At 42.7% G+C, this 114,570-nt stretch overlaps 1 protein-coding gene and 1 pseudogene across 2 annotated transcripts; both read left to right on the top strand.

The window, feature by feature from the left end:
- The first annotated feature begins 27,564 nt into the window (after nucleotides 1-27,564).
- Nucleotides 27,565-28,615, top strand: LOC117675902 (large ribosomal subunit protein eL6-like; annotated as a pseudogene).
- A 12,443-nt stretch (nucleotides 28,616-41,058) lies between these two features.
- LOC117675937 (fibronectin type-III domain-containing protein 3a) lies at nucleotides 41,059-113,005 on the top strand. Of its 2 annotated transcripts, none has more exons than XM_034435002.3 (26): nucleotides 41,059-41,242; nucleotides 61,508-61,647; nucleotides 66,983-67,058; nucleotides 69,241-69,317; nucleotides 74,203-74,437; nucleotides 76,889-77,173; nucleotides 81,105-81,160; nucleotides 82,443-82,597; nucleotides 82,991-83,050; nucleotides 84,120-84,258; nucleotides 85,463-85,516; nucleotides 86,943-87,064; nucleotides 87,175-87,349; nucleotides 88,201-88,287; nucleotides 90,537-90,675; nucleotides 91,503-91,571; nucleotides 92,641-92,759; nucleotides 93,419-93,524; nucleotides 95,119-95,294; nucleotides 97,116-97,229; nucleotides 98,933-99,082; nucleotides 102,064-102,344; nucleotides 103,489-103,701; nucleotides 105,982-106,148; nucleotides 108,602-108,723; nucleotides 109,989-113,005. In XM_034435002.3, the coding sequence occupies exons 2-26, from the start codon at nucleotides 61,552-61,554 to the stop codon at nucleotides 110,304-110,306; spliced, it is 3,591 nt and encodes a 1,196-aa protein (XP_034290893.1). In that variant the 5' UTR covers nucleotides 41,059-41,242; nucleotides 61,508-61,551; the 3' UTR covers nucleotides 110,307-113,005. The 2 variants fall into 2 exon arrangements, with proteins under 2 accessions (XP_034290893.1, XP_060548067.1); XM_060692084.2 differs by lacking the exon at nucleotides 41,059-41,242 and adding an exon at nucleotides 43,075-43,219 and having other exon boundaries at nucleotides 61,512-61,647.
- The last annotated feature ends 1,565 nt before the right edge of the window (nucleotides 113,006-114,570 follow it).

Here is a 114,570-nt window from a genome sequence, read left to right as displayed (position 1 = left end):
TTATTTTTGGTTGGGGAGGAGATGTGTGAAAGCAAAATACCCATAGAGATAGAGTGGCTAGAGAGGCCCTATGTTTCTCTAGGACTTCTATCTTGGTAGATGTAAGGGTTAGTTAATTCTACAGTCAACAGTTTTAGCGGATGACCAGCAGGAGTTTATGTAATCCTAGGCAAAACTCTAATCCCTGGCTAATTCAACTCAAGTGAATGTAATGTAAACTCAATCTTTTACATTACCATTACCTCAAAGAGATAAGAGCTCTCCTAAGGCGATTAAATCCCACATACAAAATCACAAAACTGCTCCATTGGGCCATATATATATATATATTTTCAGTAGCATTGGGTTGACAAGTTGCCATGGTGATTCAGTCAAAGCTGGGATGTCCTTCTGGGAACTGGATATGATTTAATATCCTGGTCACACCAGTGTAAATCTGCAGCCAACTCAGTGACAAAATGAGCTTTAGGTCATGATTTTCTGCAACTTTTTTTGACAGGGCGGCTGAGAAGAGCTTGGAGACTAGAAGTGGGGACGCGGTGGGTGAACCTTAAAAAATAACCAGCCTTTTATTTTATTTTTTATTTATTTATTATCAGATTTATATACCGCCCTTCTCCCGGAGGACTCAGGGCGGTGCACAGCCAAAGTAAAAACATAAATACAAACATTAAAATACAGTTAAAAAGATATATATGCGTTTGGCCCCATAATTAAAAAACAATAACAAACCTATTAAAAACATTTAAAAACATGTTAAACCAGCCCGGCTTGTTGAAAAAGAAAGGTCTTCAGGGCACGGTGGAAGGCACCGAGGTCTTGGATTCTTCATATCTCTGGGGGCAGCTGATTCCAGAGGGCAGATGCCCCCACAGAAAAGGCCCTCCCTCTGGGGGCCACCAGTCTACATTGTTTGGCTGATGGCACCCTGAGGAGGCCGTCTCTGTGGGAGTGCACAGGTCGGTGGGAGGCCATTGGTAGCAGCAGGTGGTCTCGAAGATATCCAGGTCCTATGCCATGGAGCGCTTTAAAGGTGATAACCAACACCCTGAAGTGCACCCGGAAGACCACTGGGAGCCAGTGCAGCTTACGCAGGAGAGGTGTTATGTGGGAGCGCCACGCAGCTCCCGTAACTACTCGCGCGGCCGCATTCTGGACCAGTTGGAGCCTTCGGGTGCTCTTCAAGGGGAGCCCCATGTAGAGAGCATTGCCGTAGTCCAGGTGAGAGGTGATGAGGGCATGAGTGACTGTGCACAAGGAATCCTGATCTAGGAAGGGCCGCAACTGGCGGATCAGGCGAACCTGATAAAAAGTCCCCCTGGCTACAGCCGTCAGATGTTCCTCCAAGGACAGCTGTGTATCCAGGAGGACACCCAAATTGTGAGCCCTCTCCGTGGGGGCCAAAGACTCGCCCCCAATAGTCAGTGATGGTGTCAACTGACTATATCGGGATTTTTTTTCCCCCCTCATCCAAACTCCAATCATGTCGGCTGCACAAAGCCATAACCCCCATGGCTTCCCACAATCTGAGGTTTCTGGTTTTTTCAGCAGCCGGATCGACCTCTTTTCAAGATCCCAAGAACTGTGGCCCAGGGTGAGGGAAAGGGGAGGGGGGGAGATAAACAGAGGCTGAAATAAATCTGAGCAGTGGGAAAGCACACAACACATTCCTTCAAAGGGGACAGTGGCTCAGCCTCAGAAAATGTAGCCTGCTGAGGAACTAATGTCAACAGCCTTGGAGTCGCTCAGCAAGAAGGACTTTCGGCAAACTTTCAAGACGTTATTAATTGCCCTGCTAGTGGGAAACGCAAACATTTGCCGTGGTGGGAATCGGCAGAGCTTCTGCAAACGAGAGAAGTAGCAGGAGGGTGTGGAGAGAATCCTCAAAGAGCATGGGTTTTGGAGTTGCACGGAAGCTAATAAAACACGTCAACCCTTGTATCCAATGCTGTGCGAGTTGTACGAGCTAAGTCATTGTCCGGTGATGCTCTGTGGAGATCTAAGCTACGCTCAGCTCCACGGAATCCAGTTTGCCAGCTAAATGCTTGCTATCCTTCCTTCCAAGAAAACTGAGTAGATGAGCCCAACCAGAAGAGAGGTTTCACACACGTTATGTACCAAAGGGATTCTCCTTCCCCAATTGTCCATGTGGTTGCAAACAATGTTGTGTTATAATGTACTTCCTTGAATGTAATATGTAAGTACCCATGTGCGGTACCAATTATTTTGTTATGATGTTGGCTGAATATATGTAGCATTTCCTTCCTTCCTTCCTTCCCTCCCTCCCTCCCTCCCTCCTTCTTTCCTTTCCTTTTCCCTCCCTTCTATTTCCTTCCTTCTTCCCTCCCCCCCTCCTTTCTTCTTTCCTTTCCTTTTTCTTCACTTTCTCCCTCTCTCCTTCTCTTCCTTCCCTCCCTCCCTCCTTCCTTCTTTCCTTTCCTTTTCCCTCCCTTCTATTTCCTTCCTTCTTTCCTCCCTCCCTCCTTTCTTCTTTCCTTTCCTTTTTCTTCACTCCCTCCCTCTCTCCTTCTCTTCCTTCCCTCCCTCCCTCCTTCCTTCTTTCCTTTCCTTTTCCCTCCCTTCTATTTCCTCCCTCCCTCCCTCCTTTCTTCTTTCCTTTTCTCTCCCTTCTATTTCCTCCCTCCCTCCATATAATGAATGCAAATTATAAACCTGTTGATGCTATGTATAGAGTTGTTATTTTTTGTTCTTCTCATGTTATGAAATTGGGATGCATTAAAAAAAATTAAAATAAAAAAATGTATTTTGTTGTAGAATTGCTGTCTGCTGTTGAATGCTGCCTAGGGCAGACAGTGCATCTGGAGACTCACAATATCCCATTGTGATAGACCCACATTGCCGAGTTGTTCACATGTGCTGGGCATCATTGTCCATTTTCCCCATCCGGCATGGCCATTGGCTATGATGAATGGCAAGGAAAGTAGCTGAGTGTTAATGTATCCAAGGAGCAGCAGGTTGGAGAAGCTGGCTGTGTAGTGATCCATTTGATGACTTACAAAAGAATAATATGAAAATGTGAAAAGCACAGGCGCTGCATCTTATCCATACCTTTCAAATCTTTCCAAATCACTCTTATCAACAGTTGATAAGATGGCAAAAGAAATGTACTTCTATTCAGAATAAGAGTTGGAAGGGACTTTTGAGGTCTTCTAATCCAACCTCCTGCTGAAGCAGGAGACCCAGAGGTGGGTTTCAGCAGGTTCTGATCAGTTCTGGAGAACCAGTAGTGGAAATTTTGAGTAGTTTGGAGAACCGGTAGTAAAAATTCTGACTGGCCCCGCCCCCATCTATTCTCTGCCTTCCAAGTCCCAGCTGATCAGGAGGAAATGGGGATTTTGCAGTAACTGGATAGCTCAGCAGACTAATGCATTGTAATTTAACTCCAGCTGTCTGCAATTAGTAAGTTCGAATCTTGCCAGGCTCAAGGTTGACTCAGCCTTCCATCCTTTCTAAGGTAGGTAAATTGAGGACCCAGTTTATGGGGGCAATAGGCTGACTTTGTATAAATATACAAAAGTATGAAGGCTATTGCTTAACACATTGTAAGCTGCCCTGAGTCTCTGGAGAAGGGCGGCATATAAATCAAATTAAAAAAAAAAAAACAACCTTCCCCTGGATTGGGGAGGGAATGGAAATTTTACAATATCCTTCCCCTGGAGTGGGGTGGGAATGGAAATTTTACAGTATCCTTCCCCTGCCATGCCCACCAAGCCACGTCCACCAAGCCACACCACACCCACCAAGCCACGCCCACAAAACTGGTAGTAAAAACTTTTGAAACCCACCACTGAGGAGACCCTATACCATTTCAGACAAAGGCTCTCCAATCTCTTCTTAAAAACCTCCAGTGATGTTCTCACTATGAGGAACTTTCTCTTCAATTCTCTGTTCCTTCTCTCCTTGATTAGAATAGAATAGAATAGAGCTGGAGGGGACTTTGGAGGTCTTCTAGTCCAGCCCCCTGCCCAAGCAGGAAACCCTATACCCAGTGGTGGGATTCAAGTAATTTAACAACTGGTTCTCTGCCCTAATGATTTCTTCCAACAACCGGTTTGCCAAACTGCTCAGAAAGTTAACAACCGGTTCTCCCGAAGTGATGCAAACTGGCTGAATCCCACCACTGCCTATACCATTTCAGACAAATGGCTGTCCAATCTCTTCTTAAAAACCTCCAGTGATAGAGCATTCACAACTTCTGGAGGCAAGTCGTTCCACTGGTTAATTGTTCTCACTGTTAGGAAGTTCTCCTCAATTCCAGGTTGCTTCCCTCCTTGATTAGTTTCCATCCATTGCTCCTTGCCATGCTCTGAAGTCCTTTGGAGAATAAGTTGATCTCCATCTTCTATTGTAGCAGCCCCTTAGATATTCGCCAAATCATTAATATGTCAAGATGTCTGTGGAAGACAGTACAGTATATACATAACTATCCTCTCCAAGTTACTGTAATAGCGAAGAATACATCATCTCTAGATTGGCAGGGAAAAGTACAGCTCCATTTTGTATTGATTAGATCTCCTGCCTTGTTTGGAATTTGACATTTTAAGAAGAACAACAACATAGGCCTGGATCTGAAAAGGGTGATTGGCGAGTTCTGTATTAGCAAATTTCTGGTGCAGATTTCCTTTCTACTGCTCTCAGAGGTCAGGATAAAAGCAAGTGGGAGATTAAAGATTGGGAAGAACTTCCGAAATTAAATGCTTCTGCAGGTGGCAGCATTTAGCTGATCAAAACTGATCTCAGAAATTAAGTAATGTTGGGCCTTGATAGAACATTGATGGAGTGGAGTATTGTTTATGAATTCCAGGGCTGTTGGGATATTTAACAAAATCTTAGGGAGGTAGTGGCAATCTGCTTCTATAATTCTACCAAACAAAATATTTGTGGACACACATGCATGCTGGAGCTGAGCTAGAGCAACGCTCGCGTGCCCACAGATACGACTCCGCATGCCACGGGTATAGGGTTTCCTGCCTGAGCAGAGGGTTGGACTAGAAGACCTCCAAGGCCCCTTCCAACTCTGTTATTCTGTTATTCTTATTAATTCAGTTCTCAACGTTCTGGGATAAGATAAGCATGCAAACACAACCACACAGTTGGAAACTTGAGCATGAGAAACAGAAGCGAGGCACTTGACCCAAATCGGTATTCCCAGAATGAGTTTGTGATACACTTTTCACATCAATTTCCTGCACCATTGATGCTTTGGTGTTCTCGATACAAACAATCTTAAGAACTCAGGACAAAGTGCTCAGTATAGGTTATCAAATGAATAAGAAAAGAGATTCTGAAAATATGTGACATTTTCCCATATCTCCTTTTGGCTTTATTTTCTGTATACGAATATTATGGGGTTTTTTTTTTTTTATTCCAATCAGTGTATCCCACGGTAACATCTGAACTACTGAATAAACAAAGAATGTGAGAACACCATCCATGGCAAAGAACGATGGTGACTTACAGAGACATTCTCACAAGATAATTTTTTAATATTTATAATATATCATGTCTTCTTGCGGATATCATCAGAAGAAAACCTCCCTGAATGGAAAGTTCTCTCTTCAAATGACAAATAAATTACAGGGAAGAGGACTGAAATGCCCTTGGCTAATGTCTGGTCATGATAAACTCTACCCTTCATCTGCTTTTGCATTCTTTCTTGATAGCACAATTAAGTTGGAGAAGACACATAGAATAAACGCTATCGGTAGGTCATGTGATATGACCTCATATAAATAAGTTCTTCTAATGCAGTGTTTCTCAACCTTGGAAGCTTGAAGATGGGTGGACTTCAACTCCCAGAATCCCCCAGCCAGCGCTGCTGGCTGGGGGATTCTGAGAGTTGAAGTCCACCCATCTTCAAGCTTCCAAGGTTGAGAAACACTGTTCTAATGTAATAAAAGCTCAAAAAGGGGGGTGGTGGAAAAAAATGAACATTAACATTCATGCATTTTTAAACAGAATTTGGCAATCTGAGATCTCCAGATCACTTTTATGTGCTGCGAACCACAAATTAACTGCTATCATTGAGTGCTAATGGCAGTGGTGGTTCCATGGGTATTATCAAAATTCAGCCAATTTTGTACCCATGATAATTCCTCTATTTGTTCCTATCTTCTCACTTTCCCCCACCCCAAGCAAGAGAACAGACTAGCTTATTCTCTTCCCAAGCAATTCCACACTGTCATATGTCCTCCTGCTACAATCAGGGATGGATCAGTTGGGAAGTTCATGAGATATTAAAGAACTTCAGATAAGTAATCATTATAAAAGAAAGTTAGGAAGCCATAGCTGAAGAATTCCCATGACTGCTATATTTCAAGAACAAGTAGCTTTCCTCTACCATCACCTCCTCCTCCTCCTCCTCCTCCTCCTCCTCCTCCTCCTCCTCCTCCTCCTCCTCCCTGGTCATATTTGTTATGTTAGTTTTTACTGGCTGTGTGAGAACTAACTTCATACGGAGAATGGAAGCCCTTTTGCAACCTGGTAAAAGGTCAGTTATTCCAAGCAGCACAGTGATGGTCTCCCATTATGAGGATGATTGTTGAAAGAAGAGGCTGTGGGAGGCACAGTGCTCAGCAGCCTGGAATGTGCCCACACAGTCAGCAACAGAATAAGCTGTGTGTGTGTGTGTGTGTGTGTGTGTGTGTGTGTGTGTGTGTCTGTGTGTGTGTGTGTGTCTGTGTGTCTGTGTCTGTGTGTGTGTGTGTCTGTGTGTCTGTGTCTGTGTGTCTGTGTGTCTGTGGGAAAGAGAGATTACCAATTTGCATCACTTCAGCTCAGCCAGTTAGATACCACTCCACAGCACTAAAATAATTTTAAAGCAGAAACTTTCCACTCACAAACTATAAAATATTCTTCCATCCACCCAGTCTTGCTTACTCTGATTATCGCAAAATGTTAATTGGATTAGGACATATTTTCATTAAGCTATAACAAACTTTATGACAGGCGATCTAATAACCTCCAGATTTTCTGGATTACAACTTGGACAATTTGCCATTACCATACTGGTTAAGACTGAAGAAAGAAGGGGGAAAAAAACATCTGGAGAACTTTGACGGTGCTCCTAACTAGGACTTGGATCTGTTAAACAGATTATCGCTGAAATATTTGAGAGTGGGAGATTTATAGAGGCCAGCCAATAGTGATTCATAATAGGAATTAAAATGTTCTTCAGTGAATGATAGAAAATAATACTGAAAAGTAGAAAGTAAGAAGGAAACTCCCGAGTTCCGTTTTTGGCTGCGCTGGCTTCTTTCAACCCTCAGCTAGTGAAAACGGAGCTCCGGAGGGTTGCCCAGTGGTGGGATTCAGCAGGTTCGGGCCGGTTCAGGCTGGTTTGGGGGAACTGGTTGTTAAATTTCTGGCTGGCCCTGCCCCTCCTTGCCCCGCCCCTTCCAGGAGTCCCCACACACCTTGTTTTGGCTCCCAGGTAAGTGCAGGGAGGTCTACTAGGCCCAAAACAGGGAGCGGGTGTGTGTGGTGTGGCCACCCCGTGGCCCATTTTTGCTCCCAGGAGGCTGCAGGGAGGCCAAGTGCTGCCTGTCACACCCCCTGGCCACGCCCACCATGGCCACACCCAGCCAGCCGGTCATTAGGGCAGAGAACCAGTTTTTAAATTATTTGAATCCCACCACTGGTCTCCGCCCTCTGTTTTTGCTGGCAGAGGCACCATGGCAGTGGTGGGTTCCTCCCGGTTCGGCCCGGTTCGGCCGAGCTGGTAGCGGTGACAATATGACACCACTATCGAACAAAGAGAACCGAACCGGTTCTCTTTGTTTGGGAACTGGGCCCTCCCGCCCCCCTCGTTATTCTTACCTTTTATTTGGCCCCACCCCCAATCTATTGCTGCCTCCCAAGTCCCAGCTGATCACCTAGAAGGAAAAAAACTGTTTAAACTCTTGCCGTGGGGCTTCAAAGGGCCACCCTACAGCTGATCAGTGTTAAAAGGCAGTGTGGTGGTAGACCGGTGTCTCCAAAAACAAATGAGTAGACCGGTGCCTCCAAAAACAAATGGGTAGACCGGAATGCTCCAAAACAAATGGGTAGACCGGTACAGTTCTGCAAGCAGTTAAAAGCCTGGTAGACCAGTACCTCTGCTATATGGACTATTGTAACGCTCTCTACATGGGGCTCCCCTTGGGGTACACCCAGAGGCTCCAACTGGTGCAGAATGCGGCCGCGCGGGGGATTATGGGAGCAACTGGACTCCTCTCCTGCGCGAGCTGCATTGGCTTCCGGTGGACTTCCGGGTGCGCCTCAAGGTGTTGGTGATCACCTTTAAAGCACTCCATGGCTTAGGGCCAGGGTACTTACGGGACCGCCTTCTGCCACCAATAGCCTCCCACCGGCCAGTTCGCTCCCACAGAGAGGGCCTCCTCAGGGTGCCGTCGGCTAGACAATGCCGGCTGGCGACCCCCAGGAGGAGAGCCTTCTCTGTGGTGGCACCTACCCTTTGGAACAGTCTACCCCCAGAGATACGAGTGATCTCCGACCTCCGGACCTTTCGTCGGGCCCTAAAAACTCATCTCTTTCAGTTAGCCGGTCTCTCTTGATTTTATGATTTTATGGTTGGTTTTAAATTTTGATATGGATTTTAAATTGATAAATTTTAAACTATGGGCCAAATTTAATTATTTTAAATCTATTTTTAATCGTACTTATGTATAAATGTTTTTTATTCTGGCTGTTCACCGCCCTGAGTCAGAAAGGAGAAGGGCGGTATAGAAATTCGAATAATAAATAAATAAATAAATAAAATCCTGAAGAATTGTCACATGACCATCAAGCCATGCCCATGAAATAAGCCACGCCCACAGAACCGGTAGTAAAAAATTTTAGAACCCACCCCTGGTCCACGGGCCAGTCCTTCGCTGTTTCCAGGGTGGCCCCATGAGCCAGATCTAAGCATCCTGCAGGCCGGATCTGGCCCCCGGGCCGTGAGGTTGACACCCCTGCTGCTTGCCATTCTACTAACCGAATTTCATTTAAATTCTTTTCTTCTCGGGGAGACATCTACAAAATCAATTCTCTTTCAAAGGGTGGGAAAAAGTGGGAGGGAATTTTCCCACCCAACACTAATTTAGAAAGATGGTGTTTCACCCAGTCTCTTTCACTCTTATCTTCTTCCTTCTTCCCATTTTAAAACCATCCACACAACCTTTATATATTTAATATGCATGCAGATGTCCAGTTCTGAAGATAGCCGGCACATTGCCCATACTTAGTAGATGCTCAGGAAAAAGAATGGCCACAGCTTTCTAACTGGTGAAGGCACCTAATTCAGAATGAATAAAAGACCCATCTTGTCCATCCGTCCCTCCCCCACCCCTACTCACTGAGATTCTGTCAGGTGTAAATGCTCTGACTATACCAGGGATCAGCTATAGCTCAGTAGTGAAAGGGTTAACCCAGACACCCACCTGGTCAGCTCCTCCCATAGACTCCTCCTTACCTGATTCCCCGCCCACAGGTATAAAAGGTGGGCACACTCCTCCATGTTCCCCAGATCTTGATGTAACCAAATGATGATATGATGAACATGCAAATAAAAGAAAGATATTTTATATAATGACTCAAGTCTCTTCATTGGGCCTGATCCACCAACCTTGTAACAAATTGGTAGCAGAGGATGGTTGGTAAGGCCCAGAGATCCCGAGACACAAGACAAGAACCCATACCCACCTGCAGGATGGCGACACCCCCGAAGCAACGGGAAGGCAACCCATCGGACTCACCAGGGAAAGCAGGAACCTCAACCACCCCCAAAGCCACCGCGATGGAAGAAAAGGGGGAGATCGAAAAAGGGAAAAGGGCCCACCACGACCAAGAAGAAGAGAAGCTGCGACTCGACGTCCTGCAGCTGTTGAAGGAGCGAGCCGGCGACAAGAACCTCCTCACCGACCTGCGGAGCTTCATAATCGACCGCGAGGTGGCAAGGGGCGAAGAAGACTCGGACTCCGAACTCGAAGAGCTGGACTCGGTGAGTGGATCGCCCAAAGGGGCACTTCCAACGGCCACCGAGCCCCAAAGCCCCGCTCAAATTTTGAAACGGCGGCCATCTTTGTCCACGTGGTCGGACAAGATGGCCGACCGCCAACCAATCGATGGACAGAATTCAAAATGGCCGGCGCGCGAAAAATGCCGGACCATGACCCACGATGAAAGTGACCAGGGGGAGGGGACCGAATCCGACTCCGACCCCTGGTACACCCCCAGCGAGCGGCAAGTGGATAGGGCCATGAAGACCCTTGCCGCCGCCTTCGGCCCAGGCCTCAAAATCACTAAGGAGAGGCCGGAGGGGCCAAAACAAAAGGGAAGACGGGGAGAGGGGCGACGAAGCGCCCACCCGAGAGCCACCGACGCCCGTGACTGCTCGCCAGCCCACCTACGCACCCCAGGGACACCGCGCCTCCGATCGCCCAGGCCGCACACCCCGGACCGCGTGGATTGGGGCAGCTACTTACAGCCGTCGCCGGAGCCCCAACGCCGCCAGGATCTTCGCTCCGGAGATGCAGCCGCTGGACGACGACTTCCGGAGCACACCTGGACCCCCAAGGCCGAAGCCGAGGCCTACCCGACCGGCAGAGGCCTCTACAGCGGAGCTACGGCAAACAGGTCCTTCCTCGACGACGGCGGAGCTGAAATGGACTTCGCGCATGCGCTCTTCCGCCTAGAGGAAGAAAAAAGAAAAAAATTACAAAGCGGGACTTTTAAATTGCCGCCAAGCGTGCCCATGCCTTACTGTTCCTACAGGCACATAAGAAACCATGGACAGCAGCCAGCAGTAAGTAATTTTACTAGTGGTACTGGAAACTTACCCGTTGACTTTCCCAAGTTGAGGATGGATGGGGGTAATATCCTAGAGTGGTCACAGCAGCTCCAGGTTATTTTCCTGAAAGAAAATATGTCTCATTTTATTAATGACCCCCCAGAGAGACCATGGACTTTAGAACTGGATTGCATGCACCATAAGGCGTTCTACCTCTTAATTGCCAGTATATCCCCCACAATTTACCACTGTATAGGCCATAACCTAACCGTGTCAGAAATTATAGGAAAAATGTTTGGGTTGTTTTACAGTGAGAGTGTGTCCACCACCACCCAAATTTCCAAGGATTTCTTTTCCGCCAGGCTCAAGCCAGGGACCCCCATGAGTGAACACCTAGTGTCCTTGAGCGGTACCAGGGCAGAGCTGCACCTTAGGGGAGAAGTTATTTCCGACCAGATAATGAAAAGCGTAATAATCAACTCTTTAGATTATTCATGGAATAGCTTCTTAACACATTTAGACACCATCAGCCTAGGAATGTTATCAGTAGAGAAGCTATCCAACAAGCTCATAGCCGAAGACAATCTGAGGAGGAGCCGCCCCGGCCCTCCCAGAGAACATAAGAGTGAGAAGAGGGTAGTCTTCCAAGAGAAACAACACAACACACCAGAGTGCTACATCTGCGGGTCAAGGGGACACATCAAGAGGGACTGCCCCAAGAGCTATAGGGAGAGAGGCAGGCCAGAGCATAGGCACAAGCAGACGGAAAGACACACATCCGAAGAAAGATATAGGCGTAGAGACTCACCCATTCCCAGGGATAAGAGGGGGAACAGAGACAGCTCACGCGACAGCAGGACAGGATCTCTATATGGGATAGGGGAACACACACACACCACACACCAAGACAAAGGCACCAGCTCATGGCTCCTGGACTCGGGAGCCTCCAACCATACCACCTACAACCAGAAACTACTCTCACATTTCAAGAGGGAGGAATTTTCAATCAAAGTCGCAGATCAAAACCAGGTCAGAGTAACGGGCAAAGGAACAGTCATGTTACCAGGCTTAGGGAAAATAGAGGGGGTACTGTTAGTCCCGGAGATACCCCACAACATCCTAGCCGCAATAAAACTTAGCAAGGAATCTGGGATTGAGGTGACCTTCACCAAGGGCAATGTCAAAGTTAGTAAGGATGGGGAAGACGTAGGAAGAGTAACAATTAACCAAGGGTTACCTTACATAACTTTCCATGAGAACAACACCCACAGTGTAAACACCAACTCAGAGAATACAGAGGGCACTGACCAAAACAGGACAGAGGGTGAACAGGTAGACGAGAGAAAGACAGATAGCGATGATAACACGACACTAGAAATACAACACAACAAACACACCCAAAGGAAACCCTCAATAGGCAGGCCAATGCATGATGACTGCGCCCATCTGCTGCACCGGAAGCTAGGACACGCCAGTTTTCCCGTTGTACAGAAAATGACCAATTGTACCGAGGGCGTCAAAATAAAAAACTGTAAAAACTACCTCGAGTGCTCGGTGTGCAAGTGTTCAAAACTAAAGGTGAAACCCAGACCCAAGAAGTCGTTACGTGCCACCAAACAAATATTCGACTTAGTACACATGGACCTGGTAGGGCCCCTAAGGCCATCCATAAACTATAAGAAAAGGTACTTTCTCACTATAGTGGACGACTATAGTCGATATGGCTTCGTCTACACCTTAAGAAAAAAGGATGAGGCCTTCCAAAAATTCAAGGAGTTTTATAAAAGAGTAGAAACCCAAAACAACAAACAGGTCAAACAAATCATGACCGACAGGGGGTCTGAGTTCCTATCCAAGGACTTCTCCCATTGGCTCAGATCCAAAGGCGTGATTCACTTTACGTCGTCCCCATTTTCCGCCTTTCAAAACGGGGTCGCAGAACGACGGAATTCCACGCTGCAAACGATGGTCAGGTGCGCCTTAGAAGACGCGGGCATTGGCCAACACTTCTGGTCTGAAGCCCTGGTCTACTCCAATTACACACTGAATAGAACATGGTCCAGTGTGATAGACAAAACACCATATGAGATCATGTATAATAAGAAGCCACAAATAGCACACTTGCATGTGTTCGGTGTAACTGCTGATGTACACATACCCAAGCAGCTACGCAAGAAAGGGGATAAGGTATCCAGAAGGCTGAGGTTTATGGGATACGAACCGGGAACCAAGGGCTTCAGGTTTGTGGACAACAATAATAGATTTGTGGTCTCTAGGACAGCGGCATTCCACGAACAAGCCAACTGGTCCAGAATACACTTAAACGAGGTACCCACCGAGCGAGAGGATAGTCCTGCTGAGCAAGCTCAAAGCAAAGACGAGACAGTGAATAGACAGGAAGAGGGCAGGCCCAAGCCCAATCTCCAAGGCGTTAGGGTTGAGGGATGGAAAGAAAACCATCCCAAGATAAGTATAGACTCACTGACACAAAGAGAGGCCAGACATCTACACGATACAGAACAGACAGTAGACAGGCCGGTCAGGTCAACCAGAAATCAGCTACCCAGGAGGTTAAATGATTACGTGATGCACGTGCATACGAATCATATCACACCAAACTCCTACGAGGAAGTGTTAAGGCTGCCCCAGGAAGAAAGGACAAAATGGGAGTTAGCCATGGCCAAAGAACTGGATAGCCTGAGGAAGCTAAAAGTCTACACCCCATCCAAGGTCCCAGAGGGCAAGAACGCAATAGGCACTCGATGGATCTTCAAGATCAAGAACCTAGAGGGTGGCCAAAGCCTATACAAAGCAAGATTAGTCGCCCAGGGGTTTGCTCAAAGGTTTCCTGAGGACTACACTGACACATATTCCCCCACCGTAAGAACAGAAAGCGTCAAAAGCGCCCTGGTCATTGCATCCCTGCTAGGGCTGGAGGTGCACCAGTTTGACGTGCAGACTGCCTACTTGCACGCCAACCTAGACAAAGAAATATACATCAAAGCGCCCCACAGCAAAGAAACCAGCAGGGGGGACACCTGGTTACTCCACAAGAGCCTGTACGGGCTAAAGCAATCGGGCAAACGCTGGTACGAATGCCTGGTAGAGGCCCTGAAGTCTATGGGATTCACAGCGACCATAGCTGACAACTGTTTCTTTACCAAGAAAGAAGGGGACTCACCAGAATACATCCTAGTTTACGTGGATGACATTCTATATATCAGTAAACACGAAGGAAACCGCAACAACTTTGCCAGCAGGCTGGGCAAACACTTCACCCTAAAATACCTTGGGAAGATTAATCGGTACCTGGGGGTACAAGTCAACCAAACGCCAAAAGGTTTCCAGCTGTCGCAGAGAGAGAAAATAGAGGAACTGCTCCACAAGTGCAACATGGCAGACGCCAAGGGATGTGATTCACCCATGCAGATGGACTTTCTGAAAAACATGCATGATGAATCACCCGGGTTTGAAGACAACACATTGTACAGGTCAGTCATAGGCTCCCTCCTATATATCGCTAACTGGACAAGACCGGACATTGCTCTTTCAGTTAATTTATTGTCCAGGCACGTAAGCAAACCCACCACATACCACTGGGACGCAGTGAAAAGAGTACTAAGATACCTCAAACAAAGTGCCAACGCATGTCTAACCCTAGAACCCGAAAAATCCGACGAACCCATCCTCTCCTGCTACGCCGATGCCGACTGGGCCGGAGATACCAAAGGCCGGAAAAGCACATCTGGGTACATATTCTACCTAAATAACAGTCCGGTGCATTGGTACACAGGCAAGCAAATTTTGGTGGCTACCTCGACTACTGAGGCTGAATACATATGCCTCTCCAAAGCTGCCAACAACCTCATCTGGTTCGACGACCTACTCGCCAGCGTGTGGAGAGAACCAGCTTACCCAATAAATATCTATGAAGATAACAAAGCCGCCATAGAGATATCCATGTCCGACGCTGTAGGGCAAAGATCAAGACACATAGACATAAAATATAAGCACGTCAGACAACTCTCCAGAATCGGTTTCATAAAGGCCATTCACTGCGACACAGAAGAACAGACCGCAGACATACTCACGAAACCACTACAGGGCAAACAACACTCACACTTAGTTTCCAAACTCAACATCCACCCAAGGGTGCCAACCAGCCAGTCAGGTCCACAGACACGGGTCAGGCATTTAGAGGGGGATTTGTCAGGTGTAAATGCTCTGACTATACCAGGGATCAGCTATAGCTCAGTAGTGAAAGGGTTAACCCAGACACCCACCTGGTCAGCTCCTCCCATAGACTCCTCCTTACCTGATTCCCCGCCCACAGGTATAAAAGGTGGGCACACTCCTCCATGTTCCCCAGATCTTGATGTAACCAAATGATGATATGATGAACATGCAAATAAAAGAAAGATATTTTATATAATGACTCAAGTCTCTTCATTGGGCCTGATCCACCAACCTTGTAACAGATTCAGCTATTTCATGAAAATAGTGCTCATTTGTAAATTGTGCTTAGAAGTGAAGGAAGGAAATCCGGTCTGCCTATCTTCTGAGTTGTTTTGTCAATTCCCCTCAAAACAGGTGTCCACTACTCCGTCATGAAGCTAGAGGGTGCTGCTTTGCAAGTAGAACCACTTGTCATTTACTACGTGGCGTTTTTATCCCCTTGCACTGGACTGGACTGTATTTTAGAGATGGGGGAACAGATTGAGGGAGATGATAGATGAAAGAGAGAGAAGAGATGATAGATAGATAGATAGATAGATAGATAGATAGATAGATAGATAGATAGATAGATAGATGAGACACAGAGAGAGATGGATTGGAGAGAGAGAGAGAGATGATAGATAGATAGATAGATAGATAGATAGATAGATAGATAGATAGATAGATAGATGATAGATAGATGGATGGATGGATAGATGGATGGGACACAGAGATAGAGAGATGGATTGGAGAGAGAGAGATGATAGATAGATAGATAGATAGATAGATAGATAGATAGATAGATAGATGAGACACAGAGAGAGATGGATTGGAGAGAGAGAGAGAGAGATGATAGATAGATAGATAGATAGATAGATAGATAGATAGATAGATAGATAGATGATAGATGGATGGATGGATAGATGGATGGGACACACAGAGAGAGAGATGGATTGGAGAGAGAGAGATGATAGATAGATAGATAGATAGATAGATAGATAGATAGATAGATAGATAAATAGATAGATGGATAGATGAGACACACAGAGAGAGATGGATTGAAGGAGAGAGAGAGAGGCTATTGCTTAACGCATTGTAAGCCGCCCTGAGTCTCTGGAGAAGGGAGGCATATAAATCAAATTTTAAAAAAAAAGAGAGAGAGAGAGAGATGAGACGGAGAGAGAGATGAGACAGAGAGAGAGAGATGGATTGGAGAGAGAGAGAAGATAGATAGATAGATAGATAGATAGATAGATAGATAGATAGATAGATGAGAGAGAGAGAGAGATGGATTGAAGGAGGGAGGGAGAGAGATGATAGATGGATGGATGGATGGATGGATGGATAGATAGATAGATAGATAGATAGATAGATAGATAGATAGATGAGAGAGAGAGAGATGGATGGATGGATGGATTGATGGATGGATAGATAGATAGATAGATAGGTAGATAGATAGATAGATTAAAGAGAGAGAGAGAAAAGAAGATTGAAGGGTTTATATTGCGATTTACAATTCTTGAATTTTTTACTATTAGGAAAGTAGAGTGAGATCTTTCTGAGATTTTTTGCCTCAAGTCCTGAATGGAGGCACCCAGTGCAGATTAAATTAGCCCCAGATGCAAAATCCCTCAAAATGATAGTGTCACTGATTGTAAGATCTGCCTACCAAGTAATATTTTTTCCTGTAGAAGTGGGTTTAATTTCCTAGTTTGGCCATGTCGTAGGATAAATTGTCCCTGGCCCACCTTATGAAGAGGAGTTTCAAAACATATTTATTTTCCAAGGCTGTCAGGCTCAGCAGGGCAGGACCACAGGTGAAGTTCCCATTAAACTGATTCCTTGCTTGTGCCTATGCACAGGAATCTACTCAGCTAACGGGTAGCATTATTTTGGCACTAGATAAGGGTTAATGGAATTCAAAGCGGGTTGGACTTAGACCGCTTGTGACTATGTGGAGACTCCAAGCTGATTCCTCTTTTGACTCTGCCCCCAGTTCTGCCACTTCTTCTCCTACTTCGGCCTTTTAATATCAATGTTATAACTCTGCGGTGTGATAATTATTGTTCTAATTTCGAGAGGAATTTATGTGTCATTTTAATCATGTATCTTCTGAAAGGCTTAGCAAGCAGACAAGATTTTTATCTCAAATGTCAACCGGTGTCAAATACAGCTGCATTTCGTTTAGCGTCTGTTGGGCTATGTCATCAGTTAGGCAGGTTTCACTTGACATAATGGAGCAGTCACCAAGTATTTTTAAAATATTTTGATTGTTAAACTGATACTGCAAATCTAAGACTCTCGTCATCAGCTGGATTTATGAGCCAGCTCTAGAGGTGAAAACTCACACCGCCTAAATTATTATGAGTATTTATCATGTTTTTACATTAATGTAATGTTTCTTCTTTCTTTTTAATGACTCATTTTAAATGGATATTAATAATGCTTTTTTTTACTGGACTTGATAAGCCTCCCCAGATTGCTAAAGAGATGGACAGCATAGTATTTGTATAAATAAATAAGATAAATCTAGAATTTTTTTTATTTAAGAAATTTTCTCCCCACACTCTTCCTGAGAAACTTAGTGCATCTTGCTCCTGAGTTGGTTTCAGGCTGAGCTTATGAAAGTAACACCTGGGAAATAAGAATACCATCTTCAACATCTTTTCGGGGCTGCAAATGCAACTTCCCCTTGCGAAACATTTCTGCTTTCCGGAGAACAATTTTGGTTTTTATTTTTAAATGGTGGCACCCCTGTCTTTTGTTCCAACAATGGTCGCTTCCATAAAAAATGTCTTTGGACAAAATGCTTTTGGATTGGCCAAATTATTCTATTCTATTCTATTCTATTCTATTCTATTCTATTCTATTCTATTCCATTCCATTCCATTCCATTCCATTCCATTCCATTCCATTCCATTCCATTCCATTCCTGATCTATTCCTCTCCTCTCCTCTCCTCCCTTCCATCCCATCCAAGGATGGGATTCAAAAATTTTAGCAACCAGTTCTCTGCCCGGCTGTTTGGTGGGCATGGCCATAGTGGGCATGGCCTATTCGGCTTCCTGCACCATGGAGCGGGGGGGCATTTTTGCCCTCCCCAAGCTCCGGAGGTTTTCCTCTTTTTTTTTTGGTTTTAATGTTTTATTAAGAAATTATAATAATACAATTTTTATCCATCCGGTTACATAGCATGGAAAAAGAAATAAATACAAATTACATATTGTACATATATAGATAATCTCTGCAGACCAGTTACATGGTATCGAAGAAATTGTGTTCTCATATCATTCTTAGTGTATATTTATATAATAATCTTTTACGATAAATTAGTAAATACATAAATCACGTCTTTTGCTTACCCATGTAACCTTTCCTTGCCTTATTATATTTCTTACCATCTGCAGTACATCTCTTTCTTTTTCATTTAACTATTCGTTGTACTTGCTCTGGTCTTTTTCCTTTTTTTTATTTCAACTTCCTCTTCTCTAACCACCCGTACCACTTGTCCCAAACGCTATAATAATCAGAATCTTCTCTGTCATTAATTTCTAATGTTAATTTATTCATCTCGGCACATTCCATTATTTTGCCAATTATTTGTTCCTTAGTTGGTATTTTTTTCTCTTTCCATTGTTGAGCGAAAGCGATTCTTGCTGCTGTTATTATATGCACTGCCAAGTATTTCTTCTTTTTTGCCATTTCCGTCTTGAGAATTCCCAGGAGAAGTATTTTAGGATCTAATTCAAAGGTTTCACCTATTATTTCTGAAAGCCAATTGCAAATCATCTTCCAATATTTTTTTGCTTGAGAGCAGGTCCACCAGCAGTGGTAAAAAGTACCTTGCTGGTGTCCACACTTCCAGCACTTTGGATTTGAGTTGGGGTAAATCTTGGCAATCCTAGCTGCTGCTAGGTGCCACCTATAAATCATCTTGTACTGGTTCTCCTTATAAGTGGTTGCCTTGGTAAATCTTATATTGTTGTTCCATATTTGATCCCATTCTTCCAGATTTATATTTTTCCCAATATTTTTGGCCCATGCTAGCATTGGGTCTTTAACCACTTCTTCCATCAGGTCATATTCTACTAAATAGTTGTACAATTTAGCTAATAATTTGTTATCTGTACTCATCCAAATCTTGTCAAAATCTTTGCTCCCCATTTCTATACCATATTGTTCCGGAGGTTTTCCTCGAGCCTCTGAGAGGGCGAAAACTGCCTCCCCCGGGCTCCGGAGGCCCTCCGGAGACCAGAAACGGGCTTGTTTCCGGATTTCTGGAACTTCTGGGATGCCTCTTTTTCACCTTCCCACAGCCTGCATGTGGGTTCTGCACTTACCTCGCATCAAAAATGGGCCGCGTTGAGACTCCTGGGAGGGGAGGGGAGGGGTGGGCAGAGCCAGCCAGTCCTTGCAACTACCAGTTTGGCGAACCAGATGTAAAATTAGCATCCGGTTTTTCCAAACCGATCTGAACTGGCTGAATCCCACCCCGATCCCATCCTTTCCCTTCCCATCCCTTCCTATTCCATTCCAAAATGAAGCAAGAGTAAAGAAGGAGAACAGGACCTAGGTTACAAATAAGCTCTCTATGTTCTTATAGTTGGAATTTTCTTCACTGCAGCTACCCCAATTTTGTTGTTTTCCAAGAAATCAGAAAATAATGCACTTTCAAACAAATCAATCCAGAGCAGTCACTTAAGATACAAATGATTTTGGACACATTAGGTGAAGATCAAACGGTCTTGAGGAATCTATAATTCTGGGAAAGAAAAAAAGAAGGAGAAGGGAATTATAGCAGCACAGTGGATGGGTCGGATTTCAGTGGTATTAGAAGACCTGATGTCAGGTGCAAAAAGTCAGGAACCAGGATAGCATTCAAAAATATTACAAGTTTATTTTAAGCTACCTATACACAGGAATCTGAGCTACTAACGGTCAAGGTGAATTGGCACCAGGTCAGAGTCAAGTGGGGGAGAGTGGACTTAGATCTCTTAGGGGAACGCAGAGACTCCAAACTGATGACATGTTTGACCCTACTCTTGAGCACAGCCTGGTTATCTCCTACATCTGAGCAAATCATTCTGAAAAAAGTCTATTTATGTGGCCAATAAGAGTCAACATTAACGTTTCTGTGAGTGTTTGTGTGTGTCATCCAGCCAGTGTTGATCTCCTGATGACTATCTGGACAAGTCCAGTGGTGGGTTGCCCCTGGTTCGCACCGGTTCTATAGAACCGGTAGCAAAACCAGCGGGAGGCTCCGCCCACCGACCCCAACGTCATCAAAATGCTTCTGTGCATGCTTAGAAGCTTCTGCACTTGCACGCAGCCCCATTGCAAACCAGTAGTAAAGGTAAGTAGAACCCATCCCTGGACAGGTTCCTACAGTTTTCTCGGTAAGGTTTTGGAGGTAGCTTGCCATTGTCCCTTTCCTGGGGCTGAGAGAAAGAACCAGGCTTAAGGTGGCTTCTTGTCTAAGGTGGGACTAGAACACCTCACAGTCTCGTGGTTTCTAGTCTGCTTCTAAATTTGGTGCCTTAACCACTACACCAGGAGTCAGCAACCCGCGGCTCTGGAGCCGTATGTGGCTCTTTCATCCCTCTGCTGCGGCTCCTTGTTACCAGTTGGCTCCACAATTGATAGGGCTTTTGGTTAGGACAGGTAGAGGAAAAAGGACCCCACGCTAGGAGGAGACTCTATGGTGGGGGAACCAGACTTCCGGTCGGCTCCAGAATTGAATGGGGAGCTTCCAGTTAGGACCTTTGTGGCTCTTTGAGTGTTTAAGGTTGCCGACCCCTGCACTACACCAAGCTGACTCTCCAATACTAAATTAATGACACATCATCAATCAATCAATCAATAACAGACAGCAGACAAGGTCAAAGGCAGAAGGCATGATAGCTCAGAGTTTAGATCTGATAACACAGATTAGTTCTTCGTTGCTGTTTTCTTCTACTATACATGTGCCAATTAATCCTTATATGTTAATTCTTCTAATTGGGAATGCTTCTTCAAGCATCTATCCCAAGATGTCTTCTCAACGTAATGGGCTTTAAATGTCCTTGTATTATAACCCTCTTCCTTCTCAGCCAGCTTGGCTCTTCTGTAGGGGGAAACAATAACCTGTAGCCCCCCCCCCCCAAGCCATTGGGCTTCCTCCCATTCTGCCATTACTAACATGTTGGAACGGCAGCTTCCAATTCTGGAGAAATGCAGAAATCACATAGATGAAAAGAATTTCTGTTTGTTTCCGCCCCCGCAACCCCCCCCGCCCCCCAGACAACCTTGGCTGGAATTAAATTGAGTCTCAGCGTTGCCTACAAAAATGTTGCTTTTGTTTTCTTAGTTCAAGATCTGAGGGTTAAAAATAGCTGCGGTTATCATCTGTGTCTCGCCAGATGTTTTCTTACAGGTACTCGAGGTCTCTATGGGCAGTCACATTTTATACATTGAAGGTTAATGGTGAGATTTCACCTTAACTAAATAAGAGAGCAGATGGGGGGGGGGAAGTGAATATAATTTTATATATCCCTTATTTTTTCAAAAAAGGGTGTTGCAAAGCCAGCTGTTTAAAGGCAGCAGACACGGAGGAGTTCACAATTCCCCTATATTATTAGTTTCATTGTCAAAATGCTTTTACTTAAAATGTATTTCTTAACATGGAGCCATACTCTGCGTGCTTTCCTGCCAGCCTTATAAATTACATCAGTTTTGAATCTTAGCATGTGCGAGAGCACTTATAAAGAATGAATCAGTTTTGCAAACTGATTTAAAATATGCATCCTGCAATTAAATTCTGCATTGAATCAATTTTAAAAAAAAACAGCATAGAATAGAATGGAATGGAATGGAATGGAATGGAATGGAATGGAATGGAATGGAATAGAAAATATAGAATGGAATGGAATGGAATGGAATGGAAAATGGAATAGAAAATATATAGTAGAATGGAATGGAATGGAATGGAATGGAATGGAATGGAAAGGAAAGGAATGGAAAGGAAAGGAATGGAATGGAATAGAAAATGGAATAGAAAATATAGAATGGAATGGAATGGAATGGAAGGGAAGGGAAGGGAAGGGAAGGGAAGGGAAGGGAAAGGAATAGAATAGAATGGAATGGAATGGAATGGAATAGAAAATGGAATAGAAAATATATAGTAGAATGGAATGGAATGGAACGGAACGAATAGAACAGAACAGAACAGAACAGAACAGAACAGAACAGAACAGAACAGAACAGAACAGAATCCATTATTGACAAGAAAGTTCACCCTCCAATTTTCATGTTATGAATACAAAAGAGAGCAGCATTCATTTTTATAACAGCTCCTCCAAACAAGCACAAAAATTATTAGCATTTTTCCCCCAACAGAAAAAAAAAAAAAAAGCTTTAAAAAATCCACAGTGTAACCTTTTACTTGAAGCCAGGGACTAAGAAAATGTGTTGAAAGCTCTCATGACAGAAGGCCCCTTTTGACATTCTTCTCATTCCCCTCCTCCCCTTTTCTTCTCTGTTTTTCCAGGATTTATCTCATCCTGATGATTGACCCTCCTTGGCAGCAGGGGATACTCCGATGAGAAAACTCAAAGGTCTCACACATGAAAATACAAAGAAATGTTTTCTAATGAAGGGGTTATGGACCACTTACAGCAGCGATGGCGGAACCTTTGAGAGACCCAGTGCCCAAACTGCAACCCAAAACCCACTTATTTATCGCAAAAATGCCAACACGGCAATTTAACCTGAACAATGAGGATTTGCTACCTAAAATAATGATAAACAACACAGAGTTCAGCTAACTGTTCTTAGAAAAACGTGATAAACGCACTTTTATGCCCCTTCATTTTTTTTCTGCTTTTGAAATATTACGTTTAGCAACAATAAAAAAGAAAAAACTTTTGTAATATCATTTCTCTTTCATTTCCTCTCTCTCTCTCTCTCTTTCTTTCCCTCCCCCTCTGTTTATTTCCCTCCCTCTCTCTTTCTTTCTCTCCCCCTCCCTGTTTCTCTCTCTCTCTTTTCCTCCATCCGTCTTATTCTCTTTGTTCTAATTGTCAGGAACCTTCTCCTTCTTTCTAAATTTCGCAGAACTATAAAGTCAGAAGGGGTGGTTTAATTATTCTTGAGGATCTTTCAGATCATTTGAATATGGAGAACTTGGTCAGGTTTCTATCCCATAAGAGTGGACATGGTCAGCACATGGCATCTCCTTCTGAAACATCAAGAAGTACAGTTCCGGATTTTATCCTTTAGAATACAGAATGAAAGAGTTGGAAAGGAACTTGAAAGTCTTCTTAGTCCAACCTTCTCCTCAAGCAGGAGACCTTATACCAAGAAATAATGGATGGAAACTAATCAAGGAGAGAAGCAACCTGGAATTAAGGAGAAACTTTCTAACAGTGAGGACAATTCACAAGTTTGCCTTCAGACATTGTGGGTGCTTCACCACTGCAGAGTTTTAGGAAGAGACTGGACAGTCACTTATCTAAAATGGTATAGGATCTCCTGCTTGAGCAGAGGGCTGGATTAGAAAACCTCCAAGGTCCCTTCCAACTCTATTCTGATTCTGATTCTTCTCCAATACCAAAATTCAAAAGCTTCAGTACACTTCCTCCCTTGCTTCTACAAAGTGTGGCTTTCGCTTCAAACTGGTTTCATGAAATAAATAAATAACAAACACACCAGTGCTGGGTTTCAAAAATTTTACTACCAGTTCTATGGGTGTGGCTTGGTGGGCGTGGCATGGCTTGGTGGGTGTGGCAGGGGAAGGATACTGTAAAATCTCCATTCTCACCCCACTCCAGGGGAAGGTTACTGCAAAATCCCCATTTCCTCCCCATTAGCTAGGACGTGGGAAGCAGAGAATAGATGGGGGCGGGGCCAGTCAGAGGTAGGATTTACTGGTTCTCCGAACTACTCAAAATTTCCACCAGCGGTTCTCCAGAACTGGTCAGAACCTGCTGAAACCCACCTCTGAAACACACCCAGGTATGAGTAAAACAAAACAAAAACACAACCCTCTCGCCCCGAATCCTGAAAATTCCCTGCTAATTTCTGGCTAGATGCCAATAACATGAAAAGTGGTGGCTTGCATTGTATGTTGTGTAAATAATTCCAATTGTAACATACTCAATAAACCATGGCTTAATGTCGTGATGTTGAACCTATGGCACGTGTGCCTGAGATGGCACGCAGAGCCATCTTTCTGGGCGCACAAGCTGTCACCCAACTCACCTGCACTTGTGCATGCACGCATGCCCCAGCTGGTGTTCAGGCCTCCAATGCGCAGGTGCACAATTCAGGGGGCCCAGATGGTCTTCAGAGCTCTCCTGCGCATGCACGCACATTTGTGCATGCATGTGAGAGTATTTGCACACAGCACGCACGTGCGTAGTGTTCACACATGTGCATTGTGTACGTGAAAACCGCACACATGCGCAGATGGTGCAAGTACATGCGCAGCGCCCGGGGAAGCTGCATGAAACCTGCATACATGCGCAGTTAGTGCAGTTGCATGCACAGCACATGGGGGCATGCGTAGCTCACGGGGGAGGAGCCATGCGTTAGCACAGATAGCACACACACACTCGAAGTGCGTACCTGTTTGGCACTCGGTGAGTAAAAGGTTCGCCACCACTGGCTTAATGCAATGTATGGACCAGGATGAGAACTACAGAGTTCAGGGGTCTGAGCACAAGGAAGTCCTGGTATCTTAAATTTTAACTGTCTTGAATTGATCCAAACATTTTAAGATTAGTTACCCCTGACTCCAGTCTAAAGTTCAATTTTTGGGGGGAAATAATGGTGCATTTAGTGATCATAATACATGCCATATAGGACAGTATGCACCAGTGGTGAAATGTAAAATTTGTTACTACCGGTTCTGTGGACATGGCTTTGTGTGTGGGGGGGGGGTAATGTGACTGAGTGGGTGTGGCCAACTTTTTTTTTTACTTTTAAAAGCATTTTTTCTACAACTCTCGAAGAGGTTGTAGAAAAAATGTTTTTAAAAGCCTCTGACGAGCCCAGCCAAGCCACACGATCATCAGAGGCTTTTGTTTTTAACTTTTAAAAGCATTTTTTCAGCCGAAGAATTTATAGAAAAAATGCTTTAAAAAAAAAAAGCCTCTGATGATCGTGCGGCTCAGCTGGGCATGGGGGGGGGGCAGGGATTTTTGCTACCGGTTCTCCGAACCACCCGCCCTCTTCGCTACTGGATCGGTCTGAACCGGGAGCATTTCACCTCTGTAATGCACTCTACCCTGAAAAGGGTATCACAGCTCGTTCCTAACCTATTGGTGTTTCAAATGCCAATTCTGTATGTTTTTTTCTTTTATGAGCTCACTGCTGTGTAATCTGGAAATGGATAAAGAACCTTTTGTGCTCCCGAAAGAAAATCTTGACAGCCTCATCTTACCAGTTCTTAAGGACCCAAGCAAACTCTCTTTTTCTCGCAGCTGCCAATCAAGTGCTGTTTGGAAGAAAACTAAATGAAATGTTTGGTGAGACCATTCTGGAAACAGGTAAGTGCCACTTAAACCAACAGACAAAAAGTAGGTTTTGTAGAAAAACAGCAAAAAGATAGGTTTTATAGCAGGTGATATTTGCTATTGTAAACTTGGAAAATAATAAGACAAAAAAAAAATAGCAGTAAGCTAGGGGCTGCCACAAAGAAGAGGGAGTCAAGCTATTCTCCAAAGCACCTGAGGGCAGGAAGACAAGAAGCGATGGGTGGAAACTAATCAAGGAGAGAAGCAACCTAGAACTAAGGAGAAATTTTCTGACAGTGAGAATAATTAATCAGTGGAACAACTTGCCTCCAGAAGTTGTGAATGCTCCAACACTGGAAGTTTTTAAGAAGAGATTGGATAACCATTTGTCTGAAATAGTATAGGGCCATGATGGGGAACCTGTGGCACACGTGCCACAGGTGGCATGCGTAGCCATATCAGTGGGCACGCCAGCTCAGCTCTGGCATGCATGCGCGCGCCGGCCATCTGATTTTTGGGCCTTCTGGGACCACCAGAAGTAGGGAAACAGGCTGTTTCCTGCCTCTGGAGGGCCTGGAGGGGGTGGGGAAGGCCTGTTTTTCTTTCTCACCTGGCTCCAGATCCTCTATTTGCATCTGGGGAGGGCGAAAACAGCCTTCCTCACCCTGCGGAGGCCCTCCAGAGGCCTGAAACGGCCCATTTCCCAGTTCTGGTTGGACAGGAAGTGACTTTTTTGCTGTCCCCAGCCTCCAGAGACTCCTAGAGTGTCAATGGTGGCAAGGAAAGTTGTAAAGGGGGTCAAAACTCACTTAACACATTCTCACTTAGCAACATAAATTTCGGGCTCAATTGTGGCCCTAAGTTGAGGACTACTGGTACCGCTGAGAAGTATTTTAATTCCTGTTTTAAACTAACACTGCAGGCCAGGGGTGAAATCCAGCAGGTTCTGGAGAACTGGTAGCGGAAATTTTGAGTAGTTTGGAGAACTGGCAAATTGTTGTGACCCAGGCCCAAGTAGTTAATATTAAATACAAACAGTTCGAAAACAAACAAACTTTATTAGAACAGCTGAGAATTAACTCATTCTCAGTGTAGTCCAAATTAAATTAAAGCAAATTCTTCAAAACACCATTCCTCAGTTTGTCACCTGACCTTGGGATAATTAGGGAAACTGCCAAAGGCTTCTCTTGGCAAAAGTTCAGAAGCAGAAGACACCGACAAGAGATAAGTGCAGCAATACTATCAACGTTGTTTCCGACAAAGAGCCCAAGAGCCGTTGCTGGTCTTTTAAGCCTTATGGAAGGGGCCAATCATCTCTTGGTCCTACTCCCGAGTCATCCTCTCTGCTTTATCTGCTCCTGCCTTCTGGCAGCTCTTCTCATGTGTGCATTAGGAACAGGCTCATCCTTTTCCTCTGCCTCTCTACTGTCAGCCTCTGGAGGCTCCGAAGTCCGTGCATCACTCCCCGATGGCCCTGGCCCCATCTCTGCCTCTGATGCAGAGCCCTCATCTGGGCCTTCCCCAGCCTCCAGGATTGGCCCATGTTCTTCCTCAGCCTCATCGCTGTCCGACTCCGCTGCCAGCTCCACAGGCTGCTGGCGGACCACAACACAAATGCCACCTCTGGCTGGCCCCAGAGTGGCGTGGGAATGGAGATTTTGCAGTATCCTTCCCCTGCCATGCCCACCAAGCCATGCCCACAGAACCAGTAGTAAAAAAGAAAAATTGAATTTCACAACTGCTGCAGGCCCAAAAATTTTGACATGTTTGTTTATTACAATGCCTGATTTCTTTTGCAATGCCAATTATATAATGTCACCATGCCTGATTCCTGGAAATGTTTTTGGGCTGTCACTCCATCAGCAGTTTAGAAAGCTTGCCATAATGCTTGAGTCTTCCAACCAAAAAAAAATAAAAAATAAAAATCTTTTTCCAGAGCCTTATTACTTAAAAGACACAATGGCAAAAGAAAAGGACAAAGAGGGAAGAGATAAAAAAGAAGCAAGGTTAAGAACCGGAGGTTTTTTTTTTAGGAATAATAATGGTCTTGTTCCTTTTGCCCAAGATGGCAGGCGAGAAGAAAACCACGAGGGTCCAGAAGGTCCATGCCAGCTGCAATCCGGTGCTGGCCCAAGGGATCACGGGATATTCCTGGTTGGCCATATATGCATGGAAGGCCATGTACAAGTGGAAGTACAACGTGCCGGAGACAAAGATAGACAAAAAGAAGAAAGAGAAGGAGGCAGCCACTGTTACAAAGCCCATTGGGGGTGATAAGAATGGAGGCACCCGGGTGGTCAAACTTCGCAAGATGCCCAGATACTACCCCACGGAGGACGTTCCCCGCAAACTCCTGAGCCACGGCAAAAAAACTTTTGCCCTCCACAAGAGGCAGCTGCGGGCTTCGATTTCCCCAGGAATGGGGGTGATCCTTCTCCTTGGCTGCCACAGGGACAAGCGGGTGGTTTTGTTGAAGCGGCTTGGAAGTGGACTGTTGCTTGTGACAGAGCCAGAGGTTGGTTTCAGCAGGTTCTGACCAGTTTTGAAGAACCGGTAGCAGAAATTTTGAGTAGTTCGGAGAACCGGTAAATACCACCTATTACTGGCCCTGCCCCCATCTATTCTCCGCCTCCCGAGTCCCAGCTGATCGGGAGGAAATGGGGATTTTGCAGCAACCTTCCCCTGGAGTAGGGATTTTACAGTATCCTTCCCCTGCCACGCCCACCAAGCCATGCTACGCCCACCAAGCCACACACCCACAGAACCGTTAGTAAAAAAATTTGAAACCCACCAGTGGACAGGGCCCCTGGCTATCAACCGTGTCCCTCTGTGCAGAACTCACCAAAAGTTTGTCATTGCCACGTCGACTAAGGTTCATATCTCGGGGGTCAAAGTACCAAAACATCTCAGTGACGTTTACTTCAAGAAGAAGAAGAAGCTGCATAAGCCCAAACATCAAGAGGGAGAAATTTTTGATACTGAGAAAGCAAAATATGAGATTGCAGATTAGCGCAAAGGAGACCAGAAGACTGTGGACTCCCCAGTTTCTGTCCGTCATCAAGAAGGTTCCTCAGCTCCAGGGCTACCTATGTTCGACCTTTTCACTCTCCAACTGAGTTTATGTTCTGTCCCCGTACCATGCACACACCCAACCAGCCAGCTGAGGGTTAAATAAACTCTTCAAACACACAATATCAGTGATAAGGAACTTGGCAGCAACTCCGTGGCTGCCTGCCAAGAGCTTTTACTCCAATAACACAGACAAAAATACACACAGTTTGAATAGTCCAGTTTGTAATTAAATCCACAGCAAATAGGTGTTGTGTCCGAAGGTGCAAGTGCCTCGCCAGAAATTAGCTTTGTCCGTCACAAAATCCAAATGGCCACCACACTCCCTTTTATAGCCTGTGGGGTGTGGTATTACTCCCCCCCCCAAAAAAGTGGTGTTATTAGCTAGTTTTAGAAAATACACTTTTCCCAAAAGGTTTCCACCATTTTGGCCACTAGTGTACAACATCCTCTAAATCACTAGTAAGGAAATGACTTCTAATAGAACAAATGGAAACTGATTAAGGAGAGATTCAACCTAGAAATAAGGAGGAATTTTCTGACAGTGAGAACAATCGACCAACGGAACAGAAGTTGCCTTCAGAAGTTATGGGAGTTCCATCACTGGAGGCTTTCAAGAAGAGACTGGACTGCCCTCTATCAGAAATGGTGTAGGGTCTCCAGCTTGGGCAGTGGGTTGGACAAGATGAACTATAAGGTCCCTTCCAACTCTGTTATTCTATTCTAATAATGATGTCATAGCTATAAAGACCTTAGAAACCATTGACCCTTGTCCTACAGAAAGTCATATCCTTGCTCCATCCAGCTCAGTGTTGTTTGTATTCTTCATGGCTGGCTGGGAAATTTGGGAGTTGACGTCTACGCAGCTTAAAGTTGCCAAGGTTGAGAAACACTGAGCTACACGAACAAGTAGTGGCTTTGCAGGATTTTCAACCTGTCTTTCCCACCATGCTGGACATATTAGAGAATGAACCTGAAATGTTCTCATGGCATAGCAGGTTTTCTTCTACTTCACACATCAAACAATTAAGAGAATACTTAAGAGAATAACAGAAGTGGAAAGGACCGTGAAGTTCTTCTAGTCCAACCATTTCAGACAAATTGTTGTCCAATCTCTTCTTAAAAACCTCCCATGATGGAGCACCCACAACTTTTGGAGGCAAATCATTCCACTGATTAATTATTCTGTCTGGAAATTTCTCCGTAGTTCTACATTGCTTCTCTCCTTTATTAGAGTAGAGTAGAGTAGAGTAGAGTAGAGTAGAGTAGAGTAGAGTAGAGTAGAGTAGAGTAGAGTAGAGTAGAGTAGAGTAGAGTGTGGTAGGGCAAGGCAGGGTTAGGGTTAGGGTTAGGATTAGGGTGGAATGGAATGGAATGGAATGGAATGGAATGGAATGGAATAGAATAGAATAGAATAGAATAGAATAGAATAGAATAGAATAGAATAGAATAGAATAGAATAGAATAGAATAGAATAGCTTTATTGGCTAAGTGTGATTAGACACACAAGAAATTTGTCTCTTGTGCAAACACTTCTCAATGCACATGCAAACCAACAGAGTATTAATAATTATAATGATGATACCAATAAGAGGGGAGAGTGGAGAAGATGAGAGGGATAATAATAATACCACAGTTATACAACATGGGTAAATTTCCTTAGAGATAAGACAATATTGTGAGGATTAGGTATTCAAGCAGAGTGGTGGCATGAGGGAAAAAACTGTCCCTGTGTCTAGTTGTTTTGACATGCAATGTCCTGTACCAGAGACCTGAGGGAAGGAATTGAAAGAGTTTATGTCCAGGATGTATCGGATCAGTAGATATTTTCTCAGCCTTCCTTCTGACCTGTACAATATACAGGTCTTCTAGGGAAGGCAAACTTGGTTGCAATTGTTCTTTCTGCAGTTTTAACTAGTACCTTCCCTTTTAGTTTCCATCCATTGTTTCTTGTCTTGCCTTCAGGTGCTTTGGAGAATAGGTTGACCTCCTCTTCTTTGTGGCAGCCCCTTAGATATTGGAACACTGCTATCATGTCACCACTAGTCTTTCTTTTCACTAAACTTGTTGTTGTTGTTGTTGTTAGTTGCGAAGTCATGTCCAACCCATTGTGACCCCATGGACAACGTTCCTCCAGGCCTTCCTGTCCTCTACCTTCCTCTGGAGTCCATTTAAGCTCAAGCCGGCTGCTTCAGTGACTCCATCCAGCCATCTCATTCTCTGCCGTCCCTTTCTTCTTTTGCCCTCAATCTTTCCCAGCATTAGTCTCTTCTCCAGTGAGTCCTTCCTTCTCATTAGGTGGCCAAAGGATTTGAGTTTCATCTTCAGGATCTGGCCTTCTAAAGAGCAGTCAGGGTTGATCTCCTCTAGGATTGACCGTTTGGATCGCCTTGCAATCCAAGGGACTCATAGCAGGAGTCTTCTCCAGCACCAGAGTTCAAAGGCCTCCATTCTTTGGTGCTCAGCCTTTCTTATGGTCCAATTTTCACAGCCATACATTGCAACTGAGAAAACCATCGCCTTGACTATACGCACTTTTGTTGGCAGGGGGATGTCTCTGCTTTTTAGTAAGCTATCTAGATTTGACATAGCTTTCCTTCCCAGGAGCATCTTTTAATTTCTTGGCTACAGTCTCCATCTGCAAATTCACTAAACTAGACATACCCAATTCCTGCAACTGTTCTTCCTTCGAAGTAATCTAACTAAACAAAACAGAACACTTGAGCTGTTTTGGTCACCAAACACTTGTCTAGTGCAGAGTTCAGTTTCATCCATAGGGGAATACCTTTGGCTAATTTACATCTTGGTTACGTGGGCCTGTGTCTGAGCACCCTTTCTGAACCAAACCAAAGTATATTGTGTTAATCCAGAAAATGCGTACATCACATTGAACCTTTGTAGGAAAGGGTGGAGAGTGTGTGAACATTGAAGTCAATGTTGATTCCAGATAACTGCCTAGACAGGTCCCTGCAGTTTTCTTGCCAAAGTTTTTCAGAAGTATTTTGCATTTCCTCCTTCGTAGGGCTGAATGAGTGACAAGACCCAAGGTCACCCAGCTGGCCATGTGCCTACGGCAGGACTAGAACTCACAATCTCCTGGTTTCTAGCCCGATGCCTTAAGAAACACACAAAGTGGTTTTCTGTATATCTAACAATTTGGTGACCAGGTGAAGTGTATGAATGCAGCTTGCATGTGTAATAGATTGACTTATAACAGTTCATTTAGGGACAGTTCGAAGTTACAATGGCACTGAAAAAAGTGACTTATGACCATTTCTCACACTTACGACCGTTGCAGCTTCCCTATGGTCACGTGATCAAAAAAATCATATTTATGTGATCATCTCTTGCAAACCTCTGACCAGATTCACTTAACATCTTTGTAACTAACTTAACCACTGCAGTGATTCACGTAACACCTGTGGCCAGAAAGGTCGTAAAATGGGTCAAAACTCACTCAACAACTGTCTCGCTTAGCAATTTTGGGCTCAATTGTGGTCGTACATTGAGGACTACCTGCAATTTGCAATCTGCAACGTCTCTTTAAAACAAAGTCCAGAGGCTAAAATAAAATGCTTTGCACTGTACACCTAATGCAAGCATCATTTGTGACATAGATGTTTAAAAGCTATAATATAGTACCGATATAGAGGAAGGGGAGTCATGGAGATATTGCTTGCAATTTTCCAGCATCCCAGCTGTTGCCCCGTCTTCGTCCATAATAGACATGTATTTATGAATGAATGTCATTTACATGCTGCTTGGCATTCCCGCTTCTCTAACATTTCCTTGAAAGCTTTATTGTGTCTTGCTCACATGCAGATCGCATTCAGTAATGGCAGATTATGTAAGATTGACAAAGGAGCACATTGTGTGTGAGATTCTTGGAAGCTGACAGATAACCCCAGCAGCAGACTCAAGGAGGTGAACCTTTGGCAAACAAGACTTCGCCACTGGAAAGAGGCATTTGGGCTAAAAAGGAAGAAAGGAGATAACAATGAGGGTTGCTTAGTAACATACAGGCCTAGTCCTCGACTTACAACGGTTCATTTACTGACTGTTCAAATGGCACTGAAAAAAATGAGGTAGGACCCATTTTTCACAGTTATGACCATTGCAGCATTCCAAGCCACCTGAAGGCCAGACAAGGAATAATGGATGGAAACTGAACAAGGAGAGATTCAACCAGGAAATAAGGAGAAATTTTCTGACAGCGAGAACAATCAACCCATGGAACAGAAGTTGCCTTTGGAAGTTGTGGGAGTTTCATCACTGGAAGCTTTCAAGAAGAGACTGGACTGCCATTTGTCAGAAATGGTGTAGGGCTGTTGTGGTCCGCCCGCAGTCTGCAGAGCTGGCAGTGGAGTCGGACAGCGATGAGGCTGAGGAAGAACATGGGCCAGTCCTCGAGGCTGGGGAAGGCCCGGATGAGGGCTCTGCGTCGGAGGCAGAGATGGGGCCAGGGCCATCTGGGAGTGATGTGCGGACTTCGGAGCCTCCAGAGGCTGACAGTAGAAAGGCAAAGGAACAGGAGGAGCCTGTTCCTAGTGCACATATGAGAAGAGCTGCCAGAAGGCAAGAGCAACTAAAGCAAAAAGGACGACTCGGGAGTAGGGCCAAGAGGTGATTGGCCCCTCCCATAAGGCTTAAAAGATCAGCAACGGCTCTTGGGCTCTTTGTCGGAAAACAACGTTGATAGATTTGTTTCTTGTCTTGCTGCATTTATTTCTTGTCTGCGTCTTCTGCTTTTAAACTTTTGCCAAGAGAAGCCTTTGGCAGTTTGCCTACTTATCCCAAGGTCGGTGATAAACTGAGGAATGGTGTTTTGAAGAATTTGCTTTAATTTAGTTGGGACTACGCTGAGAATGAATTAATTCTCAGATGTTCTAATAAAGTCTGTTTGTTTTCGAACTGTTTGTATTTAACACTAACTACTTGGGCCTGGGTCACAACAGCCGAATGTCGAACCTATGGCACATGTGCCCGAAGTAGCACGCGGAGTCATGTCGCCTGGCCCGCGCGGCGTCACCCGTTCCTCTTTTGGGTTTCTGGCGCACATGCGCATGCAACGATCAGCTGGGCTTTTCGCATGAGGCAGTGCCAGAAACTGGAAGAGCTGGTTTTCCATTTTCCTGCTTGAGATGACCTACAAGGTCCTTTCCAACTCTGTTAATCTGTAATCTGATGGTCATGTGATCAAAATTCATGCACTTGGCAAAATTCAGACCCTGAGTCACATTTATGACGGCTGTGGGTCCTTTTGTGCCCTTCTGACAAGCAAAGTCAAAAGGGAAGCCAAGTTGACTTAAGAACCGTCTTACTAGCTTAACAACTGCAGTGATTCACTTAACAACCAGGGCAAAAAAAAGTTGTAAAACGGGGCAAAACTCACTTAACGTCTTTCATAGGAACAGAAATTTGGAGCTCAATTGTAGTTGTAAGTCAATGACCACAGGTACAGCTATGACCACCTACAGCCCTTTCAACTCCATCTTCTTTCATACAGAAGCAATCTGGATTTTTTTGCTATGGATGTTAAGCAAATCAGTGCAGTTGTTAAATGAATCATGGAGTCATTAAATGAACAACTAATTGTTCCCCAAAAGGTACGTCCTTTGTCAGAAAAGTAACGGTGGAAACAATAGCTATGATAGGCAACAAATGTCAAAAATAAACCTCTTTCATCTTTGGAGCTTCGAGACGACGGTAGCCTTTGCCTGCAGAAACAGTTGCTGCCACTTCACAGTGTCTCAGAGATGATGGACTCCTTCAGAGCTCTGTTTGTACAGGGCGGGCACAAATTTTCCGAGGTGAGGGTGAATAGCGGCATTGTTGCCCCTAGAGAAGAGATGCGCGAGAGGAAATATGTGGGAGTTGCAAGCGAGGAGACCACTGAATTCTCCTCTTGGGACAAGCAGTAAATTCTTTTCAATTCCAACCCAGCAAGCTGCAAGGAGAGGACCTCTGAATATTTCTGGGCAGAAGCCTAAAGGATGTCTGGAGAATTATTGCAACTGGACTATGTTTTAATTTCAGAAAAGTTTTACTATCTATTCAGGCAGCATCCTCAGTCAGCATAAGGTGGTTCGGCAACCGGTTGTTGGAATGTACTAATCCTGCCATAGCAACCTCAGCAGTGGTGGGATTCAGCCAGTTCGCACCTGTTCTGGAGAACCGGTTGTTAACTTTCTAAGCAGTTCAGAGAACGGTTATTGGAAGAAATCTTATTTTTTTCCTACTTTACAGGACTAATCCTGTAAGGAAGGCAGGAAGGAAACATTCTGGTGGTATTTCTAGCCTAATCTTTATTGCCCTGCTTACAGAAACTGCCTCTCCGGTTAACCCTTATTACATTGTAACAGCTGAGGTGAAGCGCCCATCGATGTGAGTGATGTTGAGTTGGCCACACCCACACAGTCACATGACTACCGAGCCACACCTACCCAGCTGGTCATTAGGGCAGAGAACCAGTTGTTAAATTATTTGAATCCCACCACTGAACCTCAGGGGATACATTCCCAAAATGCATTCCAGGCAGAAAGCTTTAGAGTTGAAAACGGGGGGGGGGGGGGTGTAGGTGCCCATAGCTGTACAGATAGTCCTTGACTTACAACTACAACTGAGCTCCAAATTTCTGTTACTATGGGAAACAGTTAAGTGAGTGTTGCCCTGTTTTACAAGAAAATTTCTCCTTGTTTCCAGGTTGAATCTCTCCTTGTTCAGTTTCCATCCATTATTCCTTGTCTGGCCTTCAGGTGCTTTGGAAAATAGCTTGACCCCTTCCTCTCTGTGGCAGCCCCTCAGTTTCTTGTCAGAAGGTCGCAAAAGGAGATCACATGACCCCGGGACATTGCAACTGTCGTAAATATGAGTCAGTGGCCAAGCGTCTGAATTCTTTGCTACAGATGTTAAGCAAATCGCTGCCATTGTGACATGAATCACAGTCATTAAACAGATGGCTAATTGTTCCCCAAAAGGTACATCCTTTGCCAGAAAAATAACAGTGAAAAGAATAGCTACGATAGGCAATGAGCTGAAATTCATGTCAAGAATAAACCTCTTGTTTCAATCAGGTGTGCCACAGTGGCTGATTTTTTTCTCCTTTGTGGATGGTGATGATGATGATGATTTGGGAAATAATTGAGGCTGGAAGAAGCAAGGAAGTCATACCGTGATGGATTCACATGATTAAAAAAAAAAAAGCCGGTTGACTGTGGCTTATTCAATAATGGACATGTTACGGTAGGAAAATCGTGGTTTATCATAATGTGTGAACACAATGCAAAGAAATCTTTTCCACCTTCTCCAGAAGGTATCTGGGCAGTTTCTGCATAAAAAGTGTCACTCTTTTTTTTTTGCAGATTGTATGTTTTCTTTATCAAAACTTACCAAAAAGAACCCAATTATGAAAGATTAAAAGAAAATATTTGGCCACGATTACAGAGCCTGTTTGATTTCAAGAGCGCTCTCTAAGGTGAAATGATTACACAGTTTTTCTTTTTCCTGGTCAACAAGTGCATCCTGTATCTTAATCTGCTTTATTAATGGTGCTTCCGGCTGCCTATTTAAAAATTCCTGCATAGTCATTCTATCATTTCCTGAAAGAGAGAGAGCGAGCGAGAGAGAGAGAGAGAGAGAGAGATGGAGGGAGGGAGGGAGGGAGGGAGGGAGGAGGAAAAAATATAGCAAGAAATACAGGTAATACTTGACTTACGACCACAATTGGACCCAAAATTTCTGTTACTAAGTGAGACATTTGTTAAGTGAGTTTTTTGCCCCATTTTATTTATTTATTTATTTATTTATTTTTCATATTTGTATTTTACGACCTTTCTTGCCACAGTTGTTAAGTGAATCGCTGCAGTTGTTAAGTTAGTAACAGAATTGTTAAGGCTTCCCCATTGACTTTGTCAGAAGGTCGCAAAAGCGGAACCCCTGACCGTACGACACTACAACCATCGTAAATGTGAGTCGGTGGCCAAGCATCTGAATTTTGATCACATGATTCACGGGAATGCTGCAACGGTTGTATGCAAAATGTTCATAAATTCACTTTTTTTTTCACTGCTGTTGCAGCATTCCCGTGAATCATGTGATCAGAATTCAGATGCTTGGCCATCGACTCATATTTATGACGGTTGTAGACTAGTGTCCTACGATCATATGTCATAACTTTGAACAGTCACTAAATGAAAAACCAAGGACTATCTGTATAAGCCAAAGACATTGGCTTCTTAGCCTAACCAACCCGATAGGTTGCTGTGATGAGAAATGAGGAGAGGAAGAGAAACATCTGGATTGAAGGTGGGCAGCGGTGGAGTTTGTGGGACTGTCTTGCCTTTGTCACCTCCCCAAACACTCGTACAAATGGGCTTAATTTTTGGCAGGGCAAAATTTTCCATTAGTCCTGGGGCCGAAATAAGGAGCAATAGGTTCACCCCACTGCATCACTTGCAATCATCTGTTGGGTTTCCTGTAATTCTCAGACTCCTCCTTCCAAATGTAATCTGCAAGGGGTAGATTCTGACTCATAAAAAAAACTGCCGTCTGGTCTTGAGAACAAGGAATGGCTGGGCAAAGTGACTTGCCCCCACTCTCAAAAATATGCTCGCCTTCAGCAGTCCTGATTTTAAGAAGACTCTCTGAGGCAGGGGTCTCCAACCTTGGCCACTTTAAGCCTGGCGGACTTCAACTCCCAGAATTCCCCAGCCAGCTTTGCAAAAGCTGGCTGGGGAATTCTGGGAGTTGAAGTCCGCCAGGCTTAAAGTAGCCAAGGTTGGAGATCTCTGCTCTGAAGAGCAACGAGGCAGTTGGTTGACCCCCAGACTCAAGGAGAGAGTTCTTAGCAAACACCCAACCCCTTCACATGATCTGCCTGTAGTTGTTGCCATTAGGGTTGGCTCTCAAGTCCCCATCTTGTGTGCATGGTCAATCTCGCCCACAGTTTGTTAAAAAACAACAACAACAACAATTCTGTCCTAATCCCAGTTGGGTGACTCTCTACAACTCCTGTCATAACTTCTGGAAAAGGTGTTCTGACTTAGGCTTCCTTAGAAAGCATGAAGCAAAGTCTTAATCCTGGTAAAACCTCTTTTATTCAAAACGACTGTGAAGTCCGTTCATTCAGTCCACAAGGCTTTGGCAAACAGTCTTTCATAGGAATGTTTATCAACCCCCACCTTATCTCACTTGGAACGCTGCCAGAGAACCAATTTCCAAATGCAGAGCAAGGCCAAACTTGGCACCGAGTCTATTAGAGTCACAAACAGAACTTTCCAATCTTGAAATGAGATGAACGACGGGGCGCTCCCATGTGACACCTCTCCTGCGCGAGCTGCACTGGCTTCCTGTGGTCTTCCGGGTGCGCTTCAAGGTGTTGGTGACCACCTTTAAAGCGCTCCATGGCTTAGGGCCGGGGTATCTACGAGACCGCCTTCTGCCGCCAATAGCCTCCCACCGGCCAGTTCGCTCGCACAGAGAGGGCCTCCTCAGGGTGCCGTCGGCCAGACAATGTCGGCTGGTGACCCCCAGGGGGAGGGCCTTCTCTGTGGCGGCACCTGCCCTCTGGAATGACCTACCCCCAGAGATACACACGATACCAGACCTCCGGACTTTTCGTCGGGCCCTGAAAACACACTTATTCCATCTAACCGGGCTGGCTTGACCCCATCCTTGCGGTTTTAAATTTGTAATTGGTTTTAACTGGGTTATTTTAAATTGATTGCCAAAATTATTTAATGTTTTTAAACTGCTTTTAAATTTTATACGTTGTGTTTTTACCATGGCTGTTCACTGCCTTGAGTCCTGTTGGAGAAGGGCGGTATACAAATTAAATTAATAAATAATAAATTAATAAATAAATTAAACAAATTAAATAAATAAATAAAACTAATTGCTTCCTGCAAAAGCCCACATCCCGTTCGCTCCTCTTTTCTGTCCTATGGGAGGGGTCAATTTTATTTATTTATTTATTTATTTATTTTTCATATTTGTATACCGCCCTACTCCCGAAGGACTCAGGGCGGTGAACAGCCAAAAATAAAATACAAAGACATACAAAAGTTAAAAACTATAAAAAACAGATTAAATAAGTGTGTGGCCCTCCCGAGCGCCGTTTTCGCTTGCAGAGGGTTGCAGGCGGCCATCACAGCCAAAAACGGAGCTTGGGAGCCCGTTTTCACTGGCAGAGCGCTCAGGCCCCCACCGGCGCTCCCAAAACAAGTGATGTTGAGCTAGTCACGCACCCCCCCAGGTCAAACACAACCCTGATGTGGCCCTCAATGAAATCGAGTTGGACACCCCTGTAATAGATCCTCCATATCAGAGATGTCCAACCTTGGCGACTTTTAAGACTGGTGGACTTCAACTCCCAGAATTCCCCAGACAGCATGGTTGGTTGAATAATTCTGGGAACAAATCTTAAAAGTTGTCAAGTTTGGAGAACCCTTCCTCTACCTCAACCTTTCACCCATTGTAACAGCTCCAAAGACTGCATTAGGAATCCGAAAGCAAAGCAGTTTCATGGGTCATTTCTTCCCTACACTCATGACTTAAAGCAAGCCATCTTACTAAATACGACACATCTGGTGGGGTTGAACAATAAGGATTTTGGAGAAACCAAGTTGTTTAATTTGATACGGTTCTAAGGGCTTAGGAGAGGTGTTACAAGGAATTTATTGCTTTGGGCACCAAAGACAGTTGATAAGTTTTTGGTGTTGTGGTACTTGGACTCGGGCAGAAGATTTGCTGCTGCGTTTCAGGAATTACAGCTGCGTGTCAGAGGTGATCAATGCTCGCAAATGCCATCCAAATGTCAACTCTGCCTGGAAGCTCTGTTTATTGATTGCATGTTATAGTTGAATTATAATAAATTGTAATATCTTCACTAAATCTTTTCACACAGCACTGGAACCTAAAGGAGTTTGGCATATTTTGCATTCCAGACTGGTAGAACGGATTCTTATCTCTTTGTCCGCGCTCAAGGGTATATTTTCCAATGCTGAAAAGTCAGGTGTCTTCTTCCTAACAATAACATCTGAACCCAACCAGGGAATTTTACAAAGCAGCTTGAAACTTAATACATATTTTACTCATAAGACTGCGCTTCTTTACTTATGCTTTCATCTTCTACAGAAAAATCCAGTTGCTACCAAAAATATTTGGGGGACACAGAAAGGACCGACCCACCTTAGGAATGAAAGCCAACTGGGTGACTTGGGCCAATTACAGGCAGTCCATGAATTTTACTCCAGATTTAACTATGAAAGCAGACTGGGTGACTTTGGGCCAATCACCAGGAGTTGGTGAGTTCTAGTTCCACCTTAGCAATGAAAGCAGATGGGTAATTTTGGACCAATCACCAGGAGTTGGTGAGTTCTAGTTCCACCTTAGCAATGAAAGCAGACTGGGTAATTTTGGACCAATCACCAGGAGTTGGTGAGTTCTAGTTCCACCTTAGCAATGAAAGCAGACTGGGTAATTTTGGACCAATCACCAGGAGTTGGTGAGTTCTAGTTCCACCTTAGCAATGAAAGCAGACTGGGTAATTTTGGACCAATCACCAGGAGTTGGTGAGTTCTAGTCCCGACCTGATCTGCAAATTGAAGGATAATGACACTGGCAAAAGAAAGCAAAAGGCTGGCTTGATCCTATCCTTTCGGTTTTAATTTGGAATTGGTTTTAACTGGGTTGTTTTAAATTGTGGGGCGAAATTATTTAATGTCTTTTAAACTGTTTTTTAAATTTTATATGTTATGTTTTATCTCGGCTGTTTACCGTCCTGAGTCCTGTTGGAGAAGGGCGGTATAAAAATCAAATCAAATAAAATAGTAGAAATAATAATAATAATAATATGCACCCTTGGTGCAATCCCAAAACAATGGAACACCACTTGAACACCAAGGGCATTGACGGAATCCCCAATCAGTCAATTGCAAAAGGCAGCTTTACTTGGGAGCAGCTTACATCCTGCGACAATACCTTTAAACACCACCAAATATCCACCTCTGCCTCTCCCAGGTCCTTGGGAAGGCCTCGATCATTGGGCAACAACGCCAAACACAGCCCGAACATCTGGCTGACTGTGCAAACCAACCATAATAATTTATTAAATTTGTCTGCCACCCGACTCCCAGGGAAAGGAAGCACCCCGATTCCAGTCCCAACTCCCAAGTCCTTCATGCATTCCTTCTTCCTTCCCTTTCTTCTCTCTGTGCAGGTCTCCCTTCCCCTTAACTCGGTCTTGACGAAGAGCTCTGCAGGACTCAGAAGCCCGCATCCCTCTTAAAAGTCGCAGGGAGAGGAGAGGAGGGGGAAAAAAAAAAAAAAAAGCAAATGTCTGACCTCCCGAGCCTATTTCGACAGCTTTCCTTTCTCCTTAGCACACAAGGTCTTTGCGCAGAGCCGGCTGGGCACGAGGATATTTATGAGAGAGAGAGAGCAGGAGGCGAGCGAGACCGCATTGTGGTTGGCGCGCCCGGCCGCGCGCCCCCTCTTTCCCCCCCCTCCCGTCTGCGGTAACCGCGCATGCGCCGCAGCCTGCATTCCATCATGGCGGAGCCGTCCGACTTTCTCTTCTGCCGCGGCGAGGCTTCGTGGCGCCGAGCCTGAGGCGGCGGCTGGAGCGTCTTCCCTTCCCGGCGCTCGCCGCCTTCTCCTCCGGTCCCCCCCGCGCGGTGAGTGTCGAGGCTCCCCTTCCGGCCGGGAGAGGCTCCCCTCAGCGGGCCGCCAGGGCGGGGCAGCGGCGGGGGGGGGGAGGAGGAGGAGGGGGGGATAAAAAAAGGGGGGGGTCGCACCGAGTGTGTGTGGGGGGGAGAAAGCGGGATATGCCCCCCCCCGGAAATACCGGAGCGAGGAGAGGGAGGGGGTGAAGAGGCTGACCCCACTTTCACCCCCCCTCCCCTCCCCTCCTTCGCCCAGCAACAGCCCCCCCCCTTTTCCATCCCCACACCTGATTTGTCCCCCCCTCCCATTCCAGGATTTTGCAAAAAAAAAAAAAAAAAAAGTGCTGATTTCCACTCTCCCCCCGTTGCAAACCAGGCGCTTTGCAGCCCCAGTTTTGCATTTTTATTTTTATTTAAAAAAAAAAATATTCTGGTTGTTTCCTCCACGCCCCCTCGCAACAGCCCCCCCCTCCCTTCCAGGGACCAAGTCTTTTTATTTTTATTATTTTATTTTTTTTGTTAAAAAAACCCCCATTTCCTTAAATTTTCCAGGGCCTTCTCCACTCTTCCCCTGCCTGCCAACCAGCCAGCCTCACATTCCCATCTTGACTTATTATTCCGGGAAAAGGGAAAGAAAAAAAAAAAAAAACCACCAAAAACCCGCCCCCTTCCTCCAGCTGATCTTTTTTTTTTTTTTAACTGTATTTCCAGAGCCTCCACCTTTTCCAACCAATCTCTGGTTCTGCTCCCACTTTTTTTGGAGGGTGGGGGGGGGAATAGTGGGGGTGGGGGGGGTCAGAAGGGAAGAGAGGCTTGGAAAGATGAAGCAGGGGAGGTTTTGGATTTGCTGAGGCTGGGACTGGGGGATTTGTGGGGGGGGGGCTTTGGGGGGCTTGCTGTTAATCCTTGGGGTTGGAAAATGGATTTGGGGAGAAGGGGACCTTGCATTTGGAGGAATGGAGGGGATGGGTTGGGGGAGGGGTTTTTGTGTGTGGGGGTGTGTGCTTCCCAAACTTGGGGAAATGGAGAGGGGGGGAAATGGGGGTGGGTGGGGAAGGTAACCACAGCCGGGCAGGAAAGTTGGTATGGAATCCAGATGAAGAGAATTGGATCTGCAAGAAAGGGGGAGAGGTTGTGGAGAGGGGTTTAGGCCAAAGGGTGTGTGTGTGTGTGTGATAGGGGATTTGTGTGGTGTGCAAGGATGCACACAAAGAGGATGTGGGTTCAAAAGCTGGGTTGCAAAGTTTAGTAGAGTTTGGCGGAGGGAACCCTAATGCCTAATGCTCCAGGATTGTGGCTTAGGCTCGAAACATCTGGAAATGCAAGGCCAAAGGTATAAGAAACTTCAAGGTGCCTGTGGAAAGGTACTTAAAGAGACCGAAATGTTTTCTTTCTTTCTTTCTTTCTTTCTTTCTTTCTTTCTTTCTTTCTTTCTTTCTTTCTTTCTTTCTTTCTTTCTTTCTTTCTTTCTTCCCTCCCTCCCTCCCTCCCTCCCTCCCTCTCTCTCTCTCTCTCTCTATATATATATATATATATACACACACACACATACACATACATATTTAGGGGGCAGCGACATGCCCCAGTTTTGCTTCCACCTGCTTTGTGGATGTGGGTTTCTTTTAAGTGGCAGGAAGTTCCCTTTGGGAAGGGGGAGAAAGAAAGATTCCTAGGAATGCCAGCCCTCCCCCCACTTCCCAGCAGAGCAGAGGTGATGGGTCCGACTGATACTCCCTTTTAAAGGTTTTCGACTCTAGGTGGCTCTTTTCCTCTTGAGGATCCGCTGAGGCTAATTATTTTGAAAAGAGGGGAAAGGGGGTGGAGGAAGGGAGGGGGGGATGCTTTCCCCTTCGTTCTTCTCCACCCCTTTTCCCCTTCAATGCTGTCTATCTGAATGCCACGTCGCCTTGCCTTCCCCGGCCTTTTGACTGAGTGCATAGCAAGCGTAGTAGATACTCTCCCACAGCGTTTCTCCTGAGCCAAAGGTAGGTGCTGTTAATCAGCGGCAGCTTTCCTATCGGCCTGTCTTTTGAATCCCTTCTGGATCCCTTCCTTTAGGGAAAAAGAGAGGGGGGGGGCCGCGGAATTTGTAACCGATGTCCAGGCTCCTGCTTAATTGCGAAGATGTTAGTAGGTACCAAGGAAGGTTTCGGTCATGTCTTTTGCAGCTGTGATCACAGGCTGGGGGGTGGGGGGGTGGGGGGAAGGTAATTCAGATGATGGAAACCTCTGTTTTGGGATTAAGAAGACCACCTTCCCCCCCTGCCCCCCTTTGCAAGATCCTTGCCTCAACATATGGCAAATAGTGTGTGTTATTATAATCTTGCCAACTGGCGGCCAATGACGCAAATACTGGCAGGTGTACTTTAGTTCATTGTATGTTTCCTGTTTGTACTCCTTTCCAGCTTTTTTTAGTCATCGGTGTTAATGGAATCTATTTCATATTTTTTTATCTGTTTTTTTTTAAACCAGTGTTTGCTTTAGATAGATGAATTATGGAAAAGCATATCTATTTTCGTTGGGGAAACCTGTGTTCGATTATTCATGCATTTATGCTGATAAATATATCGTCATGGATAGGGATGGCAAACTGTAGTTTAAAACTTAAAAGGGTAACACAAATGGACAAGCATTCCAGCTAGTGCTGTAGTTTGATTCTTAAACGATTACTGGTGGTATCTGTGATTGAGGTGTTTTAAGACCAGTTGTACTTGCTACAGCAGCCATTATGCAATGGTATCCGTGACATTTTTCTGAAATGTCAAATTTGTCAGCCTGGAAAGATTTGTGATTCTGGCATAATCAGTTTTCAGCTGAGAAATTACGTCTTGGCCATAATCGCTTTGAAAAGTGTCTACTTTATGCTGGTCTTCCTTTTTCAGCCATGTTGGTAACATACCTATCACCAGGATCTGAGTTATACGTGGGTTGTAATAATAAATGAAATAATTTATATAACTTTTTGTTATTTAGAAAATGTACTGTAAGCATCTTTATTTTGTTTTATTTTTCATGTTTCTTCTGTGGAGCCCAGGGCAATACCTGAAGCCTTGCAAAACTCCAAAGTAGCTTATGGAGTTGTATGGCCCAAGTTCACTCACTTGTCGTCAAATACTTAAAAATAAGAACAGAAAAAGAAAAAGAGGGAATTAGTACGCAGTATTTTGATTTTACTCTAGGGGTATTTTGAAAAGTATAACAATTGTTAGAATTAAATAGAAGTAATGGTTTTTTGAAAACTTGGGAAAATAATATTGCCTTATGCTAAAATATTGTTAAGGGCAGTTACCTGCTCTGGTTAAGTTGGTGATCACCAAATAAAATAAAATCTCCATTTTTCCTTTCTTGCCATTTGAAATATCACTGTAGTTCTTTTCCCCAAATTCTGTTTGTGATGTTCTTTTTAATTTAGTATTGTTTTAATTTTGTACAAGCTTGCTCTTGAAATAGGCGTTTATATATCTTGTTTTCCCTTTCACCTGCATTCTTGTATGGCACAAAAGTTATATTTTAATTTGCGAAGGTTGAGATAGTGGATTTTTCAGCTCTTATCTCTTTTGCAGAGCACAAGTCTTGGATTCCTGAATAAAAAAAAACAAAACAGATTGAGCTCTATCTCATCTTCTAGAAGGACTCATTGTGGTGGAGATAAGCAAGAGATCTCTCTCTTTTATATTAACCTAAGCTTTCTTGTCTATATTTCCTGGTGATCCAGTAGCTCGGTCACTCGGAAAAACAAACAAAACCCAGCAGCATTGGAGCTTCCAGGATTCACAAATGTTGCGCACAAATGCTCTCCCAGGTTTGGGCCTTTCACCTGCATCTGAACAAACATTTACTTTGGCACAGAAACAGAAAAGCCTTAAAGGGGCCACGTGTATTGATAAGCAGAATTGATTAGGAATGCTAAGGACTCTGCATGTTCCTCTCTCCTCTCTTCCTCCATCAGCAGCCATGGAATGACCAGAGAACGTAATCCTGTGTTGCGTGTCCCCCCCACTCCCCAAATATAGGTGGTCCTCGACTTACAACAGTTCATTTAGTGACCGCTTGGAGTCAACGGCACTAAAAAAAAGTGACACATGACCGTTTTTCCACACTTACGGCCTTTGTAACATCCCCATGGTTCCCTGATCAAAATTAAGACGTTTGGCAACTGGCTCATATTTAGGATGGTCGCAGTGTCCTGGGATCATGTGACCCCCTTTTGCGACCTTCTGACAAGCAAAATCAATGGGGAGGCCAGATTCATTTAACAACTACGTTGCTAACTTAATAACTGCAGTGATTCACTTAACAACTGTGGCCTGAAAAGTCGTAAAATGGGGCAAAACTCAACTTAAGAAATGTCTCACTTAGCAAGAGAAATTTTGGGCTTAATTTTGGTCATAAGTCGAGGACTACCTGTGTTGTGCAAAACTATTGTCGACAAATCTTCCTGTGGATTTTTCTGATGAAACGAGAGCCACTATGGCATAATAACTGCAGCTCATTGGATCATTGCCAAAGTGCACACAATGATCCTGCAAATGGCCTTTCCTGGATTAGGACTCACCTGAAGCCCTTTTTCATTTAGGGTTTTGCAAAGTGTGATAATTTACTGATACTGACTATCGTGAATGTTCATAGGTGGAGAAAGTTCTGTGCTACAGGTTTAGAGTTCGAATTCTGATTTAGGCATGAAAACTGGCTAGGTGACTTTGGGCCAGTCATTCTCTCTCATCCCATGACATCAGGCTTGGGCGACAAGCAAGTCGGTTAATTCCTGTTGCAACCAATGGGTCAATAATTGGTTGATTAAAAAAAAAAATAGGGGGCCCTACACTTCTGGGAAAAATTCTAGGAAGAAGAGAGAAGTGGGATGGCATACATGACCTCTCACTCCCCTGAATTTAAGTAGAGTATCAGTGCTTTGGGTACATCTGATGTGGGATGTAAATTTGTTTAATATTTAGAGATAGCATAATTAATTTTTTATCCTAGATTAATCAATCCATTCTGAAGATAATGCTTTGCCAAAGTTTTACCTGAAAGTGAAAATGCAAAATAATTTAGTACTAGAGTTTGATGCTAGATCATTTTCCTCTTAAAGGAAAAATTGAATCTAATTAAGAACTTAGCCTCTTTGTTCCCATTGTTAGTGAAATTTTCTCTAACCTTTATGCATCTATGTTTTATTACTACAAGAACAGCTGTATTGGGGTGATTGATTGGCTTGTTATATGTTTGAATGCCATTAAGCATACACACACAAAATCCTCTTGGTTTTAATATATTGTGTTATAGGTTTCCCATGTTTCCTTGAATCTCCCAGAGTTGGGAAATTGTGGCTGATAGGAGCCAGATTCTTAATAAATATGCTGCTCAAGGAATACATGGTATGGCAGCCTGTGTGGCAGGCAGTTCCAACTACACTATTACCTTGGAATAAATATCTATAATAAAGCTGGATTAGTGTGCTCATTAAGATAGACTTATCATATCTGAGCGATCAAAACTGTCCTATGATTCAAGTGATCGTTCCCTTTAAGAAGTATGCAACTTATCGCCACGATCGTCTACATATAATGCCAGAAATGAACTTGAAGTCTGAAGGACATCTAGCCACACAATCTGCACAGTGTAGAATGGCCTCGAGGAAGCATTCCTCCTCAGTTTCCCCAACATTATTTTAGCTTTTGTAATGATTTTTAAAAAAGGAACGCAGTGACTCAGTGGTTAAGATGCTGAGCTTGTCGATTAAAAGGTTGGCAGTTCAGTGGTTTGAATCCCTAGTGCTGCATAACAGGGTGAACTCCATTACTTGTCCCAGCTTCTGCCAACCTAGCAGTTCGAAAGCACATTAAAAATGCAAGAAGAAAAATAGGGACCACCTTTGGTGGGAAGGGAACAGCGTTCCGTGCGCCTTTGGCGTTTAGTCATGCCGGCCACATGACCACGGAGACGTCTTCGGACAGCGCTGGCTCTTCGGCTTTGAAACGGAAATGAGCACCGCCCCCTAGAGTCGGGAACGACTAGCACATATGTGCGGGGGGAACCTTTACCTTCACCTAATGATTAAAAAAAAGGTCCATGCTTACATTTCATGAACGCATAAAATGAAAATAATTTTATTTTTCCTTTTCAGTACTTGGATGGGAGAGGAAGAGGATAGTAGACATGAAAAGAATGCATACACGATAGGGAAGGATAGAGTAGACACAAAGAGAATGTGTTGACTAACAGCAGGATGGAGGATGATATTGGGAAGACTGGTAGAAAACAAAGATAAAATTATGAAGCACTGAGTGAGAGCACAGCTTGCTGAGAGAACTTGCATGGCTTCTCTGGGGGTAGATCCTGCCTCAAAAACTTGTTCAGGTGTTTTGCAGGCGTGAGCAGGTGCATGAATGGAGGTGGTCCTACACTTGTGTTCAAAAGATTTTTTGACAAAGGTTATTGTGAAAGACTCTTCAGTAAACTAGTCCTAGGATTGCAGGAAAAGTCCTCCCATGGATCAGTGATTAGTTGAGCTATTGTTCAGCCAGGCAGGATGGAGGCAGCAAGCAGGGAATTAGCCTTGAATTTTAAGAGATCCAGGACCATCCTCCCCTCCTTCCCAAGCTCCATGGACCCTCATCTGTCTGTTCCCAAGGGAAGGCAAGCAGTCGGGGGAGATTTTTGTATTATGGACAGAACACAAGAAAGTGGTTAGCTGGAACTCAACACATATGGATCTGATTGCTTGTGACCAGAGGTGGGCTGCTGCCAGTTCGGGCGAACCGGTAGTTCCGACCAGCGGCAGGGCCCGCCCACTTGCCTAGGCGCTATCCCATCCTATATGTGTTTGAAGCCACATTCACACTTGCATGCTCACATTTTCGGTTCTGAGCGAACAGGTTCTTACATTTTGTGATGGCCAACTCTGCTTGAGACTGACAACTATGGAAAACACGGAACAGAATAAATTAGCAGTTTTTCACATTGGAGGAAAGTACAAAGTAGTGTCCCCTAAGGATCTGGTTTGGGCCCATGTTCAACTTGTTAATAAATGAGTTAGTCAAGACATTTCCAATTAAGTGACAAAATTGACAGATGACACAATCATTTAAGCTAAGACATAAGGGAATTGTGAAGAGCTCCAAAGAGATCTCTTCCAACAATGCTTAGATCACTAAATGGCAAATGCAATTTAATCTTTTCCGGCATGATGATAGTCTGTCACTACATACTAGATGCATGGGAGCAGGAATGACAGGGGGGGGAAAAAAACACATTTTCATCTCCTCTAATTAAATATTAAGTTTACTTTAATAATATGTAACATAAGTATATTTCCAAGGAACACATTTCAATTAATGTATTCTGAGTAAGTATTTTTTTAATTGATTTTAAACTTGATTACAGTTTGGAGTGTTGTGGATTTCATATTTATTGAGTGTTGATCAGTCATTTGAGAGCCAGTTTGGTCTAGTGCAGGGGTCTGCAACCTTAAGCACTCAAAGAGCTGTTTGGACCCGTTTCCCACAGAAAAGAAAATACCAGGAGCCACAAAACCTGGGTGGGTGTGGCCAACTTGATGTCATTCACTTCCACCAATCACATGACCCCCCCCAGCCACGCCTACCCAGCCGGTCATTGGGGCAGAGAACCAGTTGTTAAAAAACACTGGGAACCACAAAACACTTTTGACATCTCTCTCTCCCCTCCCTCCCTCCCCCCTCTCTCTCCCTCTCTCTCTCTCTGTATCTCTCTCTGTCTCTCTCTCTCTCCCCCTCTCTCTGTATCTTTCTGTCTCTGCCCTGGCCACTTTTCCATCCCCCGCCATCACCCTTACCTTCTCAGGCCAGGCGAGGAGTGATTGGATGGGGAGGGCGAGGGGTGGGGCTAGCCAGTGGTGGGATCACCTGACAGGCAGCCACAGCAGAGAGCCCAAAGAGCTGCAGGTGGCTCTGGAGCCCCACATTGCTGACTCCTGGTCTAGTGGTTAAGGCACCTGGCTAGAAAGTAGGAGACAGTGAGGTCTAGTCCTGCCTTAAGCATGAAAGCCAGATGGGTGACTTTGGACCAGTCACGAGAATACTGTGAGTTCTAGTTCTGCTTTAGGCATGAAAACTGGCTGGGTGACTTAGAGCCAATCACTAGGAAAATGTGAGTTCTAGTTCTGTCTCAGACATGAAAGCCAGCTCGGGAACTTTGGGCCAATCACCAGGAGGCTTTAAGTTCTAGACTCACCATATACATAAGGTCTGGCTGACCTTGGACCAATCACACACACACACAGCCCAACTCACCTCACAGGCATATCATTCTGGAGAAGAAAGCTAAGTTGGATGTGTTTGCCACCTTGAATTATTTGTGTAAAAAAAAAAGGCAGAATACAAATAAACAGAATAAAAACTTGCTCACTATAGAGGAGTGTCAGACTGTTTGAGCCATACTACAGGGGTTGTTCTAGAAGTATATTTGATTTTAAGGTACCCTCCAACTTTCACCTGTAAATAAGATTGATTTACTTTACAATGCAGAGAGGAAACACTGATTTAGAATCCAGTGTTTGGAAGTACCTAAAAGCTCTGCTGATGAGAATTACAGTACAAGAATAGGATAGGTTTTCCCCCCTTTGGTTTCACTTAAGTTTTAAAAAAATGCTTCCCTCTGATTACAGGCAGAGAATAGAAAAGATTTTTGATTTCTGGACCCTGATATCTTACGTTAAGACACAAAGAGTTTCATTATTTGTATGTGTAGTGGATTAACAGTTGTGAAACTCAGTTGGAATCAGGGTGGATTTGATTTAAATCAAGTTGATTTAAATCACAATTTAAATCATGATTTAAATCACTAGTAAAAAGGCTTGATTTAAATCAACTCAACTCGATTTAAATCATAATTTTTAAAGAGCAACTGTCATCTCTGCTACTCCTTTGACCCACCGTTGACTCACCGATAGTCCCAGTGTTGCAGAATATACAGTCTCATGCTACATAACTAAGCTCCATTTCATGCTGAATAAACTAAATTATTTATGTATCTTAAATAGAAAACTAACTTACGATAGATTTTTACCCCAAAAGTATCTTATTAAAATAAATTCGATAAAAATCAAAAAAATCCGATTTAAATCAAAAAAATCTGATTTTTTTTGATTTTTTTAAAAAAATCATTGATTTTTATCCACCCTGGTTGGAATTCAACAACTCTAATTTAATTGGCTTATTTTGCTTATGCTACAAGATTCCTTAAAAAAAACTTTTTCTAGGCCATCTTATTAGAATTCTTCATAACCGCAGATACTCGGCATTGAATCTTCTGCATATCTTGAGTCGTCATGTGCGAATAGGCGGCAATATAAATTTCCTAAAATAAAATAAATATCTAGAATACCTTCTACCGTTCAATTCTTCCAATCTTAAAAAAAGCCATCATGATCTAAGCCCAGCTGCCCCTTATATTTCAGACTTTTCAAAAAAAAGTATTGTCCATGTTACTTCATAATCAGCTGCCCCCAGAGATAAGGAGAATCCAAGACCTCGGTGCCTTCCGCCGTGCCCTTAAAACTTTCTTTTTTCAGCAAGCCGGGCTGGCCTAATACTTTTTTAAAATGTTTTTAATTGTTTTGTCATTGCTTTTAATCATGGGGCCAAATATATATATATCTTTTTAGTTGTATTTTAATGTTTGTAGTTTATGTTTTTACTTTGGCTGTACACCGCCCTGAGTTGTCAGGGAGAAGGGCGGTATATAAATTTGATATAAAAAATAAATAAATAACTGATTTACATCTTTTAGTAATGCCAGCACGATCTCTGTAAAGAAGGAAATAAATATTGAGATATTTAGGATGCTGGCTTGTGGTGTGGAAATGCAGGAAAGACACTAAACCATGCTGTGGAAATATTTAATCTCTACCTTTTTCACCTCTTCATCTGCTCTCATGTTTATCTTCCCTCTTCAGTGTTTGCAGGTAATCTCAACCAGTGTAGGTAGGTGGATAGGTAAGTAGATGGAGGGAGGAAGTAAGCACTTTGTACCTTTCCTGATTTTGATTCATAGTGTTCTGCCCCAGCTACAGACCCTAAAGAACGCAGCACACACAAAGTACTCTGGCCCAAGTACTTCCTATTGATCTAATGTGAATTGATGCCTATGCGATACTGCGATCGAATCTCTAAAGTTATAGTGTACCGTATTTTTCGGAGACGCACTCCCTAAAAGGGGGTGAATAGGTGCATCTTATACACTGAATGTAGCCCCGCCCACCCACTGGCCCCCACCCTTTGGCCTCTGCCTCGCAGCAGTTACCTCTTTGCAAGCAAACAGCAAGAAAAAACAGCTCCTTTCAGCTTCAGCACAGCCTAATTAGCACAAGTTGATTGGATCCGCCTCCCGACTCTCATCTGATTTGCTCTCAGCTGTTTTGTTCAGGGCTCTGCTGCTTGTTGCAAAGAGGTAAATTGCTGGAGCAGATTTTTTTTCCTTGTGCTAATCAAGCTATGCTGAAAACGAAAATGAAAGTAAAGCAGGCTGTTTGCTGCAACAAGGCAAAATTGCTCAGAGGCAGAGGCAGATTTCTTTTTCTTTTTTTCCTCACCAAAAAAGGTAGGTGCGTCTTATACTCCGGTGCATCTTACGCTCCAAAAAATACAGTATTTTGATCTTGATTAGTTGTTGAGTTTGTGTTCAAGTTCCTTAGTCTATGTACTGTATATGTATAGATCACGTACAGAATCATAGATCTGAGTAAACAGATCATACTTCCCTTCATGACACGTTTTCACTTTCCTCTCTTCTTCTAGGTTAGATGGTGTAATCTTGTGAATGATTTTGCTAACCTTTACCACAATTACTCCATAAAACCCTGGCATAATTCTTTCCCCTGGACTATGCCGTACAATATCGCTAAACACTGTATGTCCTAGCTCTGTCTTACTCTTTTATAAGAAACATCCATGATTTTATAGTGAAAAATAGATTGGTCCCCAATCTATGGTCCCCAAGTTATGACAATGGAAAATTGAAGGGAGTAGAGGAATGTTGAACTCATGCAGAGCTTCGTTAAAAAATTGTGGTCTTATGATAAAGGCTACTGCGAGTTCTGGTCCCGCCTTCGACATAAAAGCTGACTGGAGGATTTTGGGCCAATCACCAGGAGACTGTGAGTTCTAGTCCCGCCCTAGGCATGAAAGCTGGCTGGGTGACGGGCCAATCACCAGGAACCTGTAAATTCTAGTCCCGCCTTAGGCATGAAATTTGGCTGGTTGACTTTTGGCGAGTTATTCTCTCTCAGCCCCATCCATCTCGCATGGCTACTGTTCTGGGAAATTGGAGAAGGAAAGAATATTAGGTATGTTTGCCCCTTATTTGTAAGAATAATAAAGGTGGGATACAAATAAATACCGTAATTCAGAGCTGTGATTTTATCCAATGATGTAAAAATGCCATGAAATATTTCTGATTGCAATCATACTGTATATCAAGTTTGGTATTACTTTGATACAGTGATAAATATCCAGGGAGAAATATATTGAAATTTCTTCAAGAGAGAGAGCGCATTTGTGTTTTCAGGAATTAAAAAGTTTTAACAACCTTTGGTTTGTTTGATAAAAAGTTTGATTAACCTTTGGTTAATCTCCCCACCAAAGGCAGAATTTTAAGACATATTAATTTATGTGTGTATTTTGCATCTGCCCTTACACAATCTCTTTGACTACATTTGCTTTTGGAGCGAAACTTAAGAAACATTTTTAATGATTATTTGCAACCCAGTGGCACTTTCTGGATAGAAGCCAAATATTATACACAAAAGAGAGTGCACATAAGGTCTCCTGGGAAATATTTAAAATTATTTCTAATGGTTTAATTAAAAAAAAACATGCCTCCAGTTATGAACAGATTGCTGTTATGGAAAGTATGTGGCCTTGCCATCTCTGCCTCTGAAAAGTTAAGTTATAACTAGGTTCTTGTCAAAAGACAATTATTTGTCTGACCTTTTTTGAAATTTGGAATATGTAAATCATTTTGCCTGAAATGCTTCTGTGTGGTCTCCCTTGTAATGTGAGAAAATCTTTCGAGAATAATCTGATAAAATGAGATTACCAGAAAGTGGGCATGAAATAGTAAAGAAGTGATTGAGTTGTGGTACTGATTCTGTTCATAAATTAACAATTATCTATTACAAGTGTTGTTTTCACATTCCAAAGTAAGCTTTAGACAACCTTATAATGTGCATTCCTATGTTTGGAGAACGGTGGGATGCTGCTTAAATAATGTTCCCTCCATTTATAATTTGTATCATACTAGCTGGCAGGGACAAAATGTAGATATGAATCCCACAACAAACTTTGAACCATCTCAATATCCAACAGATTGAGGACAATCTTTTCTTCAAGCTGGGCTAGATCAAGTCAGATCCAAGTTTTATTTGGCTGAGTGTTAGATTTTTGTGTGTGTACCTTCTGGTTAGTTTTATTGACTTCTGGCGATTGCCTGGGCAAGTCCCTACATTTTTCTTACAAGAGTTTGGAAGTGTTTTACCTTTACCTCTTTTCTGGGGCTGAGAGAGAATGACTGGCCCAAGGCCACCCAGCTAGAACTCATGATCTCCTGGTTTCTTGCCTGATGCCTTAACCACCATACCAAACCACTAGTGTACCATGCCTTAACCACTAGTGTACCATGACGTTCAAAGACTTTGGCTTTGAGTTCATTGTCAGCATGTCCCTCCGGTCAATGATAGCTGAATTATCGATTAATGAATAATGAATTGGCAATGTACAACAAGCCAATGCTTTGGATACTACTTACACTAACTCTCCCACCCCAATTGACATAAGCCAAGATTCCCATGAAGGTGTTTTCTAAGCATTTAAAGCATTGCTTTCAATTTGGATGCCTTCTCAGTCCAAATCCAATATTTTAACCACAGCACCATATTGAGACTCGGGTGAGACCAAGTCATCCAGTCTTCATTAAAGGGTCTAGAGGTATTAATAAATTGCTCACTGTAGTTATTTGTGCAAATAAGGAACTGGCAGCTAGTATGTGGGTTGTATGCTTAGATGCTTTGTCTGGGTTCCTACCATCCGTTCCTTGACGGACTGGAGATGAAATTACAAAATTCCATGAGTTATTTACCTAAAAATGAATGTGAACATGTAATTTGGCTTTTGCAAACCACAGATGTCCTCATTAAATCCCAGACTAGTTGGATTGCCAGCGTTACAAGAATGTCAGTTCTAGAATTACTGAGAATGTTTCTAATAGAAAATGGAACCTAGAATAACAGAGTTGGAAGGGGCCTTGGAGGTCTTCTAGGCCAACCCCCTGTTCAAGCAGGAGACCCTATATCACTTCAGACAAATGGCTGAAATGGTATAGGATCTCCTGTGATCTATGTCCTTCTCTGGTAATTGAAATTAAAGAATATCTAGATCTTGGCTTCCATAGATATATATATAAAACATTGAAACAAAACTCAATTTTGATATTATTCCTGTTCTAATAGTTCATTGATTACTATTGCAGGCATCTGAAAAAGTTACTAACACATTTTAAATATTTAGATCCGTTCCCACTTTCCTTTAGACAGTAGAGTTTGGCTGCCTGTCATCCAGTTTTTCTTAAACAGTTCTGTGTTGATTCCTTCTCCATTCTCCAGTGTGGCTGTCTGAAGAGTTGCAGTGTATGCTACCTTGAGTATGTTCAGGGGATTTTGGTGGTTCATAATTTCCTTCATAATCCTGAAATAACTTCACATCTCCAGGAAATCATAGCACAATGTAAAGAAATTTCCTTCTATGAGCTGTAGAACCTCTCCTTGAATACAGAATAACAGAGTTGGAAGGGATCTTGGAGGTCTTCTAGTCCAACCCCCTGCTCAGGCAGGGAACTCCATACTATTTCAGACAAATGGTTGTCCAATCTCTTCTTTAAAACTTGCAGTGTTGGAGCATTCACAACTTCTGGAGGCAAGTTGTCCACGGATTAATTGTTCTAACTGTCAGGAAATTTCACCTTAGTTCTAAATTGCTTCTCTCCTTGATTAGTTTCCACCCATTGCTTCTTGTCCTGCCCTCAGTTGCTTTGGAGAACAGCTTGACCCCCTCTTCTTTGGGGCAGCTCCTGAGATATTGGAACACTGATATGTCACCCCTGGTCCAGCTTTTCATTAAACTAGACATACCCAGTTCCTGCAACCGTTCTTCATATGTTTTAGCCTCCAGCCCCCTAATCATCTTTGTTGCTCTTCTCTGCACTCTTTCTAGAGTCTCCAAATCTTTTTTGCATCGTGGCGACCAAAATTGGATGCAGTATTCCAAGTGTGGCCTTACAAAGGCATTATAAAGTGGTATTAACACTTCACGTGAAATCTCACCTCTGCGTGTCTTGGACCTGTTCCTTGTCTTCAATAACTTTACAGTAGTAGTAATTAACTCCTGATCATTGACCATAGTTTTTAAAATTTCTGCTGAACTGTAAGAAATAGTAATACCTCAATATTTTTTGCTATTTAAACAGTGGTGATGATGGACAATCAGTTATCTATTGTGTTTATTGAACCATTTCTAGGAAAGAAGGAAAAATGTCATAAGGATCCAAATATTTTCACTAAAATTAATTTCAGAGTGAAACATACAATTCTTTTTCCTTGAACTTGAATATCCATGATACACAGTTTTCAAGGCCATCTTGGGAACTGAGGACTTAATCCAAATTCATACCAGGTCTCATTTCCTAAAGTGAAATTTGAAATTTGAACATTGAAAGTGAAGATGCAAAGACCACTACAGAGAAGAAATCCAGTTCTAAATTGTAGATATTTGGAATCCTTGATTTTTCCTTCCTCAATGTGCTTCAGAACAGTTTAATTTAAATTAAATACTACTTCAAATTCAATTTGATATCAAATGACAACTTTCAAAGCCTTGCTTAAGTCTATGTGTTTTGAAGTGAAATAACAGAAAACTTGTCACAGCTTTTTAAAATCACTGTTCTCATTGGTGACTAATTTTTTTTCCAACTTCCTCAAACTTTGCAGTTATTTTAAAAGGCATATTTTTAATGATTGGTACTAGAGATTGACATTTTGACTTAGTTGGCTGTTCTGGTTATCAAACACTAATTGGATGAGTAAAGCTATCTTCCAGTTGGATATATCCTAGCAGCTTTTAAATGTGAACTATACTGGTCATTGCTTAAAAGACTAGGCATTTCATCCTTGAGTTATTTTGCTTGTTTTTAAGGTACTACAGAATTTTTTTGTTGAAAAGGCTGTCTGTCTTTCTCTCTCTCTCTCTTTCTTTCTCTTTCTCTCTCTCTCTGTTTGTGTGTGTCTGTATACATACATATACACACACACCTTCAGATTTACAAATAGGCTTTGGTTACAGCCCAAGTGTCAAAATTTTATAATGGATTAGTGCTTACTAAGCTGGTAAATATTTGGTAAACTCACCTTCATGTCTGTTCAAGATCTGTCAACAAATCCAGTATATGAAACATTAATATTAGAAAAGCTTTGTAAAATATTAAGTACCGTTAAGAAAGAAAGAAGAAATAGCCATGCCTCACAAAATACACAAATGAAGGTTTGTTTCCCAGATTTGATGATGGCATATATAGAAATGGCATAAATATTGTTTTTCATTGACAAGAGCTGTTGGAAATGTATCTGTCTCTAGGGATGTCCAATGGCTTTTCTGAAGGACTAATTCCATATACTGTGTTTAGGATCATATTTGTCCCATGTTTATCTTTTATAGTTTATTGTATATTCTTTTGTCAGCCACTGGGAGTCTTATCTTTGAGGCAGGGTTTATTGCGATTAATAAACAAACAAAAAATCCAAAATAAATAACCTTCTGTATTCAGGAACATGACTCCCAAGTTGTTTGTTTGTTTGTTTGTTTTACCATCCATCTCATTTAGAGGCGATTTTAGACAATTTATACCCTTTCATCTGCTTTAAATTCCTCTCTCCCCCCCTCTTTTTCCTGGAAATATTCTTGGGGTCATATACTACTTTAGAATCAGAGCTCAAACTCAAAGCTTGTTTGGTGTGGATTTAATAAGCGATTCATTGCCAGATCTTAGATGTTTTACATTATGGCAGTCACAACATTCATTTTAAGGTGACTGTATCTTAAACAGGCCAGTTTTGAGAAGCGTTGCATTCTGGGAACAAGGATCACATTTAGCCTTTGAATAGCACCTGGGATTGTTTTTGCATACCTGGCACCTAGTTCTTTCAAAAGTTCTATAATGAAAGCTGGTATTACCAGTTTTGATCAAACTCACTTGCCAGTGTCTCTGAGGTGACAAAGTAGGGGATCTTGCCAAGAATTCTCAGGGAAATGGGTGCTTTACCGCAACAAAATTAAGTTAATAATAACAGATAACAGATTAACAGGGTTGGAAGGGACCTTGGAGGTCATCTAGTCCAACCCCCCACCCAAGCAGGAGGTCCTACAGCATTTCTGACAAATGGCGGTTCAATCTCTTCTTGAAAGCCTCCAGTGATGAAGCTCCCACAGGGTTGATGGTTCTCACTGTCAGAAAATTTCTCCTTTATTTCCAGGTTGAATCTCTCCTTGATCAGTTTCCATCCATTATTCCTTGTCTGGCCTTCGGGTGCTTTGGAAAAGTTGCCATGAAATATACAGGTAGTCCTCAATTTACGACCACAATTGAGCCCCGAATTTTTGTTGCTAAGCGAAACATTAGTTAAGTGAATTTAGCCCTGTTTCACCACCTTTTTTTTTTGTGCCACAGTTGTTAAGTGAATCCTTGCAGGTGTTAAGTCAGTAACAGGGTTGTTAAGTGAATCTGGCTTCCCCGTGGACTTTGCTTGTCAGACGGTCGCAAAAGGTGTGATCACCTGACCACGGGACACTGCGACCGTCATACATACATATGAGTTGGTTGCCAAGCATCTGGATTTTGATCATGTGACCCTGGAGATACTGCAGTGGTCGCAAGTGCGAAAAATGGTCGTAAGCCACTTTTTGCACTGCTGTTGTAACTTTGAATGGTCATTAAATGAACTGTTGTAAGTTGAGGACTACCTGTATTTGGGAGGAAATAGGGTTTTTTTGTTTTCATACTTTCGTTGAAGCTGATCGACATTTCAGTTTCTGTTTATCTGGAAAAGTATTTCCTTTCTCTTGGAACCAACTGGTTCCTGCAGTTTCAATCTGATTGCTAGTTGATTTTTTTAGAAGTAACAGCAAGAAGCCGTTCCTTAATAGGAAAAGATAGAGCAGGCGGGGTGATTTCAGAAATTCCTTGAAGTTCCCTGCAGAGTTGCTTCATTTATTCCTCCTGCTTTGCATTTCTCTCTCTCTCTCTCTCTGATTCTCAGTTCCACTTTCTGCATCAAATTTTGGTTATGGGTTGTGGAGCTTCCCTACCAGCTTAGAGGATGATTAAAAAGTTAAAAAAAAAAATATTACCTATCATGGAACTGATCGTTCTGCAGTGAAGATCTTGAGTAGATTTCCTAAGTGAGAAAGAAAGATGCACTTTCCAGAATGTTTTAAACCTGTTTTAAAAACCTGCTTTCTGTGGGATTTGCCAAAGGAATTTCTTTAATTTTTAGAAAGAGATGAAATTTATAGGGAGCAGCACTGTCTGTGCAATTAGCCCTTCTTAATGTGGTGAGTGGATTAGTCTGATACCCGTGGTAAATGGGAAAGTATTTTGCTTTCCTTAGAGGCACTGTTACTCTGTTTTGAATGATTGAAAATCATTTTGTTTATTAATCCTTAACTCAATTGGTGACACACTATTTGTTATCACAGTAATTTTGAAACTGCATCCAGAAGGGAACTGCAAAGGGTCTTAGAAGAAATACTTTTTTGGGGGGACTTCAAGCAGTCATGTTTCAGGCTGGGGTATTACACAGAAACTACCTTGGTCATATCTTGATGTGACCTGAGCAGAGGTTGGGCCAGAGGCATATGTTCTCGGTTGTCCTTGATTTCTCAATAGCTTTCAGTGTCATTGACTATGGCAGTGGTTCTCAACCTGTGGTCCACAGGGCGATGATGTTGTCACAGGGGGCATGATTTAAATCTTGAGTTCAGCCTTGGTGGTCCGTGGCCACAAAACATATTTTAAGGGGGTCTGTGGTGAAAGAAAAAGTTGAGAACCACTAGACCACGGTATCCTGGGCCATCTCTAAGGCTTTGGAATGGGGGCCAGCATCTTGCAATGTTCTCCATCTCCCTGAAGGAACAATTCCAATGAGTGATAGTGGGAGAGGGCAGATGAAGTTGTATCTGATGTGAGGTTCAGTATCATCAAAAAGTTTATTATATCCATCTATAGCAGTAGCACTTAGACTTACATACCACTTCACAGTGCTTGGCAGCCCTCTCTAAGCGGTTTACAGTGTCAGAATATTTTCCCCAACAATCTGGGTCCTCATTTTACCCACCTTGGAAGGATGGAAGGCTGAGTCAACCTTGAGCCCGGTGAGACTCAAACTGCTGGCAGCTGGCAATCAGCAGAAGTAGCCTGCAGTACTGCATTCTAACCACTGCGCCACCACAGCTGTACATCTCAGTCTATGGCAAAATAGTTGCAGTAATGAAAGCATTGATCCAGTGCCTGGAGTACATCTGGTCAGAGTGGGGAGGAGCAGACTGTAACTGAGACCATCAAAGACAGAAAGAGTTTTGTGGCTCTTAACAATTCTAGGGAAATGCCATCTTTTCCTTTGAGTCGAGTCAGACTATCTCACCTGGGAGTGGTCTGTATTTTGGGGTTCTCTTATATTTAGATTCCTACTTGAAGGGCGGGTGGCAGCTATGGCTAGGGGTCAGTTTTCAGTAGCTGCCCTCACTTTTTGCCCCCTCACCCCCAAAATAAAAGTCTGACCAGCTTTGAAGCGTTAAAAGACCAACCTCTTCTGCTTCACCCAGTGGGAGAGAGTAAAGGTGATTATGTGGGTGCATGATACATATTTTTCAGTTTTTCAAAAAAAATATATTTTTACATGCACTTGAATTTTTGCATTGGTGATGTTTTATTTTGACACTGATAGCTGTCCTGAGCCTTTTTTGGAAAAGATGTCATACACACACACACACACACACACACAGAGAGAGAGAGAGAGGGAGAGGGAGAGGGAGAGGGAGAGGGAGAGGGAGGGAGAGAGGGAGAGAGAGAGACCAAGCCCTGATGATGTTACCTAGTTGGGTTGTGAAATGTCTACAAGAAAACAACCAAGCTCAGAGTGCACTAAGGACCTCACACACAGATCTGCCTTTGGCTAAGATGACTCTTGCAACAGACTGACTGCATTCTTAGTCTTTAGATGTGAGGTCCAAACCAAACATAATAATGTTTTTGAAGAAATCTCTTATGTCTAAATTTTTCTCTGGAATAGTTGTTGGAAACCTTGACATGGTATTTTTAAAGATCTGATTAAATTCTTATGGGAACGGGCCACTTGTAAATGGCTTATCTGCTCCCAGCCTTTGCAGTTCACTTCTCCCTTTCTCTCATATGGTGAAGACTGTATAGAGCTTCTGTAATAACTCCAGAGGCCGGTTTAGAAACCGTGCTATAAATCTAAATAAGTAATGCAGCATCCTATTTTTTCTCTTGTGTGTCCAACAAATCATTTGCTTTTTAGAAAAGCCTTCTTCATGCAAGAGTGCCGTATAATGTGCTTAGAAACCTCAAATATGGAAATAGAGACTGCACACCACCTGACTTCTCCTTCCAGTCCTCCAAACTGCCACCTGTATCTCAAATGTTTCAGGCATGTTTTTCACAGCCGGTTATATTTTTAAACCAGTAATTTGAATGCTTGGTTAGCTCCCGGAGGACTTTCCTTGATTTGTGCTGTTTTTTTTTCTCTCTTTTCAATATGCTGGTGGAGGGTTGAAGTAGGTTTTATTGAAAGAAGAGTCTGAGAAGCCACATTTTTTGATAAAGGGTGTGGCTTTTGGAAAATCACCTTTTTATTTCACTATTGACAAAATTGCTTGTCATAATATAAGTGAGTACCAATTTTCTGCACAAACTCTGGAAAGAATCAGCGAAGATGCTGTGTTTAAAGTCGGGGGAAAGCTAGACAGCAGCATCTTTGATACGTAGGTGAGTTGCTGATTCTTGTTCTATGCTGGATGTTGCTGGCCCTTTTCTATTACTGATGTTTGAACTTTTTGCTTTGGGATTTTTCTGAGTAGGTGGGTGATTTTTCAGAGCCCAAAGCCCCAGAGATAATTAATTCCGTATCATAATAAGAACTTGTTGACATCTGAGACCGCATTTCTGTTTTCCCAGGTAGCCGATCTGAGAGAAATCATTGATGATCGGTCCTTTCAGTTATGATGGCAGACCAGCCACCTCCATTAGAAGCCACACCTATTTTGAATGAAGTGCCACTTCTACCTCATATGGTCAATGGGGACACCACACAACAGGTAAGTTGACCTGCATAAGATGGGAATCTTCAAAGTGTTCCCTTCTGCAAATGCTTAGAAGGGATGATCACATCTTCTGTGTCACTTCAGTTTGTAGATAATGGCTTAACATGATTAAGCTCCTCTGATTACAGTTTATTTAGCAAAGGATGTTTAAGCAAGCCATGGCTTAACAATCCCCTTGGAATCTTTGGAACTTATTTGATTTTATTAAAATTGGATAACAAGTTCCAAGATCCAAGATCATTGTCATTATGTTTAGCAGTATCAGTTTCATTCTTCCGCTGTGTGCTTGTTAACTCTGAAAAATTAACTAGATGGCAATCAGATATAATCTTAATTTAAAAACAGTGGGAAAATGGCCATTCTGTAGAAGTCTGTGATTAACTATAATTGAACTATTGCCATAAAATGGAGAATATTCTGTTTTATAAATTCAGTGCCTTAAGGACAGGAAGAATCATATTGTCATGTGATTTTCTAAAACTATGAGTGTTAGTTTAAGGAACCGAAAATATACGAAGCTGTTTATGCCAGATGTAAAATGGTATTTCTGTCTAGATACATACAGAATCTCCCATACATGCAAATCTAAAGTATCCATGCTGTGATGTTCTAAAATAGCTTTTGTTGGCCGATCATTTTTCTTTACTTTTCTTTTCTTTCTTTTAGGAAAGACTTATATTGCTTCTTACATCTTACAATGAGTTGCATTGTGCAATGGAGTGTTGATATATTTCCTTCTTTTATCTGGTGAATCAGTTTTAATAATAGCGTTTACAGTAAGGGGTAATAATGTGAAGATCCTCAATTAAGATTATCTTTATAATCTAATGCAAGAATTTAGATCCCAGGCCTTGCTTTAAGGATGTCCGGAGGATTTTTCCTTGAATAGTAGATTTTTTGAAGCCATGTTGCAGATTTGAACTTCTTATAATTGTTTAAAAAGATTATCACGTGAAACTGAGAATCCCTATTAGTTTATATGATGGTCAACCCTTGTAGGATCCATGTTGTCAAATATATTGGTCCCCTTTGAAGAAAAAGATGTATTGATTTATGTAAATCAGGTGCGTGATTCAGCACTCATGTTAAAAATTGCACAAAAGAAGTTCTATGTGCATTCAGAGTTAGCTTGGAAAGAGCTCAGAGCTACTGCCCAGCTAATTGGTTTGAGATAAATATTGCAAGAAATGCTAGAGTTTTCTAAGCAAAGCATTCTAGTGCAGTTGAAAAATCTATGAAGGACCCAAACATTTTAGATGCCCTGGAAGTTTTATTAGATTAATTCAAGGACTTGCATGACCAGATTTATCACACACAATTAAAACTTCAGGAAATCTTTGTTTTCACTCTGTTGGCTCCACATTGACCAGTATGTTTTTAAACTTCTTGTCTTATGTTTCTGGGTGAGGGAGCCCTTGAAGGTTTTGTTTTATTTTCCAGGAGCCAAGTTATCAGTAGCCTTGCAAATTGTTCAGTTCTTAAGACACAACTATAGAAATCCAGATTAGCTGACATTTAATAATCACTTTCACCTTGTTGTAAATCTATTCTGATATAATTTGAAGCTTGAGGGTGGGCTCCAGCTTTTTGAAGCTTGCAAAATAATTCTAAACACAGGGCAATTTAAAGCAAAACCTGCAGAATCAATATATTTGTGGAAATGAATGTGAAGGTAAGCATCTTTGTAAGCTTCTTCTCAAAATCATTGCAGATATCACACTTGTTATGAAGATTAGTGCCTTCGGGTAGGTTCCCATATCTTTCTTGCATTTTTTTTCCTCCCAGAACTTTTTGCTAGAACAGCTGCAGATAAAATATAGGCTTCTGAAGGTTGTTTAGTGAGAAATTATCTCCCTTTGACCTGCTGAGATACAGCCACCGAATACTATGTCCTAGATATTACGCACATGACCTTTTAATGAAAAGAGTTGAGATAAAAATGTACCTCTCCTTGGTCAGAAGGGAGTCATAACTTGTCTCAAAAAGCCTTCTATTACAATCTAAAATATTTAACCAATTCAGCCTTGGGAAATCGGGTCAGGAGTTTTGAAAAATACGGCCTATTTGATTTCTTATAGGAGGAAAAAAAGTCTTCCCAGCAAGAAGCAAAAGGCTTGGCTGCGCTGGTATTAGGCCATTATTTAATTCCCCCTTTATGTTATCTGTTCTTCAACTTGGCCTTTTTTTTTCATTTACTGAGAATGTACATCTTATTAAATTTACTATGTTTCTCAAATGAAAAAGACTTCGATTTTAGACTTAGAATTGTGACCATCGCTAAGTAAAATAACATCAGAATTGTTCAGTCTGGAACAATTTGGATTTTTAGTCAGTAAAAAAAAAATGCTCCTTATCGAAAGGCTGGTGGCAACAATGCAAAGTTTTAAGAAAACTGTTTACAAAAAGGTACATTTGGATCAGAATAGCAGGAAAACATTTGCTTCAGTGGGCTGTAATAACGCTGAATAAAAATAAAAGTAGTTTATAGTCAGAAAGCTGCTGGCTTGTTTAAAACCCCAGAAGGGTTGGGGGTTGAGGAAAGTGGAATTGGCTTTGAATTTTTAAAATCACAAGAATTTTAAAAGGAGCCTCGTATCATGATCATAATGGCTTCAACCAAGAATCTGTTCCAGCCCTGCTTAGAATTGTCATAGAGTTAACTTGTGCATTCCTCTTTGCAAAGCGCATGACGTATTGCTCAGCTGTGGCTCTCCCCATTTCAGAAGGATGTCACAAATTACTAACAACTGTTCTCTTCGTAGCTCCTTCCCAGATAGTTTTAATAAGGCCTTTTAAAGGGTATTTTCCCTTCTGAGGAAAAGCAGTGAAGGGTTTTATACAGGTAATCCAGAGGTGGTATTCAGCAGGTTCTGGAGAACCGGTAGCAGAAATTTTGAGTAGTTCGGAGAACTGGTAAATACCACCTCTGACTGGCCCCGCCCCCATCTGTTCTCTGCCTCCAGCTGATCGGGAGGAAATGGAGATTTTACAGTATCCTTCCCCTGGAGTGGGGAGGGAATGGAGATTTTACAGTATCCTTCCCCTGGAGTGGGGAGGGAATGGAGATTTTACAGTATCCTTCCCCCTGGAGTGGGGTGGGAATGCAGATTTTACAGTATCTTTGCCCTGGAGTGGGGTGGGAATGGAGATTTTACAGTATCCTTCCCCCTGGAGTGGGGTGGGAATGGAGATTTTACAGTATGCTTCCCCTGCCACACCCACCAGGCCACGCCCACAGAACCGGTAGTAAAAAAATTAAATCCCACCACTGAGGTAGTCCTCAAGTTATGACCACAGTTGAGCCCAACATTTATGTTGCTAAGTGAAACATTTGTTAAGTGTGTTAGCCCCATTTTGCGACTTTTCTTGTCGCATTTGTTAACTGAATCACTCATGGTTGTTAAGTGAACTTGGTTTCCCCACTGACTTGGCTTGTCAGAAGGTCGCAAAAGATGACCACATGACCCCAGGACACTGAGACCGTCATAAAGTTGTCAAGCATCGGAATATAAATCACAGGACCATGGGGATGCTGCAACGGTCATAAGTGTGAAAAAGGGTCATAAGTCGCTTTTTTCAGTGCCGTTGTAAACTTCGAACGGTCACTAAATGAACTGTGGTTGTAAGTCGAGGACTGCCAGTACTGCAATTCCTGAATTCAAGCAAAGAAAGTTATTGAGAAATTGCATATAAAATTGTACTTCTTTGGTCTGTAGTTCTGTTACTATTATGGATTAAGAAGCGCAGTCAAGCTAATACGATTTAATTTTGGGGGGGCGAGGCGGGAACTTTCTACTTCTTCAAGCACAAGACCAGAAGAGGTGGTAGATAAATCAGACCATTGTTATATTTCTATTCAAGTATCGTCTAATTGCCAGAAGAAATACAGAATATTGGCTATTACTGTTCAACTGCAGTTGCCAGGAATTGCAATATTTTCAGACTCTCCTGGGTTAAATAATCTGCCTTTTGCTATATCAGTATCACTGTAGTTGGTATCATTGCACTGACTTCACTTAGATCTCATTTATATGTGAGAATGTTTTGGAGAAATTTTTGTCCCAGATCCTAGGAATTTGGCAATAGAATTAGAAATCACAATGGCCATTTATTTCTAACACACAAACACACACACACACACACACACACACACGCACACACTGATGTTTATCAACATTTTGGTGGTTTTGCTAACTTGTTTTTCGTGTTTTTTAAAACACTGTTCTGCTTTATGTACAAATGTAAATCCAGAATTGATATGTTGGCCTACTTGAGGGATTGCATTGTACGCCAGCTGTTCTTATGGAACAATACAATCTCTCGGCTGATTACCTCTCTGCAAAACACAATGTTGTCTTAAGAACCGGAGTGTAGAAATGTACAATATTCCCTCTTTTCTTATTTACGTTTTCTTTTTCATTCTTCCTTTAAGTAACTCCAAAACAACAGTTGCATAGATTTTCCTTGTCCACTTGTCTTTCTGTAGCAAAAGAGGTACAGTGTGGTACAAGACATATCAATAAGTTTATAAAATCAGGGGTGGCAACTTTTAAGACCTGTGGACTTCAATACCCAGCATCCCCCGGCCAGCCATGGTGACTGGGGAATTCTGGAAGTTGAAGTTCATAAGTTTTAAATTTGCCAAGGTTGGACATCCCTGGTGTAAAACATGGTTGCATACTGTATACTATCTGGGAGACCGGTGTAACCCCCCCCCCCAAAAAAACACCCCCCCAAGCCCTCTGGGTTGTATAACCCAAGTCTCTCTTGCAATGTCTGTGGTTACTTAGTCTTCGAGAAACCCCTGTTGCAGAAAGAGTGACCACCTGTAATTTCCAATGAAATTGTAATTAAAACCACTAAGTTATTTGGAAATCAGTGAAGAAAGAAAGCATAAAAATGTGAGCAACCACTTATGAGAAAAAATGGACACACCTCAATTATCATTTGAGGGGAACAGTCAAACATGGATTAGATTAGAACATGAATTTTTTTTTTCTGTATAATTGGTTTTATATGATTTAGTGATTGGAGAATAATGGAGAAACGAAATTTTCTGCAATACTATTTGTTTAGTTGTTAGTCGGAGGAAACAAGTGTTGTAAGTGCAGCAGGGAAGGGATTCTCTAATTTGCTGGATTTATTTTCAAATCTGGTACAATTTTGTACTGTATGCCCATTTAAAAGGTTAAAAAATGCACGTGTGACTTCAGCTTGATTTTTACTGATTACTATCACTAATGTTTCTAATCAGATGTGTTTAGTTTTGCAAAGTTATATGTTGGTTTCAGATGAAGTTCAAAATAGGACTTAATATTCTTATTCCTAGGTTATTCTGGTGCAAGTAAACCCAGGAGAGACGTTCACAATAAGAACTGAAGATGGTCATATCCAGTGTATTCAAGGTAAACAATGCCACAAGGGTATACTCTGAAATTACTAATATCAGATACTGCATGCCTATTAAATGAACGTGGCTAGAGGACTTTATCATAATTCTGCAGGTTCATAACAAGACAACAACTTTACTGATATCTAGATTCCAACAGCAGGAATTCCTCTGAATTCTACTTCTGAGAATTTTGGAAGTTGAAGGCCGTACATTTAGAAGGAACCCAGATTGAGGAAAGTTGAAGGTTATTGAGTCAAGTCCATTTCCTACACAGAATGATCTTGCAATCATCATAACCTTTATAATCTCCGACCTCCGGGCATTTTGCTGTGCACTCAAGACCCTGTTGTTCTGCCAGGCCGGGCTATCAACATAATAATTTTAAATTGGGTGTTTTAAATTTCTGGGGTTTTAAATTGAGCCGAATTATTTAATAATTTTAAATTATTTTAATTGATGTTTGTCTTGTGCTTTTAATAGGCTGTACACCGCCCTGAGTCCTTCGGGAGAAGGGCGGTATAGAAATAAAATTATTCTTATTCTCATTCTTATAACCACAGTAAAGAGCTGGCCATCTCTCTAGAAGACTAGTTGTAGGGCAAAGAAGTTAACTCTAATGTCGAAGGCCAAATAATAGCCACAAGGAAAGATTGAGGCTTCTGGTAAAGATCTCAAAACCACAGTGTCATTCTGTGAAAGCTATTCTCAGCTTCTGCATTTTGAATGGTCACAAGCCGAACGTGATCAAAACTAATCCAGTCTGATGTCATAAAGGGATATTTTACTGGACATTTTTTCCACCATCCCCATTCTCGGACAGTTTCTGATAGGTTAGAGAAAGTGGGAAGGCTATAAGAAGTCTTTGCTAACTTTCCCAGGCTGTGGGTTGAAGCATCAGAAAAAGTAGAGCCAAACCGCTTGTTTTGTTTTTATCTCAAGTCAAAAGTTGTTCCAGCAAAGAGCATCATTCTATTCCTAGAACTTAGTACTCCAACTTCCAGGTTGGAGACCTCTCTGCCACCTTGCCTTTTTTTGCCTAGCACGGGTGATATAGAACAGGGGTGTCAAACTCAAGGCTGGATCCGGCTCGTGGGATGCTTAGATGTGGCACGCGGGGCCTCTCTGGAAACAGCGAAGGACTGGCCCGTGGTGCCTCTGCCAGTAAAAACCGGCCCTCCCGAGCTCTATTTTTGCTGGCAGAGGGTTGCAGGAGGCCATCTCAGCCGAAAACGTAGATCAGGAGCCCATTTTCTCTGGCAGGCGCCCCCGACACGTGTGACATCAAGCTGGCCACGCCCACCCTGGCTACACCCACCCCGGCCCCTCCGAAGTCAAACACAACCTTGATGTGGCCCTCAATGAAATCGAGTTTGACACCCCTGATGTAGAATATATCGCATGAGAAGGGATCAGAGGCCTTGCTTCTTTGGTGCCGAAACTTAGTGAGTTACTAGCAGCTGTTGAGCCGCCAAAATGCAAAAAGAGGGGGCAGGGGGGCACACTAGAGAAGACATCCCCCCCCCTAAAGTTTTCAAGCAAGAGTCGAGGTATAGCTTACCTATTTGGTTTTGCTTCTAGAGGTGTTCAGTTTAAATAAAACTCACTCTGAATGTGGCAGAAATAAAGAACTTGCCTAGGAAGGCTCTCCTTCAAAGTGGCTAGCTTTCTTGCAGATCTAAAAAGCAATCCGTGGCCTCATCAAACAGATCGAGTACATGAGTCCACTGTAATTTTTTAATGCCTCTTGGGCCAACCTCAAGGTCTTCATAAAACACTTGCCTTTAAAGAAATCATTTAAGATGAAGGCCTTTGTTGATCTGATCAGTAGTTTTCTATGTTAGATTGTTGAGCATTTTTTAGAAGTCTTTTTTAAAAAAAATCAGTTGTCTGAACTTGGCTCTTTCACTGAGATTTTCAACAGCATGGGACCGTTTTTCCAGGCTGGCTGGAGAATTTTGGGGAGTTGAGGTCCATCCATCTTAAAAGTTGCCAAGGTTGAAATATCCAGCCAAAAACCTGTATCCATTTGACCCCATTTCCCATTTTTTGCTAAATGGTATGATGGGAGAATGAAATGGATGGGCCTACGCATGGTGGCCTATTCGACGATAATGTTTGTCAGATAAACTGTGAATGTGCTTGGTTTTAGTACTCTGCAAGGAGTCATGAATCAGTGTTGCTTGGTTTCCTTTCAGGTCCAGCACATGTTCCTATGATGTCACCAAATGGTTCTGTCCCTCCAATATTTGTGCCTCCTGGTTACGTTTCTCAGGTAATCATTCAGATGCTTTGAACACTTATAAAAGAGAGATTTTCCAAGTGAGTGGTGGGGAATTTATCCCTTTTTGTAATCCATAAAGGTAACAAGGGTGACAAGTGAGAAAAAAAACCTGAATATCTCCTCTTTTTCCTTGTCTCATTCCATTAGTCACTTTTAAGGTGACTAATGGAGGTAGTCCATTAGGTAAAGGTAAAGGTTCCCCTCGGACATATGTGCTAGTCGTTCCCAACTCTAGGGGGCGGTGCTCATCTCCGTTTCAAATCCGAAAAGGCAGCACTGTTCAAAGACATCTCTGTGGTCATGTTGCCAGCATGACTAAACGCCAAAGGTGCACGGAACGCTGTTACCGTCCCACCAAAGGTGGTCCCTATTTTTCTACTTGCATTTTTATGTGCTTTCGAATTGCTAGGTTGGCAGAAGCTGGGACAAGTAATGGGAGCTCATCCTGTTACGTGGCACTAGGGATTCGAACTGCTGACCTTTCAATCGACAAGCTCAGCGTTTTAGCCACTAAGCCACTGTGTCTAAGCCACTTTTAGTCACCCATAATTTCCCATAATCCTAAAGTGGACGTACAGCCCAATCGCTAAGGATGTTGTCTTGTACAGGCTACAAATTAAGCACATGGTGGACCATGAACCCGAAAACAAGGTGCCAGATATAAAGCCTATTAGGCAAAACCAGGTTTTATAGCAAGGAAGTTCAAGAAGGTCAGCCTGTAGGGTTGAGAACAGTAGAGACAGAGGACTCCAGACACTGTTGCTTAAATTACTATTTTTTTTAAAAAAGGTGATTGTTTTAAAATCTCAAATCTGCAGCTATAACAACACAGCCTTGCATTGAGCCAAAACTAGCCTACAGTCAATTTGAGGAAAGTAATCCAAATATTGCATTAGTCTTTAATAGTACTGTATGGTCATTAGTTTGCTTTCACAGCCTTAGCCAGGTGTTAGAGAAACAGCTCAAGGGATCATGGCATATTAGAAATCAGGAGGGCCTGTTAGTTGACATATGAGTTCTTGTTCTCACTATACCTTATAAATTGTAATTGAATTATTCTTTTTTTAACAATAAACAGCAGAACAATATGGGTACAATGGTTATCCCAAAGGTGCTTTTTCAAAAGGCAACTGGACTTTTATTTGTTTTTGCTTGAAGATATTTCACTTCACATCCAAGAAGCTTCTTCAGTTCCCCCTAGACGTGTAGAATGCTTAGCCGTAAAATGTAAGGTCGTCTTTAATGCCGAATTTGAAAACATTGCTCCAAATACACCACATTGTAGTTAATGCTCAAGAGGTTTTATGAAAGAGAGAGAAAGAATATAAATGAGAATGGCTCAAAATCTGAGGAATAAATGAGATTGGGATGTGTTTTTCATACTTGTTTGAGTGTAGTCCAACATCTGGAGCTTAGTTTGGCATCCAGTTCAAAACCAAGCTTTTATCAAGAGCCTATGCTAAAAACTGAGGTACGGTGTATTTTATATTATTTCAGAGTGCAAGAGGTTTTTAAATGTTCAGTTGATTTTCTATTCTTCTGCTTAATGGTAGCCCTTTCAACAGTCTTATTTTTTGGTAGTAGAAGAATAGCAATCACAGTGGTGCTTTAAAGAGTGGACTGTCCCTTATCTTTCTTTTTATATTCAGCATTTCACATGCCTTTTTAATGCCTTTTGTAAGTTCAGGTTTTCCTATAACTTTATACAAATTGTTCCTTGGTGTTGGCAAGAGCTATAGACAGCTGTGCCTGATTACCATATTTTTCGGAGTATAAAACACATTTTCCCACCTCTTAAAAGAAGCTTAAAAATTGGGTGCGTATTATATTCCAAATGCAACCCCGCCCACCCACCGGCCCCCACCCTTCGGCCTCTGCGCATCCTCTTCCTGTCTGCAGAAATTGTCACCGACAATGGCTTGTGTTTTTAGGCTCTGTGCATCGTGTTTTCAGCCTCCAAATGCTCCGTTTGAGAGCCCTTCAAGGCTGCGGGGATTGCCAAAGCACATTGCCGCCCGCCAAAAACGCGATACGTTTACAGGCTGAAAATGCGACACGCGGTGCCCAAAATGGCTACCTGGAACAGCTGCTGCCTTCTTTTACCCCTTCCGTGCTTCACCTGCTTTAGTCACTGGTGCTCCCTCCAGTGATCAGCTGTGCTTTTGAAGCTGTCTTTCAGCCCCAATGCGGCACTTGCGAGCGAAGCGATCTTCTGCGCTTTGCCTGCTTTTCTAATTGCTGCTCCCTCCAACGATCAGCTGTGCTTTAGAAACTGTTTTTTAGCCCCAACCAGCCCCAAACTCAAAACCAGCGAGCGAACTAATATGCTGAAGCTGACCAGGCTAACGACGCTAGCCAGATGAATACCTGGTAGGCAGAATCCCCCCCCCATTTCCCCCCCCAAAAAAACTAAGGTGCATCTTATACTCTGAAAAATACGGTACTTCAGATTTCTTAGATTCTTCTGTGATCCTTCCGCTGCTCTTGCGGAGGGCATTAGCTCTTGAACATCGTAGCGTTGATGGAATTTCTGATTGGCACGGATGACTCAGAAGCATTCTTCTCTGAATGTAGGGCTTCAATGGGGCTGAATCAGACAATTCTGGAGCCAGCTTATCATCTCCTTTTCAATCTCAAAGGGAATCTTTGAGAAGGCCTTGAATTTCAGTATCAGCCTTGTAATGTTCCATGCTCATCAGAATCACAATGTTCACAGTTTAGAGAAACAAAAAATCCCCATGAAAATTTTTTTCTCCTTTTGCCTTTATAACGAGATCAAGGCACCAGCTAACAGGAACTTGAAGTGGATCATATCTTCTGCTGATTCATCTTTCTCATTTTTGGTTTTTTTTTTCATGATAGCTAATCAGTCTGTCCTAATTTGGAAACTCCAGAAGTATTAGAATTGGCTAAATATTCTGAGAGATCAAGGTTGAGAAACTGGGAAGCTCATCCTTTATCCCACAGTCAGTGTGCATTTAATTAAGCAGGAAATAAACTGAGTTAACAGGAGAAACCTTAAGCATTTTCTCAAGAACACTTAACATGCTTTTTTCCCCCTATGAGATTAGACTTTGCTGTCCTCTCTCCTCCTCTTTTAAAATCTAAAATATTAGGCAGATGGAGAAGAAGGCGTCTGAGTCTTCTGGTCTAGGAATTGGCAAGCTTTTCAGGCGTCAGACACTGTCCAAAATCTTATGAAATACCTCAAATACCTTCTGCCAAACAATTCCATTTGAAATTTCATAACAACATACAATTTTGATAATCTCATCCTAGAATCTTGCAAGTATCTGAAGCTAATGTCTGTAATTCGTTTGACTAAAATATAATGGCCGTGTTAGCAGCCTGTTTTTTTATTAAGGTTCAATTCTTCTAATTCTGAATTAACCTAAGAAAAGTCTGTTGCTTTCGCTTTCTCAACAGTTAGTAGGGAAAAATTATTCAGTTGGGTTAAACCATTCTTGCAAAGGATTGCATTGCAGCATATTATATAAATGCTTTTCACCATGGATGCCTTTGCTTTATATATATATTATGGATGAGGAAGGAAGTCTTGCTTTTAAATGTTGTTATAGGGTAGCCATAAGTTAAATGTGCTTTAGTTGTAATGTGGTCTGCAAATCGCATTTCCAACAATAATCGGTTTTTTTCTCCTTTGGAAGAGAATGGTTTCCCATCTAATCTGACTTGCGTTGAATTAGGAATCTATGGTTGTGTACATGCTTGGAATACTGAATGATGCCAAATCTCTCCCAAATCCTGTTTACCTGACTAGGAAATGTGAGAACAGGTTGGCTAAATTAAACAAGTTTCAAGCAGAATAATTTATCAAAGGATAAAATATTTGGTTGGTCAGTTATGACATTGTTTGTCCTAGACATAAGCTGCCTAGATTTTGCTGGTGGCCAATAGGATACTTTCAGTCGATTGTTTAATAACCCTTTTGGTATTGTGTTACATGCCAACAGTACACTTTTGAGTGTATAATTCATCCCTTATTTCCACTCTAGGGCTTACGATAAACCACATTAAACACATAACGTCCTTCTCTTTGCTTACATACTTGTTGTATAAGCTGCACAATTTAATTTAATCTTGTCTTTGCTAAAGTTTTATCTCTTCCTTCCCAAAACCAGGCAGCAGTTCCCAGAATTTGTAGTCTGTAAACTTTAGCTGTGGCTGACAAAGAAAGTCACAACAATGACTTTCACAGCATTTCTGCAGCCTTATTTAATGGCATCGGCCATTCTAGGGAGTTTCAATCCCAGCTCAGTTGAAGGGTTCCAGGTTAGCGAAAGCTAATAAGTACATTTAGTTCCTATCCATGTTAAAAAAAGAAAGAATTGTGCTTCATTTTCTTCTGATTTAAATATTTAAGATTAAGAGACAGCAAAAAGTAGAAGGTTACCTGCATTTTGCTTGGGGTATTAGGTTAGGTTCTGCTACATCTACATATTAATTTGAGGAGTGATTAACCGTGTTTGCATTTAGGGTTTATCCCTCTGCCTGTAGGTTTAATGTTTGGTACCCAAAGTCCCAGATTAAAACAATCTGTTATGTAGAAAAATCCAAAGCATTTTTAAATTTATTTGTATCCTGCCTTTATTATTTTTACAAATAACTCAAGGCGGTGAACGTATCCAACACACCTTTCTCCTCCTGTTTTCCTCACAACAATAACCCAGGTGGGATGGGATGGGAGAAGGGACTGGGCCAAAGTCACCCCAGCTGGTTTTCGTGGCTAAGACGGGACTTGAACTCATAGCCTCTTGCTTTCTTAACCACTAGCCCAAACTAGCTCTCATTATAATTGTATATTATCTTTTTTTTTAAAAAAAACCCTCATATAGCTCTTTTTCACTTTCTATTGCAGGTGGTTGAAGAGAATGGAGTTCGGAAGGTCATAGTTATGCCACACTCGACTGAATTTCACCCCTCCATGCATCCACCTCCTCCACATGTGCCCCATTATATTCACCCCCACCCTGCTTTGCTTCCCCACCCCCCTCATCCTGTGTACCCTCCGGTTCCAGGAACGGGAGAAATCCCACCGCAGTTCATTCATCAGCATCCACCACCACCATCGCCTCATCTTTACCAAGATCAAGGTGAGGGGTTAGTTGGAAAGAAGGGGGCGGGGGGGGGGGAAAGCAATCTTAAAGCAAGCTCACCTGCACTTAGGTGGGCCAGAGCTTGATGCTTCCTTGACTGTTTGGTATCTGGATATTTTCAGAACCAGTGCTGAAACTTACTTTCCCTCTGCAGTTGGTTTCTTATGTCCTTATGGGAATAATGGCAATAGCATTTAGACCAGTGGTGGGATTCAAACATTTTTACTACCGGTTTTGTGGGCGGGACTTGGTGGGCGGGGCAGGGGAAGGTTACTGCAAAATCCCCATTTCCTCCCGATCAGCTGGAACTCGGGAGACAGAGAATAGATGGGGGCGGGGCCAGTCAGAGGTGGTATTTTCCGGTTCTCCAAACTACTCAAAATTTCTACTACCAGTTCTCCAGAACTGGTCAGAACCTGCTGAAACCCACCTCTGATTTAGACTTATATACTGCTCCATAGCACTTTACAGCACTCTCCGAGTGGTTTACATCAATACGCTGCCCCAATAATCTAGCTCCTCCTTTTATTGATCTCAGAAGATGGCAGGCTGAGTCAAGCTTGAGTCCTGTCAGCATCGAACTCCAGGCTGTGGGCAGAGTTAGCCTGCAATACTGCATTCTACCCACTGCACCACCAGGGCTCCTTGAGTAACACTATCTGAAGCACTTTCCATTTGCATTGTAGCTTTGACTCCCAGCTTAGTAAAATCTGGAAGTTAGAATCTTCACACATTTGGAAAGCGTGAAAGTACATATTGTTTTATTGGGAATTTCTTTAGATGCCGTCCTGTAATATCACAGATGTTGGAGCACGCAGGTACCTCATTGCCAGCTCCTGAGGTTATTTTCAGAGGTTGATCACAAGGCTGAAAGACAGAAATTTTGGGCTCAATTGTGGTCGTACATCGAGGACCACCTATGTTACGGTATATAACCAATACAGGTGGCTGCAGACATGCTAATACTGTGAACAGAGAACTTTTAACTTCTTTTTTCTTGATTTCACTCTGCAAGCCTGCTTGGAGTATGGGTCAGCTTCCCCCGTATAGGGAAAAACAAATCCATAACTGAAGCCTGCTTTTAAAGAAATCAGCTCATGCGTCCTGCAATTTAGAAAACTTTGTAAGAAAACTTGTTGTGGGCCAAGGGTTTTCTCTCAGCCAGCCCACCTCGGAGGGTAGTTGCTCTAGGGAAAACAGAAGGAGGAAGCATTATGAGGGGTCCTTGGTGTTCTCTGAGCTTGTTTGTTTTCCTGCAGACATTTCAGTGCTAGTAAGAACTCCTTACTAGCATGTTACCTAGATTGGGTAATAAAATGTCTGCAAGAAAACCACCAAGCTTAGAAAGCATCAAGGACCCCAGATTTCAATCCTAGCTACAAATATTCTCCTTTATAGGAAGCATTTTCTATGCCACCTTGAGTATACAAAGTGAAGGCAAGATAGATAATCTTTACTACTTTCTTAAGTGCTTCGTTCTTTTTTTCCTCTCCCTTCCAGACAGTAGAGTTGCATTTAACACAATTGCCCTAAATTTGCATTGGTGATAGAAAGTTTGTGAATCCTTTAGCAATAGCAACAGCACTTAGACTTATATACTGCTTCACAGTGCTTTCCAGCCCTCTCTAAGCGGTTTATAGAGTCAGCCTCTTGCCCCCAACAATCTGGGTCCTCATTTTACCCACCTCAGAAGGATGGAAAGCTGTATTCATACAGTTGTAAAGTGTATTCTGCCCAATTTTACGACCTTTCTTGCCACCGTTGTTAAGTGAATCCCCGCAGTTGCTAGTAAGTGAATCTGGTTTCCCCATTTGCCAGGTCACAAAAAGGGATCACGTGACCACGGGGAAGCTGCAATGGTCGTAAGTGAGAAAAACAGTCAAAAGTCACTTTTTTCAGTGCTGCTGTAACTTTGAACAATCGTTAAATGAACTGTTGTAATGTGAGGACTACCTGTATGGCATGGGCATTTAATAAAACAGTATAGGGTAGTGGTTCTCAACCTGTGGGTCGGGACCCCTTTGGGGGTCGAATGACCCTTTCACAGGGGTCGCCTAAGACCATCAGAAAACAAATATTTTCAATGGTTTTAGGAATAATTTTATTGTTGGGGGTCACCACAACATGAGGAACTGTATTAAAGGGTCGCAGCATTAGGAAGGTTGAGAACCACTGGTATACGGTTTACTTTATACCCTACCCTACTCTTGTGCTTGTTCACACTCTTTTTCTCTTATATAATGTCATACATATATATATATACACTCAAATTGTGTATATTTGTATAAATTGCAAAAACGGGCCTGGTTGTTAGCGCCGTGAAGCAATATGCAGGTAATTTATCTTTTTGATTCCGTGTCTGTCTTAAACCTTGAAGGCATTTAAACACAACTCTTTTAACAGTTGTGTTCCATCTAACGGGTTCTTTTTTTGCCTTTGTCGCTCTAGAGTCCCGTTCCCACGGCAGAGCAAACTTTGTTCAGCGAGACGAAAGGACTCTCAAAATGCAAGAACATCTGAAGAAGAGGCTAAAAGACCGACAGGCCAGCGGACATACGAATAACAAGGCCAACAGCCCCCCTGCCTCACCTCACAAAGCTAACAGCTCTTCCGGCACCAACGTTCAGAACGGCTACGGAAAGGGGCAGCCAGGCACCGTAGGGCAAATGAAACAGAAGCATATAGGGAAAACCCGGGGAAGCCCCATCCCTTCAGCCGATTCAGGAATGGGAGGTACAGAACATTTTGCGGGGGGTTTTTTTGGGGGGGGGAGGGAAGAAATGGATGCATGCATTAATCAAGTGCACGTAAGCTGTGTGGAGCTATGTGGGAGTCGGCTGCCTCTGAATTGGTAAAACCAACAGGTCCATTTCCTGCATGGGAAAGGAATGAAATGGTGACGTCTTCCTATATGGCACCAGGAGAAGACTCCTATTTTCCTTAAGTGGTTTACAGCAAGGGTGGGGAACTCTAGCCCCTTTTATGACTGGCGGATTTCAACTCCCAGAATTCCTGAGCCAGTCGTGCTGGCTCAGGAATTCTGGGAGTTGAATTCCACCAGTCATAAAAGAGCTATATTGTTGTGGCCTGTCCACTGCCGGCCCCTCCAGCAGCTGAATCAGATGAGGTGTGGGAGTCAGGGTCAGCATCAAGGCAACCTGAGAGCTCTGGAGGGGAAGAGGGATTGGAGCGGGCAGAGAGAGGGACGGAGGCGGAGCCTGGGCCGTCCGTCAGCCCTCAGATGGAGAATCAACAGCCTCCAGGTCTGGAAGTGGCTGATGAGGAAGAGGAGGAACAGCTGGGTCCAGTGCCTGACGCGTGGCTGCGCAGAAGGCAGAGGAGAGGAGAGCAGTGGAAATCTATGGGCCGATCCTTGGGACGGAAGAGCCACCGCTGCTAGCGAGGCAATGAATAGATGTGGCAGACAACTATTAATCTCCCGGATGGACGGACTTGTTAGCCTGCGGTGTGAGAGAGACTTTTTGCCGGGGCTGCTGGCACGCCTAATAAAGGAAACTTTGAGTCAACTTCAGAGGGTTGTCACGTTTGGGGAGCTGGGTCAGAACATATAGTTCCCCACCTCTGGTTTACAGACTAGATGCAGAAGACTTTTCAGAAATACCTTTTTCCAAATGGGTTTTGGTAGCAGGGATGGTTGGATTATGCTTCTTCTTGGCCAGCATCATTCGGTGGGTCCGAAGGTATATTGGTGCTTCTGCCAACCTAGCAGTTTGAAAGCACGTAAAAAATGCAAGTAGAAAAACAGGGACCACCTTTGGTGGGAAGGTAACAGCATTCCGTGCACCTTTGGCGTTGAGTCATGCCAGTCACATGACTATGGAGACGTCTTCGGACAGCGCTGGCTCTTCGGCTTTGAAACGGAGACGAGCACCGCCCCCTAGAGTCGGAAACAACTAGCATATATGTGCAAGGGGAAATTTTACCTTTTTATGCCTACAGGCAGCTTTTTTCTTCTCTCTGACATCTTGACTGCTTTCCTTCTCTCTCTTGTCTTGCGTTTGCCACGATCAACTAAAAAAGTAAATTTTTCCTTCCAGACAGCCTTGATTCCTGCTGGTCTCACATTGACGCATCCCTACCCTTTCTTAGCACGAAGCAAAAGTGGTCAGGATGTTTTTTATTCAGCTTGGCCTGAGGTTGGCTTGGTGCTGTCACCGCTTATCACTGCCACCTTTGTCATCTAGCTAAGACAGGTAGTCCTTGACTTACAACCTCAGTGGAGCCCAAAATTTGTCTAGCTAAATGAGACATTTGTTGAGTCAATTTTGCTCCACTTTACGACCTTCCTTGCCACAGTTGTTAAGTGAATCACTGCAGTTGATAAGTTAGTAACATGGTTGTTAAGTGAATCTGGCTTCTCACCATGGACTTTGCTTGTTAGAAAGTCGCCAAAGAGGGATCACATGACCCCGGGATACAGCAACCATCATAAATATGAGTCAGTTGCCAAGCAGCTGAATTTTAATCACGTGACCATGGGGATGCTTGCAATGGTTGTAACTGTGAAAAACGGTCATAAGTCACTTTTTTCAGTGCCGTTGTAACCTCGAGGGGTCATTAAATGAACTGTCGTAAGTCAAGGACTACCTTTATTTTTCCTGGTGACAGATATTTCCTCTCTCTTGGAGGGAAATTTAGTTGAGCTGAATCCTCATCCTGGCAATTGGGGACGCAGAATTAGGAGACAAGATCGAGGCTGCTGGATTTGCTCTTCAACTTTTGCCTGTGTGTGTAGCCAGTGACAAGTGTGCAGTTGGACTCACTTGGCAAATTCATTCCCAAATGCAATCCCTTGCCACTTGCCGGTTCTGACCGAAGAGAGGTTCCCAAAAGACAAAGAATTGTGTACCTTGAAGATAAGAAACTTTTTATCGCGAGGACCAGGGACAGATGTCAGTGGGCAGTAGACCATTTTTTTCACCCATCCTTTCTTAAGACTTCTTCTCAAATAGCTTGTCCAGTTTCTCACAGAACTTTCACCTAACATGTAGAAGGAGGAGAAATGGCCTCACGTGAGCAAAAGTGCTTTGCTGTTGCCAGACTATATACCGTATTTAATGGAGTATAAGACTCACTTCCACACACACACACACACCCAAAGAGGGTGGAAATGTTGGTGTGTTTTATACACCGATTACAGACATTTTTGGCCTCCCGAAACCCCGCCCTGCGCATCTCGTTTCACCAAAAGCAGGCCCATTTTTCGCAAAAACAGAGACTGCAGACAGCTTGGGAGGCCTGCAGAGTGCTCCTGGGGGCTGGGGACGGCAAAAACGGGCCCATTTTTCGCAAAAAACGGGCTGGGGTGTTTTTGCCCTCCCCAGCCACCAGGAGCACTCTGGAGGCCTCCCAAACACTCTGCGTGCCCCGTTTTTTGCAAAAAAAAAATGGGCCTGTTTTCGCAAAAAATGGGCCCATTTTTGTCCTCCCAAACCCCCTACGTGTTGCGTTTTTGCCCCCACCCCCCACCCCAGGCCCCGTTTTTGCAAAAAACGGGATGCGTAGAGGGCTTGGGAGGTCTGCAGAGTGCTCCTGGGGGCCGGGGAGGGCAAAAACTTTTTTTTCTAGTTTACTCCAGTGGGTCTTATAGTCCCAAAAATACGGTACATGCCTTTTTTTTTTTTACCTGTTCTCAAACAGCAGCTCATAAGTTCAGTAGAATTCACTATACACCTCTGTGCAGCCTGCGCGGCAAACTCAGTATGTCTTCCCATCAACTGGGAGACGTGTCCTATTCAGAAGATGAAATGCTTCACTGCTGGGTGAAACTACCCTGTTGTGACAGCATAGAAGCGAAGGTATTATTAAGTGGGGCACTGGAGTTCCCTGGGCCAAAGTCATTGGCCTCGTATAATTTGGCCTTATTGACAGCCCTACAAACAGCCAGTTCTCCAGTGAAAGAAAAGAGGGGAAAAAAAATGCCATCCAGAAAGAAACATCCATAATCACAGGTTCCTTTGTTTCCGTTGGCTTATTCAACCCTTTGCATTAATTAGCATTCTGAACTTTGAGCCACGGAAAGTCTTAAGCAGAAAAGCGAACATGAAATTATCTGGAAACAGGCATATCTTTCCCCTTTTCAGTCATTTTAGCCTTCCTAGTGCCGAAGCTTTAATCTTAATTAACAAATGCGTCAAAAGGTTCCCAAGCATCTCCCAGCGCAGGGAATGGTAGCCCGTCCTTTGAGGAAAATTTGCTTATCATTTGGTATGTGTCTAATCTCAAAAACTGGACCTCCCCCCCCCCTTTTTTTTTTTTTAGGAAAGTTTTCTAATGAAAGGAAAGAAAATATTCTGTATAACTGTATTTCCGAAGTGAAAGAGAACTTGCTGTTCGGATTTTAAAATGTTAGAATTTTAAAATTGGCCAAAGGCCATGCAAGATATGTGCAAATTCTGGGTGGCATCACAGGGCAAGCTAAAAGGAAGTCTGTGATGTTCCCCTCCTCCTGAGCAGACTTGCAAGCTTAGCAGATTCGGTGGTCAAAACAAATAAGGCCAGTGAACTTTGCTCAGCTTGTGTTTTGCTGCTTCTAACAACTTTTATCTGTTGGCGCTGCAGTTAAAAAAAAACAACACATTTAACTGGGGATTTTTGTTCCGTTTCACCTTCGCTTAATGTGTTGTTGTGTTTTTCCTCCTAGAATCTGACACGGAGTCTAGAAAATCTGAAGAACTCTTGAGCTTCAGTAAGCCTACCGTAAGTTGCAATAACTGTTCACAGGGGTGGGGGCGGTGAGGGCTTCTAACCTTCTCACACCAAACAAAGATAGAAAATATTTGAAGTTGTATCAAATTCGGTTTTAGAGTTCTATATCTTAAATATTACAAGTGAAACATGTCTGTGGTCTCTTTAACTGCACTCTGAGGACAAATTCATCCACGTGTGCAGATGTTTAAATAAAATAAGAAGTGGGTGGAAAATGGAACTGGCTTAGCCTCTAAGTTCAGATAGGGACAGCAGATGAGGACAGCAGAATACATGACACCAGGAACACCCACAAGATGGCTCCAGCAGCCTGGTGAAAATAGCGTCATATAGAGCCAACCATGCCCTGTTAGACCTTATACCCTATAGCAGGGGTGTCAAACTCAGTTTCATTGAGAGCCACATCAGGGCTGTGGTTGACCTTTGGGGGGTCCGGGGGTGTGTGGTTTACTCGGTGGGCATGGCCAGCTTGACGCCACTCCCGAAACTGCTGGCATATTTCTTCTTTGCACTGGGTAGACCGGGCCGTAGCCACGCTGGCCCGATGTTTCCTCTTTGCATTGGGTAGACCGGACCAAAGCAACGCGGATAGACCGGAGCGAAGCAGTGTGGGCTGGCCCCCTACATTTTACAGGACAGTCCTTTGGGCCGGATCCGACCACATAATGGGCCAGATGTTTGACACCCCTGCCCTATAGCAATAGCATTTAGGCTTATATAGCAATAACAATAGCACTTAAGACTTATATACTGCTTCATAGTGCTTTTACAGCCCTCTAAGCGGTTTACAGAGTCAGCATCTTGCCCCCCAACAATCTGGGTCCTCATTTTACCCACCTCAGAAGGATGAAAGGCTGAGTCAACTTTGAGCTGGTCAGGATCGATCTTTTGGCAGTGAGCGGAATTAACCTGCAATAGCAAGTGCACTTAGACTTATATACCACTTCACAGTGCTTTACAGCCCTTTCTAAGCGGTTTACAGAGTCAGTATATTGCCCCCAACAATTTCGGTCCTCTTTTTACCGACCTTAGAAGGATGGAAGACTTGAGTCAACCTCGAGCCCCATTGGGATTGAACTCCAGGCTGTGGGCAGAGTTAGCCTGCAATACTGCACTTCACCACTAGGGCTGATGATGATACACCAGGCCCATCCAGTTGGGGCAGATGTAATGGCACAATGCAGCTGTCATCATTTTGGGGGAAGCAGCAAAACAACCACCTATTGCGTATTTGTATTGTAAATGGTAACCATCTTCCCTTTGGTTTCCAAAGGTCTCTGAGATACAGGCACGTTCGGCAGTTATTTCTTGGAATGCTCCAGCTGCAGCCCAGAATGAAGAAACGCAGAGTCTCACTCCTGAAGCCTTTACTTTTGAAGTCGCACTCTCGAATAGCGGTAAAAATGGAAAATTTAAATCCCTTTACAGGTGAGTCCATTTTCATAATTGAATGGCATAGCTTTCTTTGCTGGCCGCCTGATGGCCAGTGTCAATCAGGATTGTTTTTTCAGCTTCGTTTCCATGGAAATAATTTTAAAAGTGGAGCTTATATTTGCTTCTACTGTTGAATCCTGCTAGGATTTGAGTGCCAAATCCTAAAAGTAAATTTTAAGATTAGCTTGCAAACCTAATTTTTATCCTGTGGCATCCTTCCTGATACCTAGTCCTTACAAGCTGCATTCGCCAGCTGATTTGTTATTGTAAGCATGTTTTTATTTTAGGGTTTTCCCCTCTGCAAAAGGCAGAAGGATTTTGTAACTCATTATTTTTGTTGTTATGATCTAACGGTATCTTTTTTCTCCCCCCCCCGCCCCCCTACAGTGGTGAGGATGTAACTTTTACTCTGTCTGAACTCCGACCAGCAACTGATTATCATGTCAGGTGAGCTTGGGAAGCAAAAGTTTATCAATAGCAAGACAATAAAATAAAGATCACAATGTTTTAAATTTGAAGGGGAGGGGGGGGGTTGGAGGGAGGCCTTCCATCAAGGAGTACAGGGGACATGGAAATTGCATCAGTGTCAATAGAGGACTTTTTGGGGGGGTTGCTTTTAAACCTTCTCATGGCCCTTGTTGGAGAACGTTGGATTTTCTTGTCAAATATAATGAAAGTATAAAGGGTATTGTGAGTTTAAGGTAAGTATTTGGGTCTTGAGGAATCTGGAGCTGTGGGTCTCTTCTAATGACTCTACTATAAGAGGGCTGTATTCAGGGGTGGGCTGCTGGGGGTTCTCAGGGATTCAGGAGAACCTCTAGCTAAGATTCTGTGCAGTTCGGAGAACCCCCAAGTCCCACTCCTGGCTGGCCCCGTCCACCCCTCCCCTCCCAGGAATCCCCATGCGGCCCGTTTTGGATCCAGGTAAGTGCAGGGCACGCACGGAGGCATAGGGAAGGGCAAAAAACGGGCCTACCAGAAGTTTGGACTCGTTTCCAGCCTCCAGAGGGCCCCCAAAACCTGGGGAGGCCGTTTTCGCCCTCCTGGAGGCTTGAGAAAAGCCTCTGGAGCCTGGGGAGGGCAAAAACGCCCCTCCCCCACCATGGTGCAGGAGGCCGACTAGGCCACGCCCACCATGGCCATGCCCACCCAGTAACTCGGTAGAGAACCTCTTGCTAAAATTTTTGAAGCCCACCCCTGGCTATATTCCAAATGAAGTTCTGAAATAGCTATTTCTCAGTGCCTTACGTTAACCATGGTCTGTTTTTTTCAGCTCTCAATGTCATTGTATGTTGGTAGCTTCCTTGGTTTGTTTTGCTTCGTTGTATGTTTGGCATTGCTTGTCCTTAAGTTTACTGAACGCTTTATATATGCCCCCTTTCAAAACACTTTCCCATCTCCAACGAACCTTCAAAGTGAACATGCAATGAGGAGTTACGGCAGAATTTAGAAAACCGGGATAAGACCGAGGCTTTGTTTTTATAGCTGTATCTATGTCTGTGTTGACTTCATGCAGAGTTTCGGCATCAGGCCATTCCACAAAGGAATCTGTTTCAGAGGTGGTGAGTTTTACTACCGAGAGTTGTGAACCGGATCCTCCAGCTGCACCAAAAGTAGTCAACAAAACCAAAAACAGCCTGACTTTACAATGGAAGGTAAGAGCAAAGCCAAGAATAGTTCCTGACCTCTTTGTGGGTTTTCAAAAGACATACAGATTTTTTTTTCTCCCCCTCCTTGTAATGATGTTCCTTACGAAGTGACAACTTCCTTTGAACGTACTCAGCTTACATCACACACAGTTTTGTAGTGCGGGCACTGGGCAATACTTAAATATTGTTTTTGGTTTTTTTATGCGTGCTTGGAGGTGAGGGTGGGAGATACACAGTAGTGGTCCAAGTTGTGGAAACCTTTTGGGAAAAGTGTATTTTCTAAAAACAGTTAATAACACCACTTTTTTGGGGGACTGGTACCATGAAATTATATATCAATGGAAAGATAATTTGATCAAGAATGTAATGCAATAACGTTTATGAAGGATTTGCTATTAGAATAGCAGTTGCAGTATAAAGAAGAAAAGCGAAATATACAAAAATTATCACCATAGAAAAAATGAGATATACAGAAATTATCCCCATGTCAGTTAATACTTAGTTGGGCAACCTTTATCATAAATTATGGCCTTACAATGTCTTCCCATGGAGTGAACCAAGTCTTTTAGTTCTGCAGCTGTTACAATGTGAAACCAAGATTGAATGATGGCTTCTATTAACTGGGTTTTATTGCTGGGTCGCTTCTGACTAACAAATTACTTTAGTGAGCTCCATAGATTTTCAATTGGGTGAAGGTCTGGGCTATTCCCAGGCCATTCCAGCAGTGGAATAGGATTATCTTGAAACTCCAAAAAAAAAAAAAAAAAAAGTGGTGTTATTAGCCATCCAACCTCAAAAATACACTTTTCCGAAAAGGTTTCCACAATTTTGGCCACTACTGTAGGGCTTGAAAGCATTGGAAATAAATATTTCATTTATTTATTACATTGATATAGCCAACCAACTCACACATAAGAGATTCCAGGTACCATATAGTAAAATCCATTAAAAAAAACACCACCCCTCCACCCCCAGATCAAGACTATTGGGGGTGTTGCTTAATGAGGCTATACAGTCCTCACCTTACAACAGTTCATTTAGTGACTGTTTCCTCCTCTTCTTCCTTCCCCTTGCAGAATGAAAGAGACCATTTTATTAATAGCTGGAGAACAGAGGTGTGTTTTCTGTAGGAATGAAGTATTGGTTAAAATTAGGAAGTTTCTTCTCTGAATAACCTAGCAACCTAACTTTTCTTTCTTTCTTTTCACAGTCCTCCAATGACAATGGGTCCAAAATAACTAGCTACCTTTTAGAATGGGATGAGGTACGTTTCCTGTGTTTAATGAATTATTATAAATCATCATAATTCTGGTGTTCTGATCAAGACATTGGTCTGCATTTGTGTAAAACATCCTTCAATGCAAACGTCCAGAGATGGCTGCAAACTTGCAACTCCAGAAGGAAGATCTTATCTTCCAGCCAGTCCACTTTTCTGGAAGGCAAAAAACAGAACTTCCAAAACGGGTTTTCAGCACCTTCTGTTTAAGATTTTGGGAGTTTAAACTAGTATTTGTTAAGATTTCAGGTGGATTTTAAAAAAGCAAGGATGCCTTCAAGGTTTCGTATGAAGACCATCAATTTCTCACAATTGTAAAGCAGCATGGGCAGAATCAATGGATAATAGCTAGTTGTAACATTGTCCCATTTGACTCCTGCCAAGATTAATTCATAATCTGGCTGTGTAAGCCTTAACCAAGGTAGCCTTGTGTCCCTATGAAATACATGTTACATCGCTGTGCTTGCTAACAAATACAAGATGTTTTTTTTAAACAAAAAAACAACAACAAAAAACTAACCCCAAAAGATTAGCACCACAATGGTTTTATTACCAGAACTGTCGCTTACATTGCTTTTTTAAAAAAAAGATATTTTGGATGATAAAATAATGACATTAAAATTGGCTTGTCAAGGAGAAATTGTATGAGATCATGGCCTTAGTTCCCTAATGTTTGCTACCAAAATTGATGGCACAGTACAACATGCATCTCACAATGTTGCTTTGTATCTCTGATATTGCTGAACCACCACAATTTCTGGGAACAATAACAATGACATCTGGAGAATGGAATGGGCTGTAAACTTGACAAGTAAATTAACAGGGTGGAAATGTTCCGCTTTTCATGGCCCAGTTCAAAGCTATGATTAGGCTAGGGAATCTTGATTGAGGAGAGTTTTATTCTAGATTTTGAGCTAAGAATCGTTGGTCTAAAGCTGGTCTCCCTTACTAAGATGATCTGTTTCTGAGTCTAAACTCTACTCTAGTTCTCCCTTAAGAGAGGCCTTTCTTCCTTTCTTTAGGCTTAATGCAATGTTTCTCAACCTTGGCAACTTTGAGATGGGTGGACTTCAACTCCCAGAATTCTAAATAGCCAGCCATGCTTAAAGTTGCCAAGATTGAGAGACACTGACCTCATGGCTTTTGTGTATCAAAATGAGGAGGAGGAGGAGGCAAACTCTGCCCCGTAAGCCTTCCACCTCCAAATATGAAAGATTCTAGCTTAGGCATCAGGGTTAACTGGATCTTTGAGAACTGTACTGTACTTTCTGACTTGATTTTAATTTTAATAAGAAGAGACTGCACAGCCATTTGTCTGAAACAGTATAGGCTCTCTCCTGCTTGAGCAGGGGGGTTAGACTAGAAGACCTCCAAGGTCCCCTCCAACTCTGTCGTTGTGTTCTTCTTTGAAAAGGGGAAGACCGGAGCCTTCAAAGAATGCTACTACGGTCATCTAAAGCAGCACAAAGTCACCAAGCTGTCCCCCTCTACCAAATACGCATTCAGACTAGCAGCCAAAAATGACATTGGCATGAGGTAAAAAAAAAAGCGTGAGAGGCGTTGTAAATTCACCGTTTCCGCAACGACTTGGATGGCTCAGCTTCTTCCCTAACCCCACAACTTTTTGTCCCCCCCTCCCTCCCCAGTGGGTTCGGCGAGACGTTGGTCTGCTTCACCATCGGAGTTGTCCCACCACCGCCCCTCCCACCCCAGCTAAGCAAGGCAGGCGTGAACTGGTTGTCACTAAAATGGGGGCCTCCCAACGGCATGTCTTCGGACGACTCCCTGACGTACATTTTAGAAATGGAAGAAGAAGGTTCGGTGAGTAGCTTTTGAATCCAGATCCTTGAGTTTAGAGTAGGGAGAGAGAAGACTTGGAAGAGAGCAGCTGCCCTCTGGGGCGGATTAGAAGGTTGCCTAGTGAATAATTGCGTTCTGTGCCGTTTGCCCATCCCGGAGGATCTGGTAGTCAGTCAACCCTTCTGAGAGTCATTTAACGTCAAATTGTTGCTACTCAGAAGTCTTCCCCTTAGAAGAAGGGGCAAACGCAGTAAACAGTGGAGTTGCATAATGCTTTGGATTCAGAGAGAAGGAAAAAAAATTGTTTCGGATGACACTGGAGGACATCTGAACTGTTTATCAGGAATAATCCTCTGTCCAGCATGGGGAGGTGGCTATAAGAAACCCATTAAAATATGGGGAAATTGTTATTATTCCAGAAGTTTTAAGAAATTGTTTTTGGAAATGTGTGATCTACTTGTTTTGAGAAAGGTGATATTTTGTAATAATCAAAGGATGAAGCGGTTTGTTATTAGTGCGACAAAGCTTCTAGAATATTTTGTACCATTGTCTTGTGTTACATTATGGTACTGTGATTATTAATAAACCAGTGACTATTGATAAATATATATAAGATTATATATATCTTATAAGATATATAAGATTTCCTTCCATCCCCACCCCAGTCTTTCCTCCCCTCCCCCATGAATGCAGATTCTTTTAACTGGGAACAAAAATCCATTCTGAATAATTACTGGGGTTGTTATGATTTTTTTTTTTAAAAAAAAATACGATTCTTGCCAGTTAATGTACACATTATATAATCCATGGCTATAAGGTGGAAAGTTTACTAAGGAATATGTGAACACTGGACGTATTTTTTCTTTATGCAGGATTATGGCTTCCAAGCAGGTTACAATGGAGATGAGCTTTCTTGCACTTTAAGTGACCTTAGAAGAAACACTTCCTATAAATTTCGGGTAGGTGCCAAATCCAAACGGTCAACACATCCATGTGCTGAGAAATCCCTTATTCTGCCCTGAAAACTGCTGACTAGTGACTTGTTCCTACAAACTAGGTGAAATATATGACCCCTTCAAGGCTCTAGGAGAAGTTTAGACTTCCATTAAAGACCTTGGAAATGATTTGATCGAATCCTTCTTTGGTTCTGTCTAGTTCAATACTAAGGAACCTAAATAGCAGCAACTTTTTAAGATTTTTTTTTTTTAAATTTCTATCTAGGGATTGAATTTGAGACTTTCTTTAGGCAAAACTTGTGTCGTTGATATATGACTCTTCTGTGAACCTCGCTATGCTCCCCTGTCTTCAGCTATCCTTTATTAGCTTACAAATATCTTGTTCATTGATTGGAAAATCATGAAGATTCTTGGGTCTGTGGAGTCCTTGGTCCTTGGTGCTCTCTGATCTTGGTTGTTTGCTTGAGGATGTTGTGTTACCCAACTAGATTGGCACAGGAGCACCGGCGCTGGAAGGGACCTTGGAGGTCTTCTAGCCCAACCCCCTGTTCATGCAGGAGAGCCTATGCTATTTCAGATTGTTCAGTCTTTTCTTCAAAACTTCCAGTGATGAAGCATCTAGAACTTCTGAAGGCAAACGCACTGGTTAATTGTCCTCACTGTTAGGAAGTTTCTCCTTAATTCTAAGCTGTGTCTCTCCTTGATCCGTTTCCACCCATTGTTTCTTGTCTTGCCTTCTGGTGCTTTGGAAAATAAGTTGACCCCCTCTTCTTTGTGGCAGCTCTTCAAATACTGGAATTCCAAATAATGGAATAGTTGAAGAATGAAATACCCACAAGCAAAGAACCAGTCTCAGAAAGCACCAAGGGTACCATAGCTGCAGAGATTCTCTTCCTTTGAATTCTTGGGTCTTCCAACTTCCCCTTTCACCACCAAGTTTTGCAAGTCTCCTGTGACAGCCCTTCCTGGTTACTTTGTGCTCAGCTTCATCAATATTTTCACATGTTATGAAGAGAGAGAGGTTATTCTACATGTAAATATATTCTTAAGAGAATATTGTGTGGAATTTCAGGCTTTTTTGTGGCACCTATAGGCCAGTAATATATAGATGGTCTAGTGGAGAAAGACATTCCAGAGGTGTTTTTTTCAAAAGGCAACTGGACTTTGTTGTTTCCTTGAAGACAAAGAATGCTTCTCATCCAAGAAACTGAAGAAGAACTGAAGAAGCTTCTTGGATGAGAAGCGAAACATCTTCAAGTAAAAACACAGAAAATCCAGCTGCCTTTTGAAAAAGCACCTTTGGACAACCATGACCTAGATGACCGAAAACCTCCATAGACGTTTAGTGGAGAAAGAGTTTTGATTCTTTGTTCACCATATAAAAAGCTCTGATTTTTTTTAAAAAAAATGAAAAACCATGAACACATTTTTAACTAAGTTTGTTCCGCAGGCAGGACTAAATTACTGTCTCTCCTAGAAACAGATCTCTCTGGATCCAATGCTAGTAATTTGACTTTATATTGTTTAGGTGCTGGCTCCTCACACATTACTTTTCAGGTTTCTAAATTTTTTTTAGGAGCTGTAATTATTAGAGGAGAACGCTGTAATTCCTCTCAGCCAAGGCTTCTGGTTTATGATGTTATGATGTTTCTGTTTATGATGTTACTTTCCCCATTTTCTTTTGTAACTATATTTGTATTTTGGTCTGTGACCGCAAATAAAAGTTGTTGTTGTTGCTGTTGCTGTTGCTGTTGTTGTTGTTGTTGTTGTTGTTGTTGTTATTATTATTATTTATTGGTTAATCTTTAGTGAGATTCACAACTTTTGAGGCTGGTTAATAGCTCAGCAGCTCGAGTCCTAACCAAGGACTTAGGAACTGTTAAGGTATCGTCGGAGGATGTAAGCTGTTCCGAGTAAGGTGGTTTTTTGTAGAGTCAAAATGTTCAAGTCCGGCAAATTTAGAATTTCTAAATAGCGGGGTAGCCCTTTGGGTATTGCTCTGCGGGCTCCAATTACAATCGGGACAACACACGATTTCTTTTTCCACAGTCGCTCAACTTCAATTTGTAAGTCCCGGTACTTTGTGATTTTTTTCTTGCTGCTTATCTTCAATTCGTGCATCACCAGGTATTGCAATGTCAATGAACCATACTTTTTTCTTTTCAACTATTATTATTATTATTATTATTATTATTATTATTATTATTATTATTATTATTAAACTAAGTTTGTTCTTTTTTGCAATGGCACAGTTGTTTGCTCACAACACTGAAGGGAAAAGTGGGCCCAGTGAAGTTGTGGAGTATAGCACCTGCCCTGACAAGCCTGGACCTCCGAGTAAACCGACTGTAAAGGGAAAAATCCATTCCCACAATGTGAAAGTTACTTGGGGTAAGAAAACTTCATTCCTTTGCTGAAGCTCTCCTTTGTTCCCTCCCCTCTGCTGCCCTGTCCAATCCTTAGCTCGGGGGTCTCCAACTCGATTTCACTGAGAGCCACATCAAGCTTGTGTTTGACCTCATGGGACCAGGTGGGCGTGGCTGGGGTGGGGTGGCCAGCTTGACGTCACTCGTGTTGTGGCGACCTAAGCGCTTTGCCAGTAAAAACGGCCTCACGCGCTCCGTTTTCGGCCGCGATGGCCTCCTGCAACCCTCTGCCAGCGAAAACGGAGCTCAGGAAGGCCACCCGCAGCCCTTGTGAGCTCTGTTTTCGGCTGCTATAGCGTCCTGCAACCTTTTGACATAGAAAACGGAGCTCAGTTTTCACTGGCAGAGGCACCATGGGCTGGTCCTTCACTGTTTCCAGAGCGGACGCAGAGGCCAGATCTAAGCTCCCCGCAGGCCGGATTTGGCTGGCGGACCTTCAGTTTGACACCCCTGCCTTAGCTGTATAAAATGGAAAGAGAGTGACCGCATTCATATTGCATTTTTTTTCTGGTTCTGTAACAAATTGCCAGTGTTTTCAGAACTAATCTGAGATTAAATAAAAGGCAGTGCATTGCTTTCTGTAGATGAGAGCTAAATTGATCCTGTTCAACTGCAAGACTTCTTTTCTGAGCCCAGCTCTTTAGTTGAAAATAGAGAGAAGCATTGCCGAAGACAACCTTTTCTTAATAATATTTTTTCAGCCCGTGCAGTAATTGCAGCTAATTATTGTTGACTTAAAACTTTGATCTTCTTTTCAGTTCTAAACTGTTTCTACATTTCTTCTTAAACTAGACCCACCAAAAGATACCGGAGGATCAGATATTTCTTCATATATCTTAGAGATTTCCGAAGCCTCTGCTGGTAAGCACCTGAATATTTCATTTCTCTGTATATTTCTTAAAAATGGAATCAATCACACTTTGAATTGATCCGTTCAAATAATTGGGACAGGTTAATACTGCATTCTAAACACTGTGCCACATTGAGCCATGATGGCACAGTGGTTAGAATGTACTTTGCAGACTAATTCTGCCGACTGCCAGCAGTTCGAGTCTCACTGGCTCAAGGTTGACTCAGCCTTCCATCCATCTAAGGTCAGTAAAATGAGGACCCAGATTGTTGGGGCAATACGCTGACTCTGTAAACTGCTTAGAGAGGGCTGTAAAGCATTGTGAAGCGGTATATAAGCGCTATTGCTATTCTATTGGTATTAATGATAACTACTACACCCCACTGATTTCATGGTGTCTGCCTTTATTAAAAAACGTCTTACTCCAGATTCTTGTAATTTGGGATTGGACAGCGGAGTCGTCATCTCCTGTTTTGTCTGTCTGTCTGTCTGTCTGTCTGTCTGTCTATTATTTATTTATTTATTTGTTGGTTTATTGGTTTATTGGTTTGATTTATATGCTGCCCTTCTCCGGAGACTCAGGGCGGCTTACAATGCGTTAAGCAATAGCCTTCATACGTTTGTATATACCTGCATAGTAGGGCTTTCGGGCCCCCCTAAGCGGTGTTCTTTTTTATACAAAGTCAGCTTATTGCCCCTACAATCCGGGTCCTCATTTTACCTACCTCAGAAGGATGGAAGGCTGAGTCAACCTTGAGCCTGGTGAGATTTGAACTCGCAGTAATTTCAGGCAGCTGGCAGCTAAGTGCTACTTTACTCCGCTGCACCACCAAGGCTCCTTTTTAAGGTTGAAACAAAGAGAAAAAAGAGAGACATTGTATGAGAGAGAATAGCTAGGATTATGCTGACTCTGTAAAACCGCTTAAGAGTGGGCTGTAAAGCACTATAAAGTGGCATATAAGTCTTAAGTCCTATTGCTATTAACTTTTTGTCTCTTCTGCGATGTTGCAAGAGGAATTCTTTGTCCCGCAATCTCCCAGGAATGGGGTCGTGAACAGATCTTCCTTTTTTTCCTTTTAGGCAGTAAATGGGAAATCGCCTATAAAGGTTCTACGAGAGAACATGTATGTGCCCATCTCAAGCCTGGCATTTCCTACAGGCTGAAGGTTTCCTGTGTTGGAAGAGGGGGACAAAGTCAGGTGAGGGGGAAAAAAATGTCTTGGGGAGGTAAAAATAGAAGCTGAGTTTATGTTTTGCATTTGTAAGGTATAGTTGCACATTGTACTTAAGATTGTGCTGCGGTTCAAAATTGGAAGGAGGAGAATGCAAGGATTTCATATGTACAGAGTAAGATAGCGGAATATAATAAATCTGAGTCTCTTCTTGCCAGTTAATTGCTTTATTGGTTTTACAGTAGCCCTTGACTTACAACAGTTCATTTCAAGTTACAATGGCACTGAAAAAAGTGATGTAAAACACGTTTTTCATACTCGCAAATATTGCAGCATCCCCACAGTCACATGATCAAAATTAAGATGCGTGGCAACTGATTCACATTTATGGCGGTTGCCATGTCCCAGGGTCATGTGATCCTCTTTTACGACCTCTTGACAGGCAAAGTGAGTGGGGGAGCTTGGTTGACTTAAGAACCATGTTACTAATTTAAGAACTGCAGTGATTCACTTAACGGTTACAAGAAAATTCACTTAATAAATGTCTGGCTTAGTAATAGAAATTTTGGGCTCAATTGAGGTAATAAGTCGAGGACTATCTGTAATTGTATTTGGGGTGTGGCATATTTTTGAATTGGGTGGCCATCTGAAGTAAATCAGCAAGTAATGTGTGATTTCTTTTTTAGCCATCAGATGTACTCACTGTCCAGACCTCCGCTGTTCCCCCGGGGCCGTGTCGTCCTCCGTGCTTGTCTGGCAAAGCCAAGCCTAAGGAAATTACTCTGCAGTGGGGTAAGATCCCAAATCGTAAGAAAACCAGAATATAAAAATATATAAGTGCAGTAATTCAATTAGAATAAAATGGCTGCGTAACCCAGAAGTGGTGCACTAACTCCCCAGAGTCCCATCCAACCAACCCAGAGAGTAATGGGGTTGTAGTTCAACACCATTTAAAAATATACAATTTTTCCACCCTGGAAATAGAACTGCCTCAAGAATTCCCGAATCTTCTTTTTTCTCCAATAAATCTGGGATTAGATGCAGCTCATTCTATTTTAACGGCAATATTTCTGTCCCCGGAGGTTTTAGAACACTGTGAAATCCTATAGTTCAGGGAAATGTTAGACAGGCCCAATAAAATTTAAGTGGCGCTTTAAGCAGAGCCACAAAAATCAAACTGGACCATAAATAAGCATTACAAAAAATAAACATATTAAAAGGCATAACTCTTTTTTCTCCGGAATTGCTACAAGGCTGGTTGAGCAGTGAGGCAGTGAGTTGAGCCAAAGTTATGATATGGGGGCATCTCTGGGGCTCTGCCTTGAAATGGGGGTCATTTGTCCCCTCATGATTTTCTTCTTCTTCTTCTTCACTGTTATAATTGCTGGAAAAAACAACAGTCAGAGCAGCAACAAATAAAAGATAAGGCCAAAATAATCCCTCTCTATTACATGGTTAAATACAATCTTCCTAATTATTTTGCATAAGAATATACCTATTCTGTCAACTTTGCTGATTTGGGAGAAGAGTTGATCAGATAGGTCATTAGATCTTGGATTAGATTTAGTTAAGAAACATGGTTGATGGGAATGTTTTTCAAAACAGATTTGGACACTTCTTTGTCCATGGCCTTGAAGAAAGAGAGAAGATAGAAGGGAGAAAAACAAACCTGGAAAAGCCAAATGTTCTTAGCCTTTTCTGATGTTCATAGAATGGTGTTAGAAAGCCACCTGTGGGATCCTCGGCTCCCTGCTCAGTGCAGATCCATTGCAGTCGTGTTTTTCAAACTTGGCAACTTTAAACTGTGTGGACTCCCAACTCCCAGAATTCCCCAACCAGCAACATTAGAGCTTCTTTTACAGATAACCCTGTGAAATGAAACAACAAATTGGTGGCACCTCCGGACTGAACTTTTCATAGACGAAGCCAGTGTGGTGAAGCATCCTCTAGAACAGGGGTGTCAAACTCTATTTCATTGAGGGATGCATCAGGGTTGTGTTTGACTTTGGGATGCTTGGGGTGTGTGGCCAGGGTGGGCGTGGTCAGCTCGACGTCACTCATCGAGGATCCGTTTTGGCTGCGACGGCCTCCTGCAGCCTTCTGCCATCGAAAACTGAGCTCGGGGAGGCCGCGTGCAGCCTGCCCGGGCTCTGTTTTCCACCATGACGGCCTCCTGCAGCTCTCTGCCAGTGAAAATGGAGCTCGGGGGGTCCTCCCGACCTCTGTTATCACTAGCAGAGACACCGTGGGCCGGTCCTTTGCTGTTTCCAGGGAGGGCCTACGGGCCAGTTCCAAGCACCCTGCGGGCCGCATCCGGCCCCCAGGCCTTGAATTTGACACCCCTGCTCTAGAAGCATTTTGTTCATGGTCACGTCCTATTTTGCAGATCCTCCTTCAGTAGATGGGGGCTCAGAGGTATCGGAATACCTTCTAGAAATGGCAAACGGCGACCAAGAAGAGCACCGACAAGCCTACCGTGGCCAAGCTTTGGAATGCACCGTGAATGGTCTTCTTCCTGGGCGAACATACTGCTTCTGGATACGGGCAGCCAACAAAGCAGGGGTATGCATTTCAGTTCTTGTTAAGAGAATAAATGGTTTGTTTAAAGCAGTGTTTCTCAACCTTGATCGCTTGAAGATGGGTGGACTTCAACTCCCAGAATCCCCCAGCCAGCAGCGCTGGCTGGGGGATTCTGGGAGTTGAAGTCCACCGATCTTCAAGCATCCAAGGTTGAGAAACACTGGTTTAAAGCAATGTTTTTCAAACTTGACAACTTCAAGATGGGTGGACTTCAACTGCCTAATGGCCCAACTAACTGGGGAGTTCTAGGAGTTGAAGCCCACCCATCTTAAAAGTTGCCAAGTTTGAAAAACCCCGGTTTTAAAGCATCTGCTAGTACAACACTTACAGACTGTTCAAGAACAACCTGGGAACCCAAGTCTTGAACTCTCAATGGCTGGGTGGAAGTAGATAGTGGCCAAAATTGTGGAAACCTTTTGAGAAAAGTGTGTTTTCTAAAACTAGCTAATGACACCACTTTTTTTGGAATAGTACCATCAAATTATATATCAATGGAAAGATAATTTAATCAAGAATGCAATGCAATACCTTTTATGAAGGATTTGCTATTAGAATAGCAGTTACAGTATAAAGAAGAAAAGTCAAACACATAGAAAAATGATCACCATAGAAAAAACGAGAAATTATCACCATTCAGTTAATGCTTAGTTGGGTAACCTTTAGCATGAATTATGGCCTTACAACGTCTTCCCATGGAGTAAACCAAGTCTTAGTTCTGCAGCTGTTCTAATGGGAAACCAAGATTGAATGATGGCTTCTTTTAACTGGGTTTTATTGCTGGATCGCTTCTGACTAACAAATTTCTTTAGTTGGCTCCCTAGATTTTCAATTGGGTGAAGGTCTGGGCTATTTCCAGGCCATTCCAGCAGCGGTATAGGATTGTCTTGAAACTCAAAAAAAAAAAAAAAAAAGGTGTTATTAGCCATCAAACCTCAAAAACACACTTTTCCCAAAAGGTTTCCACAATTTTTGTAAATGCTTTTTGCAAACATTTTTAATTAGAATCCTGGAGAATTTTAAAAGCTTCTCAGGGAAGGAGAGGCTGAGCATGGTTCAATGTCTTGGAGAAGACTCGCATCCTTAGTCTACTGTTATTAAGGAAGTCCTCTTTTTGTTTTGCCTGATAAAGGAGGAAATTTTAGCTCCTGTACAGAAGAAAGAAATATAGTGGGAGAGAAAGATGGGCTTCTTGGTTCCTTCCCCACCCCCCTTTCCCAACAATTTGGCTGATGGAAGAAAAAGGCATGAAGGATGGGTCTTTATGGAACCAGCATTTATCAGATAATGATTACATTAATATCCTTAGATTTGAGCAGGACGTTCCTTAGTAGTTTTCATCTTGATATGGGCTTAAAGGTTTCTTCCTGAAGCACAAGGTTAGAGGGACCTAGCAGGAAGAAACACTAGAATGATCAGATTTGGGGTTCTGCAGATAATCTAGCCAGCATAGTTTTCTCTTCCACATATTTTAATTCTGTGATACACTAATACAATTGGACTGATGGAATTGCAGATAAAAGGTGTGTTCCTTTGACCTAATGCCTTCAAATATTATTGGAGCAGAACAAGATTGAGCATGGAACAGTGTCCGGACTGTGAAACTGGAGTATGAAACTGAGCCTAAATCAAGGCCAGAAACTAAATTTGGTGGGTTTGTTGAAGACTGGAGAACCTTTTTGTTCACCAATCCTGAATAATTTGTTGGGAAGCCACTGATGTTGTAATGGTTGCAGTCCTTCGATATATATTGACTTGGTCCATCTCTCAGCATTTTTATAATTTTAAGGTACTTTTTCCCTGCAGCTCGGCCCTTACTCAGAAAAGGCAGAGATCTCTACAGCTCCAGGGCCCCCTGATCCATGTTCCACACCCCTCTTAATGTGCAAAACTGCTACTTGTATAGTAGCTACATGGGAGGTAGGTGGTTCCTTTCCTTTCCTTTCCTTTCCTTTCCTTTCCTTTCCTTTCCTTTCCTTTCCTTTCCTTTCCTTTCCTTTCCTTTCCTTTCCTTTCCTTTCCTTTCCTTTCCTTTCCTTCCCTTCCCTTCCCTTCCCTTCCCTTCCCTTCCCTTCCCTTCCCTTCCCTTCTGCAATAAATACATTTTTGTTGGAAGAATATTCTATAAATCAAAAACTAAGGACTCTACACAGTGTCTGGGGTTGACATGCTTTTGGAACATTCCAGAACTTTTGTTCTTTTCTTTTCTTTTTTCGTGTTGGAAGCACCGAAGTACTTTCATGGTGAAAGGATTTGCCAGTGACATCCCTGTTGCCAGGGGGGCAACCCCCAATTGGGGGCTCCTTTTGTGTCCCTGTGAGGTTGCCCACTGAAGTGGTACCCATTTATCTAATCTAATGGTTGCCTGCTTTCGAACTGCTGGGTTGGCACAGACTGAAGTATGTGATGGGAGCTCACCCTGTCCTGTGGCAGCAACGGGTCTCAAACGCAAACCCGACAATCATCAACCCAGCATTCTAACCTCGTGAGCCTCCGCACTCTTAAAAAATAAATAAATTCCACAGCTAAGATTTTGAGAGCAAGACCTGCTTTCTCTTTTAGCATTCTTTCTTAACAGCCATACCAGATCTGATTTTACAAGATAAGTTTCCAAACTTCCAAGAAGTTTCTTCTGAATGACATCAGTGATATTTCTTACTCCTTTGTGAATTTGTGATCCTTAGGAATGTCCCCAAACGTCAAGATTATGGTTTAGGGTTTACTAGCTTCGCATTTTCTAGGTATTTAAAGCAATAGATACAATAATCTTAAGTGAAGCTCCAAACTGCAAAATACCATATTTTTCGGAGTATAAGATGCACCTTTCCCCCCCAAAAAAGAGGGTGAAAATCTGGGTGCGTTTTATACTCCGAATGTAGCCCTGCCCAGCCTCTAAAACGGAGGTTTTAGAGGCTGAAAAAAGCTTCAGAAACAAAGCTTCAGGGGAAAAAAAGCTTCAGAAAAAAAGCCTCCAAACAGAGCTTCAGAAAAAAAAGCCTCTGAAACAAAGTTTCAGAGGCTTTTCTTCTGAAGCTCTGTTTCGGAGGCTTTCAGAGGCAGAAAAAAGTTTTTTCTGAAACGGAATTTCAGAGGCTCACAACCAATAGAGCTCACAACCAACGAACCTGTTGCTAAAATTCACCTCTGGGAACAGCTGATTGGGGGTATTCCGGGAGGCCGATCTACCTGCCAATCAGCTTTTTTCTTATTTTCCTCCCCAAAAACTAAAGTGCGTCTTATACTCCGGTGGGTCTTATACTCCAAAAAATACAAAAAACTACCAAGTGGATTGAACAGGGTAGAATACACCCCCAAATTGACTTTACTAGAGGAGAAAACCATCAGGCATTTGGCCTTCAGGTCCAAATACAATGGTCAACCTATCTAACTGATGACTCAGGAGAGACCCTGGAGGTCCTTCCTAAACCCTGGAGGTTAAGATAGGGCCTCTCTGAAAGAAAGGGGTGTCCTTCTACTTTCTTCTAGCAGGCCCCTTTTTGCAGAACGTTTGAATTACAACCCCACATCGATCAATAAAAGCGCCACAGCGATCTGCGAAATTCATCTGCAGTTTGTAAATGCAAATGTTAACTTCTCAACCCTTCCTTTCTAATTTCTCCAAGAGCCCGCCGTGTAATGGGGCAGACGTTAGTGAATACCGGCTAGAATGGGGGCAAATGGAAGGATCTATGCATATCGTCTACACGGGCCCCTTGCTGTGCTACGAAGTGAAGGGGCTTTCTCCTGCAACTACTTATTATTGCAGAGTACAGGTACGTACGTGTAGGTTTGGAGAGCAGCATTCTTTTTTTTCCCGAAAGTTTAAAACATCACATTATGTGAAGGCCCCGAGTTATATTTAGTGGGGAAAATAAATTGATTTTTTTTCAATGCTGGTGGAAACATCCCAAATGATTCGTTGCTATGCAAAAAAAAAAAATGGACACTGTTGTTTTTATCATACATGCTTACATTTCTTGGAATGCAGTGTAGCCAAATTCCAAATTTTGAAGAATGTCTATGGAGATTCTCAGTCATCCAGGACAGGGGTCTCCAACCTTGGCAACTTTAAGACTTGTGGACTTCAACTCCCAGAGTTCCAAAGCTGTCTGAGAAACTCTGGGAGTTGAAGTCCACAAGTCTTAAAGTTGCCAAGGTTGGAGATTCCTGATCCAGGACATGGTTGTCCCAAAGGTGCTTTTTTAAGAGGCAACTGGACTTCCTTGTTTTTCTTTGAAGACGTTTCACTTCTCATCTAAGACGTTTCTTCAGTTCGGACTGAATGGCAAAGAATGGAAGGATTTATAGGGGAACAAACACATCAGGACTAGATCCAGCAGTCCATCTGCATTTAAAAGTCACAGGCCATTCGTTTGAAGTCCACATTTTGGACAGAGAGGTTTGCTGGTTTGAAAAAGGGGTCAAAGAGGCCATCTATGTCAAAATTGAAGAGCCCTCTCTCGACAGCGGGGGAGGGATACAACATCATCCATATCCAGTCTACAACAGCAGTTCCAAGAAGGCTCCATACCCATTTGCACCACTCAGGTTGACCCCAACAACACAGATAAACCTCCAAGCTTCAACCACAACAATACATGAGCACACAACAGATACAAACTTAAAGTGAACCGCTCCAAACTCGATTGCAGAAAATATGACTTCAGCAACAGAGTGGTCAGTGCCTAGAATGCACTACCTGGCATCCCAGAACCCCCAAAATTTTAACCTTAGACTGGCTACTGTTGACCTCACCCCATTCCTAAGAGGTCTGTAAGGGGCTTGTGTAAGAGCACCAGCGTGCCATCCCTGTCCTAATGTTCCCTTTAATTGTATTCATTTTATGTATTCAATTCATGCTTATACTTATATATACTGCTCAAAAAAATAAAGAGAACACAAGCAGAAGACATCCGAGATCTGAATGAATGAAATAGCCTTATTAAATACTTTGTTCTTTACATACAGTAGTTTATACACTGCTCAAACAACTGAAGGGAACACACAACTTTTTTTTTACCAGCAACCTATTGTGTCAAAATCAGTCAGGTGCTGCCATCTTGTGTAGCAAAAAATGTACTGTTACTACTTTTACTATTACAGAATAGGAATATTTAAGACGGGGGTACCCAAACTTGGCAGCTTTAAGACTTGTGGACTTCAGCTCCCAGAATTCAAGTCCACAAGTCTTAAAGCTGCCAAGTTTGAAGACCTCTGATTTAAGAGAAAGTTGTCTTAAGTCAAAGAAGAATTTGGTATGTCAGTTTGTCATAAAACTCCAAGGAGTTGGAAAAGAATGTTTTTCAAACTATTGTTATATTTTCAGATCTCTTCTGCAGTCACCTTAGTAGGATTGGACAACTTCTTTCATTTGGACTTTTTTTCACTGGTTCTGGTGTGAAGTTAATACCACCCAATGTCTCCATTCCAATTCAGAGTTAAATAAAGCTTCATGAGTATTAGGATAAAAATAGTGATTTGTATTTCTTAATGTCTATGGATAACCTTTAAATCTTAGAAAGTAATATTTATTCTCTTTGTGGCCTAGATCACTGTTTCCTAACCTCTGCAAGTTGAAGATGTGTGGACTTCAACTTCCAGAATTCTCCAGAAGCTGATGGCTTTTGCAAAATTCTGGGAGTTGAAGTCCACGTGTTGCAGAGTTTGAGAAACAATGTCCTAGATCAATCTCAGTTGCCCATGCTTGGCTAGGAACATGGGCGTTCTAGCCAGTTGAACTTCTTTCTAGGATGATTGTTCTTACTATTATTGGTCTGGTTCTTTAGGATTAAATGCACATCCAGGTGTGTCCATGTTTGCTAGGCTGGGATTATGGGAATTAAAATGGAAATAAATTTAGAAATAAGGGGAAATTTTCTGAGAGTGAGAGCAATCAACCAATGGAACAGAAGTTGGCAACTTCAGAAGTTGTGGGAGCTCCATCACTGGAAGCTTTCAATAAGAGACTGGACTGCCATCTGTCAAAAATGGTGCAGGGTCTCCTGCTTGGGTGGGGGATTGATCTAGATGACCTACACTGTACCTTCCAACTCTGTTAATCTATAAAAAAAAATCCAAAACATTAGAATTAGAATTAGAATTCTTTATTGGCCAAGTGTGATTGGACACACAAGGAATTTGTCTTGGTGCATATGTTCTCAGTGTACATAAAAGAAAAGATACATTCATCAAGAATCATAAGGTACAACACTTAATGATAGTCATAGGGGACAAATAAGCAATCCGGAAACAATATCAATATAAATCGTAAGGATACAAGCAACAAAATTACATACAATCATAAGTGGAAGGAGATAGGTGATGGGAATGATGAGAATATTAATAGTAGTGCAGACTTAGTAAATAGTTTGACAGTGTTGAGGGAATTATTTGTCTGGCAGAGTGATGGCATTTGGGAAAGAACTGTTCTTGTGTCTAGTTGTTCTGGTGTGCAGTGCTCTATAGTGTCGTTTTGAGGTTAGGAGTTGAAACAGTTTATGTCCAGGATGCGAGGGATCTGTAAATATTTTCACAGCCCTCTTTTTTACTCGTGCAATATACAGGTCCTCAATGGAAGGCAGGTAGGTAGCCATTGTTTTTTCTGCAGTTCTAATTATCCTCTGAAGTCTGTGTCTGTCTTGTTGGGTTGCAGAGCCAAACCAGAACTTCTGGAGAACATTGTGTGGAGGAGCCTAGCTGCAGGTGCTTGAGACTTCACACTTGTTCTTCACGCTTCTCTCCCTTTGTTTTTCAGGCTGTGAATCTGGCTGGTCCTGGACTATTTGGGGAAATCGGCACAGTGACTACGCCAGCTTCAGTGCCAGCTGCGGTGGCAGTATTGAACTTGCTTGAAGAAGATCAGTTGGAAGGTCCTCTTCCCTTCTCCACGTGCCTTGCTCTTCACTGGGAGGAGCCTTGCTGCCATGGGGCAGAAATCATTGGCTACCACATAGAGTATGGGGAGAAACAGGTCTTAACGGTCAACAGAGTCACAAGCCATGTTCTGGAGAACCTGCAACCTGACACTTTATACAGGTGATTGGAGATTTCTGACCACAGTACGGGTCGTTGGGCGGGGCCAGCTTGTGTCTGGAGAACTTCATTTATTAAATTTGTGTGCTGCCCATCTCAGTTGTCAGGTGACTCTAGGTACGCACACAATATCTTCACAGGTAATCTTCAATTTGCAACAGTTCGTTTAGCGACCGTTCAAAGTTACAAAGGCACTTAAAAAAAGTAACTTACGACCGGTTTTCACACTTATCTCCCATTACTGCATCTCCATGGGCACACGATCAGAAATCAGATGCTTGGCAACTGACTCAGGTTTATGACGGTTGCAGTGTCCCAGGGTCATGTGGCCACCACCTATTAAGCAAAATCAACAGGGAAACCAGATTCCCTTCACAGCCGTGTTGCTAACTTAACAGCTTCAGTGATTCACTTCACCACTTTGCAAAATAGGTCATAAAATGGGGCAAAAGTCACTTAACAACTGTCTCGCTTAGCAGCAGAAGTGTTGGGCTCAATTGCGGTCATTCTCAGACAGTCTAGGCCGAGCATGGCTAGGAACAAAGGGAGTTAAGACACGTGGCAAAACACAGCAAAACTCAGCTTTATTCCCCACAAACCGGCCGGAGCCTCATAACGCAATGAGTAGGAAAAATGTCACTTGCAAAGTCAGCGCTGGGAGCGTTCGCCTCCCAGCGCCCGTTAATGTCTCTGGACCCCACCTATTGGACATCCAGTCGGCCACGCCCACCGGTGTCGGGGCTGTGCATGGTCGACCGCCACAGTAGCTGCCTGGGCTGATGCCCATCCAGCTGCAATGGTCCTCCTCGCTGCCCGGAATGACCCATCGGGTGGCGCGTAGCTGCTGTGGAAGGCTGCCGGGAGTGATCATCTGGGCAGAGCAGGTCCAGCAGTGAACACCTCAGCTGTTTGGTGCCGCTGGAAGTTGGGCCACCGCCAGCGAGCCACTGCCTCGCATTGCTCCCGTTTCACCCACCCCCAAATATGGCGAGCCGTGGACCGGGACTCGGCAGTCATAAATCGAGGGCTGCCTTTAAATCAGAGCAAAGATTCATTCATTTAGTCACTCAGTGTCTTCAGCTTTCCTCTCATACAAGTGGTGATCTTCTTCTAACGTCAACTTTTTCTCTGCTTCACTCCCCGATAGAATCCGAATTCAGGCCTTCAACAGTCTTGGAACTGGTCCTTTCAGTCCATCCATCAAAGCGAAAACCAAGCCTTTACCTCCAGATCCTCCGCACCTGGAATGCGTGGTCTTCAGTTACCAGAGCCTTAAGCTGAAGTGGGGGGAAGGTCCTAGTAGGGCTTTAATTGCCAATCCCACCCAGTTCAATTTGCAGATGGAAGACAGGCTGGGCAGGTGAGATCAAACTTGGGAATACCTTGGCCTCTTCGCGTCTGGGCTCAGGGTATGGAGGGGGAAGGTTTCTTTTTGAAGTGGCAGCTCAGAAACAATAAATAGAATAGAGTCGAGTCGAGTTGAGTTGAATTGAATTGAGTTGAGTTGAATTGAATTCATTATTGGCCAAGTGTGACTGGACACATAAGGAATTTGTCTTGGTGCATACACTCTCGGAGTACATAAAAGAAAAGATACATTTGTCAAGAAACATAAGGTACAATGCTTAATGAGAGTCATAGGGAAACAGTCAATATAAATCTTAAGGATACCAGCAACAAAGTTATAGTCATACAATCGGATGGGTGATAGGAACGATGAGAAGATTAATAGTAATGCAGACTTAGTAACTAGTTTGACAGTATTCGGCAATATTCTTCTGGATTTTTTGTTTGTCTTCATTGTTTTATAGTCCAGATTCACATTTGTTACAGCACTAAAATCACCCATTATACATACATATTCATAGTCCAATTCTAAAAATTTTCTGTGTAATCTCCGATAAAATTCTTCTTGTTTTTCATTTGGTGCATATATTGCTATCAAAAGTATTTATTTAAAGTTCATTTTTATTTCCACCATCAGAATCCTGCCATCTTCATCCTCAAAAAGTAATTTAGGTTCTAATTTTTCTTTGATATACAACACCACTCCTCTTTTGCTTTGTTGTATCAATGATGTAAATAGAACTCCTAATTTAGGATATTGTAATAATTTTAAATGTTGTTTTCTAATATGTACTTCTTGTAGGCATATAATGTCCATCTTCAAGCTATTTAATTTAGATAAAGTACAGTGTTGAGGAAATTATTTGTTTAGCAGAGTGATGGCATTTGGGAAAAAACTGTTCTTGTGTCTAGTTGTTCTGGTAAATGTACCCCAATCTCCCAGGCCAGGGGTGCTATTTAGCAGGTTCTGGAGAACTGGTAACGGAAATTTTGAGTAGTTCGGAGAACCGGTAAATACCACCTCTGACTGGCCCCACCACCATCTATTCTCTGCCTCCCGAGTCCCAGTTGATCGGGAGGAAATGGGGATTTTGCAGTAACCTTCCCTGGAGTGGGGTGGAATGGAGATTTTGCAGTATCCTTCCCCTGCCATGTCCACCAAGCCACGCCCACAGAGCTGGTAGTAAAAACAATTGAATTCCATCACTGTCCCAGGCATGGAAAGCAATGAAAAGACATATTTGTTCTCTTCTTTAACTCAGGATGACTACTTACATCAGCATAATGCTCAAAAAACCCCTATTTTTATGAGGTTCCCATCATCTAATTGAATGCCTAGCACTATACTCCTTAGATGTGCCAAAGTCATTGAATGGTGTAATAAGGGAGATAGCAGAATAACAGAGTTGGAACAGAGGGACTTTGGAGATCTTCTAGTCCAACCTTCCTACTCAGTCAGGAGACACCTTATACAAATAGCTGCCCAGTTTCTTCTTGCGTGTTCAGTTGAGGGGAAACGAAATGCAGCACATCAAAACCCGAAGATCTGATTTAAGGGCACTTATTTGAGATTTATTTCTCTGCCACTTTCGATTAACAAAAAAACAAACACAAAACCAATCCTGCTTCACATCTGCTATGACAAGTGGATGAAAGCAAATATTTAATTGAGGATCCATGGCCTTCATGGATGGTGCATGCCTAATAAGCCTTGCGGGAGCGTGATCTTTAAGAGATTTTTGTGCTTGGAATGTTTTTCCAATCTTTGCCCTTCGCTAATAGATAATGTTGGCCTGTGGTTTGCAAGGTGGCGACCGCTATCCCGATCAAATCCAAGTCAGTAGTGATGTGTCACATATTGTCAGACAACAGTGACTCTTCTAGCCCATGTTGTGAACATGAACGGGAGTCTGCAAGTGACTGACTTTGGGGCTTACTGGCTGACTCAGGGATGCTTAAGAAACTTTCAATGCTTTAAGTATTTCACTCTTTGGAACAGAGGTCTTCAAACTTGGCAGCTTTTTAAGACTTGTGGACTTCAACTCCCAGAATTCTGGGAGTTGAAGTCCACAAGCCTTAAAGCTGCCAAGTTTGAAGACCTCTGCTTTGGAATTTAAAGGATGTTATCTTTGATACTCCAAACCTTTCAGGGTGCCTATATCGTCTTTAAAAGAAATTTGCCTGCGTGATTGGAGGGTTGTCCAATTTTTCAAAGGGCAACTGGACTTTGTTTTTGGATTGGAGGGTTAGAGAGTTCAGAGTATTTTTCAGATCTTTTCTTGTCCCGTTTCAGGTTCATCACTGTCTACAGTGGACCTTGCCACACCTATAAAGTGCAACGGCTTAGCGAGTCTACAACATACTATTTTAAAATCCAGGCATGCAATGATGCCGGGGAAGGGGACTTTTCCGAAGTTTATGCATTTGCCACAACCAAATCGCCACCGCCTGCCATGAAAGGTGAGGGGCACATATTAACGGTGTTCATAAATGGAGCAAGATTTGACCCCTTAAAAGGAGAGGTTCTTCAATGCATAACTGTTTGCTTCTGCTTTGATAAGTGATACTTAACAGGGGGTGGGAGGGGGGGATTGCTGGACAATATACCGTATTTTTTTGGAGTATAAGACGCTCCGGAGTATAAGGCACACTTTAGTTTTGGGGGAGGAAAATAAGAAAAAAAAATTCTGCCTCTGCCCACCAGCATTCATCGGTATTCATCTGGCTAGCGTCCTGTCAGTGTGTGAGACTGTTTGGAAACTGAAACAGTATTTGCTGTGTGAGCAACAAGGAAGGAGACAGCAAGGAGCCTGGGTGTGGCTTAGGTCAATTGTTCTAAAGCTGCATACTGTGCTGATCTCTGAAACTAACACTGAAACTGAAACTCCTCTCCTCTGCTTGTGTTTTGCTTGCTGCTGCAAACTCGACAGTCCTTGCAGCAAATAGCGAACAGCCAGGTCAGCTTCAGCACATTATTGCAGTCTGATTTAGCACAAGCAGCTGATTGGCGGGTGGATCGGCCTCCCGGAATACCTCCAAGCAGCTGTTCCAGGCTGCAGGGATTGCCACAGACCATCGCCTCCTCCGTGCCTCGCGGTTTTCGCTACATTCGGTGTATAAGACGCACCTAAATTTTCACCCTCTTTTAGGGGGAAAAAAAGTGCATCTTATACTCCGAAAAATACAGTAGTTTTAAAGAAATTAGATTGGTTTAGTTAAAGGCAGGATGTTTCTCCTGTCACTGCTTTAGAAAAAAAATAGATGGCCCTCGAATAAAGCACGCAAAATGAACTGAAATGCAGAACGTATTAGTCTTCCCAAAGCTTATCCTTAATTATCCAAAATCACTTATTGGAAAATCCTTATTTAAATATCCCCCGTTGGGATTGGGTAATGGGTTTGTGTCATTTCCCAAAGAAAAATCACTTTTACCCAATTTAGGGTAATACACGCCCAGATTCAAAGGCTTCAGTATTCTTTCTAATCCCTCCCAAAGAGAGTAATATACAGGTAGTTCTCGATTTACCATTTCAACAACCATTTGTTTAGCGACCAGAGTTATAACGGCACAGGAAAAAAGGGACTTACGGCTGTTTTTTCACATTTGACCATTGCAGCATCCCCTTGGTCACATGATCAAAATTTGGATGCTTGGCAACTGGCAGGGTTGCCGCATGCCCAGGTCATGTGATTCCCTTTGGCGACCTTCTGACAAGCAAAAATTAATGGAGGAGCCAGATTCACTTACATACAACCGTGTGACTAACTTAACAAAGACAGTGATTCTGCAGTAAGAAAAGTCATAAAATGGAGCAAAAACTCAATTTCTCGCTTAGCAACAGAAATGTTGGGCTCAACTTTGGTCGTAAGTCGAGGACTACCTGTAACCCAGTGAGACAGTATCAAGAAGGGGGGGGGGGTGTATTCCAAAGCCTTAATTTCAGCTGCAAATTCTTAAATTATTTCCACCAAGTGCGCATTGAAATAATAGAACTAATGTAAAATTAATCTGCCAAGAAGAAGCTCAACTTGGATGGAAGAAGAGAGAGAGGAATAGATTTTGATTCAGTGACCCTAAACCAGGGGTCAGCAACCTCTGGCTCTGGAGCCACATGTGGTTCTTTCATCCCTCTGTTGCAACTCCCTGTTGCTGGATGGCTCCACAATTGATAGGGCTTTTGGTTAGGAGAGGTAGAGGAAAAAGGACTCTGCACTAGGAGGAGACTATGATGGGGGAACCGGACTTCCGGTCGGCTCCAGAATTGAACGGGGGCTTCCAGACCTTTGTGGCTCTTTGAGTGTTTAAGGTCGCCGATCCCTGCTGTAAGGATCGCCTCTCCTTCCAACTTAAGAAAGTACGAACTCTTGAAACGTGGTTGTTCCAAAGGATTCTTTTATTAAACAGAAGTGAAAGCCATCCAGCTAAAGCACGATCTGAATACCCTTAGGTAAGACAAGTAGGATTAAAGCAGTAGAGACCCCTCCCTTTAAGTCAGAATGCAGATTTTAGCCAATACACAAGTGTGAAGCTGTTTTCTTTACTATTTCCTCTGAGAACCCGAACAAACATGCATTCCCACCATTATACTTTAAAGTGAGGCAACGCACATGGCTATCATAAACATTCCTCCATGTTAAGAGGATCTCAGGGCTTTTTGGCGCCAGGATATAGGTTGTAAAATATCTGTTGACACAGGCCATGTTAGTAAATCGAATTCAAGTCTCCCCCTTCTCCCAATTGAATGGCAGTATCACTTTTAGGGATCTGACATCTGCCCTAAACCAAGTTGCACTTTAAACCGTCGCTTAAATTCATTCAGGGGAGAGAGATGCACGCTATTTACTATCATTAGCTAAAAGGAGGACAATATATAGTATAGCATGATTAACTTCCAACTTGTTCCAAATTGCAGCACCCAAAGTCCATCAGCTGGGAGACAATGTCTGTGAAGTCACCTGGGAGCCTTTACAGCCAACGAAGCGCGATGCCATTGTTTACATATTGCAGCTTGCCACTGGGAGGGAAGCGGATCAGGTAATCCCAGAATGATCTTTTTTTTAAAACAGCTATTATGGGGAAAAGCCCCCCCTCCCCCAATACAGTAACTCTGAATGCATTGTTATAAAGCAGGGACATCCAACCATGGCAACTTTCAAGATCTTGGTCAGCTGGGGAATTCTGGGAGTTGAAGTCCACAAGTCTTCAGATTGCCAAGGTTGGACACCCTTGTTATAAAGGGTCCTCGTTATCACAAGAATGGTCAAGCACCAGGGAAATCGGGACATCCAGGCAGTTCAAATGTATATAAAGATTTTTTGCAAGCTTAAGCTCTCGACAAGAATCTGAACTACTAACGGTCAAAGGAAATTGGCGGTAGATAAGTCAATGGGATTCAAGGTGGGCTGGACTTAGATCTCTCGTGGGCGTGAAGAGACTCATGACTGATGACGCATTTGACCCCTCTCTCGAACTCAGCCTGGTCATCTCCTACATGAACCCCTCTTCCCAATCAGACCATCAGGCGGCCTCTCAGAATAACAGTGTAATCAGAATAGTTGGAAGGAACCTTGGAGGTCCTGCAGTCCAACCCCTCAAGCAGATTACAGACAAAGCAGCTGTCCAGTCTGGCTGAATCACAGCTTACGGGGTGCTGTGTAACTTATTACTCAAGTCTGTGCTCTTGAACGTTGCCCAGATTGCCAAACATTGTATTAAGTGTGACTTTTCCTTAGTGGTAGACCTAAGATTTCCTGGAAGGACCAGAAAGGCCTTCTGTCTGAACCTCAAGGCCAGAGCCACTGCTAGTAAATGTGAGTGATATAGAATTCATAGGCCTTATAGGTCAGAATAAGGCAATATTTAGGGGTGCCCAGCAGAGGTTAGCCAGGAGTACCAAGATATGCATGTCCAGATCTTTCAAGAACCAGGTTCTGTGCAACCTGTCTGATGTTTTAAAAAGTGATTTGCCACAAAACAAAGGGCCAATTCCAAGCATAGCTTATATTTTCCAATGACTGCAGTGCAGAGTGGGTTTGAAAGGATGGCCCACCTGTCCTCCCAAAAGCAGAGAGAAGCTTAGATAGGAGCACCTAGGAGGGCAATGCAGTGACCATCAGCAACCTTATCAATCTCTTTTCATTCAATGGGGGTTCCAAAGCTGTCCATACCCGTTTTGGGGACCTGGCCAGAACATCTCAGAATTTCCAGTAGGCCCCCAAAGATGGAAGATTTCTGCTTTTGTGGAACTCGGTTGCCTTGTTCTCCAATCTGATGTGTGTCTTCTCCTGCTCCTGCCTCAGATCTACAAGGGACCAGAGACTTCCTACCGCGTCCCTAACGTGCAAACAAACTGTGAATACCGATTCAGGGTGTGCGCTGGGCGCCAGTATCAGGACTCCACTGGATGGCAAGAACTCTTTGGCCCGTATAGCCCGAGCACCGCCTTCTCATCTCAAAAGCAAGAGGTGCTTTCTCCGTGTTCGGACCCGGCTCCGGAGCTCCTGAAAAGCAAGCGGAAGGCCCTCAGCGACGAACAGTTTGCATTTCTGCTCCTTGTAATCTTCGCAACGGTTGCCATTTTGTTTGCTGTTATCATTCAGTACTTTGTGATCAAGTAAGTCGGTGACCACAAGAAGTGGGACTTTCATCACTCAGCTTATAATTTTTCATATGGAAGTTTTACGCCTTGGGGTATTTATGTAAATTCCAATTAAAATGCTAGCTGGGAATGATGGAATAAAAGACACACATTTCCAATTTTTGCTGCTGAGTAACAGGTTGGATGGACAGGATGCCTTCCCCCCTCCTCTCCTCCCCGTCACCACCTCCCCCTTCAGGGGACGAAGAAAACCCGGGGGAGGGGGAGGAGAGGAGGAAGGGCAGACTGATGCGAAGAAACATCCCTATTACAGCACGGTGGTGCATCTTCTAATCAGGGTTAGCTGTTGAAAACAGCAAAAAAAAAAAAAAAAAAAAGCTGCCTTAATTCTCAAGAGTTTTGACTTAATTTTCACAGTAAGTCCTGAATTCTCAAGTCGAGAGAGAGAGAGAGAGAGAGAGAGAGAGAAGGGAGGGCAGGAGACAAGCCCTAGCATTTTGGGGGACCATGAGATGTAGCAGCAAAGATGCTTATTACGCTTAACAAGACAGTCCTGTATTCTAGGATGCAGCATGAGGAAACCATCTCGGATACGCTGTAGATAAAAAACTCCCTACCCAAATAACTTTTAGAGATAGCGTAAAGTTAATTTTTCCAGTTCTTTTAAAGGGGGGGGGGGGGAAGAGTGTGTGGGAGTGGGGCACACCGTCCCTTCTATGGCAGCAGCCGTGGCAGGTGAGAGCCTTTTGAGTTTTTAATCCACGGAGTCCAAGGTGTCCAATTTACCTGGATGCAGAGGGATTCGCGGTGGTCTTGAAATATGGCGAGAGGGTCTCCCTTCCCCTACCCCCTGCTTCCGGAAGCATCCGTTTCTGATTGAGATGCTTTCTCTCGTCAGTAAAAAACTCCACAAAACGGTTGGCCCAACTCAACGTCTCTTCTCTGTGCCTGAGAGACTTAAGAACACCCTGTGCTTCTGACTTAAAAAAAAAAATTTTAAACCGCTGCAGCGTTGGTTTTCTTTGTTTTCCAAGGGAAAAAAAAAGCACAGCATTTTTTTTTGTCTTTAATGAGAACAAAAAAAAAAAAGTGCATTTATGATAAATGTTTCACTATTTGGCTCAAACTGAGCAAAAATGTTTTTTGTACTATTCTTAACATGGAATTAAAAAGTCGACTCTCTGGGGGATTTTTTTTGTTTTGTTTAGTTTTGTTTCTCGGGGGCCCTTCTACCGTCATCCGCTTGATTAAGTCACTTGTGAAAATTACTTCCCCCTCCTCCTTTCTCTCCCATCTTCCACCCCTCCCTCCCCCAAAGTTAGGTCTTAAATTTTAATGTAATTGTCACCTCTTCCATAGCAGTTCCGTGTTCCACTGTTTGGTCTTGTGAGATTCCAAGTCTTTTCCGTTTGTAATGGAAATTTCAGTAATATCTCATGGCTTTGGGTCACTCACATTTTCTTTCATTTATTTGGGTGGGTTGGGAAGGTGGGAGGGTGAATATCATGCACTACAGAGGAACTGTTCTGTGTAAGGCCTCTGCAGCAAATACCTGTAAAATAAAAGTAATTAAACATTGTCTTTAACAGTCATGCTACTTTGAAACCTTTGGAAACCATCCATTTTGTTCTTTGGAAGAAGAAATTCAAAAAAGAGAGAGAAAGAGAAAAGAGTAGGCATTTTGTTGAGTTTTCCATATTGATAGGGACGGAAAAGTTCCACCTTACAAAACATCCGAATGCTTTGTACTTGTATATGGGAAAGTGGACGTAACTTGTAAAACTCATGTTTAGCTTGAAACATGTCTGTTTCCAAAACAACACAACTGGCTGTTAATTCATCATGATAGCTTATGGTTTGTGGCATTGTGTTTGCATTTCACACCTGGGGGAAAACACACACTCACACACAACTACACACACACACACACACACACGTAAATGATATCATATCACTTACTTATCTTTAAAGTAGATTTATGGTGCAATCTGAAATTTATCTTTTTTTTTTCCCCATAAAATGTACTCTCCTCTTTTATGTGATCTATTTATTTTGATTTGAAAAAGAAATTCTGGAAAAATGTATGTTTGAATGTATTGTTCTACTTGTAGCAGAACTTTTTAAGTTAATCATTTGTTGTAATGGAAGCCTCTGCTCAGTGTTGAAAAGAGTTTTATACAAATGTTTGTGTCTTTAGTTTGCAGGAATGTTTACAACCTATTCTCCTTCATTTCGTTTCATACTTCACTTTTTTATAAAATAAAATAGATTTGTCTTCGGCAGATTTCTGTTGCGAAAGTGACAAAAAAACAAAGCAAAAATATATAGGTGGGGAGAGAGAAATCTCACCGAATTGGCAGCAGTGTGAGAAATACATTTTTTAAAAAAATTAGATTTTCTGAATAAAATACTAACCAAAATTACGACTTCCTAGAAAGTTAAATCTTTAATTTGTATTTGTAATTGCCACAAAATGTTTATTATATTTCCAGGAAGTTTCCTGGAAAGCATAATGTAGAATTTTATATTTACAGCTATACATTCCAGATCGATGTACCTAGTGGCATTAATGTATTAGGTCTCCTTTTCTCTTGTATTGTAATTTTTGCCGTATTTCATACTTATGTTAAACCTGCCAGGCATTGTATTACTAAATTGTAACTATCAAATAGATAATATATTTAATATGGCCAATAAAAATTAAAAAAAATGTTCACATTTGGGATTGTGGAGTCGCTGTGTCTCATCTATCACACGTACATATTGAACAGTGTACAACCAGGCTCTCCAAACTTGGCAACTTTAAAAGTTGTGGACTTCAACTCCCAGAATTCTAGGAGCTGAAGTCCACAAGTCTTAAAGTTGCCAAGTTTGGAGAACGGTGGTGTACAGGAATTGGCCAGAACCATCGATCATACATTTTTTTCTATCCTACTTTAGTTCTTTTTAATACCATCCACAAAGAACAACATCTTATGCTTTTCATCTTCACATGGGGGACATGTAAAGATAGATCCTTGCACCTTGCACTCATATTCCTTTATTATTCAGTGATCAAGATTGAACAGGGATATATTTTCAACCAGCTACTGTTAAAGTTTCGTTCAAACTACCATATTTTTCGAACTATAAATCGCACCAGAATAAGACGGACCTAAATTTAGAGGAGGAAAACAACAAAAACTTTGGCCTCCCTTTTATCGGCCTGTTTCAAGGCTTTTTTCGGCCCGTTTCCCCCCCCCCCAAAAAAAAGACTGAAAAAAGCTTTGAAAACAGGCCAAAAAAAAAGCCTTTTTGAGGCTTTTTCGGCCCTTTTTCTAGGCTTTTTTGACCTGTTAGAGGCTTTTTTCGGATCATTTTTTGGGGGGGGGCTTTTTTCAGCCCGTTTTCAAGGCCTTTTTTGGGCCCGTTTTCAAGGGTTTTTTTGGCCTGTTTTTTTTCAAAAAAAAAAAGCCTTGAAAAAGGGGCAAAAACCTAGAAAACGGGCCCAAAAAAGCTTCAAAAATGGCTGGTGGGTGAGCAGGGCTTCGGCAATATTTGGTCTATAATACACACAGACATTTTCACCCCCTATAAGACACACTTATAAGTGTGTCTTATAGTCTGAAAAATACGGTATCTGGACTTGATGACCTTTAACCTCCCAGAACACTTCTCTCCAGGTAGCATCAACCAGTCTGGATATAACATGATGCTGATGTCCTTTGAAACGCGTCTGCGTCAGATGTGGGTAAATTAATTCAGACAATCACATGAATCCACTGTCGCAGTTTATTATTCCCAGAAGAACCTGCATTTTTTGAAAAGCCAAAGACCTAGCCTAAAACACGGGGAAGAAAATTCATTCACTTTCTGTTTGGTTTAAAATATATTCCTTACTACATTTAAAACAGGAAGCATTAAACTAGGAGCAAATAAAAACTGGCTGGCTGGAGAATTCTGGGAGTTGAAGTCCACAAGTCTTAAAGCTGCCAAGTTTGAGGATCCCTGCATTAGGGGTTGTGAGAGTAAAATTTAAGCAACCAAATTGGCAAATGAAAGGGATAAAGTTATATGTCGATGATGCTTCTATGGGCAGTTTGCTCGTCCAAAGAATTGTGATACACAACACTCTACAAATTGAGCTGAAGAGGAAAAACGGCATTTGAAACAAACAAATGTGACTGAATATCACTGTCAAGCTGATTAAATAACAATCTTAAACTGATTAATTTACTTAATTAGAAACAAAGACTCATAAATAATTATCTAGAGAGCTGGGGGAAAAAATACGACTGATATTT

The sequence above is a fragment of the Pantherophis guttatus genome, chromosome 12, assembly GCF_059756535.1.
Source record: "Pantherophis guttatus breed Tessera chromosome 12, ASM5975653v1, whole genome shotgun sequence".
Classification (NCBI taxonomy): domain Eukaryota; kingdom Metazoa; phylum Chordata; class Lepidosauria; order Squamata; family Colubridae; genus Pantherophis; species Pantherophis guttatus.
The sequence above is the reverse complement of the archived record's forward strand: the minus strand, read 5'-3'. Positions and strand labels throughout refer to the sequence as shown.

Excerpts from the sequence above, each read along its gene's own strand:
- LOC117675937 (XM_034435002.3), top strand. The coding sequence starts at position 61,552 with ATGATGGCAGACCAGCCACCTCCATTAGAAGCCACACCTATTTTGAAT. Across the intron at positions 61,648-66,982 it reads ATGGGGACACCACACAACAG|GTTATTCTGGTGCAAGTAAA; the intron begins GTAAGTTGACCT and ends TCTTATTCCTAG. Across the intron at positions 91,572-92,640 it reads GATTTCCGAAGCCTCTGCTG|GCAGTAAATGGGAAATCGCC; the intron begins GTAAGCACCTGA and ends TTTTCCTTTTAG.